At 35.2% G+C, this 121,896-nt stretch overlaps 8 protein-coding genes and 1 pseudogene across 8 annotated transcripts; 3 read left to right on the forward strand and 6 right to left on the reverse strand.

Annotated features, from left to right (window-relative positions):
- Window positions 1–40,997: 40,997 nt before the first annotated feature.
- On the reverse strand, window positions 40,998–45,624 carry LOC110727985 (annotated as a pseudogene).
- A 7,253-nt stretch (window positions 45,625–52,877) lies between these two features.
- Window positions 52,878–54,181, reverse strand: LOC110727671. The gene is made up of 2 exons (XM_021907251.1): window positions 54,013–54,181; window positions 52,878–53,869 (listed from the first exon to the last, which is right to left on the reverse strand). The coding sequence occupies exons 1-2, from the start codon at window positions 54,179–54,181 to the stop codon at window positions 52,878–52,880; spliced, it is 1,161 nt and encodes a 386-aa protein (XP_021762943.1).
- A 2,670-nt stretch (window positions 54,182–56,851) lies between these two features.
- LOC110727984 (glutathione S-transferase U8-like) lies at window positions 56,852–59,085 on the reverse strand. The gene is made up of 2 exons (XM_021907585.1): window positions 58,443–59,085; window positions 56,852–57,581 (listed from the first exon to the last, which is right to left on the reverse strand). Exons 1-2 carry the CDS (start codon window positions 58,755–58,757, stop codon window positions 57,222–57,224), a joined length of 675 nt encoding a protein of 224 aa, XP_021763277.1. The 5' UTR covers window positions 58,758–59,085; the 3' UTR covers window positions 56,852–57,221.
- A 6,295-nt stretch (window positions 59,086–65,380) lies between these two features.
- On the forward strand, window positions 65,381–65,809 carry LOC110727672. The gene has a single exon (XM_021907252.1). It carries the CDS (start codon window positions 65,381–65,383, stop codon window positions 65,807–65,809), a length of 429 nt encoding a protein of 142 aa, XP_021762944.1.
- Window positions 65,810–71,652: 5,843 nt separating this feature from the next.
- LOC110727986 (phosphatidylinositol:ceramide inositolphosphotransferase 1-like) lies at window positions 71,653–76,246 on the forward strand. The gene is made up of 12 exons (XM_021907586.1): window positions 71,653–72,180; window positions 72,287–72,376; window positions 73,014–73,100; window positions 73,183–73,251; window positions 73,856–73,936; window positions 74,469–74,540; window positions 74,695–74,755; window positions 74,839–74,941; window positions 75,401–75,496; window positions 75,590–75,636; window positions 75,724–75,851; window positions 75,943–76,246. The coding sequence occupies exons 1-12, from the start codon at window positions 72,148–72,150 to the stop codon at window positions 76,021–76,023; spliced, it is 948 nt and encodes a 315-aa protein (XP_021763278.1). The 5' UTR covers window positions 71,653–72,147; the 3' UTR covers window positions 76,024–76,246.
- Window positions 76,247–81,419: 5,173 nt separating this feature from the next.
- On the forward strand, window positions 81,420–89,968 carry LOC110727987 (ethanolamine-phosphate cytidylyltransferase-like). The gene is made up of 10 exons (XM_021907587.1): window positions 81,420–82,025; window positions 82,858–83,093; window positions 83,319–83,491; window positions 86,582–86,653; window positions 87,153–87,220; window positions 87,868–87,988; window positions 88,877–88,942; window positions 89,029–89,151; window positions 89,373–89,467; window positions 89,600–89,968. The coding sequence occupies exons 1-9, from the start codon at window positions 81,703–81,705 to the stop codon at window positions 89,442–89,444; spliced, it is 1,254 nt and encodes a 417-aa protein (XP_021763279.1). The 5' UTR covers window positions 81,420–81,702; the 3' UTR covers window positions 89,445–89,467; window positions 89,600–89,968.
- A 1,670-nt stretch (window positions 89,969–91,638) lies between these two features.
- LOC110727988 (multiple organellar RNA editing factor 2, chloroplastic-like) lies at window positions 91,639–95,368 on the reverse strand. The gene is made up of 4 exons (XM_021907588.1): window positions 94,860–95,368; window positions 93,755–93,852; window positions 93,600–93,665; window positions 91,639–92,134 (listed from the first exon to the last, which is right to left on the reverse strand). The coding sequence occupies exons 1-4, from the start codon at window positions 95,279–95,281 to the stop codon at window positions 91,992–91,994; spliced, it is 729 nt and encodes a 242-aa protein (XP_021763280.1). The 5' UTR covers window positions 95,282–95,368; the 3' UTR covers window positions 91,639–91,991.
- A 1,331-nt stretch (window positions 95,369–96,699) lies between these two features.
- On the reverse strand, window positions 96,700–100,109 carry LOC110727673 (homeobox-leucine zipper protein PROTODERMAL FACTOR 2-like). The gene is made up of 10 exons (XM_021907253.1): window positions 99,955–100,109; window positions 99,773–99,848; window positions 98,866–99,042; window positions 98,402–98,503; window positions 98,031–98,231; window positions 97,758–97,929; window positions 97,397–97,653; window positions 97,198–97,271; window positions 97,082–97,085; window positions 96,700–96,933 (listed from the first exon to the last, which is right to left on the reverse strand). Exons 1-10 carry the CDS (start codon window positions 100,107–100,109, stop codon window positions 96,700–96,702), a joined length of 1,452 nt encoding a protein of 483 aa, XP_021762945.1.
- A 1,093-nt stretch (window positions 100,110–101,202) lies between these two features.
- Window positions 101,203–107,162, reverse strand: LOC110727989 (kynurenine--oxoglutarate transaminase 1-like). The gene is made up of 8 exons (XM_021907589.1): window positions 106,915–107,162; window positions 103,657–103,787; window positions 103,394–103,479; window positions 103,159–103,253; window positions 102,706–102,802; window positions 102,430–102,544; window positions 101,738–101,892; window positions 101,203–101,566 (listed from the first exon to the last, which is right to left on the reverse strand). Exons 1-8 carry the CDS (start codon window positions 107,094–107,096, stop codon window positions 101,339–101,341), a joined length of 1,089 nt encoding a protein of 362 aa, XP_021763281.1. The 5' UTR covers window positions 107,097–107,162; the 3' UTR covers window positions 101,203–101,338.
- Between the last annotated feature and the right edge of the window lie 14,734 nt (window positions 107,163–121,896).

The raw sequence follows: 121,896 nt of genomic DNA on the forward strand, positions 1-121,896 counted from the left end.
TTGGTCAGAGCGAGGTGAACTAAATAACCTAAACCATCAAATACAAACAACTAAAGGACAAAATTTTAGGCGCGGTCTCCACATTGGGTACTTAATTCAAGCTAGGACGTCCAACGCCCGTATCAATAACTTTATACTAAAAGCGAATGTAGACATTTCTAGGTTCAAATTATCCCTCCATTTATTTATTTCCTTTTATTGCTACATCTTCATTAATTTATTTGTAACGTACAAATTTGATCTTCTATTTAAAAAGTTATTCTTCCTCACACAATTACATATGTAGAAATTTGATATGAGTAGTGTCGTTTATAAAATTTAATTTTGTTTTATCCTTATTTTCTGGTTAATTATAATTAAGTAATAAACATTAGTAATAATCGTGCTGTTTTAAGCTAGTTTACATATATATTTATGCTTATCTCAAGTTAGAACTAAGTGGTAGTGGCGCTACAAGTAAGTGGGCCGAACTTTAATCTGTACCAAAATGACACGTAACATAGTTTGTGATTCACTAATCTGCATGCTTGTGGAACCTCAGCCTCGGATTCGAATTAGAATAGAGTAAGGGACGAGTTCTTTAATAAGCACGTGGTTCCTAAGGGGGCATCTATAAATTAAGTATTCGACGACCACTTCACACACTCAATTACTGCGTGGCATAATGAGTTCCACATCTAGGGCGTCGCACTCGCTTCCAAGGCCAAACGCATAAACACTCTGCCACCACGGAATTCCGGCCAAGCTCTCCAGGTCTAAAAAAGGTTTAAATGCGGGCCGTCATTTTTTTAGGTTTCCGTTTTGGCAGGTTTAACCAACTTCGTTACTTTGTTTATGCAGTTATTTGGGTTTCATGACCAAGATTAACCTATGTCATCGGCTGAACATGTTACAGGATAGGAGTCGATCTTGTGTTTTTTTCACGTGGGACACTGACACTGAGAATCCTTCAGAAGAGGAGTTTAGTGAGGAATCAATTGCATGTTTAATGGAGAAGATTGTAGACAACAACCTTAAGCTGATTAAGTTTCAAGAAAATATGAAAGAGTTAAAATTGATGATCAGGGGATACTTAGATGCAAAAGAACTCAATCTCAGTCTTTTATCAGAACAAGTGAAGAGCATGAAGTCAACTTTGAAGCACATTCAGTTTATATTAGTGGTCGTGATATTATTATGCACCCTAATTAACAAAATGGCTTGTTAAAATGGTGTACGTATTATTAATCGATTATGTTGAGTATGGTTTGTAATGGCTTGTTAAAATGTGATCTATAAATAACATGGTCAAGATGCTTTAATTATGGACTTGCTTTATGTCTATGCGTAGTATTCGATTTGTTGTAACCAAGACAAAGTACTCAATTTATCCCAATGACTAATGTTAAGGTGGGGTTGTATGTGTACTCCCACAAAAAACTCTAAGTTTGATTTAATGAATTTCCGCAAATAAATAGAGAATTGCAATTTATATTTAGATAATAAAATATCCTATTTAAATTGCGCAAATTGTTACATTAGTACCAAGACACAGGTAGGAACAACAAACATGCTACAAATTGAAAGACGATAATTTGACATAAACAAGATTTGAGGACATCCTACGAAAATATAAATAAATTAAAACAGTAATAAGACAACATTTCACTTAGATCATGCCATTTCTATAACAATAACATCATAACAATCAGATTCACCACGAGCATCAACTTCATTCCTCACACCTCGAACAGCTTCCGACGAATTTGAGGATGACCCTACACGTATCACTAAAAATGAATTTGACTTAATAATCACAAATGACATAAAAATTAGAACAATAACATGCACATGCAGATTATTGCTTTATACGCCGAATAAGAGTACCTTCACAAACATGTCACCCTTAATGAAACTGGAGTGGATTTGCTGCTCTTCCGCGTACAACAATGCTTCATTCCACATAACAACAACTCCATAACAAACTCCTTCATCGGGCTGGCTGAAAAAAAAATTGTAGCCTCCAGGCAAGTCCGAAATGAACTGAGTGGTGGTGGCTAAGTTGTTCCTAGTTTCAAGTAAAACTACAATAGCAGGTTGGTGTTTGTCATAAATACGCCCAAAGTTTTCAATTAGAGAAGGCCTACCAATACCCCTTGCATTCCAACAAACAACATGTGACTCAGAGGGAATTGGGACACATGGGGGGCTCACAAGGTACTTGGCTCTATCCCCCTGAAAAAGGGGTGAGGTGGATTTTGTGATAGCCAGGGATGAACTGGACATCTGTATCAAATGAAACCACAACATGAAGAATATGAGGAAAAGTAGGAAGTTTTACCACCTGAAAAGCATCGGTGTAGGTTCCCATGCAGAGGGTTAAGAGGACATAGTCCATTTCCCAAACAGGATCGTCAATGTTAATGAATGGCTTGGGATCAAGCAAATGCAAGGCTAGGTGAATTGAAGCGGGTTGGAGTGAATCAGGGAAATTACCAAGGCACCAGCGTAAAAAGATATAAAACTCACACTTAAAAGGGTATATATCGTAAACATGAGGGAGATGGGCTGGCTTTGGTTCACCATCTGAGTCAATTTCTTTCATCACAAGACTAGTAATATGAGTAAGGGTTGGGCTAGCAGGGTTTAGGATGAGGAATGCTAACATCTCAAGAGAAAGTGATGTAAGACAGCCGGTTGATGGGTCTTTGAAAAAAAACTCGTATCGAGTGAAATCCATCTCCGGGCATAGTCCGGATGGGGGGGTGAAATACATGAGCGCCAGAGAACCCGATTGAGTTCGTGCTCTTCGCGGCATTTTTCTAAAAACTCAAAATCCCTTCAATAATAGGTGTTTTGGAGGGAAGAAGGAAGGGAAGTGATGAGGAATATGTGTACATTATCTTGGTATTTATAGCACAACTAAGGAGTCCCACCCTCAACAATGCTTCACATGTAACAAGAGGAGCCACAAGTACTGATAACCAAACTTACATTAAGAAAATAAATTGGCAACTTGGTCAACTCATGGAAAACAATCAATTAATTTGTGCACGTTTTAGGAACCATTAAGAACATCGTCATGTGAAGAGTTTATAAATAATAACACATGAAACATATAAGTGTCATGTTTGAAAACCTTAGTAAGTGATAGGGCCATCATAAGGGCATACTAATATTGTTTAGTTTTAATATAAAACCCTACTTAGTTTTAGGCCCATGACAAACGCAGACTAAGCTTGTTTGGTAATAATACAACATGGGAGCCGAAATTATGTACGTGATCCTTGTTTGAGATTACAAAAAACCAGGTTTAATAATCGTGACATGACATTCAGTAACAACGCAACTATAATGTCAAAGTAAATAACAAATAACATTAGCATTAATCCAATGGTCTCAAAATCCTAATATCTGATACGGCTTTGTAGACACCTATTTGTGTCTCCCCAAAACCAAACCCAGTGATGAGTACCTTTCACGTCGAATCATAATCGAATGAAACGAAAGTGTGGAAAGGTCTAGTGTTGCGGAAAGTTTTAATTTCTTTTCTCTTCTTTTTGTTTTTGAAAACTTATTTTAAGAAAACAGTCAATCCAATTTGGTTGGTCCATGATATGGGTCCAATAGTAGTGTAGTTGGATGGGGCTTGCAAAGACCTTTCCAACGCGATATATTATAAGCCCAATTCCGAAGAATATTGAGGAAGTTATGGCCAATTTACTAAACTGGGCCCGGTTTGAGCCTTATGTACGGCCCAATGATCTTAGTGAGGGCCTAATATGATTTATCATTCCTAATGCAATTAGGAATGGTTTTAGTCTTCTAGATTCTTCTAGAAGGTTCTTTTCATTCCTAATCCAATTAGCATTGATAAATTGACTTTTGTTGACTTTTCAGAGTTTTAATCAATATCAAATAGCATTTTTGAGGAAATTATATTATTTTATCCTCCAGTACGGTAAACTTATCGGATTTTCGAAAACGCGTTGGTATCAGGCTTGGCGCCTAACCCCGGGCCTTGGCGCCTGGAACCAAGCCTGGCGCCTGGCGCTAGCCATTGGCGCCTGGCGCTGGTGGTGGTGCCTGGCGCCAGCTAGCCAGGGTTGGCGCCAGCCTTGTTTTCTGAGCGTCAGACTCTGTTTTGTTAATTTATCTTTTTTTGGCTGATTTTCTCTATAAATATCGTATTAAAAACTCCGTTTTCATTCACCATTAATCATCTACATCCCTCTTTCATCAACAATCATTAATTCTTTAGCATTCTCTAAATCATTCATCTTTCTTACATTCGATTCTTTCTTTCTAAACCTTTGCTTTTTCATACAAAATTCCGCATTCACAAGATCTAGAAACACCTAGCCATATTCGAAGTTGCCTTCGCCCTATACGTGAAAGGTTTTAATTTCTGAGGGTTTGGTCCCAAATCTCTATTTCAATTATTTAATTCAATTGTTTGATTATTTATTTTCCTTGAAGTTACTAACGTGTGTATTTTGTTATTAGAAAGAGGTACGAGGCATCAAAGTAAGCACTTTAATTGATTTATTGATGTTATGATGTAGATATCATGTTTATATTGTTATTATGATATTCCTAGTATCATGTCTAGGGTAATTTTAATATTAAATATGATTCTTACGATGCTTCCTATATTCTTCCTAATATTTATGATTGTTAGTATCATGTTAGGGTTAAAGATTTGATTTTTATTGCTTAGTGACATGCTAGGGTTTGTTATTAATCTTGTTAGTATCATGCCTAGGATCTTGCTATTTTTATTATGCTTTAATATTAACATGAATATGATTATGATTATGAATATTATTATTTTGATGATGATTATTTTATTTACGATTATAATTTTATTATCATGATATTGATTATTATTATGTTGCTTTATTATTTATTATTTATTGCTTGATCACACCTTTTATGCATGTTTAAAGGGAATTATGTACTTGTAATCACGCTTAATAAGATATTTAATAATCTTGTTTAGGGTTAATTGTGATTATAATTTCAAGTGATCGCCAATAATAGTTTATTTGTGCATTAAATTCAACCAACATAGATAAATATGTTTAGGTTTAATCCTATTGATTGCATGTTAGTCAAAAAGCGCACATGAATACGATCAGAATAAAGTAGAGGCCTATTATTAGGGCAGGTTCAATCTCTTTTAGGTTGGATTTGTACCTTCATCCCTGAACCCTTATTTGGTTCATGACCTTATGGAGTTGACGATCTCTTGGATCGTTAAGGGGTGTAACCTTCATCCTATGAATGGTTTACAAGTTCCTAAAAACCTTGTTGGCGACTCTTTTGCTCTATCTTCTTCCCTTTTGGACGCCATCGTACTTTAGTGTATGATCACAGTGGGGTTCAAGCTAGTGGGATTAAAGCTTGAAATCTATTCCCTACAGTTTTTGGCGACTCCACTGGGGAGGTGATAAGTGTCATTTATGTCGCTATTTTTAGGAGTTTTCTAGTTAGTTTTTCATAGTTTTTCTATCTTTTTACTTGGTTTTAATAACGTTTTACTACATTTGTCATGTTTATGTGTGAAATGTCGTTATTGCTCAATTTTGGCTTTTCTTGCATATTTTGGTGGCTTATGACATTAGATTAAACTTTATTGGTTTACTCTTATGTTTAGGAACACTTGGATAAGTTCATTGCTCAAGATTGAAGAAATATAAAGCATAAAAGAACAAGTAATGAAGAAATGTGCACTTGATTTGCAAAGATCATACTTCAAACGCCTATATCTTTTGATCTACAAAACATTTTGGGGCGATTCCAATCGGAGATGAAAGCTTATCTTGATAGCTTTCCAACGACAGGTCATATGCTCAATTCCGATGTAAAACGTGGGAGATATGCTCATTTGAAGCTGAGCAGTTTGCCCAGTCCGCAGCCAGGAGCGCCCGCTTCTCAAGGCCGCACGCCCGCTCCTCACAGGGTGTGCAATTTTGAAGTTTGGCAGAAGGTTTGGCAGAAAGTTTGGAGCGCCCGCTCCTGAGGGGTGCACGCCCGCTCCTCTACGCGCTGCTCGACTTTTTGCGGAGCTTCCTAGGCAATTTAGTAAGGGCTATAAATAGATTTTTTGCTCATTTTAGAGGGGAGAATTCATATTTTCAGTAGTTTTAGGTTTTTAGAGAGAGAAACTCTCAAATTTTGGAGAGAGAAAGTGAGAGAAACAATGGTTTTCATGGATTTTGGATAATCAAAGGAGGAATTTGATGATTTGAAGATCTCCATTTTATATCAATGAGCATTTCTTACTCTCTTCTCTCTTTATGCTTTATTAATTGCTTTGTTAATCATGTTTGAGTAGATTTCCTTCTACTAGGTGTTGAGTGAAGCTTTGTTATGGTTAATTGAGTTATTTGAGATAAATTTGATGATAATTGTGTGATTAAATTGATTGAATTGATGATGGCATGTTGTTTGTTTTAGATTGGATTGATCTCCCAAGATAGCAAACTTAATTGCATGTTAGTTCTAGTTTGACAAGGGATTGTGAATTAGAATTTATATATTTGATTGCATTTTGGGTAAATTTCTTCTATGCACCTAGTCAATGAGGGATCTAGGCTAGGAATTTGAGAGATTGCTCTTGATGGTAATTAATTCCCATTTTAATTCTTTCTTTGCATGATTGATTATCAAATCGATTCCCATTAACTTGTTAATTGTTCAAAGTGGATCTTTGCCCCTAGTAGACTTTGTAATATCTTGATCTTTATATGTGTGTTAGTGTAGTTGTAGTGTCCACTATCCATAAACCGACTTCGGCGTAGCTTAAGCATTAGATCGAGAACAATCCAACATTACCGTTCCTTGTGGTTCGACTCCGAACTTACCACTAGACTTGTTTAGGGGTTAGTTTAGGATTATAATAAATTTTGTTTGGCCGTGAGGAGGTTAGTCAACGACCTAATTTCCCCGCGCTCAAAATGGCGCCGTTGCCGGGGAACGGTGTCAATGCTTGATTGTTTTTTATTGCTTGAGTCTAGGTCTTTGTGTATACTTTTTGTTTTTATTTTATTTTTTTAATTTTTGCTTGTTTTTGTAAAAAAAAATGGCAAGTAACTCGTTTCCTCAATATGACAATGAGCCTTTTTGTGAATATTTCAATAGACTTGAGGGATATTTGGATTTTGATTGTTGTAGTCTTTGGGAGGCTTGTGAGATTTGTTATTTTGGTTTGAATGAGCAAACTAGGGATGAAGTTGAATGCATGCATAATGGTGAATTTAGAGCATTATCAATTGATGATGCTTGGGATTTTTATGTTTGGTTTGCTTGGGATGTCTATAATAAGGGTAATCATGATTCTATTATTGATATGCAATGTGTTGATACTTCTAATATTAGCATGAATTCCCATGATTTGTTACATGATCCCTTAAGTGAACCTAAAACACATGATTTCAACTCTATTTCCTCTTTTGTTCATGATGATGAGGTACATGCTCAAGTTGATGCTAATGGTGTGTTTCAATATTCTTCATTATTTACCATGCCTTCTTGTGATGTGTTTCGTTCCCTTAATGATGAATCTCATGTGTTTGATTGTGCCCCCACTCCCCAATGTGATGTATATGCTCATGATCTTAATGTTGATTTTTCCAATCTTGGTTGTACTTCTTCTTCTCTTGTTGAGCCTCAACCTTCAACACCTTTTGAATCCCTTATTGCTACTTTTGAATCTCAAATTAGGTGCATTGAGCTTGATAATGAGCTTGGGCCTAGTAAGGAAATGATTCTTAATTCTATGAGAGGTCAATTAGAGATAATGAAAAAGAATGAGGAGCGTCTTGAGGAGGGAAGGAGAAGAAAAGAAGAGTTAGAAAGCCAATTGTCACCCTTGATGCTTGTTTGTGAAAAATCCCAATTTAATGTGTGTGTTGAGGATGATGATGATGATTTTGAGCAACCAAGAGAGTGTGAGGATCCCATTGGTGAGCATATGAGTGATGGTGAAGGAGTTGAGAATGAAGAGAGTGTTGATTTTGAAAATCCTAACCCTTTTTCCCATCTTGATGAGTCTCAAGTGCATGATTGTGATCCTTTTATCCATGAGTATTTGGATTCATTTAAGGTTATGTCTAATGTGTTTATTGAGTGTCAAATGAAAACCCATAGCCTTTTGAGTGAGTTCATTAAGAATGCTTTATGGGAGAGAGATGATTTTGAAATGAATTTGCATCCATTCATGCATGGCTTTGAGATTTTAGGCTTTAAGGAAGTTGAGGGAGTTGTTGTTCATGATTGTAGTGAAGGGGATTATGTAGTTCCTCTTGGAAGTTGGATGTTTGAGGGAGATCATGATCATGAGTGTTCTTCTTTTGAGGATTCTATGATTGATTTTCATGCTCAAATTGGTGATTTGAGGAATGGTGGTGAAGAAGAGACCATTTGTAAGACCATTGCTTCTATCCCCTTCTCTCATGTCCCTTTTTCAAGGAATTTCAACCATATCCCCTACACTCCTATATCCCTTCCTTCCTTTGTTAATGAGCCTATTGGGGACCCCCTTGCCTATGAAGATTTTTATGTCCCTCATTCGTCTTCAATTGAGGAAAAGGGTGATTTTGCCACCCAAAAAGATTTTTGTGAAGAGAGTTTGCCTTTCCATTCTTTTTCTGATTTTCTTGAATTTTCTTTTGATTCTTCTTCTTCTTGGAAACTCCCTCTTCACCTTCTTTTGCGTGCACTAATCTTGGTGCATGCCCTTCTTATATCATTTGCTTACTTGTTATCTTATGAGATGTGTAGTAGTGCATTTGACAAGCTCTTGCGATCGTTGCAATATTATTTACTAGAGCGGTCAAGCTTGGACCTTAAGCAAGCCTTTCTCGGGAAGTAACCCGTGTTTTATTGCTTTCATTTTCTTTTCTTTTTAGAATAGATTTTCTCTCATGAAAATTTTTGTGTGCCTTTTTCTAGGTACATAACTTGATATACTTTGGTGCATTGGTTTGGATCAAGAATCAAGGAAGTTTGGCACCACAATTGCTAGCATATGGAAAACAAGATTCAATTCTTGAGAAGAGTGGCTTTGAAAAGTTTAATTGGGTCATTTGCGGGTATATACACCCACCTAAAATCCGGTAATATCATTCCTTGCTCTTTCTCCATTGGTTGATACCTAAAGTGGCTTTGAAATAGGAGATATGTTGGGTTGTTGGATTGATCTCCTTGTTTTCCCCTCCCATGGATTATTTGATTTATGTTTGAGCATGTTGTCTCATTCAAGCTTGGGGGAGGGGATTCTATCATATTTGGTAGATTTTGATTCATATATATTCCATGCACATTTGTATATGCTTTTCCATTTTCTATGTCTTGAAAATCACAAAAAGATTTTTGTTTCTATCAAGGCAAATTTGCAATGTGTTTTCTTTTGTTCTTGCTTTGGACATAATACTTATGGACTTGTATTCTTGAATGTCTTTCTTCCTAAATTTTAGAGGTGTGCACAGTTTGAGAATGTGTTAGGTTGACTCTAGGATATGGTATGCTAAGGTAGTTGGCTAAGAACTTTGGGACCATGAAGCTCTAGCTCACTTGCTTGTGGTAAGATGGAGTTGCTCTCTATAGTGGATATGAAATTAAGAGTTAGTTATTGCTATCCCTAGTGAGGTATAATTGTTCAAGCCTTCATCATATTTTGTTGAGCGGCATTTTTGGATCCTTGGCTATTGCATTCTCATATCTAGAACTTGACTTTTAGCTCCCAAGATCACAACCGAGCCACTTTAGGGGATGACAAAGACATTTATCTTTTTATAGGATTAATTTTTAATTTTTGGATTTGGTTTGCATTTTCCCCTCTTGCTAGTCCCTTTGACCCATATACATTCTTTTCTCTAACCTTAATACAAGCCTTCCAGCCTTGGTTTCACTTTAACTCCTACCTTTAGTTTGTGAAGCAATTTTGTTTTGGAGCTTGTTTTATTGTTTATGGTGCAAGTTTAGAATTATAAGTTCATTTGCAAAGCAAGTATGTGTTGTATATAATTTTTTGCATAAAACCAAATACATTTTGAGAAAAAGCCGTCCAAAGTTAAAAGAGGCAAGGACATTTAAAAAAAAAAAAAAGTAAAGAAGAATGTAAAGCACAAAAAAAAAGGGGTTTTGTTATTGTTGTTCTCCCTGTTTTTGTTATTTTGTGTTAAATAAGCTTGGGGGAAAGTTATTTAATAAGCATACTTGGCACTTTTGTTTTGGAATCGTTTGGATCTTGTGGAAGAAGTTCCACCCGTGCTTCACATAGGTTTACCACCAATTTCAAGAGTTCTCCACACCTTTACTCTCCTAGCTTATATGTTAATACCTTGAAAGTCCTTTTGATCCTAGAGGGTTAAGTCATTCAATGATGGCGGGAAATAGGAATCAAGCCTATAGAGCGAGTTTGCATAGCCAAGATGTCGGGTAACCTTCTCAATGTTTTTAATTTCTTATTTATTTTCCGGTTTCTTCGTGGAATCATGAGAAGCTAACTTGAAAGTGGATTTGAAACTAGTAGAGAGAACATGGTTTGATTGGTTGAAACAAAAGGTGGAATGTGTTTCCTTTAGTTCTCTATGCTTAGCATATGTTATGTTTCAATCAACCTTGGACATCTTAGAACGTGCATACCTTTATTATTTTAGAAAGATTGACATTCATTAGTGTTTGTTCCATCATAAAAGTCCACTCTAGAACGCTTGTAACTTTTCTCTTACTTCGATTTATTTTATTTTATTTATTTATTGCCTTGCCTTGATTTTTGTCAAGAGTTATGGGTTAAACTCTTAGGACACCCTTACGAGAGCTTACTCGTCCTCTAGAGCAATCTAAGGGTTTAAAGTGCTTGATGCATACGCTAAATGTATTCGTGATTCCTACGAAAGTGAGTTAGTGTATATTCTTTCCCTTCTAGTTTTCTTTGTATAAAATGCATCACATTCCCTTGTGTTTCTTTTGTTTTGCTCGAGGGCGAGCAAAAGTTAAGCTTGGGGGAATTTGATAAGTGTCATTTATGTCGCTATTTTTAGGAGTTTTCTAGTTAGTTTTTCATAGTTTTTCTATCTTTTTACTTGGTTTTAATAACGTTTTACTACATTTGTCATGTTTATGTGTGAAATGTCGTTATTGCTCAATTTTGGCTTTTCTTGCATATTTTGGTGGCTTATGACATTAGATTAAACTTTATTGGTTTACTCTTATGTTTAGGAACACTTGGATAAGTTCATTGCTCAAGATTGAAGAAATATAAAGCATAAAAGAACAAGTAATGAAGAAATGTGCACTTGATTTGCAAAGATCATACTTCAAACGCCTATATCTTTTGATCTACAAAACATTTTGGGGCGATTCCAATCGGAGATGAAAGCTTATCTTGATAGCTTTCCAACGACAGGTCATATGCTCAATTCCGATGTAAAACGTGGGAGATATGCTCATTTGAAGCTGAGCAGTTTGCCCAGTCCGCAGCCAGGAGCGCCCGCTTCTCAAGGCCGCACGCCCGCTCCTCACAGGGTGTGCAATTTTGAAGTTTGGCAGAAGGTTTGGCAGAAAGTTTGGAGCGCCCGCTCCTGAGGGGTGCACGCCCGCTCCTCTACGCGCTGCTCGACTTTTTGCGGAGCTTCCTAGGCAATTTAGTAAGGGCTATAAATAGATTTTTTGCTCATTTTAGAGGGGAGAATTCATATTTTCAGTAGTTTTAGGTTTTTAGAGAGAGAAACTCTCAAATTTTGGAGAGAGAAAGTGAGAGAAACAATGGTTTTCATGGATTTTGGATAATCAAAGGAGGAATTTGATGATTTGAAGATCTCCATTTTATATCAATGAGCATTTCTTACTCTCTTCTCTCTTTATGCTTTATTAATTGCTTTGTTAATCATGTTTGAGTAGATTTCCTTCTACTAGGTGTTGAGTGAAGCTTTGTTATGGTTAATTGAGTTATTTGAGATAAATTTGATGATAATTGTGTGATTAAATTGATTGAATTGATGATGGCATGTTGTTTGTTTTAGATTGGATTGATCTCCCAAGATAGCAAACTTAATTGCATGTTAGTTCTAGTTTGACAAGGGATTGTGAATTAGAATTTATATATTTGATTGCATTTTGGGTAAATTTCTTCTATGCACCTAGTCAATGAGGGATCTAGGCTAGGAATTTGAGAGATTGCTCTTGATGGTAATTAATTCCCATTTTAATTCTTTCTTTGCATGATTGATTATCAAATCGATTCCCATTAACTTGTTAATTGTTCAAAGTGGATCTTTGCCCCTAGTAGACTTTGTAATATCTTGATCTTTATATGTGTGTTAGTGTAGTTGTAGTGTCCACTATCCATAAACCGACTTCGGCGTAGCTTAAGCATTAGATCGAGAACAATCCAACATTACCGTTCCTTGTGGTTCGACTCCGAACTTACCACTAGACTTGTTTAGGGGTTAGTTTAGGATTATAATAAATTTTGTTTGGCCGTGAGGAGGTTAGTCAACGACCTAATTTCCCCGCGCTCAGGAGGATTTCTATTTTAATTCCTGAATTTGTTTCGGCAATGATTTAGAATGAGTGGATGAGACTCGAAAAGTTCTAAGTATTTCATGTGCGTAATTTTGATTAACATTATTGTCAAATGCATAAAAAATATCTCATTGGAAAGACCATCCTTAATGAGTTAAAAACATAGGATTTTACACGTAGGAAATTTGAGAAATATCTTTCACAACTAGGACTGAAATAACACCGCGCGAAATTGGAAAATTTTATCGAGCACAGAAAGCTGCTGAGGCATGTGGGAAGTAGCGTCAGGGGCCAGAGCTTGGCGCCATACTTTTAGCCGTAACGCCAGACGCCAGTATTGGCGCCAGGCGCTACAGTTAAAAACTGGCGCCAGTCTCTGATTGTTGGCGCCAATTTCCCCCAATACCGAGCCAGAAATATGCGTTCTAATTTCGACCGGTTTTTCGTATTGTTTGCTCGATCCTACTTCCTGATTGAATTTTTTCTCACTTTTCTGAAACCCATATGTGTTCTACATATGGACATAACCCTCTGGGAATTCATGCTCCATCTACCCGATTGAACGCTCCGTGCAACAAAGGGTACAACCGAGATGTTGAATTCACCAAACCATGGAAGCGAGTTTTTTCTAAAAACTCGCGGTGTCCCATCCACTCGCGCCAACCCTTCACGGTTAGGCTTCCGCGCGGTGCATCCGGACAATTAACCATGGACCCTCTATTGACTAAACCATATCCCGAACTTTAGAGAACTAGAGCCATAGTTAGGTTGCGAACTCATTGCATCATATTGTGCCTACTTGACTAATTGTGCATTATTTGTTGTGCATATATATTCTATGTTTCTCTTAGCCGTTTGTTGACTTGTGTTGAGACTAAATAAATGAATGACTTAAAGAACTTTTCCTAATTAATTGATTAATTAATTAATTTGAGTCAATAAAGTCTAATTTTTTTTAATCGGAATTTACCTAGTACGACTTTAGGCATACCCCAGTTGACTAATAACACCGAAAACAGTCCCAGACCGAAGCTCAAATATTGGCGCCAAGGTCTGAGCTATAGCGCCACCCTATGGAGTGTAGCGCCTGACGACAACTATGTTGTTTGGCGCCAAGCTCCACAGTGTGACGCCAGTCCTGTCGCTTGGCCGACAGTTCGGATTATTGGTCGAGTCATCACCTAGGGTCTAATTAATCAGTTTTCTGTTTAATTCGGTTAATTTTGCTGTCAATAATGTTTTAATTGAATCAATGATCGAGTTTAGGCACTAAGTCCCATGGTCTTACACAAGAGTCCAAGCATGTCACTTACACTCAACGCACACACCAATACACATACTTTGACCATGATTAAGAGAGACTTGTGTGCGCGTTTTTTCCGTCATTTTTTTAGGGGGGTAAGTCGGATATTAATCCTCCAATAAAGATAATAATACTTAGTTCCCTAAAAATATGTACATTATTTTTGCCAAAAATATGCACCCTTTTCTCTTTCTTTTTCCCTAAAAATAAACCATAAAGTCAAGTTGATTCGAGTCAAGTAATTAAAACGCAAAATGGTTTAATTTACAGCGCTTGGTCAAGAAAGGAAGGACGATTAATCAAAGATAACCTCTTCGTACAAGTCCAACTTTTCGACAAACCTATAGCTCACAAGAGAAAAGCTAGGGTTATAATGGCAACTCAAGAAGAAGTCAATGATCTTAAGAACCAACTGGCTACTGTGACTGAGACACTGAAGCTTCTCGCACTTAGGATCGACGATCCCGTGAAACAACAACAAATGGACCTCATGCAAGAGAGTTTAAGCAAGTTGTCTAGCGACTACAAGTTTCAAGAGTTTACATCACAAGGGGTCTCGGTGGACAAGGATCTTCTTCCGCAGAAGTTCAACGCCAACAACATCCCAAAATTTAGAGTAATTGACAACCCTTACTTCCATTTAAGAGCATTTGAAACAATAATGAGTATCAAGGGTATCGATAAGAAGGTCTTCCCTTCTCTGTTCTCACTATCTCTTGAGACCGTTTGCCAACAATGGTTCTTTTCTCTCGAGAAAGAAAAGACCTCTACCTGGGAGTCTATAGCAAACGCTTTCATTGATAGGTACAAGTGCAACATTCAAGTCGAGACTGACCATAGAAAACTTGAAATCCTCAAGCAGAAAGAGAATGAAGGCTTCACCTCTTTCTTTAACAAGTGGAGAGAAACCTCAGCGAAGATGATTGAGGTGCCAAGTGAAAAAGAGTCTGTGAGACTGTTTATCAAAAATCTCCAAGAAAAATATTCCAAGCATCTTAAATATCAAAATAATCTCCATACTTTCAAGGCCGTTTATGACATTGGAATCAATATTGAAGATGACTTGGCTAAGTCAAAAGCTGCCAACAATAACTCCAACAGTGGCTGGAAAGGAAAGAAGAACGACAATCCTTCTTCTTCCAAAACTGCCCACTCAAATATTGTTAGCACCTTTAATTTAGGAGAAGTTCTTGCCATGAACAACCAAGGACAGAAGAAACCATTTAGGAGGAACTTCACTCCTATTGGCATGAGCTATGACACCGCATTTGATCGATTAAATGCAAAAGGTCTTATAACTCCTATTGGACCATTTGGGGACCCACCAGTTGAGAAGAGGTCGGTTAACTGGAACCCCAATGCACACTACAAGTATCACCAAGGTAGGGGCCATTCCAGTGAAAGTTGTTGGAAGCTTAAGGAAGCTATCCAAGACCTAATCGACAATAACAAACTGTCGTTGCCCCCTGCCAGTAAGAAGCCAAGCATCGACAATGCACCTCTAGCTCATACCCTAGCTATCTCCGATGAAGAAAACGAGATTGACCCCTCATCTCTCATTAAACATGTTGAAGAAATCAATGCCATGGAAAAAGAAGAGGAGATCTTTTTCGATGTCAAGGATAGTCTTCCAGAACCGGAAAATAAGGAAGATATACAGTTGCTCACACTTTCTATGAAGGAGGCATCGCAACTACTACGTGAAGCTCTCAAAGTTATGAACGAACTCCATAAGAAATATGATGGGATTCCACTTCCAAAAGGAGAACCTAAAAGAGAATTCACACCAGTAAGAACGACTTATGAGGCAAAGCACTTTCTCTTACAAGTCACTGAAAAATCCAAGAAGAGCAATAGAATCTACTCTCCAATTGGGATCCCATATGCGCAAATGTTCGAAATGCTCTCCGAGAGTGGCAAGGTCAAACCTCTCGAACCGAGACCATTTGAGTCATTAAAAAGGACAAATAGATATTACTGGTAGTATCATCAATCAGGGGGTCACACTATAGAAAATTGTTTCAAATTCAAGGATTTGGTACAGGAAATGATTGATGAAAAGAAACTAGTCCAAGTTCAACAAGCAGAGGATACAACTATTAATGGAGTTTGGGACAGTGATGAAGAAGATGTCTACCTAAAGGACATAGTAGGACCTTCACCTTCTGCGTCATACACCACAGATGACATTTGGGCTGAAGAAGATCCATCAATAAATGTCCTCACAAGATCTGGGAGAATGCAACCTCCCGTTTCAACACAACCTATGCCAACCGTACATCAAGTTCCCATACCTATCATCGAAGACAATGACATTGTTAAACAGTTTAAGAAGACAAAAGTTGAGATGAATGTGTGGAAACTTCTAGCAACATCTCGAGAGCATAGGTTGGCTGTAATGAATGCCTTGGATAAAATCGGGATAGATTCTGACACTACTCCTGAGGGACTAGCCAACTTCCTCACAAGTGACCTTCCTAGTCCGATTAATTTGATCACCTTTTCTGACAAAGATTTACCCCCAGAAGGTGACAAACATTACAAGGCATTAAACCTCACGGTAGTATGCAAAAGAATGAATGTTCCTATGACTCTTGTAGACAATGGATCGGCTATCAATGTCTGTCCACTTAGAACTGTGAGGATGCTCGGCATAAAGGAGGAAGACTTAACTCCGCCCACACAAGGAATAAGAGCCTATGATAATACTCGTCGTCAAGCTCTTGGTAAGATTACCCTAAATGTAACGGCAGGAGCAATAGAACATGTTACTACTTTCCAAGTAGTAGACATCAAAGCCTCATTCAACTTATTGTTGGGACACCCTTGGCTTCATGATCTAAAGGTCGTCCCTTCATCTCTCCACCAACAAGTGAAAGCTATAGTTGGAGGAATTCCAATCACTATAGATGCTTCGCCTATGAGAATCAAATCCATAGAGAATCCAATTATCAATGTGGAGCATGACGAAGATGACGAAGACCTATGGGGCTTTAACGAAGAAGTCTCCTTAATCTAGGAGGATGAAGGGACCCCTCTTTGCCATGACCCCCATTCAAACATGATTGTCAATGCCATGCTGAAGAAACAAGGACACTTTCCCGGGATGACTTTAGGAAAGAAGAAAGGAATGGCAAAACCACTGGAGTCACTTGGCCTCCCTAAGTTAGACACTTTCGGACTTGGTTTTGAACCGACTCGGAAAGATCTCAAGCGAGCCCAGGAAAAGTTGAAGGCACGTAGGGACGCTCGCATTCAAAAGAAAACAATTCCCATAGACCAGTACCCTCTTACGCTTAATGGCCAGTTTATAAAAGTAGGGGAGGACTATCCATGCCATGAATTTCCCGAGCCATTTGTTGTAAACGGCATAAGACAACCAGGATTCGAGATTTTCTTCGATTGCTATTTCACTGATGAAATCCCAATTCCCGTCTATAAGGAGAAAGCACCCCCATGCTTTGACTTTAACGTCATGGGATTACTGTTTGGGCGAGAAAAGAATGAGCCAACTTATGAAGAAGATATTCCTCGCTCATTCAAACGATCCTACAAAGTGAAAGCTTCGACCCCTTGAAGCTAATTACTCCAGCTGAAGGATCACTACAAGGGTGGCGCAAGACTATCAAAGTGACTACTCCAAGCGGAAGGAAGATATCAATCACGACAGGACAGGGACCGATGTTTGAGGAGTCGTCTGAGTCAGAGTCCGAGTCAGAGTCTTCCCCTTTAGAGTCTTTCTAAGTCTTTAGTAGTAGAACCTCCCCCTCTTATTTCTTCTCCTAGGGTAGTTAGTGATCCAATCCTTGAGGACATATCACTCGATGATCTCATAGTATAATAATATTTCTCATTCTCCTTACTTCTTGTGTTCTTCCCTAACCCAAGATGACGAGCATTGCTTAGCTAACGATGAAAAAGACAAAGAAATTATTAAAGCAATGGAAACACTCGAAAAGAAAACACCGGTAATTGAAGAAACTGAAACAGTTGACATCTCGAATGATTCAACTCATAAAAGAGAAGTTAAAATCGGATTAACATTGAATAAGCAAGAAAGAACCGATTTAATTAACTTACTTAAAGAATTTATCGATGTATTTGCTTGGTCATATGAAGATATGCCAGGCATTAATAGAGAAATAGCTCAACAAACTACAGCACTAATTCCAGGAATGAAACCTATAAAACAAAAGTTACGTCGAATGAAACCCGACGTAGCACTTAAAATAAAAGAAGAAGTTCAAAAACAAATAACTGCAGGTTTCATCAAGGTATCCAAATACCCCGAATGGGTCGCCAACGTCGTCCTGGATCCGAAGAAAGACGGAAGGGTAAGAATGTGTGTCGACTATCGAGATCTAAATAAGGCAAGTCCAAAGGACGACTTCCCTTTCCCACACATCGATATTCTGGTAGATAACACGGCAAACCACGCGCTTCTTTCGTTTCTGGATGGATACGCAGGGTACAACCAGAATCTCATGGCAGAAGAAGACATGGAGAAGACAACCTTTATAACACCGTAGGGCACTTTCTGCTACACGGTAATGCCATTCGGGTTGAAAAAACGCGGGTGCTACTTACCAACGTGCAGCAACTGCCTTACTCCATGACATGATGCACAAAGAAGTTGAAGTATATGTCGACGACATGATTGTAAAATCAAAAGACCGTCCAGACCATCAAGTAGCCTTAAGGAAATTTTTCGAAAGGCTAAGAAAGTATAACATGAAGTTGAATCCATCAAAATGTGCTTTCGGAGTCACCTCAGGCAAACTCTTGCGATACGTCATAAGCTCTAGAGGAATAGAGGTGGATCCAACCAAGATTAAAGCAATCATGTCAATGCCACCGCCCAAGACTGAGAAACAGATTCGAGGATTTATTGGCCGGTTGCAATACATAAGTAGGTTCATATCAAAACTGACGACGATATGTGAACCAATCTTCAAGAAGCTCAAGAAGAATGTACCAGTAATATGGGATGACGAGTGTCAAAAAGCCTTTGAAAAGATCAAATCCTATCTCGCAAATCCTCCCGTATTAGCACCAGCACTTCCCGGAATACCTCTTCTGTTATATTTGATGGTTACCAAAGAGACAATGGGAGCCATGCTAGCACAAGAAGTAGAAGGCAAAGAGAACGCAATCTATTACCTAAGTAAAAAGATGCTCGAATACGAAACACGCTATACACCGCTCGAGAAATTGTGCCTCGCCTTGGTGTGGGCCACAACTAAGTTAAGACATTACATGTTGGTGCATACCGTTTTCGTAGTCTCCCGATTAGATCCACTCAAGTATCTGTTTGAGATATCTACACTCAATGGACGCATATCAAGATGGATAGTCAATCTAGCTCAGTTTGATGTAAGGTTTATGCCACAAAAAGCTATTAAAGGATCCGTGGTGTCAGACTTTCTAGTAGACTTTCCAATAGAAGACTCGACGCCAATACAAGACAATGAATTTCCAGATGAAGACCTAATGGTCACTGAAGATGATACTTGGAACTTGTATTTCGACGGAGCCTCAAACCAAAACGGATGTGGCGTCGGAGTGCTACTAGTATCACCTAAAGAAGAGCACGTTCCAATCTCAATAAAGCTCGATTTCGACATTACCAACAACGCTGCTGAATATGAAGCATGCGTGGTAGGCCTTAAAACAGCTTTGGCATTGGGAGTAAAGAAGTTAAGGATATTCGGAGACTCTTCTTTGATCATCAATCAGATATCTAAAAGGTGGAAAGTAAGGAGCGAAAGCCTAGCCCCTTACCAAACCTATCTGGAAACTCTTACCGATCAGCTAGAGAAGGTAGAATACACATATCTACCTAGAGAGGAAAACCAATTTTCCGATGCCTTGGCAAGATTAGCTTCAATGGTTAGGATTCCCACGGAAATCGAGCAAATGCCTCTAACTATCGAAAAAAGGCACAAACCAGCATACATCGAAGAAAAAGAAGAAGAAGAAGAAGAAGAAGAAGAAGAAGAAGAAGAAGAAGAAGAAGAAGAAGAAGAAGAAGAAGAAGAAGAAGAAGAAGAAGAAGAAGAAGAAGAAGAAGAAGAAGAAGAAGAAGAAGAAGAAGAAGAAGAAGAAGAAGAAGAAGAAGAAGAAGAAGAAGAAGAAGAAGAAGAAGAAGAAGAAGAAGAAGAAGAAGAAGAAGAAGAAGAAGAAGAAGAAGAAGAAGAAGAAGAAGAAGAAGAAGAAGAAGAAGAAGAAGAAGAAGAAGAAGAATGTTGAGTCCCTTAGGTTTTGATTGATAGTTTTGAATGATGACAAACAGCTAAGGGAAACAGGTCTTTGAAAGTGTTCAATACAGTTGGGGGAACCAGCTAAAATAGAACACTGTTTCCCTAGATAAGTTATTACTTATATGAGATATTTGTTGAACTAACTTATCTTTATACAGGGAACGGTTAGATGATGAATGAGCTATGCACTGGTAGGAAACCAGTATAAACTGTTTTCTCAAACTGCTTTTATGAAAGGCAGTTACTTATTTAGTACTGTACATTAACTTTGTTGAATGTGCAGTATCTAAGTTGATTTCTAAGACTGGAAGCTTGAAAGAATTTTCGATCAACTTAAAGGAAGGTCCTTTGGTCAATAATTGAGTTCATTCATGGAAGCTTTCAAGACTTAACGAATGCATGAAGGAAGACTACACTCAAAGAGTTATTTAGGAACTTCATGTAAATGCTCCGTAGTATAACTTATATAATTGAGTATATAAAGTGCTTTTAGTATATTAAATATCGTTATGAAATTTGGTACAAGGTTTGGAACAAATTTCATAACATATTCAGTTCAGGGAACCAGGCCAGGGAACCAGGTTAACTGAACAGATTATTCAAGCTGCCGTTTTTACAAAGATTTTATAAAAAGATATTTTCCGAAAAATATTGATTTAAAATATATCCAAGCAGCTAAGAATAAAGATGATATTTTTGGTTAGCTAAAAACTAGGAAGTATTTTATCTTAAATTGAAAATACTTACCATAAATCGTATATATCTTATATGCATGATTTAAGGTAACTAGGGTTTAGCTAACTAACCTATAAAATACATCTTATTCTGAATAATCAGATACGGCTCTCACGCATTTTAATAGAGTTTTATTTTTGAGAGCTAAAAGCACTAATTCAATTATTAAGTGATACACAAGAGCATAATAGTATTTTAACGTTTTTCTCTATTTGACTTTTGAGAGTTAGATCATTAGAGAGTTCTTGATCTTGTATTAAGTCTTTGACAGAGGGGTTGAAGACTTGGTGAGTGTTTGTGAGTTCAAACACACTAGGAACTTACGAGGGTAAGTTTAGAGCACATTCGGAGTAGAGTGTGGGGTTTACTGGTTCCCGGAGTAGGGAAACAGTAGAGTGTTCTTTGTCTTTATTTTTCGGAGTAGATTAATAAAGGACTTAGGATAGGAGGACGTAGGCCAGAGTTGGCTGAACCTCGTTAAATCTGTGGTGTTCTTTATTGCTTTGTTTTATTCCGCTGCATAAGGGAACCAGCACAACTGGTTCCTTACACATAATCCGAAAAGAAGCAAAAATCGCTAACGATTACTTAACACTCAATTCACCCCCCCCCCTCTTGAGTGCCCATTGAACCTTCAATTGGTATCAGAGCCTAAGCTTCTCGAAAGAGTAACATCTAGAGGAGTTAAGAATGAGTACTCAAGAATTAAGTGCAATTGGTTATGACAACAAGACACCAAAGTTTAATGGAAATAATTATGCTTGGTGGAAGAACAGGATCCAGAATGTTATCTTGGGTATTGATTATGAATGCTGGCTCGTAGTTAAAAATGGTCCTAATATCATTCTCAAGACAGAAGCTGATGGGAAACAGGTTCCCAAGAAGGATAGCGAATTGGTCACTGCTGATTACAAGTTGCTGGAGAAAAATACTAAGGCAATGTCAATTCTACAACAAGCAATAGGTGAGACCGAAACAAATCGTATCTCTGGTTGCAGTAGTGCTAAGGAGATATGGGACACCCTTGAACTTGCGTTTGAGGGAACCAGTGAGGTAAAACGATCTAAAATTGATTTAATCATGTCTAAATACGAATTGTTTGCCATGAATAAAAATGAAAAAATCAATGATTGCTTTCGTAGGTTTATGACTATTGTTAATGATCTTAGATCACTTGGTAAAAAAATTTCTGATGAGGATCTTGTGAGAAAAATTTTGCGTAGTTTAACAGATACATGGACAGCTAAGGTAACAGCAGTATATAGCAAAGGATCTGTCAACCTTATCTTTGGAACAGCTTATTGGTTCCCTTATGACTCATGAGATGCTGATTGACTCTAAGTCTGACAAGGAACCAGCCAGAGGCATGGCACTGAAGGGAACAGTAGAAGAAGAAGAAGATGAGATCAGCATGATTGCAAAAAGATTTGAAAGATCTCTTCGTGATCAAAAGAGGAATTTCAAAGGTAAGAATTTCAAAAATAAAAAAAATCTAACTCTTCCTCACCTTCAGGTTGCTTCAAGTGTGGTGAGAAAGGACACATCATTCGTGATTGTCCAAAATGGAAGGACAAGCAATCTCAATCTGGAGATAAGAGGGCTTTCAAGAATGCCATGATAGCATCTATGTGGGGAGAATCTGACTCAGGATATGATGAAGAGGAAGATACACCTAGTTCTGATGTTTGCTTAACTGCTTTCACAAACATCAAGGAGAACAGCACTAGTCCAGGAACCAGAGGGGGAACCAGCACATCCGAAAAATGCCTTATGGCAAAGAAATATGTACTACATGAACGCAAGGTAAGTCTAGAACAAATTAGAGAAGATATGGTTGAATATGATAGAGATAACTTGCTTGCATGTATAAACTCCTTGTTAGATGAATGCTATAAATTGAGTGAAACGTACATAAATGGCAAAAAGGAATTAAAAGAAAAACGTGTTGAATGTGATATTGCTATTGCTAGTTGTGATCACTTAGAAGGAGTTTGCCATGAACTGAAAGATCAAGTGGCAGAACTAGAAGTTGAATTGGACAAGTGTAGGGTGGAACTAGAAAGGACAAGATCTTCCAAACCTGACTATTCAAATGATGGTGAAGAAGATCTGACCTCCTGGTTCCCTAGAGACTTATCAACTACCAGTGAAGCTCTCGATCTTTCAGCAGTTGTAAGTAAAGCAAATTCGTGTAGTAGAAATTCTTTGTTGGAGGCTTTTGAAACATTGGCTTCTAACCTTGAAAATTCACACAAAGAAATTGCTTCACTTAAAGCTGCTCAATTCACTGTTTCCCCTACTGGAACCAGCGTTGAAGTCAGTAATATGATTGATGAATATGAAAGTGCTATTTGTAATTTACATGCTGAAATCAATCAATTAAAAAAGGACAAGCAGCCAGTAGTTGTTGACGTGTCTATAGACCCTATGGTTTCAAATCTTAAGTTACAACTCGAAGCTTTAAAAAGTAATTTTGAATTTTTGAAAGAGAAAAACGAGTTGTTAGTTAAGACACTTGAAACCAAAGAAAAGGAACTTCATGATAGTCATAGACATGTGGACAAGCTACTGAATGCACAGAATACTTTGAATCATCTGACTTCATCAGGAGGAAATAAAGGAAAAGTTGGTCTTGGTTATACGAGACAGAGAACCAGGACTAACTGGTCCCCCAGAGAAACCACTTGGATCAAGGAATTCAAACGAGGTAAGTATGTTATGACCAAAGAGATGCATGTGTGTTATCATTGTGGTAATAATGGACATAAGATTCATGAATGTCCAGCTAAGAGGATTAGTGCAAATAAGAACAATAAAAATGTGAAATTTGTTTGGAAAAGAAAAGATCAACGAGAGACCAATGTTGTTGAAAAGGGACCCAAGTATGTTTGGGTTCCTAAAACTAACGTTTGATTTACTCTTGCAGGCTAGAGTGAAGGGAGACACCTATTGGTATTTGGACAGTGGTTGCTCAAGACACATGTCCGGGGTTAAAGATCAATTCCTTTCACTAGTGGCCTTTGATGGAGGAAGTGTCACCTTTGGGGATAACAGCAAGGGAACCATCACTGGTTTAGGTAAGGTTGGTAAGACACTTTCTAACGCAATAGATGATGTTTATTATGTTGAAGGCTTGCAACATAATCTCTTGAGTATTTCTCAATTATGTGACAAAGGTAATAGAGTTGAGTTTCAAGCCAACCTATGTCACATAGTTAATTCACAAACAGGAGAACTTGTATGTGAGGGAACCAGGAAGCATGATGTCTACATCACCTTTTTAGATAAAATCCCTCAAGACAAGTCCATCTGTTTGAGAGCTGTTTCTGACAATAATCAATGGATTTGGCATAAGAGGTTTGGACATGCTAGCCTAACACTTATAAACAAACTTAAAGCACATGACTTAGTGGTAGGTCTTCCTAACATTAAGTATGAAGCTGATAAAGTTTGTTCTGAATGTGTAAGGGGGAAACAGGTCAAAATCTCTTTTAAGCCTAAAACTGTTTTGAGTACCAGCAGACCCTTCGAACTTGTACACATTGACTTGTGTGGTCCCATGAGAGTACAAAGTCGAAGAGGTCATAGATATGTCTGTGTTATGGTTGATGATTATTCCAGGTACACTTGGGTAATGATGTTACACACAAAGGATGAAACGTTTGAAGAATGGGTAACATTGGTGAAACAAGTGGAGAACCAGCTCACCCACAAGCTGGTCTCGGTAAGATCAGACCATGGTACTGAATTTGATAATGCTAACTTTATTGATTATTGTAGGGAACATGGAGTTAATCACAACTTCTCAGCCCCTAGAACACCTCAACAAAATGGTGTTGTAGAAAGGAAGAATAGAACTCTTGAGGAGATGGCGAGGACGATGCTCATTGAGAGTGGTCTCCCAAAGAGTTTTTGGGGAGAAGCTGTTGACACTGCTTGCTATATATTGAATAGAGGTCTCATTAGACCAAAGTTAAATAAGACTCCCTATGAACTTCTTAAAGGTCGAAAGCCCAACATCACATACTTTCGTGTCTTTGGATGTAAATGTTATGTGCATAATAATGGGAAGGATCAACTTGATAAGTTTGATCCTAGAAGTGATGAGGGAATCTTTCTTGGATACTCTTCTCACAGCAAAGCATATAGAGTCTTCAATAAAAGGACTCTTTGTGTTGAGGAGAGTGTCCATGTCATTTTTGATGAACTTAACATGTCTTCTGAGATTGCGCAGGTACAACCTGATGAAGTGATTGGATTGATGGATTTCACGGGGAACCAGTATACTGGTCCCACAGATGAAGTGCAAGCAGATCTAGGCCTACCAAATACTCCACCAGATGATAATGATGAAGTGCCTAGAGAAGAAAATGGAGATAATGAGGATTCTGAAGGGGAACCAAGTCCTGATGGTTCCTCAAATAATAGACAGGTAATGAGTTCAGGGGGAACAGAAGAAGGTACCACCCCTGAACCTGAGGTAAGTAATGATAGAGGAAACAGCATGAATGTGAATCCTCCTGGCTCCTCAGAAGAAGAAGAGATTCATGAACATGTTGGTTCCCAACTTAATGAGGAAGCACAAAACAATCTTAATTTCAAAAGTTTTAGATATAAATCTTCTCATCCCACTGATCAAATAATTAGTGATATAAATAAGGGGATTCAAACGAGAAGAAGTGTTTTTCAAAACTTTTGTGCCTTCTATTCTTTCCTGTCTAATGTAGAGCCTACTGACTATAAAATGGCATTGACTGATCCTGATTGGGTACTAGCTATGCAAGATGAGCTAAATCAGTTTCAGAGGAACCAGGTTTGGCACCTGGTTCCCCGTCCAAAGGAAAGATCAGTCATTGGTACTAGATGGGTCTTTAGAAACAAGTTAGATGACCTTGGTACTATAGTCAGAAACAAAGCAAGGCTAGTGGTGCAAGGGTACAATCAACAAGAAGGAATTGACTATGATGAGACGTTTGCACCAGTAGCTAGGCTAGAGGCTATTAGGATTTTAATTGCTTATGCTGCTCACATGAATTTTAAGCTGTTTCAGATGGATGTGAAGACTGCCTTCCTTAATGGCTATTTGAAGGAAGAAGTATATGTGGAGCAGCCACCTGGTTTTGAAGATGCACTGTTTCCCCAGCATGTATACAAGTTGGATAAAGCATTATATGGCTTAAAACAAGCTCCAAGGGCTTGGTATGAAAGACTGTCCAATTTCTTGATGGCAAATGATTACAAGAGGGGAACAGTAGACAAGACCTTGTTCATAAAAACCAGGGGGAAACACTTGATTGTAGTACAAATTTATGTTGATGATATTTTATTTGGTGCTACTAATCAAACTTTGTGTGATGAATTTGCAAATCTTATGCAGAGTGAATTCGAAATGAGTATGATGGGAGAACTAGGGTTCTTCCTAGGGCTGCAGATTAAGCAAACAAATGATGGTATAATGATTCATCAACAAAAGTACTTAAAAGAGCTGCTGAAAAAGTTTGGCATGGAGAACAGCAAAGCTTATGATACACCTGTTCCCACATCCACAAAGTTGGATGCTGATCTTAAGGGAAAAAATGTTGAAGCTACGCTTTATAGAGGAATGATTGGTTCTCTACTTTACCTAACAGCTAGTAGACCTGACATTGTGTTTTCTGTTGGTTTGTGTGCTAGGTTTCAAAGCAATCCAAAGGAATCTCACTTGAAGGCTGTTAGAAGGATACTTAGGTATCTTGTGGGAACAGCAGATCTGTTTTTGTGGTACCCCAAAGGCAGTACCATTGATCTCATTGGATATACAGATGCAGATTATGCTGGTTTCCTAGTTGATAGAAAGAGCACATCAGGTATGGCACACTTCCTTGGCTCTTGTCTTATATCATGGGGTTCTAAAAAGCAAAATTCAGTGGCCCTATCCACAGCAGAGTCAGAATATATAGCTGCAGCTTCATGCTGTTCCCAGCTACTGTGGATAAGGAACCAGCTGAAAGATTTTGGTGTTATTTATAAAAGTGTTCCTATTTTTTGTGATAACACTAGTGCAATCAATATTTCAAAGAACCCCGTGCAACACTCCAAGACCAAACACATTGAGATAAGACACCATTTTCTAAGAGACAATGTGGAAAAAGGATTGGTGGAGATGTTGTTTTGTAAAAGTGAAGATCAAATAGCTGATATCTTCACAAAGCCTTTATGTAGAGAGTCCTTTTGTAGGTTAAGAGTCCTTTTAGGTCTAGTTAGATTTTAGGAGTTGGCTTCAATTATTTCCTTCAATGATTGGCTAGAATAGTTATGCTTTTGTACTGATTGTGTATATAACTATGTTGCTTACTTACAAATATTGTGTAAATAACCTAAGTGGATTATTGTTGTATAAGAACAGGAGAAGTTATTTTGAAACATGCTGAGAATAGAATGACTGGTTCAGTACAGGTACCAGCAAGAGGAAACAGCAGTTCAGCTCTGATATGTCATCCGAAAATATTTTATTTTTGGAAGATTACTATAAGATAATTTCTTTTTGCAAAGAATTATCTTATTTCAGTTATTCTTATCCTACAAAGAGGCAAATATATCTAATTGCCTAATTTATAGTTGGTTGATTTTTTTTTGGTAAAAAGATAATTACCATATTTTAAATTTACAATTTTTGAAATTATCTTTTCTGTTTATTTTGATTCTCAACCGGCTAGTTTTTGGAATTCATATGTTGTGCAATTAATATAAATACACACTAACACATTGATACAGTTTCACATCACATCATCATTGAATTCATCCTCTCTCTCGTTCAAAAGTGGTACCCTAATCACTGTTCACTCCGTTTTCATCTCTCTCAAATTCCTACTAAATTTTGAAGCTTGTTTGCTACAATGGTAAGGAAATCATCCAAGGCTTCAGCTAAGAAAGGAAAGGAGAAGACTCAAGCAAGTGAGTCCACTCAATTAAAGGAGACCACCATCACTGAAACTAACCCTGCTCCGACTTTATCGAGCAATTCACCTCCTACTACCACAAAGAACCCATCACCAACTCCGTCTCCATCTTCTAAATCTCCCGCACCTCCACCTCCCAAAAATGCACCTTTACCCAAAACCCCTGAGGCTGATGATTCCATCATCAAAGAACCTGCCTCATCTCAGGGGGACCAGCCCAAAAGCGCTGAATAATTCTTCAATACTATTGGAGAAAGGGAAGAAGAGGAAGTTAGAAGTGAAGAAGAGGATCTACTGATTATTGGGCAGAAAAAGGGGACTTCAAAACCCTTGGTTCACAGCAGAGTGACTAGGTCTTCCCTGAAAAACATTGGCAAAGTAGTAGTGGAGGAACAGTCGATGGACTCTGCTGGTTCCAAACGAAAGAGAACAGCACGGAAGTCTACAAGAGGTATGTCAGTAGAATCTCCATCTGTTGGTATGACTGATTTAGGTTCTAGGGTTGTGCTATCTGGTTGTAAAACAGAAGTTGGTTATTTTGATGAAAGTGCCTTAAGTGATGTGAAAGAGTTGTTAGAATATCAAGGTTGGATGGCTTTGTTTTATGTCTGTGATGCTAATATTGATGGTGTTAGAAAGTTTTATGTAAATTTGAAATAAATGTTGGATAGGTCGTTAGGTTCAGCTGTGAATGATGTTGAAGTAAATGTGTCTGTTGCAAGTTTGGCTGGGTTGTTGAATATACCCAGAGATGGTTTTGATGAGTATTCTGGAGATGGATGGCCCACACTTATTGGGGTCAGTCCAGATGAAGTGCATGACTTTGTGTTTGGAGGGAAAGTTCCAAAGAAAGCTGTAACTTTTAAAACTGGTAGCTTGAAGGAACCAGTGATGTTGGTTCTTCATTCTCTGTGTAACAAGATGATTATTCCTCGAGCACAAGGTAGGGGTTTTGTGCGCATCATGGAAATGGTGCTTATATATTTGCTGATGAATAAGATTAAGATAAATCTCCCTTCCCTAATGATAAACCATATGATGAATTGCTATAATTCCTCCCACCATTCTCTTCCTTATGGTTCTTACATAACTAAGCTTCTTAAAGAGAATAATGTTTCTCTTAGTGGATCAACTACTCCTGTAATAGTGTTTACCAAAGGTATTCTGAAACAAAAGGGGTTGATCATAAGTGCTGGGGTGTTGAAGTTTAGGGAGGAGGAACCAGTAGAGACTCCTAAGCCTGCCAAGAAGAAACAGAAGGCAGAGGAACCAGCAGGTCAGAAGGTTATTCTTAAGAGGCTGGAGAGTCAGGAAGAGAAGATGAGTGCTGTAGGGGATCAGCTTAGCAAGTTAGTGACCTTAGTGGAAAGTTTATCTACTTCGTTTATTATGAGGATGAGCAAGTTAGAGAAACAGGTTGCTGGTAGTTCTGGAATTGAGAAGGAACAAGTTGAGGAGGACCAGCAAACAGACCAGCAGGAAGATGACAATGAAGAGGAGGAGAATCAGGATGAAGCAGTTGAGGAGGCTGACACTGAAGAAGAGGAAGAAGATGATGAAAATGATGATGATGATTGAATCTGTTTTCTTTTTCATTTAGCCTACCTTTATTATATTATATTCTGAATAACTGATTCTGTTGGACTGTTTTTATTCCTCCCAATCCATGAATTTGTTTTGATATGGATTTGGGCTCTATCGTTTACTTTTGATGGTTTGTATTAAACTATGATCTTTATTGTTGGCATGGCTTTACTTTGACTAATCTGACCTTCTTTTGCAGCACTTTATTTGTATAATGGTTGATGCCATTGGATGGTTTAGCACGTTACTTTATGCATAAGAGGCTACTTTTGCATATCTTTTTAATGATGCCAAAAGGGGGAAAATAGTTGAAGTTGAAGCCTATAGTCTTTACTAGTTTAGATTGAGTCGTTTTTGAGTCTTTTTACTTTTACTTTGACTTTATTTTATTTTCTGTTTCTGTTTAGGGAACCAGTTGGCTTAACTGACTTATTCCATTGAGTCTTGAGTCCTTGTAGTTTTTGACTACTTTCTTTTGAGTATGTTCACAGGTGCAGAAACTTCAAATGTTTGTCATCATCAAAAAGGGGGAATTTGTTGAGTCCCTTAGGTTTTGATTGATAGTTTTGAATGATGACAAACAGCTAAGGGAAACAGGTCTTTGAAAGTGTTCAATACAGTTGGGGGAACCAGCTAAAATAGAACACTGTTTCCCTAGATAAGTTATTACTTATATGAGATATTTGTTGAACTAACTTATCTTTATACAGGGAACAGTTAGATGATGAATGAGCTATGCACTGGTAGGAAACCAGTATAAACTGTTTTCTCAAACTGCTTTTATGAAAGGCAGTTACTTATTTAGTACTGTACATTAACTTTGTTGAATGTGCAGTATCTAAGTTGATTTCTAAGACTGGAAGCTTGAAAGAATTTTCGATCAACTTAAAGGAAGGTCCTTTGGTCAATAATTGAGTTCATTCATGGAAGCTTTCAAGACTTAACGAATGCATGAAGGAAGACTACACTCAAAGAGTTATTTAGGAACTTCATGTAAATGCTCCGTAGTATAACTTATATAATTGAGTATATAAAGTGCTTTTAGTATATTAAATATCGTTATGAAATTTGGTACAAGGTTTGGAACAAATTTCATAACATATTCAGTTCAGGGAACCAGGCCAGGGAACCAGGTTAACTGAACAGATTATTCAAGCTGCCGTTTTTACAAAGATTTTATAAAAAGATATTTTCCGAAAAATATTGATTTAAAATATATCCAAGCAGCTAAGAATAAAGATGATATTTTTGGTTAGCTAAAAACTAGGAAGTATTTTATCTTAAATTGAAAATACTTACCATAAATCGTATATATCTTATATGCATGATTTAAGGTAACTAGGGTTTAGCTAACTAACCTATAAAATACATCTTATTCTGAATAATCAGATACGGCTCTCACGCATTTTAATAGAGTTTTAATTTTGAGAGCTAAAAGCACTAATTCAATTATTAAGTGATACACAAGAGCATAATAGTGTTTTAACGTTTTTCTCTATTTGACTTTTGAGAGTTAGATCATTAGAGAGTTCTTGATCTTGTATTCAGTCTTTGACAGAGGGGTTGAAGACTTAGTGAGTGTTTGTGAGTTCAAACACACTAGGAACTTACGAGGGTAAGTTTAGAGCACATTCGGAGTAGAGTGTGGGGTTTACTGGTTCCCGGAGTAGGGAAACAGTAGAGTGTTCTTTGTCTTTATTTTTCGGAGTAGATTAATAAAGGACTTAGGATAGGAGGACGTAGGCCAGAGTTGGTTGAACCTCGTTAAATCTGTGGTGTTCTTTATTGCTTTGTTTTATTCCGCTGCATAAGGGAACCAGCACAACTGGTTCCTTACACATAATCCGAAAAGAAGCAAAAATCGCTAACGATTACTTAACACTCAATTCACCCCCCCCCCCTCTTGAGTGCCCATTGAACCTTCAAAGAAGAATAAGAAGAAGAAGAAGAAGAAGAAGAAGAAGAAGAAGAAGAACCGTGGTACACGGACATACTCAATTATGTCACCAATGGAGAATACCCTCCTCATGCTGACAAAAGAGCAAAGCGAGCATTAGGACTTTTGGCTTCTCAATATGTACTCATAGACAACGAGCTACATAAAAGGGTACCTAAAGGTCGAGCTCTCTTATGTGTAGGAAAGATGGATGCACGAAGAGTAATGAGAATAGTTCACGAAGGAATCTGTGGCACTCATGTAAACGGCAAAATGTTCGTCCAGAAAATAATGCGAGAAGGGTATTATTGGACTACAATGAATAGGGATTGCCATCAATACGTGAAAAGATGCCCTAAGTGCCAAATTTATGCCAATTTACAACATGTCCCTCCATCTTTGCTCTACACCTACACATCGCCATGGCCATTCTCTACTTGGGGAATTGACATAATTGGCAAAATCACTCCCCCACGAACAGGAGGCCACGAATTTATCCTAGTAGTAATTGATTACTTTACAAAGTGGGTCGAAGCACAATCGTACGCTAAACTCACTGCAAAACATGTAGCACTCTTTATCGAAAGAAATATTATTTGTCGATATGGAGTCCCACATGAAATGATAAGTGACAATGGAACTCACTTTCAAGCCGAATGTGAAGATTTGCTACAAAAATACGGCATTCAACACCATCATTCTTCCCCTTATACACCTCAAGCAAACGGAGCAGTCGAGGCAGCTAATAAAAATCTAAAGACTATCATCGAGAAAATGACAGAAAATTATAAGGATTGGCCTGACAAGCTTCAATTCGCATTGTGGGGTTATCGCACGTCAATCCGTACATCAACAGGAAATACGCCATTTTCCTTGGTATATGGAATGGATGCCGTACAACCTGTCGAACTAGAAATACCATCTCTACGCCGCGTTAGAGAGTAAACTCGATGAAGTCGAATGGACTAGGGCAAGATACAAAGAATTGATTCTACTCGATGAAAAACGACTAGAAACTCTACATCACACTCAGTGTTACCAAACTCGTATGGCTAAGCATTTTAATAAGAAGGTCAAGACAAGAAATATCAAAGTAGGAGATTTGGTACTAAAAGCACTAAGGAAAAATGTTTTAGACCCAAGGGGTAAATTTAGACCTAATTGTTCTGGACCCTACATTGTCAAGACAATCCTATCAGGAGGTGCAGCAAAACTAACTGATATGGATGGCAATGAATTCTCAAACATGACAAATCTTGACCAACTTAAGAAATACTACCCATAATTACTTGAGTAGGATACTCAAGAGAGCTACGTTCGGCCTGATTCCTTAAGAAAGGATACATAGGCAACCCTTTACGGGTGCGGCCACTTTATTTTTCGACATCTCCAAGTTCCAGAATCAATTAAAAATTCAACAGAAAATCGGCGAATTATTGGCGTCGCAGAACAGAGCCTGGCGCCAGCCAGAAGTCATCAGCGCCAGCCGATGGAATTGGCGCCTGGCGCCAGACTTCAATGGCAGGCGCCAAATGCCAATAACTGGCGCCAATCTGGAAATAAAATCTGGGCGAATTTCGGTGTTTTTCGGAAAATTTTCGACCTCCGTACTCGAAGAATTTCTGGAAAATTAATTTTATTTTATTTTCGATTTTCATTGCTTTAATAAAATAAATTTAAAGTAAATAATTTAATTGAAAGCTGAAATTTCATTAATAAAATAAAATTACATTATTGATGGAATTTAAATAAAGTTGAAATAAATTAACTTTAAATAACAATCTAAGTCTAACAAATCTAAAGCTAAGCAATGCTCTTAATCTTTCTTTTCCTTTCTAGCTCTCTTCCAATTCTTGTCTGCTTCCTCCTCTTCATCCATAACTTTAGCTAGTAGACATCCTTTAGAGGACCTACATTCAATTTTAGAGTAGATGGTCTCCCCTTCAGCTAACACTCCATGCTTCTTTTCCACCCAAGCTCTTTTATCCGTGGTGTTAGCTTTCCTTTTCCCTTTGTCTTTGGTAGTAACTTTCTTCCTAGGCATTGCAGGTGTTTTGAACTCAATTCTTGCACCTAAGCGTTCCTTAGCAGGAGTCACCCTTTCACCTAGACGATTCTTCACATCGGTTCTACCCTAATCAATCGAAGATTTCTTCAGCAACCACTTCTTTACATCATTGGGCAAAGAAGGAGGAACCTTTTGGGTAATCATTTCCCATAAAGGTCTAGCGCTCCAGTAAGCATCAAATCTGTCTACTTCTTGAGAAATAGGGTACTCAAAGGAAGGACGAAGATCTCCGGAATGAATATTCTGAAGCAAGTCGTATTGTCTTTTTACCCTGCAAGGATAATAATAAGTTACACGAGACAAGCTTGGAAGACGGCAGAAAGGTTGCTTGTTAACACCAACCATCCTTTCTATTTTCCACCATGGAATGACCTACTTGATAGCAAAATCACGTGATTCAAAGACTTTTCTCCAACCATGGCGCCCAATTTTAGGGATGCGCTTCTTCCTTCTCACGAAGCAATTGGGAGTATATTTTTCAATGTCGTCCGGAGGGCTAATTAATCCTAGCCTCTCCATTAGCCACATCTGTAAAAAAAAATTGCAATGCAAATAAATTATTATTACAATACAAAAATATATATTTTGATTTCTGTAATTAAAAATAATATTTTTCTACCTGTAATAAAATTGGAGAGCCGCGAAGAGGCACTTTTGGGTCCCTTTTCAATTCATCTAGACTAATCATAGTCTCTCCAACTATTAATGGCATTGGATTTCTCCCTGATTCAATTTGTTCTAGTACAATGGTTATAATTGATTGACCCTCATTATTTTTACCACTACTAAGAAAAAATTGGTTAAGCATGCAAAATAGGAACGCCCTTCTTCTATATATATGAAAAGATTCAGAAAGAGGTTTATCAAAATAATAGCGTGCAAATTCTTTCAAATTAACTATGTTGCCATCCACTATTTTTGATAAATCCCTTTCCTTCAAATTGAAGAAGCGCTCAAAATCCTTATAATAATATGCATCTACTCTAGGGATTGCTATAAGGTCTATCGCAGGGAAACCTATGATAGCACCAAATTCCTCCGGCAAAGGGCTAATCTCATCATACCCTATTCTGAAACAATGAGTATCAACATTCAAAAATTCTAAAGCGGTATGTATGAAGTCTAGGTCAAGATCTACCCCTTTGACACCATAAATTCCCCCCAGGTGAAATAAATCTAATTCTTTTCTCTCCCTCGCATTAAGAGATCGACACCATTCATGAGTGAATTGGGTGAAGGTTTTGGTAGCTAAAGACATAATTATTGTTGTTATATAGAAGAGAATTATTTATTCTCTGGAATTATGAAAAGAATCGACTGGGTAGGGGGATTTTTATACACAAATTGCGAGGAATTTTAATCAGATTAAAATACAGAGTCAGCGTCAATTGGCGTCAAAACCCCGTGATTGGCGCCAACCGCCTGCGCTTGGCGCCACACGCTAAGTGTAGCGCCTGGCGCCACGCACCATAGTGTGGCGCCAGCTGGCGCCAAGTTGCCAGACCAGCCGCGCGTGCTCAACTTGCGTTTTTAATATTAAGCTCGAATCGGTTAATGACTTTATGGCTCTGTTTAATCCTTTTCTATCCTTTTTCATAATTAATTAAATATAGCTATTATTTTTAAATTATATTATTCTTTTTGGACTTTATTTTAATTTCCAAACACCCGACACTTTATTCGATTTTTTCCCTTTTTAGTTTTTCTTTTTTGGGGGAGAGAGTCGGATACCCTCCATCAATAATGAAAATGACGGAATTTTTGCGCAAAATTGTTGTCACACTTTTCTTGCACACACTAACATACACATAATAATAATAAACTCATAATAGCATAAATATACAAAATGTGTCTACAAATAAAGAGTCTAAGGCAAATTTCTATAAAAAAGTCAAAATAAAATATACACAGGAACAAACTACGGCGCCGGAGGACGTAGGCCCATCATATCATAAAATTGCGCCGTACGAGGAGTCACCTCCCCGCCAACTCCAGTTCCAGCCCCAGTCTCCGTAGGACGAGGAAGACTCAATATAGGACCACTCCAGCCAGGATCAACCTGAGGCTGAAGACGCGGAGGCTGCTGCGATGACGAGCCAACCTCGTACATCCCACCACCTCTGAAAGCCGAGGTAGCCCCTCCTACTGGTGCAGCGTGAGCAACCTCAGAAGAAGATCCCGAGCCCTCAGCTACGTCAGCTTGAGCAGCCTCAGAGCGACCGCCTCTACCCCCTAACGAAGTGCGACGACGTCTCGAACTGGACCTCGCCGGATCCCTCCGCCCCTCAGGTCTCGTGCGGGTATGAGAAGCAATAGGCTGGCCCTGCAAAAAGAATTAAATCAAAAACAAAATAAAACTGAAGCAGCAATGCAAAAATAATGAGTAAAGAAAGGCTACCTCTCGGGCGACGTCATCCCGACGGCAAGTGGCCGCGTTTCTTATCCGGACGAGCTGGCTCCGGAAGGCATCTATGCATCGTGCCATAGCCGAAACCACCTCGCGTAAAAACTGCCAGAAAAATAAGTCAGTAAATATGCATGATATATGAACACAAAAGTCTGAAAAAACTAGGCTTACTTGAGTCTAGTGGCGAGGAATTGACCGCTCTACGAAGTGCTCACCCTCGGGAGCCGGAGAAATCATTTCCTAGATCGGCCCGTACATCCCCTGGTAGTGGATGGACATACGGGGTGGCACGAACTCAGCAACATCGTCCTGATAAGACAAAAAGGTCAGTAAAACGTTACTTGGGGGCTACTTAGTGGAAAGTAAAGCTAAGAAAATCTTACCCTCACATCCTCAGCCGGTACGGGGGCTGGAGCTAACAAAGGTAGTAGCTCCTAAGCATAACACCGCCCGAGGATCACATGGGACCTCCAAGGGGTACCAGCTCCCTCAGACATGCTCGACAACCGCGCCTCGTCGAACATATGACGTGGTGGAACAGCAGGAACGACGAAGACATCAGAAGAGTGTTGTCTAGCGACCCTCTCTCCTAAGTACGCGATCGCTCCATTAGTCCCCAGGAAATAGCGACGCTCAATAGAATACTGTGCGGCTAACCCAAGGACTGTCCAACCGCCCCACGGCCGGTATACCACCTCAGGTCCCTATAAAAAGCATCAATCAGGCAAGAATATGTCTAAAACACCGCGAAAAAACAAGATAAACAATAAAAATCGTACCGAGATGATCCGGTTCCGGACATGTGTAGTAGACAAATCCACATGATGACAGCCCCAAGAGGCGCTCACTAGAAATCCTCGCGGCGATGGTCTCGCTGGCGCAACAGAAGGAAAGTACTCGTAGAACCAGATCTACAAAGAGCTAAAAGTGTGAGTAAATGCTAACTAATATGTAGAGCTAAACTTTATAGGGAGTAAATGTTTACCTCTACGACCTTCCAAAAGGCAGACAAAGCAACGTTCATCCCAAAGGACCGGTGTCGACACGAGTCCCTCAGCACACGAACGAAGTCAGCATAGGCCAAGCTGGCCCAGTCATAAGTCCCGATCCGGTGAAGATCACGAACAGCAGGAAGATAGTAAAGCAACGCTCCACTACCTCTATCAGGGGAGAATGTCCCTGACAACAACATCAGCACAAAGATGCGCACCCGCTGCTCTCGGGTGGTCGCATCGTCATCAAGAGCCGCTGCCAGCGTCGAGCGGCGAATTCCTCTAGCACTAAACTGAGTCGTCTCGACCTCAGCTCGGGCCCGAATAGCGATCGGCCCCAACAGCTCCTCGACCTTCGAAGAGAAGACGTCGATTCCACTATCAAACGGCAGTGGCACAGAAGTGAACTCCAGTCCTGTGATGAGACTGAAGTCCGTAGGGGTGACCATCATCTCGCCCCAGGGGAAATGGAAGGTGTTGGTGGTGTCCCAGAAGAACTCCACCAAAGCGCGCACTACATGATGACCCCCGCTAGAGGCGACCATAGCCTCAGAGGTCTCGAACAGAATAGCTAGCTCGCAAGACTCCCATAGGAGTCTCGTCTCAAGATCCCTAGCGATGTACATCCTGTACAAATCGCCTAAATCGTCATAGCCAGAGCCGTGATGTCGTGTCCTCCCGGGCGCGATGCCCTGTCTCACCCTCTCAGAAATGTGGTGGACAGGGGCGAAGAACAAGGTACGCTCATCCCACTCCGGAAGTCGACCAAGCGAAGTGGAAGGCGTGATGTCATCCTCTACGGGCTCATGCTCCCGTCTAGTGCTTCGGGACCGTGAACCCGAGCCTCATTGTCTATCCATGCTACATTGTGCAAAATTATCATGAATTAAGGTTCTATAGTATCTAAGGTTCGCCTAGCCGCATGATACTATGTTCGCAAAAACAGAGTACGTAGTACTAAAATAGAGCACAAATTCAAATTGAGCATGACAGCATTTTTCAAGCAATCAAACAATTTCTTGCAACACTATAGTGATTATTGTGACAAATTGAACAAGAATTGCTAGCAAAAACATCAAGAACAAGTCACATTGTTTTTCACGACCTTAGGAGGTCCAACAATGGAAAATTGCTCATTTCTTCACCAAATTGAGTCAAACAAGTCTCAAATTACTCCCAAGGCAATATATAAACATAATCAAGCAATTTCATGGCATAAAACTTGACAAACAAAGCAAATTGAGTATTATAAGTTTCGAATTTTCATGAAATTCGTGAATAAACATGCCAAGACTTCATAAAAACTGATGTGAGTTTGAACAAAACTTACATAGATCAGGAAAATAGATGAAAAGAGCTTTGATTTGCAACAAATTTGAGCGAATTCAGTTGAGAAACGAGCAAGTAACGAGCAATTGAAGCTTTCGGGTTTCTTCGAGCAGTTTCGCGACGAACAAAGCAGCGAAATGAAGAGGAAAGGGGTATTTAAAGAGATCCCCGTGCTGGCTCCAAGCCCTATGAATTGCCGTCACAAATTTTTCTTGGCGCTTGGCGCCAATATCAGCGCCCGGCGCTAAGGCCAGCTGTTTGGCGCTGATGGTTTTTCAGCGACGCCAAAGCACCCAGCCCCCTGATGAGGTTGTGCTAGCCTTCTGCAACATATCTTTGGGTTCCTTGGTGCGCCAGATAGCCCCTCTAAGCAATTTGACATGATTTAGTAATCGGCTTGATTACATAAAGTGATCGACCTGATAAGAGATCGTCTCACTTAGCTTAAAGCGCCTAAGCATTGGCTCATTAGCAAAAAAAGCACCGACATATAGGTTCATTAGCAAAAAAAAGGCACCGACATATAGGTTCAAGAGCAAAAGAGCACCGACATACAGGTTCAAAGCAACAGAAACGCCGACGTACAGGCATAGCGGGAGCAAAGTTCAGGCGAACTTTTAAAGATCGACAGGCGTGGATCTTCGGTAATTTCCTTTGGAAAATTATTGCATCAAATGAGGATGACTTCAAGAGAAGATGTCTTCGACAGCATTCCCTAGCTTGCGGAGAGTTGTCACAAACAATTGGAGGTAATTTCGGGCGAAGTTGTCTTCGATCATATTCCCTTAGGCATGGAAGATGATCATAATGCGGATGAGGATTATTTCAAGAGAAATAATCTTCGATAGTGTTCCCTAGGATGTGGAATATTATCAATGCGGATGAGGATTATTTCAAGAGAAATAATCTTCGATGGTATTCCCTAGGATGTGGAATATTATCATTGCGGAGGAGGATCGTTTCAGGCGAAGCAGTCTTCCAAATTTGGAAACAGTTACAGGCGTAGCGGTTTTCAAGAGGGATGGCATTCTCTAGCTTGCAGAAGGTCATCAAAACAGCAAGGATACAGTAAAGCGGCAACAATCGGTTACTTTTAGAGACGTGTGCTCGACGGTGCAAGATACGCGTTTCTTAACTCTTTTATCTGTTTAACTAATGCTAGTTTTGCAGGTATCGGCGTTACAAGAGTGATTCTGGATCGCAGAATGTTCTGAATCATTCTCCGTCCCTATCGATACTTTGACTTTTGTTTTCGAAACTTGCGTTTCTCCAAACTCAGTCAAAGTGGGGGCTTCTGTAGACACCCATTTGTGTCTCCCCAAAACCAAACCCAGTGATGAGTACCTTTCATGTCGAATCATAATCGAATGAAACGAAAGTGTGGAAAGGTCTAGTGTTGCGGAAAGTTTTAATTTCTTTTCTCTTCTCTATGTTTTTGAAAACTTATTTTAAGAAAACAGTCAATCCAGTTTGGTTGGTCCATGATATGGGTCCAATAGTAGTGTAGTTGGATGAGGCTTGCAAAGACCTTTCCAACGATATATTATAAGCCCAATTCCGATGAATATTGAGGAAGTTATGGCTAATTTACTAAACTGGGCCCGGTTTGAGCCTTATATACGGCCAATGATCTTAGAGAGGGCCTAATATGATTTATCATTCCTAATGCAATTAGGAATGGTTTTAGTCTTCTAGATTCTTCTAGAAGGTTCTTTTCATTCCTAATCCAATTAGCATTGGTAAATTGACTTTTGTTGACTTTTCAGAGTTTTAATCAAAATCAAATAGCATTTTTGAGGAAATTATATTATTTTATCCTCCAGTACGGTAAACTTATCGAATTTTCGAAAACGCGTTGGTATCAGGCTGGGCGCCTAACCCCAGGCCTTGGCGCCTGGAACCAGGCCTGGCGCCTGGCGCTGGTGGTGGTGCCTGGCGCCAACTAGCCAGGGTTGGCGCCAGCCCTGTTTTCTGAGCGTCAGACTCTGTTTTGTTAATTTATCTTTTTTTGGCTGATTTTCTCTATAAATATCGTATTAAAAACTCCGTTTTCATTCACCATTAATCATCTACATCCCTCATTCATCAACAATCATTAATTCTTTAGCATTATCTAAATCATTCATCTTTCTTACATTCGATTCTTTCTTTCTAAACCTTTGTTTTTTCATACAAAATTCCGCATTCACAAGATCTAGAAACACCTAGCCATATTCGAAGTTGCCTTCGCCCTATACGTGAAAGGTTTTAATTTCTGAGGGTTTGGTCCCAAATCTTTATTTCAATTATTTAATTCAATTGTTTGATTATTTATTTTCCTTGAAGTTACTAACGTGTGTATTTTGTTATTAGAAAGAGGTACGAGACATCAAAGTAAGTACTTTAATTGATTTATTGATGTTATGATGTAGATATCATGTTTATATTGTTATTATGATATTCCTAGTATCATGTCTAGGGTAATTTGCGGTAGTAAGTCACAACTTTTTTAATTTGCGGTACTAATTTCCAAAGTGGAATTAAATTGCGGTAGTAATTGGCAAATTTTCCTAAGTTTTAAATGAAACAAAGTAATGACTAAGGCCCTGTTCTATTCACCTTAACAAAATAAAATTAAGTAAAAATAATTTCAGTCCAGTAAAAAATAAGTGTAGTTCAGTAAAATTAATTTCACTTCAGTATAATTAATTCATTTCATTTTAAAAAAGTTCAGTTCACTCAAATTCAGTTTTCTAAACCAATAATTATAATAGAGAAACAATAAAATTAATTTCATTTCATTAAAATTAATTTAAGTTCAGTAAAAATAATCAAAGCTTCAACAATGCAATTTTTTACCCCAGATTGCGACATACCTTTTTTTATTCAGATAGGCTGTTTCAAAATTTTTACTTGCACCTGAAAATAGTCACACTATATGCAATTTCGGTAATGCACAAATCATGTAACACACTCATTATTTGGCTCACAACACAATCTGGTGCTTAATATACAGGCATTGAACAATTGTCTACATATCAGCCGTAAGTCGGTATGAATTTTAAACAAAATCTTTTAAAATCTAGACTAAAGGTTATCTATGCAAAGAAAATTTGGAGAATTGGATATATAACATACATACTATAGAACCTAATCAACCTGGCCCAACATATTTATGGCCCAACACCACATCCCCATAACCTCACTATGTCCGCTTATTGTATGGCCCGTAAAGGTGGTCCAATTTTAAGACCCATTACATTCTAAAACAAAACTTGACAGTGCACAGATACGCTATCAGGCTCTTCTGGCCCAGTAACTTAGCACGTCTCACAACAATAACAATGGCTATATCAAACAAACAGCAACATCATGTCATACAGTTTATCCATGCACCTGCTCCACCCAAATCACATACATCATGGCGCACCCTACCGCTTCCCACAGGCATAACCAACAGAACTCTGCCTTCTATCTCTACGCGTGGGCACCAACCACAACACATCCTGATCATAACAACACACAGTTATATCCTACACAAATGTATCCTACAATTGCCAGTGTTTCATCATTTCAGAAATACCTTGTACAACACATTGGATGGAGGGCCTTCAGTTTCCCTAGCCTGACGTGAATGACGTTCCCCGTAAGCCACATCTACAAGCTGCAACATCATCAATATTAGCAAAACAATTTTTTTTCCACAAGTTCGTTATAAGACCAGAACACCCAAATCATTATCAGAGGATAGTTTGAAACCTTTACCCCCAACTTCCCGTAGTCATCAGAACTACGTCTATCCTCCTTCGATGCCTCCGTAATCAGTTTCATGCTCCATACTTGTACTCTTGGATACACCCCCCACTAAACTGGTTCTCTATCAAGCCGATCCAAATAAAAAATCTGCAACAACAATACATCTCATTGTACAAGTAACTCTCTCGTATCCACTGCCTGCGCAATTTTAAATTTGTTAAGCATCTTACCACGACAAAAAAAGAACAGCCACCACAACCATTAGCAAACCCACTGGCATAAAACCTCCTACCAAAATTTGCTACGCTATCCATCAATTTGTCCAGGACTAACACACACCAATCATAGGAAGCACACTCCATGGCACAGCTCAGTGCCGGGAGCAAATCATATGCAAGTCTAGGTGATTGCGTAGGACACAACACCATTTGCAACGCAACTAACAGGAAAAGCGAATTGTTCCTCTCAAAAAATCCTTGAGGTTAGGCTCAAGAATCACCCAATTCGGAGTTATATCAAAGGAGTTATAGCCTCTGCAAGTTCTGCCTATTCTTTCCAACGCAAATCCAATTCTTCTCTTTTCCTTAGTTTCTTATATTTTCTTATTCTCTTCTCTTATTCAACTATTATTATTATTATTATTATTATTATTATTATGAGAGATTTATAAATAATTATTATGAGTAGTTATGATTATATAAAATCATATTTTTAATAATATTTATGTTGAAAGGTTCATGTACATATAGTTGGGAGGTTTTAATTTAATTATTTGTGAATCTTATATTGATTAAGTTTATATTTATTTGTAGGGTGTGTTCAATCAAGGTTCTTGAGGTTCTTTTTGTGTGGTTTTTCTAGCAAGGATCAAGGTACGTTTAGGTGGCTACATACTTTTGAAAGTAATTGGTTTGAATAACATGTTTTACATGATTTGATTGGTGATTAAATTGAATTGATTTTGAAATAAATTATGTTTGAAGGTATTTATTTGAATGATTGATTTTTAAATCATGTTTTGAATGGTTTGGATTACTTATCGTGTTTAAATAATATTGGGAACTATTGGATATTACAAGGATTTATTGAACCATTGAATTATTATTATTATTAATGCTTTATAAGCATGTTAGTAATCTCACTATGCGGATTTGGTTTATTGATAAGGCCTTGGACTTTGTATGGCCGGGTCTTTCCTCAAGAATAGCCTTGTAATATAAGGAGTCTAGGTTGGGGGGTGTGCACACTTGGGTGAGGAATTAGATTAAAAGGAATTGGTTCTTAATAAAGGAATTGAAGGAATTAGTTTTATTAAATATTATGTTGAATATTGAATGATTAGAATCGGTTTTGGAATAATGAGTTTTGAATTTATTGGATTAATTATTGGAATTGGTTTTAAAAGCATGTTTGCAAATAAATTGAGTTTACACTATCTTGCACTTATCGTACTTAGCATAATTTGCTAATCCGTATTTCTTATTTGTTTTGGTTCGCCCTGTTTACCGTAATGGTAAGCAGTTGACTATTTTCAGGTGGAGTCATGAATGAGCATATGGGAATCCCGGGATTTGCTTCACCTAGTTTAGGAATGTTGGTCTTGTCTTTATTTTTGAGCACTCATAACAATGTTACTATTTTAATAAGTATTAATAAAAGAAAGTTGAGTTTCCGCTGCAAGTTTTGTTGTTGATTTAAGTATTTTGAGTAGCCTTGCGTAATCACGCGGCGGTAATACGCCTAAGTCTATCTCTATGATATAATTATACGTATTATACTAGTATTTTCGTAGAGGGAGATTTGGGGTGTTACAGACCCTTTAACCATTACTCCCTCCATATGGAGCAATCCTGTTATCATACGATGTTGAGGCCATCAATGTGTTTGTGAATTACCATATTCATTCACTACATCCGTACAATTAACTAATAACCTCATTCATTCACATCCATACAATTATCTAATTCAACATCCCATGTTCTGCTTTAGCAAACTCAACAATTAACATGAAACGTAATTAAAACTGACAGTCTCAAAGAATAGCGAAACTATAGGACAGCAAACAGCTACAATGTTAAAGATTCGAATTACCTGGAAGACGAATTCCGCACTATCTACCCTCTTCGATTCGTGAAGCCGGAACACAAAGCCCTATTCACCAATATCCTTCACAGTCGATGCAAATCTAATTGCCCTAATTTCTAGTTGCCCCAATTTGTTTATTTTGAATACCCTAACGTCGTCTACTTCTTCGTTATTTCGTCAAACATGTTGACTTTATCTATGTAAACGACCACAGAGCACCTCATTTAACATACGTGTCTTTTTGTCCTACTCACGCCCTGTTCTATTACACTGCTATCCCCACATTATTAATGTAAATGACAGAAACACCCCTATATAAAAGCAATCTCGTTTATCAAATATATAAACTTGTATTTTGCGCAAAATAATTGCAAACCCTTACATATAGATGAAAAATAAAGATAAAATCCTCTTGAAAAAACAAGGTGTTTTATTTGGAGAAATTCAAAACTAAAAAAACAAGAATAACACGATCTTTGAGAGAACAAGAAGTTATTACACAATCAACTACTTCGAAGCCTTGATGGTTTCATGACGAAGCTTAAAAAAGGCAAATAAACGATCTTTTGAAGGTAAATTTTCCTTGATGATGTCGCACTTTACATATTCCTCCGCCCATTTGGTCAAATAGGGATAACTTTCTTTTGTAAGAATGTTCTTCCCAAAAACTTCTTGGATGGTTCCTAACCAAAAGCCAATGAAGTTTGCAACAATGTCTACAAATCCAATATTTTCCCCTCCAAAAAACTTCTTACCTTTAATCTCTCTCTCAAGGATCGCTTCTTTGAGTGTTTTTTCTTGTTCATCATCATTTGTTGCCCCACTCCCCCACAATGCATTTGAAAGTGATGGTAAACACTGTAAAAATAATTATCACTATCATGAGTAATTCTTTAGCCTATTATGACGTTATTTTTTACTTGACCTGTTTAATTTACTTTCTCCGTTTTTACAAGTATAATACTACTTCCATTAATGTATAATTGCAACAAAAGGGTAATGCTTGTACTGTAAAATATAAAAACATTCTTTTGTCGCAACAAAAAATTAACGTAGGTAGTACTTGGATTTCACGTTTATCAATGCACTTTTTTTTGTCATACACAGTGTAATGGTATAAATAATGTAAAAGTCAAAATATTGCACAACCCTGTATTAAAATAAAACTGAGAAAATACTACATTTGTCAACTCCAACCATTAATATCTTTAATTCTTAAAAAATAAAAAATAAAACATTTAAAAAAATTAGATATAACTACTTTTTCTTAAGTATAATAAATCACAAAAAGACCTTTAAAAAAAATGTGAATAATATAAAAGTCAAACTAGTGAGGGTCTACAAAATTGACACGAATTCAATGACATCGACTACATCTTTAGTAACGTAAGACACAAAGGAACAAGAAGTAAGGCAAAATCAAGAGAATAGTCAAGATCGAGAAGATCGAGTTTGATACCTTATCATCGATAAATTTAGCCCAAAATCGAGGCCAATTGGCTTACCATTGTGTATTAACACAGGAATCTTCTTATAAACTGGATTACTCTTTAATAGTTCAGGACTTTTGTTACCATAAGGATCTTCCTCTTGGTAATCATATGAGATACCCTTTAATTTAAGGGCTATTTCTACCCTTCTACTAAATGGACTACCCCAATTTCCCAACACTTTTACTCCTTCATCCATATACTCTATTCAAGTGATGATATGGAATTATTGATGCTTGGTTTATTTATTATGGTAGACTTGGTAGTATATATAGCCGCTAATTGTTGTTAACGTATATTATATGGCTTATTATTAAATAATGATATCTTATTTCAATCAATAAAATACTAGTCTACCATCAACAATATCTTTAATTGTTTTTTTTTTAATCAAAAATCACCTAAACACCAAAAATGATATAGGCCATGTTTGGTAATTGGCTTTTTAATGGCTTTTTGGTTAGCTTTTGGCTTTTGGCTTTTTTAGGTGGTCAAACAGCCAAAAAATGTGTTTGGTAATTGGTTTTTTAGTTAGCGAAAAAGCTGGCATTTAAGCCAAAATGAAAAAGCTGCTTTGGGTAGCTTTTTTGTTGGCTTTTGGCTTGTTGGCCCACAAATTATCTAATAAACAGCCAACAACCAACAATTAATTTACCAAACATTTTTATAAAACAACCAACTTAAATAGCCAATTTCAAAATCCATTATAAACAGCCAAACATTCCAGCCAGTCAAACAAGTCAAATAAACCAGCCAACCGCCAACAACTATTTGCCAAACAAGGTCATGATGAAAATATATATTGTTACTAACCTAAGTGATATGTACACTTATTTAGAAACACAAGAAATTTATTATGCTTATCAGCTTATGTCATTAAGTTGAAATTTGCAATTTCTAGAAGATAATGCAAGACCGCTCTCTTAATAGTCACCGCCAGCAATGACGTAAGGGGTGATCGAATTTTTTGAATGTTAATTAGCTCAAGTAATAAAAAAAATTGTTTATGTTATACTCCTAAATTATTCCTAATGTTTGTTTGATTGGTACGGAGTAATTTGGTACATACATACAGTACATCGTACAATGAAGAATTGAAGAGTACTATATTTGGAGGTAAGGAAAGTGGAAATATCTTATTAGACCGGAACCTTTTACGGGTACAAGTTAACCCAATTAGATTAGACACTTTGAAAATATGGAGAAAGGGTAAAGGAAATTTTTATCCTTTACAATTCTGTAATGCAAAATTGAACCCAATTCTTATTATTAAGTCAAGCTTTGCTTGGTGTTATGAGTGATTAATTTTATAGTTGTACCAACAAGTACAAACAAAGTAATTGATGGAGAACTCACCTTGTGAGTTTAAAGGTTACAAATTCAAACCCTATTAACTATAAAATTCTTGGAAGTATGGAGATTTCCTTACCTCCCCCTATATTCATAAGCGATGACATGCGAAGTTGAGCTGGCTAAAATATGTGAAAAGTATCTGTTTAGTAGGATCTTTTATCTTACCTTAAAACAAAACGAAATGTAGAGAGTAAAAGGGGGCTTTAATTACTGATCAAATTTTTTGACCAACTTCCCATGAATCTAAGACTTCCACCTCCCTTCTCTTTCTCTTTGTTAAAATCCTAAGGCACAGAGTGTTTAATTTGGGGCTTGTTCACATTTATTGAACTGAACTGAATTGATTGGAGCTGAACTGAATAGAGCTAAAATGAATATTTTATGAGAGAAGGAAATTAGGAGCTGAACTTATAGGAGTTGAACTGAACTGATTGAATTTGAACTGGATTGAAATTAAGCTGAAGTGAACAAGCCTTTGGTCTAAAATGTTTTTCATGTATAATTTTTTTCATTCTCAATTATTTTTCTTTAGTTTTGTTACTACTCTAGTAAGGTTAGTTTTGTACTCTTTTGAGCTTATGAGCAGAGTAGGTGTCAATAAATTAAAGCGGAATAGAGTAGGTATTAAAAAATTATTAATACTCAACAGAATAAAACATATTTTAGTAGAGCAAAACAGACCACAACAGCTCAAAAGAATATGATCGGGATCAAAACATTAATTTTTCAAAGGGATGTTGCTAGACGAACTTGATCATAGAGAGGGTGTGTGTGGTTCGTGGAGCTCGTTGAATGTGGTGAAAGTCCATACAATTTATTTTTTTTAATTAGTGTCCATATATTTTCTTAATAGTTTTGTAAGTCCTTGGCTCCTTGCTTCATTTGAAAAGAGAATATGACTTTTGTAATATAAGAAAGAGTGAAAGAAACCAAATTTAATTCTTACGGGAATAATTGCAAGATTCAATTAAAATAAGGGTCTGTTCTGATTTACTGAATCGAGTTAAAGTGAATTGAACTGAACTAATTAGAGTCAAATTGAATTTAACCAAATTGAACTAAATTAAACTGGATAGAGTTGAAATGAATTGTTTATGAGAGAAGGAAATTAGAAACTGAACTGAATTGAACTAATTGAAGCTGAACTGAACTGATTAAAGCTATAGATAACATGGTCTAACGCAAATATACAAATATTTCGTTGATCAATTTGCTAAATTCAATTTGAATACTTCCTAAACGTTCATATTCTCCCACTCTCTCTTATCCAAAATGGCCGTAGATGACTTCTATTTTTCTACTCATTCTTTTGTTAAACCTCTCCATCCCACAATTTGATTAGCATTAGATCTCTATATTAATTGATGTAAATGTTACACCTTCAAATAATATCATACAGTTACTAAAAGTAAATAAATAATGGATAAAGTTTACTCTTTAATTATATCATGTCCCAAACTCCCTAACGTCTATAAGTAATACTCTCTCGGTTTCTTAATGTTAGTCTCATATAATATTTTCGGCGTTTCAAAAAGATCTAACCATATTAAATACTACCTCCGTTTCTTTTTAATAAGTTTTTTTTAGTTGACACGTTCCTTTTAGGGTAAATTTTTTACCTTGCATTTATAAGCTACCACACTTGTTTTTTTTGCTCTCTCCTCTCCTTAATATATGTGCCTAAATTAAACGCGTCCCTAAATAAAAACGGAGGAAGTATATTTCATTTTTAACTTGATTTTTTTGAAATTAATTGGTTGTAGATTGATGACATGAATCCAAGTAAGGAAATCTTTACCTTAAAAAAATGCAATTATGACTTGTGATTTCCTAATAAAAAATCAAAAAAGTTAAATAAAGGTAAACTAATTATGAATTATGTTGTACTTTAATGCTAGTTTCTAAATATATTTCTTTTTTTATTTTATGTGATTGTAACTATATGGGATTGACATTATAAAACAGATGGAGTACTTAGGGCCTGTTCACATTTACTAAACTGAGCTGAACTGAACTGATTGTAGCTAAACTGAGCTGAAATGAATATTTTATGAGAGATGGAAATTAGGAGCTGAACTGAACTGACCCGACCTGAACTGATTGGAACCCGAATTGAACTGAACTGAACTGATTGGAGCTGAACTGAACTGAAATTAAGTAAATGTGAACAGACCCTTAATCATGATCATATATTAAAATTACTTATGCACATTGAAACATACTCATTCCTTAATGTTACTAATACTCCCTCCGTTTTAAAATACTTGCTCCATTTCTCCATGCGCGGAGTTTTAGGAGAAATTGGAGAAAATAATAAAACATGGATGTAGTGGGATTGGTGGAAGAACAAAATAATATATAAAACAAAAGTATAGGAGAGAGAATACATATTGGGTCTCTAACTATTGTAAAAGATTTCTAAATAAGAAAATGGAGCAAGTATTTAAAAACGGCCGCAAATGAAAAGTGAAGCATGTATTTAAAAACGGAGGGAGTATCTCTAACTAGTTCCCGTCCCAGGCTATGTCTCGAGATATTGCTTTTCGAAAACTTTAGGGCTTGTTTGGCATTGTTTTTTGTTTTCAGTTTTCTGTTTTTTTTTTTAAAACTAAAAACCAAAAACAGGAAACAAGAAAAAGGTGTTTTCACTTTTCAGTTGTCGGTTTTCAAAATTATCATAATTTTAATAAATTTGACTAATTTTTTATTCATTACATGATATATATCATATGATTTAAAACCAAAAAATAGAAAACCACAGTGATGCCAAACGAATCCTTAGTGTAATGAAGTGTTAGACTGTTAGGTACTGTTTGATATTTGAAACTAAAAACTTAAAAAGTTTGGGAATGAAATCAATATATAGCTTACCTTTGAATCAAAAAATATATATGTAGCTTACCAACAATAATGAGTTGGATTAAGATAAGATGTCTATAATACATTTATTATTGCTATATAACTGAGTGAGGTTTTTTTTTTTTTTTTTGATGTTGAAGAGGGTAAAACCCGAAACACACAAACAAAAGAGAAAAACTATTTAACAAAACGAGGTGAGGTAACCCCGACTAAGTCCTCCCAGAGTAAGGTCCTTATTTCGATTGGAGGACCATCGAGATAAGTTACTTTCTCTTCAAGGACCACCCCTAGATTAGCCAGACGATCGGCCACTTTATTTCCCTCCCTAAAACAGTGATTAACTACTACATTACAAAAATATTTTAAAAGATTACGACAATTGTTCAAGACGTGATAACACTCGCCTCCTTGATGTTTTGCTTCCTTGATTGCTTCAATGCATGCCTGGTTATCCATTTGCAGAACTAGCTTGTCAATGCCTCTGTCAACTGCCATATGAAGTCCAATTTCTAGCGCCAACAGTTCAGTCCTGTAGGAATTACATACCCCAAATCTGGTTGTAAATCCTTGTATAAATTGACCAGCAGCATCAAGAATTACCCCTCCTCCCCCAGCTTGTCCTGGAGATCCCTTAGCTGCTCCATCGGTGTTTAGTGCGAACCAATTGGGAGGTGGGGCAATCCATCTCACAAAGATTTCATGTCTTGGATTTTTTCCCAGAATATTGCCACCAATAGAATCAGCTGATAATGCCATTGAAGTTTCCTCAACTCTGTCTTTAATAAAGGCTCCTGTGTCGGTTGGAACAGCATCTCCTCTTCCAAAGGTGATGTTGTTTCTCCACCTCCAAATCCACCAGAGAGAAGTTGCAAAGCAAGTCTTCCACCTTTCCGAATGAGTGTCTTCTGAGTTGTCCATATTGCGAATGAACCATTCTTCGAATGAGCCAGTGAAGAAGGAAGGGGTGAGAGCATTGTTACCGACACTCCTCCAAACACTGCGTGCCTTGGGGAAATCTCTCAACATGTGCAGGATTGATTCTTCAGCATTTTCATCGCAAACTTGGCAACAAGGATCATCAGTTAGTTGTCTCTTGAATCGATTTATATTGCAAAGTAATTTATCGTGAAGACACAACCAAAGGAAGCTTCGAACCCGTTGTTGTACAGGAGCTTGCCATGCCAAGCCAAATTCCATTTAGGATGTTTAATTATGTTATCTTGGATTTTCATAATTTGCAATGCACTTTTGATAGAAAATTTACCCTTCGAAGAACCCTTCCAAAACCGCAAATCCCCTGCTTCTGGATCTTCGATGATTTTATGTGCTGCTATTAGTTGTAAGTTAGCATTCGGCAGAAGGTGTGCAAACAGTTCCCACTTCCAACCCAAGTCACTGTCCCACATCTCCTGTACAACTGCTCCATCTAATTCGATTGGGATAATCGCAGTAGCATCATCTCTTAAGGGTGCATCCGAGGCCCAGCAATGGTCCCAAAATAGGGTGGTTCGACCATTTCCTACTGCAACCTTTGAGCCTTGTTTCAACCATCCAGCATTCTCTGTGATACATTTCCATACATTTGACATGTTTGAAGATGGGGTGAACATGTCAATGTCACACCGTCCATGACAATATTTGAAGCGTAAGAATCTTGCCCATAGAGAATTAGGCTCGGTGAGGACTCTCCAACCAAGTTTGGTTAAGAAGGCCGAGTTTGATTGTCTTACAGACTTCATACCTATCCCACCTTTGTCTCTAGGTAATTGAAGGGTGTCCCATGAAAGGAGGTGAACACTTCTTTTTTCCTCGGTCCCTCCCCAAATGAACCTTCTCGTTCTTTTGTCAATGTCATCACAAACTGACCGAGGAATTTTTGCGGTTTGCAATAGAATAATTGGCCATGGTTGAAATTGTAAACTTTGCTAAGGTGATTCGGTCTTCCAAAGAAAGGTACTTGGTCTTCCATCCCGATAATCTTCGGTCAATTTTCTCACATAAGTGAGAAAAAGTTTCCCTTGAAGCACGGTTTGTGAGAGTGGGCATACCTAAGTAAAAACCCAGATCATTTGTGCTTTCCATCCCTAGTATCGAATTAATATTGCACTGCTCAGATTCGGTTACATTGCGAGAGTAATAAACTCTCGATTTTGGGAGGCTCACTCGTTGTCCAGAGGCCTTGCAAAATCTTTCAAGGCAATCTTTTACCACAGCTACTTGTTCTGGAGAAGCTTCAGCAAACAAAATCAAGTCATCGGCAAAGAATAAATTTGTCAAGGCAGGCCCTCCACGACTTGCAAAAATCGGACTCCACTTGTTGAGGAACACAGCTTCTTCAATTACTTGATTCAAGCGTTCCATACATAACACAAACAAATATGGAGAAAGGGGATCTCCTTGACGAATTCCTCTCGAAGGATAGAATACATCCGATTTTTCCCCATTCCATAGAACTCTCATTGAAGGTGAGGTTACACATTGCATTATAACCTCAACTAATAAGAGTGGAAAATTCATATCGAGCAAAATATCTCTAACGAAGGACCATTTCAAGCGATCATATGCCTTCTCAAAATCGATTTTGATAGTCATATACCCTTTTCCTCCTTGCTTGCGTTTCATTGTATGAAGAACTTCTTGAAATATGACAATGTTGTCAGTAATTTGTCTACCCAAAACAAAACTTTCTTGAGAATTTGCGATTATTTTGGGGAGCATGGGCTTAATTCGGTTCACTATGGCCTTAGTAATGATCTTATAGGCTACATTACAAAGTCCAATTGGACGAAATTCGGCAGGAATTTCTAGGTTCTCTGTTCTCGGAAGAAGAACAAGAAATGTTTCATTGATTGACTCCGGTAAACCCCTGCCTTCGAGTGCAGCCAAGGCCATGGCATAAACATTGGGTGCCACTAAATCCCAATTTTTCTGATAAAACAACGCTTGAAATCCATCGGGTTCCGGGCTTTAAGAGAGCCCATTGTATTAATAGCAAGGTCGATATCACTCTTAGTGAAAGGTCTGACCAATTTGCACCAATCTTCATGCGCAATAGGCGTGCTCACCCCTGAAGGTATTTGATATTCCACATCTTCGCTTTCATCTGTAAAGAGCGATGCAAAATAATTAAAAACAAGTGCCTTGACTTCAGCTTTGTCATGTACCCACTGATTGTCACTATTTTTAATAGCCACAACATTATTTCTCCACCTTCGAACGATCGTGCTTAGATGGAAGAAAGTAGTGTTGCGGTCTCCGTTTTTTAACCATTCGACTCTCGATTTCTGGTACTAAAGGAGCTCTTCTTGATTAAGTACCGTGTCTAGTTCTCTTCGGAGCTTCGATTCCAACTTGATCAGACCCGAGTTCCTCTCAAACGCAAGCTTCTTCTGAACACCATCAATTCTTGCTATTAAAGATCGCTTCTCACGAAAGATGTTATGGAAAATTTCTTTGTTCCAATTTTGCAACTCCAATGACAAAGAGTTGAGCAGCGGCATCAATGGGGCTGATTTGTCCCATTTTTTATGAATAAACTCCCCAAAATTCTCGTGAGTGAGCCAAGCATCTTGAAATCGAAAGGGTCGATTAATTGCTTCCAAGGGAGCAAAACCGTTTGGCGAGATAAACAACGGACAATGGTCAGATTGTAACGCAGGTAAGTGTCTGACTTGCGCTTTGTCAAGACGCATACGCCATTCACCCGAACACAGAGCACAATCAAGTCTAGCACTCCTTGTTTCTACTGAATTTCCTCTAGCCCATGTGTGAGCAGGGCCGGAAAATTCAATTTCAATCAGATTATTTTCATGTACCCAGGCATTGAATTTGTGACTTCTTCTAGAGGTGTCAGGGCAACTAGAATTTCTTTCCCATCCAAAGCGTGTTTCATTGAAATCACCCGCTAAGAACCAAGGTTTATTGTTTCTATTAGCAAAGTCCAAAGGTGCATCCCATAGCTCCGTTCTTTTTGAAGGATCGGGGCTAGTATATATTGCAGAAAAATACCAAGGTTCTTCACCAACCTTAGTGATTTGCATTGTGATATATTGGTTTGCTTGCTCAATCGGATCTACTGTGACTAGTTCCGGCTTCCAATACACCCATATTCCTCCACTAAAACCTTGAGCATCGACACGAGTATGTCCATTATACCCAAGAATAGTAGCAACTCTATCAGCATGGTCTCCTCCCATGTGCGTTTCAACAAGCGCAAGAACAATGGGTTTGTTAATTCGAACAATTTCTCGAAGAACAGAGAGAAATTCTTTATTTCCAGTACCTTGAGCATTCCATACCATACCATACCATACAAGTGATGGGATAGGAATTGGATATGATATGATGGGTATTATTCATTAAAATACTAGATGGAGGGAATTTGGCTGCATAAGCTCTTAATAGATTATTAAAAGCTTGTTTAACCTTCCATGGTAACCTCAAGGTCACCATCAGTTCCGGACACCGCCCATGAATGAATCTCCACCTCCATCTTGAGAATGTAGAGATACGGTTTTTCCGTTGGCAAACTCCCGCATAGTATATTCTCTGGGGGAATACGAAGTTGAATTGGGGTAGGCGGTGGGAGAGACATGAGTGACAAGGGGGGAAATTTGGGATAAGTTTGGTAGCTTAAGGGTGGCAGTTTGTGTTTCGATGGCAATAGCTTCTGTGTTTACTTCTTGGTTGGCTTCATAAACAGCTGGATTATTTTATTTGCCTAGATTAGCTTGCAAGATCTTGTTATGGGTGGGGCCAGAGGATAAATTATTAGATTTATCTTTTAAAATATTCGTAGGCAAAGATAAATCTTTTTTCCTAACTTCTTGCCAATTTTTCAAATTTCCCATAAATTGTCCACTAATTTTGGGATTTTGATTTGATTTCCCCATGGAAAAAGGAGTCTTAGGTAAATTAATATTATCAATATTGATAACATTCTCTACCCCAGCAGAATTATCTCCAAGATTCACTACCTTATTTTGGTTATGCAAATCCCCTGTTTCCATATTTTCATCCTCATTGTGCTCCTCCAAAATCGCATATCTTGACCCGTTCTTGCCTGCCTTTGACTCCTTGACTGCCACGGCTGGTCCCTGATTAACCCCCTTAGCCTGACCATCCTTGTTCGATGCTTCTTGCACCTTATCAGGTTTAGCTGGTTTTTTCCTAGGTGGAGGCTTTTTTACTAACATCCAAGACCCGTAGTCATGTTGCTCCACTGTAGGAATTACCGCAGCTTTCGAAGGAATTAATGTCTCTGGAACAAAGCTACTCTCTTCATCAGTATGAGCCATGGACTCACATTTATCCCCTTGATGACCAATTTTCCCACAGTTGAAGCAGATCATTCGTAAGCCTTCATATTGAATCTTCCAAACTTTCCCTTTTAGCCAGAATTTCGAGAGCAATGGTTTAGTAAGATCGAGTTCCACACTTAATCTAGTAAATTGTCCTCATTGGGCCATTGTTGTATTGTTGTCGATTCTTATGACCTTACCAATCTTCCCACCAACTTTCTGTAGGAATTCTTTGTCAAAATATTCTACAGAGAGATTTGGTATGCGAACCCAGGCTGTGAGGAACCTCATTGGAGCATCATCCGGGATAAAATTAGGCACCCATTTACGGATTGTAAGATAATTGTCATCAAGCATCGATGGACCCTGAGTGAGTACATGATTATAATCATCGATACTAGAGAAACGAGCGATGAAATAGTCATGACCAATGTCCGTGAACATTTTGATTAAAGACATATACCCGATTTTGCTATTGAACATTTTGATTATTAGGGTATGTTTCCAAGGTTGCCTGAGGCGCTTCTTTTCTTCTTTGGATAACAGAATTATAGGGCATTTTGGATCATCTTCAATTCCCTCTGGAGGTTCATCATCATCAGAGGTTTCATCCTCCTCTTCCAGTAATGGTTGCATTCCTTGAATACATCCATGGCTATTTGTGGCTACCATACCTCTAAACGATGTAGATTGGTGTTGTAGTGGAGGGAAATACCCCATTCCTTCACCATTCTGCATAGTCTTCTCATAATTGTTTACATTGTTAACAATTAATTGATTAATTTTGCGTTTTGGTTTCTTAGACGAACGAGCAAGCAAGTCTCATTCCTCAGTAGATAGCATTTGGCTGAGATTTATTTCCATGGGTGTTTTCTCTCTCAGAAGAATTGGCTTTGCAGAGAGCATTTTATCCTTTTTACGATGCCCGGATTATAATTTGCTTTTTCTTTTGTGGTTCAGTGAGTTGAATGTGTAATTGTGTATAACTGAGTGAGGTTTAATAACTTGTCTAAATCATTTACAAAAATAAATCCATAGGAATTTATTAAGTTTCGCTTTGAAATATTTACCATTGATGTTATATTGGCTAAAATGATGGTTAATTTCCTAACTTACATTTCAAAGATCACATATTCAATACCTTGTAATAACAATTTTTATTTTTTAATTGAGAGAGTTAGTTTTTTATATTAAGTTCCTATTCAGTTCACCTTTTAAAAAATATATAGTAAAAATAATTTAGATTTAGTAAAAATCAGTGACTTTGAAGAAAAAATTATATATAATAGATAATAAATAAAAATAATTTTAATTCAGCAAAAATAAAGTAACTAAGCCGGCCCTAAGATAACACAAAAATAAAATACGAGTATTTATTTGAGAGAAGAGTGTCATGAGATTTATACACTTGATTAGGGACAGTTTTTAATATATATATTAGAATAAATACATAGATTACGCGTGCAATGTTAATCTTGCTATCATATAAACTTTACGAGTGAATATGTCACTTCATGATTTTGAGGAGGTGGAAAGTTCTTTTTTATTATTTTTTTATTTTATTTTTAAACATTATAACCTAAATTAATACTCACTTTGTTTTTAATGTTAGTCTCACTTGGTTTTTACACAGTTTTAAATATAATATTATAATTTAAATAGTTTATGATAATTAATAAATACAAAATATCTAAAAAATTTCATATTTGAAAATTAAAAATCACTATAAACTAAGAGTCTGTTCTTTTCATCTTAATTTAAGTTCAGTTAAGTTCAGTTTAGCTCCAATAGTTTAGTTTAATTCAGTTCAACTCCAATCAATTTAGTTCAGTTTCTAATTTTCATCTCTCATAAACAATTCATTTCAACTCTATTCAGTCCAGTTCAATTCGGTTCCAATCAGTTCAATTCAGCTCAGTAAATAAGAATAAGCCCTAACAAGACTAAACATGACTATTTTGAAATATTTGCAAAACTGTTCAAATATTACATTTTATTTCCATTGGAGTCTTAAAAAATTCTAAATGGGACAAACAAAAGAAAATGGAGAGAGCATGAGAAATAAACATTGATTATAGTCCATCATAACTTAATTAAGACTGCTCCTAATTATAAAGAAAGAAAAATGTACATACACACGTCTTAAAACTCCCACAATACAAGAGAAAATCGATACAAATGATGAGAAACAACGATAAAATTTTCTCTAAGAAGAAAAAAAAAAGTGTTATATGAACTTTAAGAGAACAAGAAGTTTTTTTTTTTTTTTTTGACACAAACAGAACTTAGCCATTTATTAACTCATCAAAAGAGAAGTAGAAGTTATTACACAATCTACTTCTTTAAATTCTCGAGAGTTTCATGACGAAGCTTAATAAGGGCAAATAGACTATCTTTTGAAGGCGAATTTTCCTTGATGATGTTGCACTTTACATATTCCTCCATCCATTTGGTCAAATAGGGATAACTTTCTTTTGTAAGAATGTTCTTTCCAAAATTTTCTTGGATGGTTACTAACCCACAACCAATATAGTTTGCAACAATGTCTACAAATCCAATATTTTCCCCTCCAAAAAACTTCTTACCTTTAATCTCTTTCTCAAGGATTTCTAAATTTTCTTTTGCTTCTTTGAGTGTTTTTTCTTGTTCTTCGTCATTTGTCGCCCATAATGCATTCCAAAGTGATGGTAAGCACTGCAAAAATAATTTTCACTATCATGATGAGTAATTCTTTAGCCTATATGTGTGCTAAATCTTGTTATTTTGTACAAATAAAAGTTACTTCCTCCGTATTTTTCATTTGACGACTTGTTTCAATTACTTTATCTATTTTTATTAGTGTAACACTTGGATTTTTACATTTGCCAGTGCACTTCTTTGACCACTATCTAATACTTCTCCAGTTTCTATTTAGTTGACGTGTTTGATTTAAGCACATATATTAAGGAGAGGAGAGAGAGTGAGAGAAAATGAAAAAGCAAGTGGGGTAACTTGTAAATACAAGGTAAAAAATTTACCCCAAAAGGAAACGTGTCAACTAAAAAAAAACTTCTTAAAAAGGATTACGTGTCAACTAAAAAGAAACGGAGTTAGTATAAAAATTACACAAAAATTACAGATTATTGAGGTTGAAAGTACGTATATTATCGAGATGTATCTAGCAAGATTCCATATATGACTACATTTTTCCTAAATTAAAACTCATAAAAGATGGCCAAAGACACGTACGTGTATATATGTAAAAGTCAAAATATACCAACTCATAAATTTAATTGATAATATTTTTAGTACGAGTAAAGATTTATTTAAAAAAAAATGATATTTTGATAACATTTTTTCTAACAAGATTGCATAAATCACAAAAGACATTAAAGTAAATGTGTGAATAAGTAACACTCAAACTAAAGAGAAAATATAAAACTGACACAAATGCAATGATGTCGACATCTTTAGTAAAGTGAAATATTTAAGATGTAAGACACAAAGATCGAAGCAAGAAGTAAGGCAAAATCAAGAGAGTACGCCGTAGTAAAGATTGAGAAGAGATCGAGTTACCTTATCATCGATGAATTTAGCCCAAATCCGAGCCGTAGCCTTATGGTAAGGATCCTTAGGCAAGATAGGATAACCTTCCCAAACCTCATCAATATACTCCAAAATAACTAGGGACTCAGCAATTGGCTTACCATTGTGTATTAACACAGGAATCTTCTTATAAACTGGATTACTCTTTAATAGTTCAGGGCTTTTGTTACCATAAGGATCTTCCTCTTGGTAATCATATGAGATACCCTTTAATTTAAGGGCTATTTCTACCCTTTTACTATATGGACTACCTCTATTTCCTAACACTTTTACTCCTTCACCCATATTATAATGATCTGAAGTGATTAAGTTAATATGGAATTATGGATTTTTTTTTTTTTTGAAAGGATGGAATTGTGGATGCTTGGTTTGTTAGCAATGGTAGAACCACTTGGTAGTATTTATAGCTGCGAGCCTGCTAATTGTTTTTAATGTGTATTATATGGCTTATTATTAATTATTGATATTCTTCTTTCCGACATTAAATACTGAGAGAGTGTTATATACGTCCGGGTACACTGCCAGTGGCACCGCTATTAAGGGGCCTGAGTGGCACCGGCCCCGTCATTATTTTATTTTTTAAAATTTTATTAAGTAAAAGATGTAAATTTATAGGTTAAATACAATTCTAATGCAATTAATAACATCAAATTAGCTTTGCCATGGTTGTCAAAAAAAAATAAAAAAAAATAGCTTTGTCATAGTAGTAGTGTATTGAATTTGAGTTAAAAGTCTTGGGTTCAAGTCTTTATACAAGCATTTTATTTTAATTTTTTTATTTAGTGCCCCTCCACCTTAAATATTCTACATCCGCCACTATACACCGTACACTCATAAGTATTTTGTTCTCATTTTGATAATTGTTTTTCATTTAATCATCAAATGAAGAGTGAAACTAACGGGTTAGTTGGGTGTACGGTATACACACCCAGATGTATATAACAATTTCTATAATTAAATACTTTTTTTTTGAACGGTCTATAATTAAATACTTTGTCTATGATCATTAATTGTCTTTGATAATTAAATGATATATTATGAAAATATGCATTGTGACTAGTCTAACAGCATTTTATAGATTATAAAAACAATTATAATCAAGCATTGGTGATAATATATATATATATATGATCAAAAGTAGTACTCTGTATATATAATACAAAAGTTAAAGTGATGCACTTGCTTAGCAAATGTAGGCTAGCTACTATTTTAAGCCTATGTCTTTAAGTTGCAATAATTTGCAGTTTCTAGAAGGTTATGCAAGACTTAATTTTCGTACTAATTGACTGCTGGTGTGGTGGTGATTGAGACTACACTTGATAAGGAGAACCCGTATCTGATTCCTTGCAACAACAATCAGAAGGAGAGTGGAACCTAAATATCCAGAATTAACCCCTAAATCCGGATTAACCCAAATAGTGAATTGGGTGGAAAGAAGGAAAAAAAAACTCGTTAGAGTCATCGCACTGCAATGACGACATGACGTAAGGGATGATCAAATATTTTGAATGTTAATTAGCTTAAGCAATAAAAATATACTCATGTTTATTTTATACTCCTGATGTTTGTTTGGTACATATAGTACATCGCACTACTATGTTTCAAGCCTTCAAGGTAGGAAAAGTCAATTTAGGACGACGTTTTACATTATTATTCCAATTCATCAAATGGAAAGTGTCACATGTCAATCCAATTAAGGGCATGTTCACATTTATTGAACATGTCAATCCAATTAAGGGCATGTTCACATTTATTGAACTGAGCTGAACTAAACTAAACTGATTGGAGCTGAACTGAACTAAGCTGAAATGAATATTTTATGAGAGAGAGAAATTAGGAGCTGAACTGAACTGATTAGAGCTGAACTAAACTGAATTGAACTAAACTGAACTGATTAGAGCTGAACTAAACTGAATTGAACTAAACTGAACTGATTAGAGCTGAAGTGAATTGAAATTAAGTAAATATGAACAGGCCCTAAGTTTGCGAACTAGACCTTACATGAGTAATGGCTCTAGTAGGAATTAAATCCGTTATTCTTACCACTAGGCCATGTTGGTATTATGAGTGAAATTATGGTTTAGGATTTACTTCTCATACTTCCTCTGTTTTTATTTATTTGCAACACTTCTCTTTTCACGCTTGTCGATGCATTATTTCAATCGTTTATATCTTTAATTATCAATATGTAAAAATTATAAATGTTAGATATTAAAATAAATATAAACCGAGACGCATCTAATAAGATGTCACATGACTATATTTTTTCTTAACTATAAATCGTCAAAGTGGAGTACATAAATAGTGTAAAAGTCAAAATGTTGCAAGTATAAGAAAACGGAGGAAGTATATTACTCCGTATGATTTACTATTATTAATGGTATTCTTCTTTCTGTTTCATATTATACATTTATAGTTTTATACACGTGTCATTAATTATAATTTGCAATTTCTAAGAACTTAAAAAGTTTATGTAAGACTCAACAATCATTCTAAGAAGGTTATGCAAGAGTGGCTAAACTAAGGGCCTGTTCTCATTGACTGAACTCAGCTGAATTGAAATGAACTGAACTGAACTGAGCTGAACTGAACTGAAAATTTTATAAGAGAAGGAAATTAGGAGTTGAACTGAATTGAATTTCAACGTAAGAGAACATGCCCTGAGACTCATTGCAGTCAACACACTGCTATAACGCAAGGGGTGATCTACAATTATACTTGTGAATTAAGCAGTTACAAATATTTATACTTTACTCCTATTATCGTTTGTTTGGTACCAACAAGTACATTCAGTACATTGTACTACTATGTTTAAAGGTAGGTGAAGTCCATTGAGGGAGTACAATTTTGATACTACTCCCTCCGTTTTAATACTTGCTCCACTTTTTATTTGCGGCCGTTTTTAAATACTTATTTTATTTTCTTTTTTGGAAAGCTCTTACAATATTTAATTAATTTCTCTCACCTAGTGGACCCAACATGTATTCTCTCTTCTCCAATTCTCTCCACTACTTTTGCCTTTTACATTTTTTAATTCTTCCACCAACCCCACTACCTCCATATTTTATTACTTTCTCCAATTTTTCCTAAAACTCCGCGCATGGAGAAATGGAGCAAGTATTTAAAAACGGATAGAGTACTTATTTATAAAGTATAAACTTAAATTTTGAATTTAGGAAACTTTTAGATTTATCAAAAACAAATTATAAATGTTTGTGTTAAAGTTGTTGAGTTTAATTTATCAAATCAAATAATTATTGAATCTAGTTCATTTTATTGACATTGTTTGAAACTTTGAATTCAATTGTATTACGTATACTATTTGATTCAATTAGCTTTTTATTTGAATCTGATTTTCTTCCGATTGATTCAATTACCTTTGCTTGAATGCATTTCACTTTAATTTGATTCAATTAGCTTTGTTTATATCCATTAAACATTCATTCTATTCAATTAACATTGTTTGAAGGTGTTTCACCAAATATTTAGAAATTTGTATGTTAAGTTTGCTCTTTTTTGTATGAGTACTACTTTTTAAAAAAATAATCATCTTTCTATTCTTTCACAACATAATACACATTTTTTTAGGCAACACAACGTCACAACATACTATACACATTAGTCCATTACCTTATACTAATATACTTGTAGACAATTCTCTTTTAAATTTCTCATTATATAGTCTTGTTCTATAAGAAAATTTGGGCTCAGCAGGTTAGGCCCAAGCCTCCTTAAAAGCCTTGAATGTTAATTGATTGAAATCTTAATGCTTCTTCTAGAGTTTGCAATTTTATTATTTATTTATTTATTTTTATTTTATTTTTATTCTTGTGTTTTAAGGATCACAAAAGTTTAAAAAAAAACCCGTTGTACACTATTTATTGTATGGCACTATGAAAGAAGAAAGTTTTCCCTCCTTCATTCCAGCAAAAAAAATTTCACCCACAATTATAACATTACTTTTCTCTCTCCTCTCTTCCTTTCCGTTTTCCAAAGATTCAAGCTAAGTTCTCACTTTTAATTTGCTTTCTTCCTTCTTTATCCTAGTATGCTAGTGCATAATATCCTTTATATGCAAGCCCCAAATGGTTATTACCTCCAAAACTAAGTTTTTTAAATCTTTCAAGAACATTTTTCATCATCAAACGGCGTTTGTTTACTCAATTGCCCATAATGCTAATCACATCAATAGAAAATGCTTATCAATCATCTCAATTCAATTACTACGACCTCCCATCTTCACTAATCCAATTTCTGATGAAGTTGATCTAAATGCATGTACATTTTATTTATTTATTTATTTACTAGCATAGTGCCCGTGCGATGCACGATTTATAAATCAAATTATTAAACTCGTAGGAAAAATAAAAATAAAAACAAAGGTAATTCATTTACTATTAAAGGTCTTGGTTACTAATGGTCAGTTAAAAAAAAAGAACGTTATTTGAATAGTATTTTATGTTATTTGAATTTCTATTAATTTTTTATAATGTTATTTTATTAATTGAAAAATAATTGAATACTACTCCACATAGCTATATAAGAAGCGGACTAATTTATTTATATCTCTCGTTGAGAAAAAAACTAAAATTTTCTTATTATACCATCCGCATCAGTAGCTACAATCAATCTAATATATACTTCCTCCGTTTTCTTTTACTTGCAACACACCTTTTAGGCACGCAATTTTAGGAGATGATTAGTGAGGGTAAACGAGCTATTTTATCAATATAATTTTTACACGAAGATTAGAATAGGGTTAAGTATCATTTGTAAAAATTATAATGAATAATTTATCCGTTTACATTACATAAACCCGACCTCAAAACACGTGCCACAAGGCTGTGTTGCAAGTAAAAAGAAACGGAGGAAGTACATGTTTTATTTACCCGTCGCACTTGTTAAATCTATAGACACAATAATAACCTTATATTTGACCTACCAGAACATATATTTTTCCTAAGTTAAGCATTGTGCCAAAAATTATATATTATATAATAGTCATATATATAACCAACAACTGATTAAATATAGTATACAACACAAATACTTCGTATATAGGTATGGATACTGATAATTTTATATAAATAAAATATACGGAGTATATATTACTAAGATTTATCCCTACCTTAATTATAAAATGGTTAACAAAACTCTTATAATAGTGCATGGACATTTATATATCTAAAAATGTTCTTTTTACATATATTTTCCCCCATTTAATTTTAAAAGCCTTAAAATTGTCTCTTGAATTCGCTAAATTGATTTAAAAGGTTATGTTTATTTCAATATTTAAAGCCATTTACTATTTTCATTTCCTTTTGTTTTAATTTTTCTATTTAGAATTTATTAGACTATTAGGTTTCAAGATCGAAGTCAATATCTTTTTACCGTACAATCACTAAATCAAAGTCGCTCAACTAAAATTTTGGACATTGCATAGCTACACAACATCCAACACATTTAATGATTACATGCAAATAATTTTAATAAAACTACGCATTCGATATAAGTTAATAAACAATTTAACTATACATACATTTTGATAGGTTTATATCTTTCATATTAACAAAAATTTACAAATGTTATTATTATATTTTGAAAAAAAAAATTAGACTTTGGAGTTTTGTATAAGATAGATAAAAGATAAGTTAATTCCCGTCATATATGCATTGAGTTTTGGGTGTTTTATCCGGTTCACCCTTTGGGCTAATCCAAATTTGAGGATCTGTTCTAGGCTATTAGGTTCCACCCCCCTTCCGATTGTTGTTGTAGGGGAGCGAACACAGGTCCTCTCTACCAAGTGTAGTCTCAATCACCACTACACCAACAACCAAACACTTGATATGGAAGACACGTGTTATAAAATATTATATTATATACATATACTTTTTTATATTATAAAAATATTATATTATATATACATACTATTATAGTTAAAAGTATTATTATGTATAAAACAACATAAATTATTACACATGATTGTTGTATATCTAGTATAGTACATGAGCAATGCACGATTTTTAAATCAAAATGTTAGTTTTTCTAAAAAAAATTCATAAGTAATAGCATTGTTAGAGCATCTCCAATAGTTAGTTTTAGGGTCTTGCTTGCAATATTTAAAAATATTAAAACTGTAGCTTGACCATTGGAACAAAATTGACATACCTGCTTGGAAGAGCAGCACTGCTCACTTGAGCAACACTGCTTGGAAATTTTCAAGATTTATATATTATTTTAAAAAATTGGAGAGTGGTATGCACGGCTAATGGAAATGCTCTACGTGATCTACAATTGCTCAAAAGATAATGCAACAACTTTTTTTTTTTTTTTATCTTTTTCTAAAAAAAAAAAACATTTTAAAATCAATTTTTCATCTTTATCAGAAGGTGTAACTAACATGCTCTAGCTAATGTTGACTAATGTGCTTCCTAGCTTATAGGTTATAGGTATACTTTGTTTTATTCTTTTTGTTAAAAAATTTAGTAACATTCATTATATTCGTAAGATCACTTGTACAAGATTATAGGTATTTTAAAATTTAAAATTTTTTATTACGTTATATATGATAACAAATTAGACTTTGTCAATAAAAGATTTTGCCAAAATTTTAGCCAATGTACAATATTTGGTAACCATATTTAACTTTGAATTATTAGCTAATACATCTATAAATAAGTTTTTTAACCGTAAAAATACAACCAGTATATTGTTTCAAAAAAACATAATCTACAAATACTTTCATATCTACGATTAATTCCTCGTAAAAAATTTGGATGGATGATACGGATAATCCATTTAGTAAACATTTTGGTTTGGGAAATTCATCAAATAGTGGAAATTTCACCTCCGAAAATTCCTACCCTCAAACACACTACCACCCGGGCTACTATTATCCCAATACTACAATGCCTAATTTGCAAGACAACATGTCAAGCTACCATCCCCGGGACTCGAAGAGGCTTTTGTTTAAGGAAAAGCAAGAGACTGCAAGGAAAGATGTTGAGAGGGCATTTGGGGTACTCCAATCTCATTTTGCTATAGTTCGTGGGCCTGCACGTTGTTGGCATAAATGCAATATCTACGATATTATGGATGCGTGTATTATATTACATAATATGATTGTTGAAGACGAGCGTCACACTTATAACAAAAACTTTCCTAACGATGAATTTTCACCAAGTGTTGTTGATGATGTGCATCAAGGACATGAAGAGAATTTTGAGTCATATCTTGAAAGAGATGCAACAATCCGAGATAGACAAATGCATCACCAGCTAAAGGCTGATTTAGTTGAGCATATTTGGTCACGTTTTGGTAGCTATAACTTGAATTGATCTTAAGTTGCTAAGTTGTTTTTTTGTTTTTTTTTTTGTTTAAGGAATGTTGTTTTGTTAATTAGTTTTATTTAGTTGTATTGTCAAATGTTGATGATAAAATATGCAAATAAATTTAGGGAGAAAAGTTATCAATAATTTTTTTTTTTTTTTTAAATGGAAAAGGTTATCAATTCTCTTGATGAAAATATTAAATACTTCGTACAAGCTCAAATAATTAAATCGCAAGCAAGTCGTCTTATAATACGAGTACAAAACAACTTATATGAAATTATATAAATTATTGCATATAAATTTTAATATTGATAACAGGCACAACTTATAAAATTATATTATAAATTAGAATTTTTTTGGTAAAAGTAAGTAAAATAGCAATGAAATTTTCAGCTCATATAGTGTAGTAAATAAAGTATTACATGCAAGCTACAAAATTATATAGCCAACCATTGGAGTACTTTGTAGCTTGAAATAATGATGTGGCAAATCAAGCAACAACTTCTTGTAGCTTGCCATTGGAGTACTTTGTAGCTTAAATAGGTTGTAGCCTTAAAAATTAACATGACAAAGCAAGCTACAAGCCTTTGTAGCTTACCATTGGAGATGCTCTTAATACGAATATTACAATTTAAAACACGAGTAATAGTTATAATACATTTTATATCTATCATTTTTCCGTCAAATGTCTAATTCAATTTAACTTTTATTCTTCTTGTTTAGTTTGGTTATTGGTTCATTTTTTTAAAATGCAAGAAAAACAAAAGGTCATTGTAAAAGACATTGTATAGAAAATGAAAGGCCGATTAAAATTAAATTTTTGTTCAAGATTAAGTATTTTTTTCCAAGACAACATTTCGGCTCAGCATTCAGTATTTGTCAAGGTGTACAACAAACGATAAAAGTAATTTTTACACTATTTTGTATCTTTATCAAAAACTTTTGTATTCAACCGACTACTTGAATTGAATTTAGGATAACTTGTAGACTATTTTGGGTAACTTTTATCAATAAAGCATAAATAACTTTCATCCATTACAGGGTAGCTGTTATAATAGGTGCACAATATTTTATTGTACATCTGATTTTTTTTTTAAATGTTTGTATTGATTTCATAATTGACGTCAAACTAAATTCTATCGATTTTATTTAATTCATAAAAAAAACAATATTAGGGCCTGTTCATATTTACTTATTTTCAGTTCAGTTCAATTCAGTTCAGTTCAGTTCAGCTCCAATCAGTTTAGTTCAGTTCAGTTCAGTTCAGCTCTAATCAGTTCAGTTCAGTTCAGTTTTATACATTTTAATTTTTCAGTTCAGTTCAGTTCAGCTCCAATCAGTTCAGCTCAATTCAGAAAATATGAACAGGCCCTTAGCCTTTCAAAATACGAAATATTAATTTCCTTAATTATGCCATTTTAATCATATTGCTTCAAATTAGTTATTATTCTTTAACTTGACTATAAATTTAATTTTCATAAAAATAAAACAATATTAGCCTTTCAAAATACGAAATATTTGTTTCCTTAATTATGCCACTTTAATCATATTGCTTCAAATTAGTTATTATTCTTTAACTTGACTATAAATAAAGATTGGAAAGACTTTATGGATTATTTGTAGTATTGGAAAGTATATATTTATTAGAAAAAAATTAAATCAATATTTATGTTAGGAAATCATGAAAATCTTATACATGTATAGAAACTTGCTTTTATTGTTTGAATTTTAACAAAAATAACTATGCTTGAACATGTAAACAGTAATTATATAAATATATTTTATACTTAAGATAAGCCAATGAGAGAGTGACATTTGTCATCCTCACATTGAGGCGCTTGTCTTTTTAGTATAATATATATATATATATATATATATATATATATATATATATAGATAGATAGATAGATAGATAGATAGATAGATAGATTTTTTATTGATTTTGTTGTTATGTGATGTTGATCTTTATTATTTCGATTTGTTTAAGTGATTGTACTATTTTTTTTCATGACTATTGTTAATTTTGTGTTTATTTTTGTTGATTTTGATACTCTGTTTTGCATATGTAGGGCCTGTTCATATTTACTTATTTTCAGTTCAGTTCAGTTCAGCTCCAATCAGTTCAGTTCAGTTCAGCTCAGTTCTTAATTTTTTTGTTTTAGATGTTTTAGCATATTACAACAACAACAACAACAATAATAATAATAATAATAATAATAATAATAATAACAATAATAATAACAACAACAATAATAATAATAATAATAATTAAATAATAATAATTATTATTATTATTTTAAATTATATTCGTCATTCAAAATGATCACATGTTTTTTTATAGTTGAACTCATTGACAAAATGAGAGTACTACACAACAGTTACTAGCTTTCATAATCGGTTAGCTCTTCGTCTTCTTCTTCTTCATTAAGTTGCTCCATTACCTCGACATTCCTCTGAATTGACTCCCATATCTGATCAGTTATTTGGTTTCGTACAATATCCATAGCTGCTTTTCTGTTACCATCGTACACAGTATGATCTTCCGTTGGTCCCATGACTTCAACTTGGTGTGTGAATGGAATCCCTATTTCATGTAAACGAACAAAATTGTGTAGAGTACAACAAGCAACGATTGACTACAGTAAAATATTGAAGAATATTTTTTATTTATATATATATATATATTTAAAATATAATACACAAAATTTTAATAATTTAAAATATAATAATTTAAAATACAGAGTTATTTTTAAAACACTTTTTATATTTTTCACAATCCACTATATATATTATCATTAATTTTCATAAACATTTTCATATATTTTTATGCATTTTAATTTTTCAGTTCAGTTCAGTTCAGCTCCAATCAGTTCAGTTGAGATCAGCTCAGTTCAGTAAATATGAACAGGCCCAGCTATATTTTTTTTCTTTTTTGTGAAAAAGGGTCACTATTGTGAAAAGGGTCATTTTTGTGAAAAATGGTTACTTTTGTGAAAAAGGGGTCACTTTTGTAAGAAAAAATGGTCACTTTTCATAAAATAATGTTCGATGTACAATAAAATTATTGTAAACCGGGGGCATGCAAAAGTTTTTGTTTAATGATAACCTCTCAATCAAACAAAAACTTACCCTTATTATTTTTAAAACCAGACCAGCCACCATCAAAGTAATCTTGACCATCAATTTATTCTTATGCCTCTCGCTTGACATGCTTGTGATCTCCCCCTTATGATCAACGTTGTTAATCTTGTTATGAATCCTTGGCCTTTTCATGTGCTAGCCAGGCCCGTCGCTGACCCAGGGCAGCCGTGGCACCCGCCTAGGGCCCACGGATAGAGAGGGCCTCATCTTCAAAGAGGGCCTCATTACAATTATGTTTATTTAGAGATAAATTTATCAATACTAGTATCTCTTGTCCTTTGTAGCTTGGTGGTTGGTACAAGTTTGTAAGTACTTAATATACACATAAGTCAGTGGTTCGACTACTCCTAGCTCCAATTTGAATTTTTTTCCCCTTTTTTGTAAAAATAAAATTACTACTTGCATAGTATATATATAAACTACTATAGCCTAAACTAGATTAAACCCCGTACAATGCACGGCTGTTAAATAATTCTAATGACAATAAATTTTACCAAAAATAATGGATATAAATATTATAAATAGACTTAGTAGTAAAAAGTATGAATTATTGTGAAAGAAATTAATTGAACATATAATAGTTGTAATGGGCAATTTGATATTTAAGGACATTTATTTTAGATTTTATACAAACTAAAAGTCATAATTTAATTACAATAAGTTTTTTTTAGTAAGTGGTTTTGGAGGGAAAACATTTTACAATATTTTGCCAAGTGTTCTCTATGTTTCGCCTTTAGTATAATACTAGGTTAAACCCCGTGCAAATGCACGGTTGTTGAATAATTATGATAATAATATAATTATATAAAAATTAATGAATCGATTCATCAGGTATTAAAGTGCATGAAATATATTAAAACAATTAAAACATGTGAGAGAAAATATTTATAGTTATAAGGTGCAAGTTGATATTTTAGGAAGTTTATTTTAGATTTTATATACATTAAATGCAATCTTTATTTTTATATAATAACGATTTTTTTAAGAAAGGAATTTTGGCGGGAATTTTTTTAATAATATGTTGCCAAGTGTTCCTTCAGATTCGCTTTTAGTAGTATGTAATTGATAATTGATGATTATTGTTATATTATAATAAAATATCTATTGCTATGTTCCTAAAAAAATAAAATAAAATATTATTTATGGATTTAGATTTTAGATTATGAAGAATGATCCATTTCATTCGTAAGAGAAAATCGACCATAAAGCTTCTTTTATACCTTCTTTCTTTTACAAACCATATACTTGTAAACTTATAGTAGTATATAAAAGTATTTATTTTTCCATTGAGTATAATTTATTATAAGTGTTTTTTTAACTATAGTCAAAACTAGATTTTTTGTTCAAAACTTTTTCTTAAGGATGATAATTTGTTCATATTAAAGTATATATACATATATAAAAAAAAATAAAAAATTTCCTCTTCAATATTAATAAAATAAAATAAAATAAAATAAATACTTCGTACTACATGCAATAGGGCCCCGATTTATTCTTTCGCCCATGGGCCCCTGAAATCTCAGAAACGGCCCTGGTGCTAGCAACCTTATGGGAATTGAGTCAATTGACTTTAGTCTTTGAAAGGTGAAGTCTAGGCAAAAAGAATATTATTATCATTGCATGCTAAAAGCTTTTTTTTTTTGTTAGATCTTGTGTCTTAATCAATTATTTTCAAGAATGGGTATTTATTTCAAGTATTTTGATTTAGAGAACCATTCCCAACCATTGTTATGTTCACCTATTCATACTAGGAATTTTAAGTTCATATAAGAGTTTTATATACTATAAATCTAAGAAACATAAGTTTGATGATTTTTTTTCTTTTTATTTATTTATTATTTTTATGAGTCTTGAATCTCTAATTAGAATTTATTTGGGTTCTCAAAGTTGAAGTTAAAACTAAAATAAGATATATATTAAAAAAAAATCAGATAAGTTTCAATAAAGTGAAAAATCAAGTGAATAAAATGTATCCTTAACCTCCTATATTGATTTATTGGAAACTTCCTCAACTCTATATAAATGAAACCCTTATACTTATAAATCGAATGGTGAATTGGTGACAATATCCTTCTAGAATTTAGTTTCAATTTTTAGCTAATGTGTTCATGTGGTTCCAATATCTGTATAAAATTGTTGCACCATCTTACAAGTTGAAATTAGCCTATGAGAAGACTTTAAAGAGAATTTATTCCCTACTAAAATAGATATTTTAATCAACAGAAAGCATTTAAAAAGTTTCCGAAAGATACAATTTAGTGACAGAGCGTTGAACCTTAAACATTTCAAATTCCTTCTACATTCATTCATACACCAAGACCAAGTGACTATCATAATCAATATTAAAGTTACTCCATAACACTTTCTCCACCGGTAATATTCAGCCATAAATCAACTTACCTAAAGCCAACCCAATTTTCAAAGTCGACCTAGCCAATCAAGACCTTTTAACAAAACCCCGTCCCATCATACACTCCACTAAGGCGACGACTAACAAGCATAATAGCATCGCAATGTTGACCAAATGGTATGTATCCATGTTCAAAGATGTTTCAAAAACCGCTAATAACACCAAGCATAAGCCTACTCATTCATAGTCGTAGCAAAAAAAATTTGAAAAAAAATGTGAAAAATGGGCCCATAAAATAAAATTCAAATTCTAAATTTCAATAGTTGACCACGACCATAATCCTTGATACAGTTAATAAATAATCTCTCTTTTTTTTTCTTTTTCTTCTTCTTCTAGAGAGAGAAAGAGAAAGAAGAGAGAGAAAGAAGAGTAGGCGTTAATAAAAAGCCTACCTTTTTTGCCAATTCAACTGTCTTCTCCGTGTTCAACTCGCGTTTTCTACCCAGCCTCACACCACGACCTCCACCATTCTCCCCAATCAATCTTTTCTACCCAAAATTAATTTAATTAATTTCTGCGATTTTTAAGGGAGATTCATCTTCTTTGATTCAACATTTTTTTTGGTTTGTTTATAGTTTAATTATTGACGGAGAAATTAGGGTTTTCTGTGTTTGATCTTCGATTTGAAGTCGATCTAATTGTAAATTTGATTACTAATTAATTTGAGGAAGAATACAATTAGGGGAATTTTGAGGTGAATATTGTATATGAGATTGATTTGTGACGGAAATGATGTTGACCTTATTAGATGTGTTGTAAAGTAATATGGCCTTGGTTGTTCATTGCTTAAATCATGTCGCTTTACATCGGTCGCGAAGCTTCAAAGGTGTCTTTCTCTCTCCTCTCTTTTTTTTTTTTTAAATTTTTTTTTTTTTTGAATTTTTTCAAAAAATTTTGGAATAATTTTGGTTGAATTTTTGTGTATGATGAAGCTATGGAAGAGATTTTGTGCGGAAGTATCAACCGAAGTCAATCTTCTTTTGGAGCATTGGAAGTACATTTTAGGAGGACTTGTTTTTCAGGTTTGTTAATTTTTTTATTTTTTTTCTAATATAATTTTTGAATTTTTTTTGTTTGATTTTATGTTTTTTGGTACAGATGAATTGGTGAAGATTCAGTTTATGTGTTAATAGTTTTGTTTTAGTTGAATTTTCGAATAACTCGAATCGATGTTAGGTTTGATGATGACTAGATTGAACTGGAGAACTATCAAGTTGTGGTATTAAGTTTTTTTTGTAGGAAATTAATGTGATAGTTTTTTAGCTTGTTTGATGATTGAAGGTAATTGGTAGGGAAATATCGAGTTTTTAATCGAATTCGTAGTAATGCATATGAGAAATTTACAATGTAGGATGCTCTGAGTTTATAGAGAAAATGTGTAAGATATGATTTTATTCTTGGAGTAAAATGGCAATCATATAACAATATTAGCTCATTTAAAGTAAATGATGCAGAGTGGTCAATTTATAATGGTCTTTAATATTGATCTTGTTTTCACAATGAGATGTTGATCGATTGCCTTTTCCTCCGTGATTTGCAACATGGTTTACCTTGAAATTTAGGGTATTATGATGGCTGGTTGGAAGTGGGAGATTTTTAGATTTACTGGTTCATTTTTCCTACAGTACTATCTAATATGTGAAATAACTCTTTTTACAGTATATTCACGGTTTGGCTGCACGAGGTGTTCATTATATACATAGGCCTGGCCCAACGCTTCAGGATGCGGGTTTCTTTCTTCTTCCTGTATGTTCATTATCCAAATTCTGTTGATTGGATTCTCTGTTTAATATCTTTGATGTTCTTATCAATGAGTTCATATCTGTAGGAACTTGGAGCAGACAAGGCTTACATTAGTGAGACTGTATTTTCCTCCATTTTTATAGCCTTTGTTTTGGTAAGGCTCCCTTAACTCATACATCCTGGTTTCATTTTTTTTATTATATAGTGTAATATAATAGTTTTAGCTCACCAAATAGTTTGTAGAAATTCTGTTAGATTTCTATCTACAGATGTGGTTTTCGTTATGGTCATATTTCGCTGAATATATTCAGTGATTGGAAAGACATTAATTTAATAGACCAAGCCTGTTGGCATGCTTATCTACTAAAACCAGTTAGTTACTGATGGGATTGAAATCAGCAGTGTTGGCATTTTGCTGACCAACTTATATTTGCATTTTCTCAGTCTTGATAAATAATGCACCATTTAACCAATCAATTTTGTTGAATTTGTCATATCTAAGGAGACCTCTTTGCGTATACATAGTGGAAGTAGGTTTACTTTGTCAAGGAATCGTGTTTTATTGTTTTAATTACAACCCTTGAATTGTCTCTCTCTTGTATTTGTTATCTGTCCATTAAAAGCAATTAATTATTTTAAATCTTTTAGATCCAGAAAGACAGTGACTGCTCGACTAGTGTTATATTTCTTATAACCCTTATTATCCATTCTTAATTTATGATTGTATGTTTTCTCATGATGTAATAATTATTTTGCAGTGGACTTTTCATCCGTTCATTCTCAAAAGCAAAAGGTTCTACACAGTTCTAGTGTGGTGCAGGGTCCTTGCATTCCTAGTTGTAAGTGAACATCCGCTCTTTCTTGAATAGGCTCTGTGCATTGTCAATTTGTCATGCTTAGAAGGTTTTGATAGAAATTAAATCAAATATATTAGAACTAGTGCCTTAGTTACGGGATACAATCTGCTGGAATGTAAAAGTTAACTTCAGGTGCTTGACAATTCATCGCAATATACTTAGAATAATGTTATAGGTTTTGCATCGTCTAAGTTCAGCTTACTGAAACTCTGTATATCAGCTTTGACTTTTTGTGATAAATTTGTGTTTTGAGCTTGTGTTTTATTTATTTCTGGACTACTTTTTTCTAGCTCACATTATGAGAAAAGTAGGATCCTATCAGCCTCAGCTGTAACTTTTGTGCTGTTTCATTGCACATATGCTTTTGCATATGAATTTTATACTGAATCTATTTTACTATGTATTTATTGTACATATTATTAAAAAAAATTGTTCCAGTTTACCATATGCTGTATTGTTCATGCTACCATGACAACAAAAATAATAATATTGTTGCTGTTAATATTTTGTTCAGGCGTCACAGTTTCTTAGGATCATCACATTCTATTCTACACAGCTTCCTGGTCCAAACTACCACTGCCGTGAAGTAAATCTCTACTCTGTTTGTTTTCACATTTTCATGAGTTTACATACTCTGTATTTTATGTCTTATGTTATAATGTTAGATGGAAATTTTCATTAAAACTGTATTATGTCTGTGCAATTATCTATTCTGATATGAGTGATGGTTATGCACACAGGGTTCAAAACTAGCTACTCTTCCACCTCCACACAGTGCATATGAGGTCCTTTTGATTAACTGTGAGTTTCTATTATTAAAATTTGATCTTATCTGGTTGATATGTGTTGCAATTCTATGCTCATTATAATTTGCCTGTTTGCAGTTCCTCGAGGGGTTCTCTATGGCTGTGGTGATCTCATTTTTTCATCGCATATGATCTTTACTCTCGTGTTCATTAGGACTTATCAGAAATATGGCTCTAAGAGGTAAATTCTACAAAACAAATACACTTTTTCACACTTAAAACACTTAAACCTATGCTCTTTTTACTTTTAGCAAATCTCCAGCACTTCTATGTAAAGGGAAACTTTGAGTATTATGGTCTTGTTCTTCACTCTTAAACAAGCAAGTTTGGAAAAAAATTTAGTTCAGATATAATTATATACTGTATATAAGGATTACCTAGTTCTTCTACAATAAAAAAAATAGTTTACGTATGTTTAAGTGAGGAGATTATTAATTTCAGATGAAACTTTTCTACGATCAGTAAATGGGAATTTAGGTGAAGAAAACGAAGTTTATGTTCTCAAACTCTTTTTAGATGGTACTCTGTAGTTGTTTTAAATGTAATAACATCTCTCTATTGCTTCTTGACTAGTCTCTTTCTTATCATAATGATGTTTATCTGGCTGTGCTTGATAATTTATTGTTGGGGATCAATCCAGGTTAATTAAGCAGTTGGGTTGGCTACTTGCTGTGGTCCAGAGTTTATTGATCATTGCATCTCGCAAACATTATACCGTGGATGTTGTTGTGGCGTGGTATGGGTTGCCCTCATTATAATCTCAGAATCCTGATTTCATATTACTGTTTTGCAGATAATTTAATTAAAAATGTAAATGTTTTACCCTCAGGTATACGGTCAATCTGGTTATTTTCTTTGTTGACAAGAAACTTCCTGGTAAGTGGTGCTTTATAACTCTCTCCAAACATTTATTGGTATAGCTCTTCATATCATTTGTTAAATTCTTTGTTCATGGCGACGCAGAAATTCCTGACCGGTCCAGTGTTGGCGCATCTCTCTTGCTTCCAGTAAGCAACAAAGAAAAGGATAGCTGGAACAAGGAGGAAAATCACAAGCTATTGAATGGAAACTCCGTAGATCCCATGGATAGGGTACGCAGTTTGTTTCAATTCTCAGCTTTTTTCAATTTTTGTTTATGCTGTATTTTTTGCTGATCAGTTTGCTTGTTTTGAAATTCCACAGCGACAACGAAACGGAATGAATGGGAAGAACCTCGAGGACGGACTTGCAACTCACAATGAAAGTGCAATTAATGGTGCATAGATGAAGAGTTTCGGCGACAACTAATTATGATTGAATCCTGTGTTTAGGAGCTTGGATGGATGGTGTTGTTAATTCTGATTTTAAAATAGAATGAAATTTTGGTTACTGAGATTAATCATTTGCCTCGTCCATGTAGATTCTGTTATGTATAAAAAATATTCTAAATTTGAAATTAATTCAGTCTTTTAGATCAGTTTAAAGTAAAATATAGAATCCTTCTGATGAGTAGTCAGTACATATATAATGGTGCCTCCAGTTGTTTCTTCCGTTATGCATGTGAGAAATCAGTGGATCCTTTTATCTTTAGTGCTGGCAAAAGTACCTAATGCAGAATATTAATAAATCGACAAAAGTATGTTGCTAGCAAAACACTAACAAGAGTTGGCTTAAGTGGCAAGCAACTTGATGTCGCTTAAGGGTTCGAGTCTCACCGTATGCAGAAACTCTTGTTGGGAGACTCATCCACCATAATTCAAATGTGCTACCCGAGTCGGATTCGGATGTAGTCGGAGCTAAGCTCCGGTGAACCGGATGGACAAGCAAAACAATTGGGGTTTTAGAAGAGGTAAATTGGACTTAAAAAAAAAGTTGTGTTAGTTGGTATGACCTAATGAGACATGTTATATCTAATTAGGCAACTTAGACGATTATGTTCATGCAAATTAAATTGAAGCACAAGTTTTTTCCGTGTCTTTTTAAATTTCTCTAAATCATTCTCATGTCGTTTTTTAACCATAGATATAGAGCCTTAACTACGAAGTACTCCGCACTAGTCAGTTACAAATAACGGAATCGCTGGCATGATGCGTGAGTAACAATGCAGCCCCAAACACGCAAAGTTTATGTGGCTAGGAAGCAGCAGCATGTCTGTATATTCTCTCTTGCTTAATGTTTGTTTGCTGTTAGTGTGTTTCGTTTATTAACTAACGTAGCAACAACAATTCAAGTATATGCACATGCACTGATGCACTCTCGGGCGCTGGCGTCTGGCGTGAGTGAGTTGTTGGTTGTATCAACTTTGGTTGAAGTTACAGAACATAAATGCTGGCTTTGTTTGGAGTTGCCTTTTTTCCTTTTACTTGATGTTGTTGGCGTTTTCTACATCACATGTCCCCCCACAAAAACTCTCTGTCTATACTCTTGTCAATTGTTGCCAATTGTAGGAATTACTTTGGTTTCATGTACTTTTGCATACAATAGATGTGCTGTTTTGAGTTTGGATGGAGCCATAGAGAGGTTGTTGTGGTCTATTTATATTACTACCTTCGTTTCATAATCATCTCATCCGTAGGTGTTCAACGTACTATAGAGTTGTAGAAACGTATAAGGTGGGGATTATAATATAAAGTATAGTTAGTGGGATATCTCTAATTGTTGAGGGAGAATAAAAAAAAAAATTGTAAGTAGGGTTGATCGGAAGAGCAAAAATAAAATAGTAATGAGTCCTTATTAAATAAGAAATTGTTGCAGTTATTATGAAATAGATATAAAAGAAAAGTGTTGCAATTATTCCAAAATAAAGGGAGTACAAGATACATACTTCGTATGTCATTATTTGTTTGTTCCATTTAATTTTTCCCAATCTTAAAGATATATCTTAAAATGTAATTATCTTCAAATCCCACGTACTTAAAACACGAATCTAATAAGATCTCACATAAATATGATACCATACTCATATTTTTTATTTTGTGTAAATTAAATATAATCTGTGGTAAAATTTGAGAAGTCCAAATAAATAAGTCAACAATTTTGTTTAGTTAGTATGACATTTTGGTAAAAAGAGGGTTTGACCTATTAATATTGCGTCATTTTTCTATTAAAAGGAAATATACAAAAGTTAGTTAAATCTTCTTTCGAGAATGTACCCTAACTTAACTTGAGAAAATAAATAAGAAAAGTTATTTTCTAGTCCAGGTTAATATTTAGATATGGAGTAATTTTTAATTTGATGGCCTAATAATAAAGTTCTCGATTTTTACATAACCAACTACTCGACCGGGCTATTGAGACACATGATGGAAAAAGAAAACCTAAAATTGAGCCAACAACTTCTCTAAATGACATTCGAGTTTCTCATGCATAATATGAGTTTGACGAGGGAGCCCAGATTTATAACAGAGATAAACCTAGGTTGTTTATCTCACGCAATATTTGTATTACAAATGCATTGGCTTTCGCGTTGGCCCATTGAAATAACACAATATTTTGTTCTTTAATTGTCATATGACAGTGACATGTGGACCTAGATGACGGACGTTTGCAAAATTCATCATCTTCCTCCTCCTATCTTCTTCTTCCTTCCCGTGCATTTGCTTCTTCCCACCCTCGATAAAATAGAGAATCAGTAAAAATTATTTCAATTTATCAAAAATAGCTTCAATACAATAAAATAATTTCAGATCGATAAAATTAATTTCATTTTAGCAAAAATAAGGTGAAATGAACAAGTATTTATTTATTTATTTAAGTTTTTTATTTATTTGGACCAGTCCAAAGGAGGAAGCCCACTAAGCCACTAGAACACATAACTAAGAAGCCCAATTAACGTCCCTTATCAACAGATAATCAAATGGAGCTAGCGCTAACAGACAACAGACGAAGTTACTACAGTAGCAATTTAGCAACAAGCAAAAGGGACATCATCAACATATAACAACAATCGAACTGCTTCTAGGTTTTTCTTAGTCTTAGCTTATAGATTTGCCTCTAATAGTCAAGATTAGTTTATACTCCCTTTTGTCCCTTTATGTTAAAGCTCTTACATAAAATGAGCTCATGGTGCTAATAACAAAAGACGACATAAAGAGTAATACGTACTGTATATCTTTCATGTTTTGAAACCGGTTAACTTTTTCTGATTGTGTAACAACAATGATAGAGGTAATTCTATTTTAATCTATCATTATGTCTAATTATTGTGCAGCTTGAATATCTGTTTTTATAATTATGTTTTTGTATGTGTGTTTGAGGGTGAATGTACAATATCTCTATCTAGTTCATTTCATTTTTCTAATACTTCTTTTAAAATTATTTAAAAGCAATTCTTATAAATATTATTCAAAGTTAGAGTATTTGTTGTTAAAGGTAGTAACTTTAGGGGCGTACCTTTGAGCTACTTTAAATGACCCCAAGTCCTAGCGAGGTCAATTGCGCGATTGTTAACAAGTTTTTGCCCAACACTCTCACAACAATTAATATAGTGGTATAAAAGACAGGAAAAAATTGCATAACCTCATACATAAATTTTGAAAGTTATATATATGACAATATTAGATGAGAAATTAAACTCAACTCGTTATGTTATAACAGATGTGTACAATGGAACGATTTTGGAATTTACCCTCAAACACAATATAAAATAAATAGCAAAACACGATAATAAAAGAGACAGTGTTTATGAAGAATTTGGATTTCTTCCCTTCAAACAAAAATATTGTTTTATTAATTAAGTTCCCAGTCTTCCAACAAAATAAGTTAATAACCTTCTTGGTGGTTATCCTCCTCAATAAATCATCATTATTTTCACCCTCTTAATGATTATCCTACTCAAAAAACCATCATGGATGATTTTCCTCCTCAATAAACCATCATTAAGGGCCTGTTCTGATTGACTGAACTCAGCTGAACTGAACTAAACTGAACTTATTAATTAGTAATTTCTAATTAGAAATTAGTGATCTTTGATTATTTATTGATTATTTATTACTATACATATGTGTATATGCAAATGTACATATTATTATTAATATTATTATTATTATTATTATTATTATTAATTTGATTATTATTATTATTATTATTATTATTATTTATTGATTATTATTATTAGTATTCTTTATTATTATTATTATTATTATTATTATTATTTATTGATTATTATTATTATTATTTATTATTTATTACTTATTGATTATTATTATTATTGTTAATATTATTATTATTATTATTATTGTTGTTGTTGTTGTTGTTGTTGTTGTTGTTGTTGTTGTTGTTGTTGTTGTTGTTGTTGTTGTTGTTGTTGTTGTTGTTGTTGTTGTAATAAGAGCTTAAAATAATAAAATTTGGCTTTATATCATTAGCAATATCATTAGACATAAATTAAGAGCTGAACTGAACTGAACTGAACTGAATTTCAACGGAAGAGAACAGGCCCTAACCCTCTTGATAATTTTCCTCTTCAATAAATCATCACAATTTTCTAATAAGTGTAAAACATTTTATTCACGCTAACCTAGAAACCCACATCAATTTTGATATTTTACTTGCTCCCCAAGCCTATATAATTCTAGATTGATTATATACCTAAAAGTCTTGATACATAATATCTTTTCCCAAAACCAATGTCGTTGGTATTTGTCTATTTGATAAGTTTAGTTTATTAATTTATTTCTTAGCACAGTATACTAAAACCGTTTACGGCCCCAATCTAGTTCATTTAAATTGTCTACAACATGTGCTAGAAATCCAAGCCATTTACAACCCGAGTAAATATGAATAACTGACTTGTTTCAACTCGTAATTCCGTAAGGACTTAACCTGTTATGTTTGAACCGTTTAAGACTTGTGACCCATTTATCCCGAGCCATTTACTATCGAAAAGTGTTTGAACTTGAGAAAAACTTGTGTAAACATGTATTTTATCATTCTATAGTATTCCATATATTAACAAAAACAAGTTTTATTTTATTAAAATTTTAATTGAGATGTTACACTGATGAGTTGAACATATTATTGGTTAAGTAAAGTTTGTTTAGTAAATGAGCCTTAAACTATTGTTCAAGTTTGTTCAATTAATGAGCGAGATTTTACAGGGCTTCCTTGCGAGTTGTTTGCAAACGTATTGACTTATTAGCATCACTACCACTAGTTCATTACCAGATTAACCAAAGTCATTAAAACATCGATTGATTATAAATCAACAGATATTCCTAAGCCACTTCAACTCAGTTAAATATGTTTCTAATTTGAGCCATTTGAATAAGATGTATGACCTATCTCGGTTACATCCTTACTCGATTATAACTTGAACCAATAGGAATGTAAACATACCCAATGTGTTTCAATTGAAATGGCCGTGACCTCCTAAATTATGACCCAATTTGATTTGAAACCACACTAAAGTAACAAGACCTAATAATTTTCAAAGTTGATTCAATGCATTCAAAATAAACCTATTTCCACCTGATTTGTCTTTTATCTAACCCCAATCAACCCGACCCAAAATTGATCACGCGTTAACACCCTATTCAACCCGATCCAAAATTGATCACAGCGTTAACAACCTATTTTAACATACAATGACACAAAGTACCTTTAACTTTAGGGGAAAGTACCTTTTATCTTTAAGGGAAAGTACCCTCTTAACACACAAAGAAGTCACACAGTACCTTTTCAACTAAGAATCCAAATCACACACAAGACACATTCATTGCCTAATATAGTACTTTAACCTTTAACTTGAGAACTTGTTGATAAACTAAAGCATCACTTTTTCTGTGACAGAATCAATTCCTCCAGATTTCTCTACAACATACTCAGAAGAAAATCAGAAAGATATCATCTTTAACGTCAACAAACAAAACCCCCATTTTCCCAGAAATCTAAGGCAATAGTCAGAATTACCCATTTTATGCCCAGCTTAATTTGAAGAAAAAAAGAATCATCAAATTCATAACAATGGCGTCGGATTCAATTGTTGAGAATAATGGAGAACAGAAATTGAGGTTAATTGCGAAATGTGTGGTGGGAGGTGTGGCATTAGGGTTATCAATTTGGGGGATTCATGCTACTGGGTTATCGGAAACCCTAGAATTATGGGTTCGGAAGAAGAAGAAGCCAATTCGTGTTTATATGGATGGGTGTTTTGATATGATGCATTATGGCCATTGTAATGCTCTTCGTCAAGCTCGAAATCTTGGGGACCAATTAGTTGTTGGTGTTGTTAGTGATGCTGAAATCACTGCTAATAAGGGTCCTCCTGTTACTCCTCTTCATGAAAGGTGTCTCTTTTTTCTCTGATTTTATTTGAAATTCTTGTATTTTTGGGGTGTTTCAGCTGGATTTTTTGAATTATGTTGAAGTTTGTGAAATGGGTTATTTTATTTGTGATGTTTCATGCCTGTCAATGTTGTGTGTACTCAAGTGAGCTGATTGAGACTTGAATTTCATGTATTTGTATAAAAAACCCGAATTAGGTTGTTGCGCAAGCTAGCCAGGAAGTATTCTGGTTTGTTCTGCTGAGGCAAAGGCGGTCGTAGATGATTGATTGTTGTAGTTTTGATGTGTTGTTACATTGTCAATTTTGGAATCTAAATGATTATTAGCAAAGTTAACTATGTATGTGTTAGCATGTTTGAGTAGTCACAATTTCCAAATGACAACTGAAGTAGATCACCATTTTGTTTATATTTGATAGTGAGATTTTTAGGGGTTTTGAATATGATGTTCTTAGGTTGACTATGGGGTATTACAATTGCTAGAGATGTTATATGTTCTCTTGGAAAAAAAACTTCTATATAAGGTTGTGAGGTTTCTTTCACGGAATGTCATTAAATTGTTATCGTTAGTATGAAGAGAGCATGTGAAGTATATATATGGAAGATATTTCCTTTGACTTAGTGTCTTAGGTAATAAGAAGAGCATTGACTTAAGATTGATATTTTAATTATTTAACGACTTAAAGCTTGCAAATATTGCTGGTAATCTGGATGAAGTTATTGTTACATGTTTAACTCTAATTCTGAAAAGTTAAGGGATATTGTCAATTGTTGCATAGCTATACTGTTAGAGATTGTGATCACAATAGCTCTTTAATATCAAACTTTTTGACAGGATGATCATGGTCCAAGCTGTAAAATGGGTGGATGAGGTCATTCCTGATGCTCCTTATGCAATTACTGAAGATTTTATGAAGAAGCTTTTTGATGAATATGATATTGACTACATTATTCATGGGGATGACCCATGTCTTCTTCCCGATGGATCTGATGCTTACGCTCTGGCCAAAAGAGCTGGCCGTTTTAAGCAGATCAAACGCACTGAAGGAGTGTCCAGTACAGACATTGTTGGTAGTAACTCTATTCTAATATTTGATTTATTCGCCCTTCATTATGCTTAATCTAATGTAAAATGGTATTTTTCTAGCTATTTGGCTTTTGGTTCAGTGACAATATTCACCTGCTGCACCTTTGCTATATAAGTTATTTGTTAAGTAGCTTTAGACTCATGCATATGGTTTTCATTTGGTACTGTAACTTATGTGTTTTCCTGATACATTTAGTGGCCCTGTGCAGGACGTATGCTTCTTTGTGTTAGAGAAAGGTCTTCTAATGAAAAATCCAATCACTCTTCCCTCCAGAGACAGTTCAGTCATGGCCATAGCCAAAAGTTTGATGACCGTAGTGGAACTTGTATCTCGCACTTTTTTCCAACATCTCGCAGAATTGTTCAGTTTTCAAATGGAAAGGTACCTAACTTCCCCTGTAAACAACTAGAGTATTGACTTTCGGAATGGGGTTTTTCCTTTTTTTTTTCAATCTTTCATATACAGCTTGTTACATTTGTTCATTTGAATCCTCAAATTTCATGTTAATTTGAATCCTCAAATTATTATATTAGGATATTTTTGTAAGAGTTGGAAACATGATTAGATTGCATAAGTCATATTGCTATCTTTGGAAATGATTAATCATCATCATGGACAACTATACATTGACTATTAGTCGATACGAAGTATTAGATATGTTAAGACCACTCGAAAAATGAATCAATTCAGGATATCTTTAGTCATTGTGGTCTAGAAACAGTTTCATTATATTTTATTTTTTAAGTGTGTGTTGAAGGTATCATACTGGATATAAATTCTAAACAAATGAGGCTACACATTCCAATCTCACAAAGTCTGTCTTAGAATAATTACAGACATATAACAAATCAGTGTAAGAAACGGAAAACCCATTACTCCTTGAGTACTTTTGTTTGAAACAAGAACATTGTTATTTTGTTCTTCTGCATATCCTGGTGTGTGAAATGGGTGTGGAAAGAATTTTTAAATTGTGGTTTGTCATGGGTTCTCACCCCTAGTTTTTTGGGTTTTAGTCGGTGAATTATTTTTTCTTATATACGCTTAACAACCTTAACTTATATAACAACATATAACTTCTGACAGAAAAAGATAGGTGGGAGCTAACATAATGATAGTCACTTTGCAGTTATGCTGTAATCCTATTTTCATAGTGAAATTGATAGGTTTATGCTTAGTAAGTAAAAAATTTAAACAGCTCATCTCCTACTTTGGATATATTTTATTGTTCTTGTTGCTCTCTTCTGCTGGAAAAAAAGGATACTAACTTTGAATAAAGCAAAAGCACTAAACTTCAGTTCTTCACTACTTACCCTTCCTATGCAATAAGACTTTTGGAGAGTTAAGTCCACCTGGCATCCCCTAGGGTTTAATAGTCAGTAGTCAGATCTTAGTTCTATTAGATTTAGACACTAGGAGATGGCTAAGGTCTATGTCAGTCTGATCATTCCATATTGTGCACCATGGCCATTAGAAATGTGAAAGAATTTTGATTCCATTAGGCAAACATATATGGAAATTTATGGGGTTAGGGAGAAGGGGTTGAGATCACTGGGGTGAGGTAGGGAGTGAGCTAGCTACTAGCTAGGTAATATTGAGCAAAAGAAGCAGAGCAGATTCTTTAATTTTTTAAAAAAAAAAATCTCCCCTATGGCCCTACAAAATTCAAGTATTGGAGGTAACAAATTGATGAATTGCTTTGTTGCCCTGTTGATGAAGACTTTCAGATTATAAGTGAGAGAGCACAGGGGGAGGATAAAAAGAATAGAACTAACGAGGAGAGGAAGTAGTATTGAGCAAGAGAACATAGCATATTTTTGAAGATTTTGGTACTTCTTTGATCTCTCTTAGGGCCCAATGAAATTGGAGTATTGGTACTAACAAATTGATGAATTGCTTTGCTGCCCTGGTAATGATGACTTTCAGATTATAAGTGAGAGAGAACAGAGAGAGATAGAAAGGATATAACAAATGAAAGGAGGTGAATTAAAAATGCTAAATTTATCCAAAAATTTGTATAGAGATATTGCTAATGCTATTATGGGAAAATCAGATAATTCATCTTAAAGTGAGATTAACAATCAAATTATTTGCACTAGTGCTATCACCATTGTGTTGTATCCAACTTGCAGGCTACCGCAATCACAATCTTTTATATAGTATATCAAATTAAATCTACACAGTATCAATAATTAGAGAGTGAGCATTTCCACAGGAAATAGAAATACATAGGACCAGTCATTTGAGGGAATTAAAATTCAGTATGTGGTGATTAAATCATCCACCCATTCTCACAACAGCTTTCAGTATTTTTTATTTGTTTTAATTTTTGATGGCAAGCAACTAAGTATCAATACTCCACTACTCTAGTAGAGAAATCTATGGGGCTAAGATGAGCCAGAGTGCGAGCCACTTCATTAACTTCCCTAAATACTTGTTGGAAATGAAGCTTTAATGTATTTGCAAGGTATTTCACAGAATGAGGATGGTACGATGGGTGTCTCATTTAGTCACACATTCAAGGATAAGATTGGAAATGAAGCTACTCAAGCAAAGTGGTCACAGCTGTATAGAGAAAGTGAATATACACCTACAATGCTTTGGGAATAGAGGTGACCTGGTAAATCCTTCAGTGCATTGCCTGAATATCTAAGCCTCTAAGGGGATTCGAGGTTTAATGCGAAGTGAGAAACATGTGGCGATAAGCGTGGGTGATTGTGTGAGGATAGCCTTTTTGTTATTGATTGTTAATGCTACATGCCTATGACATAGTATAATCATAGAAGAACTTGCATGTGATCTAGCTGTGCAGGGGTTGGTTTAGTTGGTTTAAAGAGCCTCTTAAATGTAGATGAGTATGCTTGGGCCGTTTTTTCTCTCCATTTATTTAAAGCTCAGGTTTCCACATAAGTTAACTAGCTCAGAAAGCCCAAGTAAGTTCTGTACTTCTGCTCAGGGCATATAACTGAATATTTTAATTTCGGAACAGCTCAATCTAGGGCTAATAAGTTCCGATATGTATATCTTAGGGCTTCTAAGTTCAGGTAAGTTCAATTCAGGGATTTTATATTACAGTGTGCTCAATGTAGTACTTGAGCTCAGTTAGATTCCAGGGTTTGTAAATAAAAAGTGTTGGGCCATGAACCATGAAAAAAAGACAACAAGAGGGAGGGAAAAGTGAAGAAGCATCTTATGCCAATAATTTGGTATAAACAGTTACGTCATTGTATCTTGCACAGGCATCCTTGAATTTGTATGCAGCTATGCTAAGACTTTTGAAATCCTAAATCTAGAAAGAGATTAAAAAGACTGAAGCATTTTTGCACTTCTTGCAAACTAGGTATATACCATACTTAATTAGAGTGCATAAATTTCACTGACAGTCTGAATTAAATTGTATGATCTGCTTGATATCATGCATGAATTGTGCAGTCTTTATGATAAGTGATGTATTGTTTCTCCTTCTGTTTGCAGGGCCCTAAACCAGATTCGCGTATTGTTTATATTGATGGTGCTTTTGATCTTTTCCATGCAGGGCATGTGGAGGTATGATGGTGTTCTCTTTTTTTAACGCTTTATGGCATAATTTTTCTTGTTTTCCGGCTTTCCACCTTCTTATGCCCACATGCTGTCGCTTCTCCTCCCTCCCTTTTTGTAAGAGAGATTAAATATTACTTTCTATGTGGCCTTGCCGGCCTTTATCTATTGTATGTTAAGGTTAAGGCGCATAGAATTTTCAAGCTTCTATGTTCAACTGAATCTTCTTATTGTATCTTATGACATATAACTTATGAGACTCATATGTGCTATTGGATTTGGCTGTTTCACCTTATGAAGCCTTTGCAACTCTAGTTCAATTTAGCTAGTTTAGTTCCACATCTGATTCAGATAAGTCATAAATGAACTGATCTGATCCAAAATACGACATGTAAAGTTGAATAGAGCCGGATCACATTGTTATTCTTGTTTGCATTGTTTAGTTTATTGTTGTATACCTATGAAATTTATATGCTAACTTCAATTGCGATGTTCTTTTGACTCATAGATATTACGGCTTGCTCGGGAATTAGGAGATTTCCTTCTTGTTGGAATCCATACTGACCAGACTGTCAGGTTATAATCTATGCCCTTCTCATGTAATAATTCCAGGACCGGGTTCGCTTTCATTAGTAGTATCTGTTGTTATATAGCATAGATTGTAATTGCCTTTATAAACAATAATAATCTCTTTGCCTTAAATATGTAGTCCTTTTTCCTTCTTTGTATGTCATATGACCTTATTCACACCCACAAGTACATTTATAAAATCATCCCGGTATCCTTCAACACCACTTTAGACTTGAATGAAATAAATAAATACTTGGAGAGAATTTATGTGTCTTGAGCTATGTAGTGATAAGTTCCCTAAAACTTCAATTTCCCTCAAAGAAACTAATTTTGGATGATGGAGTTAGTAGATTTTAATTTATATTTGTTTAGGAAAAATGTTAGCCTTTTGTCTTGTTTTCTGTGGTTTTCTTTATTTATTTATCTACCTCCAACTCTACCCCCCAATATAATTCTCCTGCCAATGTCTCCGTCCACTACACCTCCTCTTTCACCTACTGAGGTTAGGGTGTGTGATGAAGGTGGTGTGGGTATGCCTACCTAAACTTTATGAGTTTGATATAAGTGTTTTTTTTTTAATCTATTTTCCCTTTTCCTCCTCTCTCTCACTCTCTCTCTCAAGAAACTTTGTTTAAATGTGTTAATTTGTACAGTGCTAAACGAGGTAGTCATCAACCAATAATGAATCTTCATGAAAGAAGCCTAAGTGTCTTGGCATGTCGCTATGTAGACGAGGTCATCATCGGTGCTCCTTGGGAAGTGTCTAAAGATACGGTTAGTTTTCTTTTCCATTTGGTAGCTTGTGGTTTCTCTTTTCACTTGTTGATAGTGCCCCCTTTCATTATACAAACTTTGTGAATTGACAGAGGAGCAATAGTCAAAAAAGTTTTGCTCTAGCCAGTATTGAAAATATTGTGCTCGATCTTTCTGTTTGTTCAGCTGTGTTGACATTTATGCCAATATAAATTTCTCTTGGCTTCCCTCTCTCCCGGGTGGCTCTATTATGAATGACTCCATCCTCTCACATTCTGTTTACCCATTTGAATCCTTGGAAAGAGGCAAACATGGAAATCTTTTGCTGAAATTGTTGTTATTATTTATCAGACTTACTGAGCTGTGTATCTTTTTAGATGATATATATGTTTAAATATCATTATGATTGTATCATGAATTGAAGGTGTTACATCTAATATAGAAAAGTACAGAGAAATTGATTTTTGTAGGCGACCAATAGAATGAGGGATAATAAGTCTAAATTAGCCTAAATGGTCATACTACCACTTGAAAACATAACAATGGAGTCAATGGACATAGGAGTTTATTCTATTGACACTCCCTTGGATATTTGATTATTGAGCATCTTGTTAAAATGCAAAGTAATGCTCCCTTTTTCTTTCTTCAAGGATTTTGTGCCTGTTCTGTTTATCTTTTGTTTATTTTAATTAATAACAAATGGTTCATTTGCTAAATTGCTTTTTTTTTTTTTTTCCTTTCATATTTTTATTAATTTGCTCCATTTCTCTTTTTACCTAAAATTCCTATTTTGCAAATTTTTTTAATATAGAGAAATAATTGTTTTTGTTTTGACATTAATCAAAACATACTCTATCTTACTACATCATTAGCATTTTTGTATATTTTACTTGTTTGTTGCTGGTGCAGATTACAACTTTCAATATCTCATTGGTGGTACATGGAACTGTAGCTGAGAGTGATGACTTCCAGCAGGTAAATTATCCTTCATTTTTTTTTGTCGCTTCAGTGTATTATTTGATCTCTGCTTGATATTAAAAAGCACGAATTGTATTTTACAGGAAGAAGACAACCCTTATGCTGTCCCTATAAGTATGGGCATCTTCAAAGTTATAGAAAGTCCATTGGACATAACGACTACAACAATTATTAAAAGAATTGTTGCTAATCATGAAGCTTATCAGGTGTGCATTTCTCATTCCCGTCAGCTGTTTCTTCTTTTTGTATTCATCTGAAAGTTAATCTAGGTTTTTCTCTACTTAGACACCTTTATACATCCACCAAATAATGCATTTGTGCACCTATTTTATTTTTAATAAAAAGAAAGGGGGTTCTCTTTTGTTGGATTATCTGATTTATCTTGTTGAGTTGCTATCTGATCTATTCTTCCTGATGTTTTTTGCAGAAACGGAATGAGAAGAAAGCAGCGAGTGAGCGAAAGTATTATGAAGAGAAGACTTTTGTGTCTGGTGACTAAATCTATTTAGAAATTACGGATAGGTAAGAATTTTTGCTTTGGTTCATCTTTTAGTCGAGTATGAGTTGGAATGGCTAGTAGGCATAGTGTTTTTTTACATGCATATCGAGTATATCACATTGCTGACTAAAATTTTCTGGCCATAACTTCTGTAGGCTGCAACGTTGGTGTTTGTTCAGCATCATTTTTGGGTATTGATATATCTTGCGAATGGAAATAAGATGATGGAAACTGCAGTAAAAGGAGAAAGGGCAATACAGAAAGCTCTTGGATTGCATTTTCGAGGTTCTGCGGTTGCATAAAAAAAACAGTATAGGGATAGAAAATGGATTACTGCTTCTTGATGATAGGCAAGATTATTAGATCGTCATATACGCGTGTAATCTTTTCAGTTTTGTGATTACCTTATTTTTTTAATTAATTAATTTTTAATGGACAGATTTTGGGTAATATGGTCCAACCCTCCAGCTGAAAAAAAGTAGGGTTATGATTATATAAATCTCAATTTTAATTCACTTCGTAAATTTTATGTTGGGAAAGGACTGATTGGGGAGCTTTGTGTTTGCGTAGCAATTACAACTACGAGAGTACGAGAGGAGCCAAGGACAGAAACGAGTTAGAGACTCTGGAATTGTGGGTGTTTAAAATGAGGAGTGGAACAATATGTATAGAGGGAGAAAATACAAGAGTTGTGTAAAATTGATCCTCATGGTTTCTGGAATAATTAGTCAAAAGAGCCACATCCAATTGATATGCTAGATCAATGTTTTACGTTTATCTGGGGATTTATAGTCTTTTCAAATTGTAAGTCAGAGATATATGCGTAATTTTAAGTGACGTTAATCTTCATCTTCTTCTTTCTCCTTCCTCACACCCACCTTCATCTCCTTTTCCCACTCATCTTCAAGCTACTCCAATTTCGACATCACCAACACCAACGTAGGTTTTGCTATCGAATTAAACGAAAACCCTAAAAACAAATTGAGAAATAAAGGGTAGGTGATGAGCTTTCCCTCTCTGTTCACCATTGAAGTTGAGCCTCCTCTTATTATCCATTGAAGCTGAGAATCATCAATGGCATCCCATACTTGATTTGCTACAATTATTTTGCGAAATTTAAAAGAAATTACCTCATTCTTTTGTGCAAATGATGAACTGAAATTTACATTGATTAATTTGTTGCATTGTTGGTGTAATTAATTCATAGAAGGGGGGGGGGGGGGAATGATTGAAGAAGAGAGAGAAAATGAAAACTAAAGCCCACTTTCACTGTTACATGCAGCCAAACAGTAAGAAACATGTCGCTCTTGATCAACTTGAAAATAATTAAACAACAGCGGACAAAAGTAATAATATTAAAATAATGAACAATAGCGTTCATATTTACGAGTTTGCCACTATATCATTGAAATTTGTTAATATAGCAGATCTATTTGGATTTACCGAAATAAATAAGATTACTTTCTGAACTAAAAAGATCAATTCTCGAAAATCATCAATAAAAATTGAAAATAGCTAGTTTTAATAAATACAATAGTCATTTATAGCCAAAGCTGTAGATTGTAAAATTTAGGTTTGGGAATGAATTTAATTTCAATGCTTATTATTAGGTGGGAGTTCTTGTTGTGGAAAGATGTATACTTGTGTGGTTTTGGAAAGATGTAATTTAGTCTTTAGATATCTTCAAGCTATTTGGGTTCATTTTAGTGTGTGTTTGGTTTTGGGAGTCGATTTTAGCGAGTTGATGTTTATTTTCGGAGGATCATCTTGGTATAATCTTCAATCTAGGTTAGTAATAGATGAACATTTCATTGCTACCAAGTCACTTGGAGGAGTGACTCAAGTTTGTTTGCCAAATCTTTAACCTCGATCCTTATTACCTGTAGTTTTAGCCTTTTAGTGTCCTTTTGAAATCTTTACTATTTGTACCCAAGACAGAATTTTCTGTCCTCACGGTCAATCCTCAACTTCAATTGACGATGGGATTCAAAGTTCAATAGTTGAATCTGTTGATTTTAGAAATCTTTAAATTGTTATTGTTGTAAGAATGGAGCTACTAAAGTTCGAGATTTAATGAACTTATTCGGTAGTTTGCAATACTACATATTTTATTTCCCCCCATCACAATTCTTAAAGCAGATCAAAACCCTTAGGGCGGTAGGGCCTGTTCTCATTGACTGAAATAAACTGAAAATAAGCCGAAGAGAGCAGACCCTTAGTCATAGATAAGTCTCCTTAATTTTACCAATTACGGAGTAGTAGTCTTGCAAAACAAATTTTTATACACGAGTCCTTACTGAATATACTTAAATCAACTAAACAGTATATAAAAGTTCTCATTTCCACAACTAGAAGTCCCACAAGGAGAGACAAAAAGAACGCTTTTTTTAACCTATTGTGACACTGAAGTTACATATAGACTATTGCGAGCCTAGTGCGACACTACAAATACTGATAGACAGCAAGCATGACCATGCCGAACACATTACTTGCAAACAACCAGGTTATTAGCCAGCGCAGGTCCTCTTCAGTCCATATTCATGCAGTCTACCTCATATTTTCCCTCCTCCTTTGATACCTAGTCCTATCATTATATCTTGGTCTGTCTTGATTTCTTTGTGGCACTGGTTCCACTCTCCTTTGCCTTTCTGGAGATCTCTGGACAATTTCACCATTAACGAACAGCTCCGCTGCAAGAAATTAAAAATACTGCATTTCAGTATAATGATTTCAAAACTATTGCTAGGAGAAGCTACAAGGCAGTCACAAATTGTGCTCTTCTCCAGTGAATAATACTCTCTGCGTCCCTAAATTACATTCCTACTTCTCTCTATTATGTGAGGAATAAATGCTAGAAGTAGGAATGTAATTTAGGGACGGAGGGAGTACGTATTAATGTTTATGTCTATGTTTATTCTCTTTCTTATGAAAACTAGCTATATTTTTCACTCAATAAGGCTCAATTTTTATTACTTCATTTTTGCCAAGTTAAAATGGATTTCGTTGAACTGAAAATAATTTGAAAAAAACACACAGCAGATTACAATTTAGATTTCACATAGTATTCCTTATTCAGTACGAGTGAAAGGAGTATGAATAGGGATGACACCACTTTATTGGTTTATCATAGGTACTCGGGTAATTTGTTAAAGTTTGTTTACTCAGAAGTTGTCAAAGGATGGGACCTTGCACCAATTTGTCTTTCAAGTTAAAGCATCAAGGATGTGAACAAAGAAACAAGCATAATTCTCTGCATTACTTGACACGGCTAACTCATTACTTCAATTAAAAACACATCTTCATTTTCAGTTAAAAATTGCAGTTGGCTACTGAGTAGAAGGCTACCATATGGCTAATGGATCACCAAAATGCAGCAAATGGTTCAAATAATAGATAACAGGAAACGACTAATACACTGAATAAATTCAACAAAATACACAGTACATTGTTTAAAACATAGTCGAGTGGGGTCTTTGTTTGATAATTTGATCCGTCTCAAGTCTCTCAACATCTATTTTCAAATATCAAAATTATATAATTTTTGAACCAGAAATATTATTATTTGAAGTTAGGCATTGCAAGTGTGCCTAAACGAAATGTATCAACTAACATTAAAAGGAGGAAGCATGCAATAAGCATAATCACTGTGAATCCCAAGCTTAGACAATTACAGTTAGGCAAGGCTTTTCTCTTCACCATATCAACAAATTGATTTTCAAATCAGTCTTGCAGGTTATAATACTTTAAGAGTCAAGGTTCCTCAACTCATGACTATCTAGTAAGCTAGTATGCTGTAAGACAATAAAATATACATGGGAGTATATTGCATAAAAAGGAAAGAGGACATGGTATCAACCAAATTAATAACTTATTAGATAATGCATCGCTCCAACAAATGAATTCAAAACAATGTCCTTTGAATGAAATTCACAGTGACAGCTTTCACAGATGTTGCAAGAAGTGGAGTGGATATGATAGGCATGAAATTATGGACAAAATTGGCATTTAACCATGAATGGCAGCAACATTTTTCTTGAACCAGGCAATTACAATATTTAATCTCATCTCTATCCATTTTTTTATATTATCACACACTTAAATTATTTAGTCCACATAGAGCTGGAGGGTGAGAAGATAAATACACCAACTATTTACCTCCATAATCTTTGTATTCAGCATCTACATAAGAATCAGGAAGAACAAAGAGGACATCAGGCAAACCTACAACAAAGAAAGGCATCAAAATTTAAGATGACGATATGAAAAATATATTTAACAATCAAATGAGAAACTATTCCATAGTCACATACCTTCCATTTTGTTAGCAGTTTCTTCATCAACTTCACAACCGAAACCAAAGTACCTCTCACATGAGACATTGTATATTTTCTTCTTGGCTTCCTCTTCACTGAATCATCATCAGATAATAAAATAATGTTACTTGAACAAAAGATAACCATCATATTCATGAACACAGCTACACAGGACATGCTAACCTTTCTCCTTCTAATGCCTTGATAACCTTCTTAATGACCAATAAACATGCTCTACTATTCTATATTTCTATTCTATTCCATTCAAGTACATACACGAATTGATGTGAAAAAAATAAATAAAACACAATAGGCAACAAAAGGCAAATGAGTTTGCACAAAATAAAATGCTAGCTGAAACAATTATCAGGCCTTGATCACATTCATAATTTACACGGCAAGAACCTGAGATGAAACTGAAGAAAACCATTACCACTTAATGTTGTTGGCACCGATTTTTGGAGTTGTTTGGAGGTCGAAGGTGTTAACTTGAACACAGAATATTTGCCTTAACCCTCTACAACAATCCATGAATAGGTGTTTTAGAAAACAAAAAAATGTTTTGCAGTTACAAGGGCCAGGGTATTGTATTTCGAATTGGCGTCATTAATCTATCCAGTTTAAATCATGTAAAAGCACCCTAAAATTATTGAAACAATAGAAAAAGAAAACTTGATTTGTTTTATCTCTTACAATTTACATAGTAATGAACACGAAATGTTAATTTAACTATTGAACATCAATCTTCCAACTTTCAACAATCAATATTTTTAATCATTTTTCTACCCAAAAATTCAGCATCAAAATAAAAATAAAATTTGCAGCCTCACATATCAAAATCATGAACCAAACAAACAACACCCATTTCACCAGACTGAATAATAATTTATAAACATAAAATCAATAAAGCTAATAAATTGATGACATTATTATAGCAACAATTCACACTAAACATTGAGAACCCTAAATACAACAGGAGGAAAATAAATAATCAACAAATTCAACACAAATCACGCATTAAGGTATCGATTAAAACAGTAATACGAAATAATTAAGATAAAAGAAACAAAACCCAAAACAAGAAAAGAGTGATAATATTTACCTTCCAAGAACTTTAGCTAGGGTTTGAACATAACAATCAATCATCTGCTGTTTATTAGCACCTTCACCACCAGGCTTATCCATAACAATCAACCAATGTTCATAATCACACCCAGGAAACAGCGGCGCAATCTCCGTCGGAGGGCGGTCGCTAAAATTGGATCCACCGGAGTTGTTGAGGGGCGAGTAGGGTCCAGAGCGGTTGACCCGGCATCGGATGGAGTTGAACCGAGTTGCAGAGATGACTCGGACTGAGTTGGAGATGAAGATGGAAGGACGAGCTGGGCGAGGGAAGGCGGAGATGGGCGGAGGGTGGGTGATGGAGGTGGAGGAGAGAGAACTGAGGAGGCGTTTGAAGGAGGTGAGTGTGGTGGTTGTGGTGGGGCGGAGGGAGGTGAGAGAGCGGGTTATGGTGGACGCCATTGTTGTGGAGGAGAGAGAAAATGGAGGTCTGAGAATTGAGAATGAGTGTGAGGGTTTTAGGTTGGGAGTTTTCAAGGATAGAACATAGAGGATATTTTTACCCGTTTTGAGGAGATCTAGACCTGGTCTATGGGCCGGGTTTGGTTGGATTGTTTTGGGTCGGGTTATCGGGGTTTATTTTTGGTGTTTAGAGAGCCACAAGGGCAGATCATGGTAGAGTTGTCAAAAGCTGACCGGACCTGAACCCAAATTTAAACCGACCCGTATGAATCTGAAAAAATGGTGACATGAACCTGATTTGAAACCAACCCTAGACTTGAAACCTGATCACCGTGATGAGAATCGATCCAAAATCTTTTGGAAATGGGAGGGGAACTCTAATCAATTGAGTTATCCTTCACTCTCATTGATGTTGATAATAAGAGGTGTCAGTTGAGGTTAGCAAGTTGGGTTTCATTGTGTCTAGTTTTAATCATGGATCTCATGGTACATTATTGTGTTCGTGTAGAATTTTAAATCGGGTACTTTTCAGTTAGGTAGGTTTTTTTTTTTTTCTTTTTTTTTCTTAGAGTTATAGTAGATGCATATTTCATTAGGGGTTAAATTGTTGAAATATAAACTCCATTTGTATATATTTAAGTGTATTACTTTGATCAACACACATGTTAATGCGCAATTTGAACAAAGTATCTTTAGTTTTGTACTAGTTTAACTTATTTAATAACATTTGGTTTTTATATACAAGTATTAATAATAGTTCAAGTCAAAGTTAGTATGTGAATAATGTAAATATCAAACTAATAAATTTATTCAGATACAAAGATATTACTGTGTATGAGATTTTAGGGTGGAATGATGTGAATCATTTGATTTTAGGCTAAAATGCAAAAATTGCTATCCATGATTTAATACATTGCAATTAGAGCAAACTACTAATAAGGATGTTAAATGTTAAAATCAATTTTTATAATTACAACATTGTAAATGAAAATATATAAAGGTAAGACTAACAAAGTGTTGACTCATTTTATAAGTTTCTTATCTCAAATAATCGTAGAGGTAGGGGGTTTAAATCCTACCAACTACCAAGTGAGGTGCGTGTAGGAAATTCCTTCCCCTCCCTTCTACTCTCAAGTGTCTGGCCCGCAGTTATTGAACCAAAAAACCGTAAGGGTTGAGGTCTAGTCAAGGTCCTTATTACAAAAAAAAAAAAAAAAAAAAAGTTAATATGTACCACACGAGCCTTAATAAACTATTGTCAACTCCAATGATTACCATTGATGATATTTCCACTTGTTTGTATCAAAGAGTGAGCAATATAAGGTTAGAGATTTCAAACTTAATCTCAAAAAGTAAAGTGTAACCATTTTAGTGAAACGGAGGGAGTAAAATGGATAAGTAGTTTAACACGACGAAATTCAATGATTTTTAATTAACAACAAGGATCCTTCTACACTAGCAGGGGCCTCAAATAATGCAGCCCTGATAGAAGAAAGTGCACCATTTACAAGATTATACAACTTACGTATAGATCTTTTAGGGACATTTTGTGCCCTTGATGATTTATCTAAAAGCTGAAACGAAACAGTCACTATGCTTCCTGCATCCTCCTCTGCTTGACTAGGATCCTTGTTAGAAAGTATATCGCGAATCTAGAAGGCAAAAGAGGTATTTCATCGATGTCTCCATGGCTCGATAATGTAGCGAGGGAGTCATAAGTCATGGGTGAGAAGAGCACGTATGAGGCTACCGCGCTTTCATGTTTTTCTTGTAGAAAAAAAGTGTCAATTCTCCCTTTACCATCCTACAATTTTCCAAGAGCAGAGAACAGTTATACTGTTGTATATTCTTAGGAATATATGTAACAATTCCTTACAAAAAATGTACTGAATTAACTTGTAATGTAGTCAACATACCACCATTTTGGTAATGGAAACAATGTCTTCTGGACCTTGACCACTGTGGACATGGAATACTTCCTCGCATCCCACTACAGCATAACAGTATGTAATTATAGGCAAAGCAACTATGCAATGCTATATATCATGCATAAATACAAGGAGGAATTTAACACATTCTTGAATAATAACCAATAATAAGTTCATAACTACGTACCTTGGTTCGGTTTTTGTCATTGCCCAAGAAGCTAAATACTTTCTTAGCAGAGAAGGGAAACCAGGAGGATGTAGTCACAGTCAATAAGGCAGGGCTTTGATCATCACTATTTAACGTCTTGATTAAAATGTCGTCTCCTCCTTTAATCGATATAGGCTTGTAACCATTCCCTTCGGTAGCACTAGTAGCACCGTAGAATCCTCTTCTCATCCTCTCTGCTAGCCTCAGCAACCTCTCCACTCGAAATGGACTTACCTCTGCTTTAACATAAGCATCATGTACAAGCTATAATATAATTAAATTAGGCGGCTTTGGTAACAAGAGGAGGGTGCAGGGGAGCTTAGAATTTGATTATCATTACCTTTAATTAGAGTATTAAGACTATATTGTATTAACATGTCAAGGTGCTGACATTGTCGCGATAATGTATCAACCCATTGCTTTGCACTAAAAACAATTCCTGAGCTGACTAGTGACTTGAATAATGGATGAACTGACGCAATTTCGGCTTCTGTATGCTCAATCCAAGTCACCTATACAAACACCGAAAAACAATATAAGATTTAGTTTATATTTATGGACTAAAACAAGATTATATGTTATGTTATGTACATTGCAATATATAAAATCTTGCCTGAGTATTTCCATCAGGTAAGCCTTGAATTAAGCAGCCTGAAGGTCTTCTTTTGCAGTTCATAAGTGGATTGTCTATCAAACTTTCTAATGAAATGTCGACGATTGCCCACGTGTTGGAGGACAACTCTTTGCAGTATCTTGCAAAGCAACTCTGCCTTGTTACAAGAAGAGGAGAGGGAGCATGGTACTCAGCTGACATCTACACAAATCATAACCAAAATTAATGCTTTAAAGCGATTTCTGTAGTATGTAAGATTTATACAACAGGTTACCGCGTTAGCTATGCAATCCTCTCATAACCCCTAATGAATGAGAGACACATAAACAGCTAAAAACTCGATAACACAAGAAAAGTGAGAATTGAATTACCAATTGCAGGGCTCCATCAAAGGTTTCTGGTGTTCCGGGTGATATACTTCCTAGGACAGTAGCCCTTGAGAGCATTTCAGAAAACACAAATGACCAAAGTCTCTAAGAAAACAAACCATATGTTAACTAATTAAGATAAATTTCATTAGATTAAAATAATTACTCTAAGCTAAGAAGTAATCAACATACCACATCCATTAAGATTTCGACTATACTTATTGCAGGCATGTGTACATAATTAACTTCTCGCGAGCCATGATGAACATTGTTCAAGGACTTGTTCTGTTCTTCCACGACAATATCTTCTTCCTTGGATGGCTTATTATTGTTGTTGTTAGTAACGATAATTTCATCAAAGTTAGGGAGGTCTAAAGGAGCATCTACCGCGATGATTTAATAATCTCATCCAATGTGGTGTCTAAGTTAGAGTTAAATTTCCTATTATACTCAACCATGTTAAGGACCTCCATTCCTTTATCCAAATCATGTTGCCATAAGGGATCTCCTTCCACGAACATTTTTGTTACTTCATCCATTGCTTTCTCAGCCAACTCCTCGATTTTATGCTTGGTAGTGTCCGCGGACAAAGAAAGAGACATTAGAAGATCAGTTGCTTTCATTCCTTGGCTAAATTCATCAACCTAAAGTCATGAAACAATAATAGTATAATAGATAAAGCTATTAGCTAATGATAGAGTATAAAAATTGAAGTCCATGACATAAAGGTCGCAAGATCAAATCTCATCCTTCTCGTCCCACTTTCAAGTAGAATATTCTGGGTATGTGGGGCCCACATGTCGCATCCACACCCCAAGCCTAAAGGGCTCTCATGTGAGGGGCGTGATAGAGTATATAATTCAATCCTGGCCATGGATTTCAACCATCAGCTTAGGGTTCGTTTGACATTTATGTGGTTTTTTGTTTTTTGGTTTTTTGTTTGTTAAAAGTATATGATATATTTCTCATAATGAATCAAAAATTATATGAACTTATTAAAATTATAATAATTTTGAAAAAACACATTTTCTTGTTCCTGTTTTTGATTTTTGATTTAAAAAAAAAAACAGGAAATTGAAAACAAAGAATGATGCCAAACAAGCCCTTAATTTTTTGGTTGAGTTGTCATTTAACATGATATCAAGAGCCAACATGACTGAAAAGTCACAAGTTCAAATCTCACCCACCAATTCCTTTCAAATCTCATTAACAAACATTTATTATTATATCAATTTGGAATTATCTGTAACGTTATTATTAGTTCAATTTACACTATCAGCATGGTTATTACAAATAATAATCGAAGTCTCAATCAATATGAAGCAAAATTAATATAAACCCATGCTTGTGTCACCAACATACAATAGAATTTACCTGTGAACTTAATTCGACATTATAATCATGCTGAAACTCAACGTTATTTCCGGGCAGAGGAGACATCTCCATTGAACTGAAACAAGGAAGAAAATGATCAACATTAAGAAATATTGATTGAACTGTGAAAAAAATCAAAAGATACTAGAAGATCAAAACAAAGGTACAAGTACAACACGTACTCTTTTATCGCGACAAATTCATTAGAGATCTTCATAAGGCGCAAGAGTGAGTGAACTTGAGCAATCTGTTGTTGATCCTCCATTTGTGTGGGATTATTTTGATTATCTTGATCCTCATTACTAAAGTAGTTGCCTTCATATATTGTCATTGCCATTTCTTTTTAAAATGTATGTATTCATTTCGTTCTTTTTTGTTCTATTCACTTTTAATACATATGAATGTCAAGAAATGAATACATATATAATCTAAATAAAAAGCCAAAAGCCTATAACGTTAAGCAGTAATAAGTTGTAAGAATGATCAATTGATCAAACCAACATAGCAAGATGTATGGATGAAAAAAAAAAAACCCTACAATTTTGAGGTAAAAAAAATAGAGAGAAATTAATTAATATTTCCTAAGAAAAAAATCATTATTTCTCCATATTTTTTTGCATGGCTAATTGAACTGCTGACATAAATTGTGCCTTTTCTCTGGGAACAATAAAAGTTTTAGGGTGGTGGTTTAGAACTTTGACAATTTCTTTTTCTTTTTTTTTTGGCGATGGTATGGTTGCAGGCTGTAGCCTTGTAGGAGTACAAATTAGAAGTAATCATAATCCACAACATTTACTCTGTTTTTCCTCAAATACCGAAAATAGATTAAATAAAATATAGAATTCACAATAATAATGATGTGCATTATAGTTCCAAATGAGCAAATAGTTCATAATTATGAATTACGAGTATAAATTTAATTGTATTTCAAAATTACACATGTTAGTTCATATATTATGAAATATATGAGCATATGATACTTTAATTATTATGCCAATGCAAACAAAAATTTCAGAAAAAATTTCAAATTGTAGTAGCAATTATGTTGAAAATGTTTGAACTATATATTCATGATTATATTAATATTTATTCATTTGGAGCAACAATGTACATTGTGATGCCCTTATAATACTTATATAGTTTTGTATCATCTTCTTTACACATGATTTAAAGAGAGGCGAGGGAATTTCATTATATGCCATCACTATTCTTTAAGAAATGTGGCAACATTTTCTACACATTCTAAATTAGTGACTGAAGTACCTGCATCAATGTTGGTTTCGGTTAACTAGTAGGCCGGGTGTTGATCTAGCTTGACCAGAAGACTCAAATTCAAGCCTCAGTCATTGCGACAGCGTTGGTAGGCAGTACAGCTTGCCTCTTTGTTCGGGGCATAACTTGTATCGAATCCGAATCAGGTGAAGGTTTATAACAATATCATTCAAATAGATTTAATGGGAGACAAAAGCATTATTGCAAGAAATAGTACAATTTCAATGACATGCCTCTATGTAGCAACTAAGAGCAACAAAAATTGATTCATATGAATAACAGATTACACAACTGTCAAGAATCTGGATCATTTTCAGAGTGAAATAGCTTGAGATGACCAGCCAAATTTAGAAGCTCACTTATCCTACGGCGAGCAACGATCAGTGTCTGACTGCTTTTGCAGAAAGCAAATCTGATGTACCTTCTTTGATAACCATCAGGTGGACGCTTTGTATGGAAAAATCCACATCCTGGTACAGCCACTACACCTGCTTGTTTGATCAGTTCTTCAACAAAGTCTATCTGTAAGAAAAAGAAACTTGTGATTTAGTGAAATGACAAAGCCTAAACTGCACACGCATTATGTTAAAGGACCAACTCAACCAAAAGCTTAAGCTGATGCTTGAGACCCAGAAATATGTTTAAGAGCTTGCAATCTACGCTGGATAGATAATTTACTGATATAAATCTTACTGCTCTAAGTGACTCATAATATTGTGGGGGGCTCTGCAAAGCCACCACGGCAGCTTCTTGGAAAGGTGCTGGAGCAGAATCCGTAAGTCTTATATGGACGTTTCTTACAGCATCAGCAATACATGCAGGGGCAATGGCCCATCCAATTCTCCAACCTATAAGAGTAGAGGCAGATTCCGATAAATATTATGAGGGCAAAACAAAATACCAGGGGGTGTTATGGCAATTAGCTTTTTTTGCCTGCCTTTGGCTTGTTGGTCCCCTTTTTCACTAATAAAGAATAATAACCACAACTTTTGCCTAACACTTTTGTAAGCAGTCGGCTTAAACCACCACTTAAAAAACCAATCCAAACAGCTAATATTCCAGGTCAAACAAGCTAAGAAAACAAGTCAACCGCCTATTGCCAAATAACCCTCACGATTAAAAAATTGGGCATATGGCCATTTCTGACAGGATGAACTCAATTTACAAATTTCACAAGAATAAATTTCAAAATTCCCAGGTTTAATTACATGCATATAATTGACCCCAGAACTCCACAATTCATAAATCTCATCACATGGATCCATCCCAGTATGCGAGTGTCAATTATGAAGACACAATACAGTATTAGTCCCTGTATATGACTAGATGAGGGTGTCAAATACGAAAATGGTTGCATAACATGATGGGAAGGCAGTTGAGCTCACCTGTCACACAATAAGTTTTAGACATAGAGGAAGTGATGATTGTCCGCTCTTGCATTCCTGGAAGCGAAGCAAGGGATATGTGCCTTTCATTATCATAGGTTATATATTCATACACCTGAAAAAAAAAAAAATAACCACATATTAAGATGTGGATTTTCACTGTCACCTAGTAGATTAGCCATGTCATAACTCTTATGGGAGCTAAACACTATAAGAATGCGAAGACAAATTTTGATGCCAGTAGAAGTAAGAACTAAGAAAATTTTCTGCCCATACTTCATCTGTAACAGCTAGGCAGTCCCATTTTTGGCAAGCTTCAGCAATTATGTCCAACTCGTCTACTCCAAACACTTTCCCTGTAGGATTATGAGGGCTGTCGTTCTGTATCAGTATTTTATATCAAATTTAGCAGTTTCGGTATACAGCAACTAACCAAACGATAGCAGATTAGCAGGCTATAACACTCTTTCTTTTTTGATAGACCAATTAAAGCCTATTGTAAAGTTATTCAATAATGCTCCATTAAGGGTCTATTCTCATTGACCGAACTCAGTTGAACTGAGCTGAACTGAACTGAATTGAAATGAATATTTTATAAGAGAAGGAAATTAGGAGCTGAACTGAACTGAATTTCAACGTATGAGAACAGACCCTAACTCCTTAATAGCAAAGCAATTAGGCTGAAATACCAATTGATTACTAGAGGGTAAAGAACCGCAAATTCCAAACCTGTTCAATACTATAGCTTTTGTCTTGGAAGTAAAAGCTTTCATTAGTTTCTCTGGGTCTAGAGTCCAATAAGGAGGGTCCAAGGGCACAAATACCTGGAGAAAAAAAAAAATCAGAGAGTTAAAGATAAAATATCAAATGATAAATGTTCTTGCCATCTTCTAATAATCATTCATTCGGGAGTCATGATCTAATTTAAGCCTTAAGCAAACCATATGAAAAATAAGGGGCTTACAGGGACTCCTCCAGCCACGCTAATTGAAGATTCATATGTCTCATATGACGGGTCAAGTACAATAACTTCATCACCTCGATCAATTACTACACAGGACATTTGGAGTATATTCCATTAAATATTTGTTAGAATTATTATCCTTAAGTTTACCGAGACACAATGTAATGCAATTTCTGCCAGGTAATGAACATGTCTTTCTTGTAGCCATTGCATTACCTTGCGTTGCATTCTCTACCAAAGTACCAAGCATAAGTTGAACTTACAGGCAAACATTGCTGCAGCAAACGCCTCAGTTTGACCACAACAAATCACTATATCTGTCATAGGATCAATGTCCAGGCCATGCTTGTCCTTCACATTCTTTGCTACATAATCACATATTTCCTGCACATGTCTATAAATTGATAGTCAGATTCAGACTCCATATGTCAAAACAAATCTCAAGCATCCCATTCCTAAAATTACAAATTCCATACTAGATCCAAAAAAAACACCTTTAACCCAAAAAATTATAAGCTATATTGGGGCGAAGTTAGGATTTTCAAGTCCTGGGGGCCGGACTTGTTAAACAACAAATTGATGGAAAAAATTAAAATGTACTAGTATTTTATTGTTACAAAAAAAAAAAAAAAAAAAAAAGGTGAATCGTACTCTACGATTTTTCATAGTAGCAAAATCATCAATCAAAGATTCAACACTAAAATCTACTACAATCTCTTTTTCATAGTACCAAATCTTTTTTTGCCCCTCAAAACTTGGAAAAAGAGTCACTACCTAACCAATATGACAAGCTTCATTTGTTGTATTAATTGTGTCTTCGTTACTATAAATAATAAATTTCAGGGGAGCCAAAAGTTAACAATCAAGGGCCACAAATTTGGACCGGGGAGGCCGGGCCTCCACCAGCGCCCTCCCACCCCCCCCCCCCTCCCCGTCCCTTTGCCCTTGGCTATATATAAACCTCCACGCTGAATTCAGACATTTTTTATCAGTTCAGGACACACACAAAAAAAAAAAAACTGTGAATGTAGCAAAATTAGAACGGAATACCAATTAAGCATAGTCAATAATCCCTTTCTATGCTAACAGGCATTGAACCTAATGTTGGTCCCACATCAAACATAATCGAATCCATACAAGCATACAACATACTCACTAACTCCTAATGACAACAAAATGCAAACCATCAGCACTGTCCATTATAATCCAAGGTGTATTTTTATACCCTCTCACATTCTCTTGTTGCATGATCATAATCTATCACGTATGTCCTTGTAGCTAACCAAATGAATAATAAATAAATAAATAAATAAATAAAATATATATATATCTTGGTTGCATGCTGTATGGCCACCTGTATCATACATTTTAACTGTATGATAGAAATTGCCTTGGGACGTAATTGGGACCAAAATAAAATAGTGTTGCAACTAAAAAGATTTAGAGGAAATACAACAATAGTTTAATAATGGTTATTAAAAATTATTGTGTATGGCACGAGAATTAATCTAGTTATACACTAAAGGTAATTTACTAATTTTACACCATTTCGCACTCTCATGATCCTCATGGAGTGATCATAATGTAGTGATGTACCCCACATGTGATATGTCTTAGGAAAAAAAAAAATCAATTTTTTTTACCCCTTTGCTTGTTTGGAGCCTAGCAAAGCAAACACATTAAGAAAAAATAATGCACCCTCCGTTTTTCTTGTGCCCATAGGCCATAGCAATGGGCGCAAAGTTAAAAATGAGAAGAAAAAAAAATTATCCATGGGTCTTGTGTTCACCTTTCACTTGGGGGTAGATATGGCAAACAAGTCGTTCGAGTCGGGTCATTTCGGATCAAAAAACATTCGCATCAATTCGTGTCGTGTCATTACAGATCGTCAAAAATTTGGGTCGAGTCAGGTCAATTCAAGTTTCGGGTCAACGCTTTGAGTTGAGTTTGGTTTAGATCAAGATCGGGCCGGGTCATTTTGGATTGGTTCATTTCGGGTCGGGTCAGTTTGGGTAGGATTAATTTCCAGGTCCAATTGTCGGGTAAGTAGTTTGAGTTGGGTCATTACATCATTTCATATTACAAGTGTACAACTAAACTAATATAACAAACAAGGTTAAAAGCCCGTGCAATGTTTAACAATAATATTAATTCTACATCAAGTAATATAAAAGATATTAAAAAATATTTGATTTGGATATATATGAAATATGATTGTCAAAAAAGAAAGAAAATATCACAAGGTTAGATAGTTTACTTAAAAATTTTGCTTCCAAAAAAAAAAAAAAAAAAAAAAAAAGAGAAAGAGGCGGAAAATTTTTCACAATGTAATGACAAGTATCATGGAAGGATTTGCTTTTAGTATAAATTAATAGATAGATACATAGATTCATAAACTATACTAGTACTCCCTCTATTTTCTTTTATTTGCATCAGTTTGACAGACACATTTGTCGAGACACAACTTTGACCATTAATATTTTTAATTATTAATTAGTAAAAATTATAACAAAATTATATTATGAAATTAGACATTATAACGAATCTAATGATATATTACATAATTACATTTATTTTATATAGGTGGAAAAATCAAGTCAACCATGGCATGTGAATAGTGCAAAAATCAAAGTGATCATTTAAAAAAAAACGGAGGGAGTACTAAAATATTACGTTATTGTCGAGTAGTAAATGTCAAAAAAAAAAAAGAACAACGGATCTACTTATATCTAGTTTTTAGTGATCGAGTGTGCCGAGCACCCGAAGATTATTACATAGTATGCTCTGTTTACTTGGGACAATGCTTCTTGCCTACAGACTTTTTTTTTTTTTTTTTTTTTTTTTTTTTTTTCTGTTTTACCGGTAAACTACAGGGAGGGGGCCCCATCCTATCACATGAATGGGGCCGTGAGGAGTCGAACCCCCATCACATGGGGGGAGATGGAGGGACCAACCATCCCTCCATCCCCTCACTCCTCAATCTTGCCTGCAGACTTGTACGCTAACTGGGTTACCCTATGCAAGGATTAATCCTAAAGTATTACCAATTCCTAAAATGTGTTTTTTGACTGTGAAAAGTAATTGGGTCGAGTTATTTACGATCGAGTCACTTCAGTCAATTAATTCGGATTAAATTGAGTCGGGTTGTCTCGAGTTTCATGTCAAGTTCAGGTCGGGTCAATTTGGGCAACAGATTGCATTCGGGTCAACTTCACTTAGGTCGGGTAAGAGTCAGTTCGGGTTAGTTCTAGTTCGGAATTTTCGGATTAGAATCGTCAAGTCTGCTTGGGGGTATATAAACTTTTTTAGTCGTATCATATTATCATGCAAACAGTGCCAAGTGGTACAATTAATTACATAAATAGGAGGAAGCTAAAATAAATTATAAATCAATGAATCATGGGTCAAACTATCTAAGCAATTGACACTTTGGGGAATGTGGGTACAAATAAATAGTCAAAAATAGAAGGAAAAATAATAAAAATAGAGAGGCGGGTGAAAATAAAGTAAAAGTGTAAAACCTGCTTTGATTAAAGTCAGAATTAATGGCAGAAACAGCAGCATTTTTGATGTGGGAAGGAGCAGGAAAATCAGGGAAACCTTCAGCAAGATTAATGGCGTTGCAACGCTGAGCAAGATAAGAAAGTTGTTGAATTGGTGAAGGTGTTAATGATTTTGCAAAAGATGATAATTTTTCCTCCATTTTTCTGGGTTCAAAAACATCAGATAAAAAACTTATCTTATCATTTTAGTCAATAGGTAATGCATGAAAATGGACCGCTTTTGTTTATGAGTAGTACTCCCTCCGTCAATAAGTAATGCATGAAAATGGACCGCTTTTGTTTATGAGTAGTACTCTCCCCATCCCTAAGTTATATTCCTACTTCTAGTATTTATTTATCACATAATAGAGAGAAGTACGAATATAATTTAGGGATGGAGGGAGTACATACTACGGCCCCATTCTTTAGAGCTGCTTAATAATAATAATTAACATTGAATTATTAAAATAATAATAATAATAATAATTAATATTTAATAATAATAATAAATAAATAATATTTAATAATTATTAAAAAATTAATATAATAATAATAGTAGTAATAATAACAATTATTATAAAATTATAATTATAATAATAATATTAATAATTAATTTTTTTATAATAAAAATTAATATTTAAAGATAAAAACTAATATTGAAAGATAATAATAATAATAATAATGATGATGATAATAATAATAATAATAATTAATATATAATAATAATAATAAATAATTAATATATAATAATAATAATAATATTAATAATAATGTAGTATAATAATAATAACAATAAAATAATATTAATAATAATGCGGTAATAACAATAACAATAACTAATAACAAATAACAATAACAATAACAATAGGTGGGATTGTGGGTATTAAACATCGGCACAACGTTGTTCGTGACACCCTAGTTGATATTTGTTTTCGGTTTGGGATTTCTGCTCGAAAGGAGGTTAACGTTGGATTGACTGGAGGGAACGACGGGGCTTTACGACCAACAAATGTGCTGCTTTATTCCTGGAATAGAGGCCTTGATGTATGTATTGACTTGACGTGGTCTTCACCTTTAACACAATCAGGGTTGTCTGACTTCGTTCCTTGTCGTGTCGGCGACGGCTCAGCGGAAGTGGGACAAGTATGGGGCACGTTGCAGGGCTATTGGATATGGTTTTCTTCCTTTCTCCTTTTCTTTGTTGGGGAAATTAGAGAAATATGTTATTGCGTTGCTGAAGCGGGTACAGACGTTCGCTAAAACTCTGGATATTGGTGCTCGTGCAGCTGCTCACATTTTCAGCATGATCGGGTTTGCTATAACTAGAGGGGTGGGGGCCCAGATTGTATCTCGACTTCCCACCAATTTCTTGTAAATTGATTGACTTTGTACGTTTTTTGATATAATAATAATAATAATAATAATAATAATAATAATAATATTAATATTAATAGTAGTAGTAGTAGTAGTAATAGTAATAGTAGTAGTAGTAATAGTAGTAGTAGTAATAGTAATAGTAGTAGTAATAATAATAATAATAATAATAATAATAATAATAATAAATAATAATAATAATAATAATAATAATAATAATAAAATAATAATAATAATATAATCCCTTTGACCTTGTTTTGTGATTTATACGTAACTCAATCAGAACATTATAAATATATTCTAAGGGAGAGTCGTGAATGACTCTGCGGTTGGCCAACCAATCTGCCGCTCTATTTCCTTCTCTAAATACATGTGCTACCTTGGTTGACCAAGATGGGTCATTGAGCAACTTCTGGCAGTAGGTAATATCATGTATATTCTCGCCTCTTGGAACTTCCTTCTTGTAAAGAGCTTGAACACATGCAATATTATCAAGCTGGACTTTTAGTTTATCAATTTGCAAATTTCAAGCTAATTCCAAGCCTCTGGTCAATGCCATAACCTCTGCTCGAAACGCTGTGCTATGCCCAAAGTTCGAGTGAAAAGCAGCAATGAAGGTACCATTATAGTCACGAATTATGGCGCCACCTCCTGCAAGTACTGGGCATCCCTTTACTGCTCCATCGCAATTCAAAGTATACCACAGCCATAATCTGGAGCTTGCCAAGCCACAAATATCTGCTTTTTCCTTATAGCTGTAATCCCCCATATTTTTTAAATATTTTATAAATAAATTTTATTTTATTTATTTTTTATTTTCCGGAATTTAATTTCAAAAGTTTCAAATTATTAATTTGGGTCGAAAATTATTTGAACAAATTATTTTATGCACCTTTATTCTACGATTTATGTCCAATCAAACAAGCCTAACCCATTTGTTTGCTTAATTGACCCATTATTTTTATGAGGTCCAATCTTCCTTTTTACCCTACAATAATTCTCTCCTATAAATACCCCATGAATCTCCAAAAATTTCCCACACAAAAAGGTTAGTCTTATTTTCATCCTCTTTTGTTTCATTATTTTGCTTAATGTTAATTTAATTGTTTTGGGTTTTGATTTTAGTTAAAGATTATATTTTTAGTATCAAATTATATTTTGATGGTATAAAGATTATAACTTTCAGATTATATTTATGTTATAAATTTTATATTTTATGAGTTATAAACCTAGGGTTTCAATTTATTGAAAATCATGATTTTAGGTTTTTTATGAACAATTGATTTAGGGCTTTTATAGTAATGATGTTTTGAAATTTTGGTGATTATAACTACTGATTAGTTTAACTTAATTCCAGATTATTTTAAACACGTAGATTCGTGTTTTAATTTTTAGATTTTTGTTCGTTAATATTAATCCCGTTTTAATCCCGATCAGATTCTGAACTCATCCGATTTTGATGAAAAAGTAGTGTTTTCCATGTGGAAACAACGTTTTAAGAAAGACTCTTGTGGCCAAATTCAACCTCTAAATATGATTTTCGGGCAATTTTTTATTTTAACGAATTATTTTTATACTTAAAATATAATCCTTTAGTTTGATTAATAAAATTAATTATGTTTAAAGTTTTTTTTGAAGCAAATTATGTTTAAAGTTAATTAGGCATAAATATATGTTTTTATTGAAGTTTTAAGTGCTAGAAATAGTTTCTAAGTACTACTTTTGATGTTTTATAAAGAGGGTTTAATCACCCATTAAAAAGGGAGATTATTAGGGGTTTTTAAATAATTTTCAGATTTTTATTAAATTTTAAACTTGCTGTAATTTCATGTATAAGAGTGTATTTTAAGGTTTTTATGAAGAAAATTTAAAAAACTATATATAAGCCTTTAATTTTAACTAAAGGGAAGGTTTTAAATTGTTGTTTAATTTGATTTTGAAGGTTTTTAAGTAAGTTAGTATTGCTGTAAATTTGATTGACGATTGGGTATTGATTGAGATGTTATTATTTGGTTTAGGAGAGGAGTTTATTGAAGGTGATTTCTAGTTAGTAAAGTGGCATACCAATTCGTTTGCTCAAGGTACGTACAAGTTACGAAACCTTGCTTTTAGGTGCATGTTTAAGGACGGATCGAAAACTTAGTATCATGTATAGGGATGACTAGGTTAAATTGTTTGGTTATACATTGAATTTCGTATGACATGCACTATTTTATATTGCAAGTATTATTTGTGCTCTAATTATGCAAGGTGCGTTTAGAGGCAAAGGTATGTGATTGGTGTAAAGATTAATTTATTACTCATTCATGATTATGCAAACAGGATGAGTAAAGGAAGAATTCAAGTCTTATAAGACGAGGTTAAGGTTTTGGGGTGCCTTATGCACTCAAGGTGTTTATACACCGAGATAGTAAAGGAATAAATAATAAATGTTTCTTGTCACTAATAAATCAAGAATTGAAATGGGAAAGTTGTTTTACTTGATTGAATTGATATTGGATTGATTGTATTGATTGCATATGAGTCATCACCAAGTCTAAACCTGTAAATCACGTAAAGTGCAAGATGGATGAGCAATAAAATTCTGGATTGGTGCACTTCTGGAGTAATGACAATCAGGGGTTGGGGTACACGGGGTATTAGCCGTGTACTTTTATCGAGGTCGTCTGATCTACGAGTCTCCTATTTCAAATATTTTTCAAAACTAGGAGTTAGGTGAGATCTCATAATAACTACGGTCACGGAGTCGCACCCGTGGTCGTTGGATGTTTATTGATGTTTCCGAAAGGAAGCATGGAGTTTTTCTTTTATTGATGTTCCAAATGGAGCATGGGTTGGACAACTTTGTCTATTGCGTAATCCAATGAAATAAATAAATGAGTTAGTTAATATCAACTAGTGAAGTCTTAATAAATTTGATAGTTGAGTCATGTGTTGAGTCTATAATTTAATGATGCATGATGATTGGTTATTAGTAGCATGTTAGGGATTTCTTAATTTATTTCGCAGCTTGTATGTACTCAGCTTTGATGATTGCGTGCTTTATGTGTCTCTCTTTGGTCATGGCCTTCGCCTTTCAATGACCCTGTGACGATCCAATTTTCATTTGTAATATTGGGGAGCAGATTAACCACAGGTTCTTACATACGCAGCATTCGCATCAGGGTTGTGGGATTTTGAGTAGAGAGTTGGTTATTATTCGCAGTTTATTTCTTTTCATAAGTTTGAATTTATTTAAACTCTGGTTTTATTTATTTACTAATTTTGTGGGGTTTTGAATAAGGGCCTTAATGGTTCCAAGTTGTATGATTTAATTTGGTTTGGGTTATTGGTTTTGAAACTTATTTATAACTGAATTAGTTTTTCCGCTGCTGTTTTCTGATAAAGCCTTAACGTTTGAACACGTGGCGGTAGCACGCCAGTAATTCTCTTGAATATTGTTCAGAGTCCTCACAGATTTAAAGAGAGAATTATTGGGGTGTTACAATAGCATTCACCTGTTCCTCACCTAGCACTCCTCTAAGAGCTCTTCTAGCTTCATCATAGCGCACCTGTAAGAAGGCTACAAAATCAATAGGGAATTTATCTTGACGGTTGAAGGTGTAGCAGTTCCTCCACCTCCAAATCCACCATACAGCCACTCCAAAATAGGTGACCCAACTCTCTTCATTGTCATGGTCTGGATTTTCCATCTTCTGCACAATCCATTCTTTGATGTTGCCTTGGTAGAATTCCAAACATCCATTGCTGCAGGTCAATCCCTAAGTATATGCAAATCACTTTCTTCATGGTGACCACAAATATAGCATTTGGGGTCATCTGTGAGCTTTCTTTTGAATCTATTCAAGTTCCCAAGAATTCTATCATGGCAGGCCAACCATAAAAATGCTCGAATGCACTGCTGAACCGGAGCTTTCCACACCACTTCCCAGAATTTGTCATCTATTACATCAGTGTCATGTCGCATTATGGCTATAGCTGATCGAATGGTAAATTTGCCTTTATTTCCATCTTTCCAATAGACCAAATTCCCAAACTCGAATCAATCCTGACTTCATGGTTCTGCATTACAAACTCATTAAGGGGCTAGTCAGAGCACCATTTGTGCTTCCAGAAAAGGGTATTGACACCATTGCCTATGGCTGATTTCGTGCCTTTCTCTATGAATGCAACATTTTAAGTTATACCACTCCAAACGTTTACATACCAGCCTTAGGTTTGAACACATGTTGCATTTCCCTTTACAATACTTGGCACGAAGTACTCTAGCCCATAAAGCATTCGGTTCGGAAAGTACACGCCATCCTAATTTGGTGAGGAAAGCGTCATTTGCTTGCTTGGCAGAGTAAATTCCAATCCCTCCTTGCTCTTTTGGTCTTTGTAAAGCCTCCCAGGAAAAGAGATGTACCTTTTTGTGCTCATCACTCCCACCCCAAATGAACTGCCGAATTTTTTATCAATATTTTCGCAAGTGGATTTTGGGATTTTGTCTGTTTGCATTGAATACATAGCCATAGTAGATAAGGTAGAGGTTTCCAATGTAATTCTACCAGCCATTGATAGGTACTTTGACTTCCATCCCGTAATCCTTCGATCGATTTTTTCACAAAGATGTTGAAAAGTCTCTTTGGTTACCCTACTTGTAAGGGTTGGCATACCTAGGTACATCCCAAGATCTTGGGTTGTTACCATTTCACACTAATGTTCTCTTGAGCACTCGGTTCAACATTTTTTGAGAAGTAAACGCAGGATTTAGCTAGGCTCACCTTTTTGTCCCGAGGCCTCGCAAAATCGGTTAAGGCAATCATGGATTACCTCAGCTTGGTCTACACTTTCTTCCGCAAATAAAATGATGTCATCGGCAAAGAAAAGGTTGGAGAGTAAGGGACCATATCTTCTTTCCCTAATCGGTTTCCACCTCTTTTGTATAATTGCTTCCTCAATTGCTTGATAAAACCATTCCATACACATCACAAAAAGATAGGGTGAAAGGGGATCACCTTGTCTAACTCCTCTAGATAGTTTGAAACTTTGGGATGGTTCACCATTCCAAAGAACTTGAGGCGAAGCCGATGTAAGGCACTCCATAATTAGTTCAATTATGAAAATAGGCAAATTCATTTGAACCATCGTGTCTCTAATGAAAGACCATCTTATCCTATCATAGACTTTCTCGAAATCAATCTTAATTGCCATGTAGCCTTTTTCACCTTGTTTTCTCCTCATGGTATGAATGACTTCCTGAACAATAATAATGTTATCTGTTATTTGTCTTCCCGGTACAAAGCTAGCTTGTGTATTAGAATTCAAGTGGGGAAGGACAATCTTCATCGATTAACAATGACCTTTGTAACCACCTTGTAAGCCACATTGCATAATCCAATAGGAAGGAATTGAGAAGCAAGTTCCGGGTTTTCCGTCTTTGGGATCAAAGTTATAAAGGTATCGTTCAAATGGTTTGGCAGACCCTTTCCTTCGAGAATCGGCATAATTGACTTATACACCGTGTCAGCCACTACATCCCAGTTGTTTTGGTAGAATAGAGCTTGAAATCCATCCGGACCCGGCGCTTTGAGAGCTCCCATTTCCTTAACTACCCTTTCAACTTCGAGTCTTGAGTATAGGATTGTGAGGAGCGACCAATCTTGGGATGACAGTTCTGGGAAAATATCCTGAGGTAGATTAATGACCTCAGGCTCACCTTATTCTTCGAATAACTTCGAAAAATAATTGACCACATGCTGTCAAAATTCCAATTTATCTTGAATCCAGGTGAATATTCCTGTACTACCCCTTGTTGGTCCCGAGGGACGGAGGAGGCTAGGTTAGCCGAAAGATGGTTATCGGTTTGTTATCATCTCCCTTCAAAGTTTCTAATTTATTCTTCCACCTACGAAAAATAGATAGTGCTTAAGTGGAAAATACTTGTGTTTCGATCACCATTTTTTAACCAATCGATCCTGGACTTTTGATACCAAAGAAATTCCTCTCTTTCTACAATTTCATCGAGCTCACGTCTCAATTTTGCTTCAAGTTTGATGAGGCCTCGGTCAGCTTTGATGGCTAATTTTTTTTGTACTCCAGCAATCCAACTATAGACACCCATTTGTGTCTCCCCAAAACCAAACCCAGTGATGAGTACCTTTCACGTCGAATCATAATCGAATGAAGCGAAAGTGTGGAAAGTTTAGTGTTGCGGATAGTTTTAATTTCTTTTCTCTTCTCTCTGTTTTTGAAAACTTATTTTAAGAAAACAGTCAATCCAGTTTGGTTGGTCCATGATATGAGTCCAATAGTAGTGTAGTTGGATGGGGCTTGACAAGAGCTTTCCAAACGATATATTATAAGCCCAATTCCGATGAATGTTGAGGAAGTTATGGCCAATTTACTGAATTGGGCCCGGTTTGAGCCTTATATGCGGCCCAATGATCTAGGGGAGGGCCTAATATGATTTATCATTCCTAATGCAATTAGGAATGGTTTTAGTCTTCTAGATTCTTCTAGAAGGTTCTTTTCATTCCTAATTCAATTAGCATTGATAAATTGACTTTTGTTGACTTTTCAGAGTTTTAATTAAAATCAAAAAGCATTTTCGAGGAAAATATACGATTTTATCCTACAGTACGGCAAATTTATCTGATTTTCGAAAACGCGTCAAAAACAGGCCTGACGCCTGGAACCAAGTCTGGCGCCAGCTCTGTTTTTCGTGCGCCAGACTCTGTTTTGTTAATTTATCTTTTTGGCTGATTTACTCTATAAATAACGACGTAAAAATTCCGTTTTCATTGACCAATTCTCACGAATTCTCACCTACAATCAGTTTTCATTCGCAATCATTAATTCTCTAATTATCTCTTAATCATTCACCAATTCTCACCAATTCTCACCAATTCTCATCAACAATCAGTTTCAATTAATATTCACCTACAACTAGTTTTCATTCATTAATTCTCTCATTCTCTTCTCATTCATCAATCATCCTTCTCTTTCCTTTTTCTAAACTAATCTTTCACATACAAAATTCCGCATTCATTAGATCTAGAAACACCTAGCCATATTCGAAGTTGCCTTCGCCCTGACGTGAAAGGTTTTAATTTCTGAGGGTTTGGTCCCAAATCTCTATTTCAATTATTTAATTTAATTGTTTGATTATTATTTTCCTTGAAGTTACTAACGTGTGTATTTTGTTATTAGAAAGAGGTACGAGGCATCAAAGTAAGTGCTTTAATGGTTTTAATTGATATTACGATGTAGAAATCATGTTTATATTGTTATTATGATATTCCTAGTATCATGTTTAGGGAAAAAGTTATAATATCAAATATACTTATTATGATTCCTGCGATGTCTTCTATTCTCTTCCTAATATTTATGATTGTTAGTATCATGTTAGGGTTGAAGATTTGATTTTTATTGCTTAGTGACATGTTAGGGTTTGTTATTAATCTTGTTAGTATCATGCCTAGGATCTTGCTATTTTTATTATGCTTTAATATTAGCATGAACATGATTATGATTATAATTGTTATAATTTATGATGATTGTGAATATTATTGTTATTATTATTTTGATGATGATTATTTTATTTATAATTATTATTCATGATGTTGATTATTTATTATGTTGCTTATGATTATGATTATGATTATTTTATTTATAATTATTATTCACGATGATGATTATTTTATTTATAATCTTGTTAGTATCATGATTATGATTATGTTGATTATAATTGTTAGGGCTAAAGATTTGATTTTTATTGCTTAGTGACATGCTAGGGTTTGTTATTAATCTTGTTAGTATCATGCCTAGGATCTTGATACTATTATGCTTTAATATTAACATGAACATGATTATGATTATAATTGTTATAATTTATGATGATTATGATTATTATTATAATTATTATTCATGATTATGATTATTATGTTGCTTGATGCTTATTTATTGTTATTGCTTGATCACACCTTTTATGCATGTTTAAAGGGAATTTGTACTTGTAATCATGCTTAATAAGATAATTAATAATCTTGTTTAGGGTTAATATGATTATAATTTCAAGTGATCGCCAATAATAGATTTATTTGTGCATTATATTCAACCAACATAGATAAACAGGTTTAGGGTTAATCCTATTGATTGCATGTTAATTAAAAAGCGCACATGAATACGATCAGAATAAAGTAGAGGCCTATTATTAGCGCAGGTTCAATCTCTTTTAGGTTGGATTTGTACCTTCATCCCCGAACCCTTATTTGGTTCTAGATCTTATGGAGTTAACGATCTCTTGGATCGTTAAGGGGTGTAACCTTCACCCTGTGAACGGTTTACAAGTTCCTAAAACTTGTTGGCGACTCTTTTGCTCTATCTTCTTCCCTTTTGGACGCCACCGTACTTTAGCGTATGATCACAGTGGGGTTCAAGCTAGGGGTTAACACTTGAAATTTATTCCGCCTACACCGACCCAGAAATCGTTTTTTTTGTTTGAAAATATTTCCAACTACATCCCGATTCCATGTTTGCAATTCACTCGAAAGTCTCAATAAAGAGGACATGAGGTCTCCCTGATTATCCCACTTCTTTGCCACGAAATTTTAAAATTTTTTGTGTGTTAGCCAAGTGGCTTGAAATCGAAAGGGACGGTGGATCGCTTGCAAAGGAGTAACCCATTAGGAGAAATAAAGATGGGGCAGTGATTAGAATGTACAGCAGTGAGATGCTTCATCGACGCCTTATCAAAACTAACTGCCCATTTATCATTACACAAGGCACGGTCCAATCTAGCACTTTGGCTAGTTTTGAGAGATTTGCCTCTTGACCAAGTATGGGTAGCCCCTGCAAACTCCACTTTTAAAAGGTGCATGTCCTCAACCCATTCATTGAATAAGATAGATCTCCTATTCGTTTCATGGCAGGACTTATTTCTTTCCAATGGAAACCTTGTATCATTGAAGTCACCCGCAAGAAGCCAAGGTTCATTGTGATTTTCAGCAAAAAATTTCATCTCACTCCAAAGTTCTTTCCTTTTTGCAGGGTTGGGACTTGCATAGACAGCAGAGAAATACCATGGTACTCCACCCACATGAGAGATTTCCATTGTGATGTGTTGATTATGTTTTAGAATCGAATTTACGATGACTATGGCAGTTCTTCAATAAACCCAAATTCCTCCACTGAAATCGGTTGCATCTACCCTTGTATGACCATCATAGCCAATTATTGAGGCAATCTTAGTTTCTTGCTCCCCACCCATGTGCGTTTCTACAAGAGTAAGAACATTAGGTTGGTTTATTTTTACAAGATCTTTTAAGGTAGTAATGAAACTCTTACTACCCGCTCCTTGCACATTCCACACCATACATGATATAGGTGATGAATTCAGACTCAAATTTGGGATACAATCTTCCATAGCAACTGGTATTGAAGGTAGAGAGGCCACATAGGCTAGCGTTATTAAATTCAGCAAACGCTGAAACTCAACTGGAATTTTTGCGGTTATTACTAACCCGGGTGGGTTTGAGATTGGTGGTAACATTGATTCCATTAGCATCTCCATCACATGCACTATGGGGCACATAGTTGTTTGGTACGGTTGATCCATTGGCATACCCACACATAATATCTTCTTTGGAGGAGTTGTTACAGCAATTGGGGATGGAGTTCGAGACATGTGTGATGGCTAGGGATTGCTCAATGTGGCTTAGTGATTGCTTTTCAGTTTCTTCAATAGGCATAGGAATAGCTTCTGTGTTCTTCTTATTAGCCTCGGAGGTACCCTCTAGATTCTCTATTCCTTGCAGTGCTGGACTTGTATTTTTGGTAACAAATTGTGCTTTCCTTTAGAGGTATGGCAATCTTTTTCTGTGTTGCAATTTTTTTCTTTTCTTGAAAAACTTTTTTTGGAATATTTTTTTCTTTGGAAAATTGCTGACTTGGTGGATTATTATTCAAATTGAAAATAATCGGAATATCTTCCATACGTCTATCATGCTGAGAATCATCACCCAAATGGATAGAATTTGCAAAACTTCCAAGTTTATCCTTTGAGGTATCAACTAAATCTTCCAGCTCATTGTTGCCTTCCTTTTCTATTTCCATATCCTCCTCATTTTGTGATTGCAAAATATCAAATCTTGAACCTCTTCCTTGAGTTTCTCCATTAGATACGGGTACCTTATTCTTTCCATAATTAGTTGCGATCTTCACTGCTCCTAGGGTTGCTTTATCTCCCACCTTGGCACCACCAGCTTTGTCCTTCACCACCTCTGCTGTTGTTTTTTCCGGCTTTGTGTTCCTTTTCCTTGCAGGCTTCTTTACAAACATCCAAGACCCAAAGTTCTCCAATTCTTCAGGTTTATGATTATGACCATGAAGAGGGTTGTCATGAACAACCATTAAAGCATTTTCACCATCCATTTTCAATAGAGGGCAATCAACTTCCACATGGCCCAACTTGCCACACTTAAAGCATACCATACGAATGCCTTCATATTGTATCCTCCAAATTCTCCCTTTAAGCCAGAATTTTGATAATAGTGGCTTAGATAGATCAATTTCCACACTGAGACGTGTGAACTGTCCCCTCTCCGCTTGAGCTGCGGTCTTGTCTACTCGAAGGACCTTTCCTATATTTGTACCAATCTTGTTTAGAAAATTGATATTAAAATACTCCACATGCAAGTTAAGGATACGAACCCAGGCAGTGAGAACCTTAATTGGAGCTTCATCTGGCACGAAATTTGGTATCCATTTTCTAATAGTAAGGTAGTCATCATCAAGTAGCCAAGGTCCTTGAGATAATACATAATTATAATCAGCACTATTTGAGAATCGAGCAATGTAGAAATCACAGCCAATATCAGTGAGGGCAAGTTCACCCCTGATATTCCACTTTTTTCAATTGCCTCATTAATCCCATGTAACACTGAACATCTTGATGATTAAAGAATCCTTCCATGGTTTTCTCAGCATTTTTTTCTCCTCCTTTGATAGTTGTATAACAGGACATCTATCATCATTAAGAACCTCCTCAGGAATCTCTTCATCATCGGAAATGTCATCCTCATCCTCTACCTCAATTGGGATGATCGATTGCAGATTAGTTTCCTTTCTAGAAAAAACCCTTTAGCATGTCTCTAAAAGATCGACCATTCCCCTATTGATAAGGGTTCTGATGAGACACAGGGTTCTCATATTCGTGAGCATCTTCATTTGCTTCTCCCATATTCAAATCCTCCCTTTTAGAATTTGGGCCATTTTCATGATTGAAAGCGAATTGAGTGTTTTTCCTTTTCGGTTTTTTTGTTTGAGCGCATCAATTGATCATGTTCCTCAGTAGAATGATTTTCACCATTCTCAGTTGCCTTTACGTTCGCTCGTTTTTCCGTAGAGAGCATTTTTAATCGTTTTTTTCACTATTTTTTTAATATTATTTTTGTTAAAGTTTTACCGATAGAAAGTTTTATAAAGGAGTAAGAGAAGATGGAGAAATTGATTATGTATATTGCTCCGGTAACATGGCTTATATAGCCAAGAGTTTTACATATAATGCCACACAAGTTCACAAGTCTTTGGACTTGTGTGAACATTGTGAAATCAAATCAAATAATTATAGGCATTCATATTTATCTTCTAACACTCCCCCTTGAATGCCCATACTTATTATACAGAAAGGTATTTATTGCCTCATTAAAAACCTTGCTAGGTAAAACCCTTATGGGGTAAATACCATAGCTAGGGAAAAAGAGTACAACGATATAGTATTATATGCTTTGGTATACTTCCTCGTTAAAAACCTTGTCAGGAAAAACCCGGTGGGATAAAAACCTGATCGAAGGGAAAAAGAGTGCAGTACATATAATACTCCCCCTGATCTCAGCATAGTTCACGAAGATGTCGCATTCCGATTTTGTGAACTAACTGTTCAAATTTCTTCGAAGGAAGTGATTTGGTGAAAAGGTCGACAAGATTTTCACAAGACTGAATTTGCTGGATATTTATTTCCTCGTCCTTTTGCAGATCATGTGTGAAGAACAGTTTTGGGGCAATATGTTTCGTTTTATCTCCCTTAATATATCCTTCAGTTACTTGAGCGATACATGCTGTATTGTCTTCAAAGATGATGGTTGGGTCTTATGTTATTGCGTTCATTCCACACTCCTTTTGGATATTACTGATCATCGACCTCAGCCACACACATTCTCGTCCTGCTTCATAGAGGGTTATCAACTCTGCATGATTTGATGATGTCGCGGTCAATGTCTGCTTTGTTGATTTCCATGATATTGCAGTGCCGCCATAAGTGAATACATATCCATTTTGTGACTTGGCATTTTGAGGATTTGATAAGTATCCAGCGTTTGCATACCCAATGAGAGCAGCATCTTGTTTTGGTTGGTAATATAAACCAAGGTCTTGTGTCCCTCGTAGGTACCGGAGTAAGTGTCGAACTCCCTTCCAATGCCTATATGTTGGTGCATTGCTGTGCCTGGCTAACAAATTCACAGAGAAAGCTATGTCGGGTCTAGTATTGTTAGCTAAGTACATTAAGGCTCCAATTGCACTTAAGTATGGTACTTCTGGACCCAGAATCTCTTCATTTTCTTCTCGGGGTCTGAATGGATCATTTTTCATATTCAAAGAACGAACAACCATTAGGAAGTTGGTTGGGGTTGCTTTGTCCATGAAGAAACGTTTCAAAACTCTTTCTGTATAGTTTGATTGATGGACAAAAATGCCATGACTCAAGTGCTCAATTTTTAGTCCAAGGCAAAATTTAGTTTTCCCAAGGTCTTTCATCTCAAATTCTTTCATCAAGTATTTTGCAGTTTTCTCGAGTTCATTTGGGGTTCCGATGATATTTAAATCATCAACATAAACTGCAATGATAGCGAATCCTGATTGTAATCGCTTTATGAAAACACAGGGACTAACTTGGTTGTTTTTGAATCCTTCTCTCATAAGGTATTCACTCAGACGGTTGTACCACATCCTTCCAGATTGTTTCAATCCATAAAGTGACCTTTTTAGTTTTATGGAAAGCAGTTGTCTAGGCTTGTGGTTTTCTGGTAGTTTTAGTCCTTCGGGGACTTTCATGTAAATGTCCGTATCGAGTGACCCATACAAATACGCGGTCACTACATCCATTAATCGCATTTGCAGTCCTTTTGTGACTGTCAAACTTACCAGAAATCTTAATGTAGTTGCATCAACCACTGGAGAATATGTTTCTTCATAATCAATCCCTGGAATTTGAGAAAAATCCTTGGGCTACAAGTCTTGCCTTGTATCTAACTATTTTCATTTTTCTCATTACGTTTTCTTACAAATACCCATTTGTATCCAACGGGTTTTACACCTGCTGGTGTAAGGGTTATTTTCCCAAAAACTTCTCGTTTTTCAAGTGACTTTAACTCAGCCAGCATTGCCTCCTTCCACTTTGGCCAATCACTCCTACGTCGACATTCTTCTACAGTTCTTGGTTCAACATCATTTTCATCAGACACAATGTCGATTGCGATGGAATTTGCAAATGTTTCATTAACGATAACATCTTTCCTATTCCACTGAGTCTTTGTAGAGACGTAA

Source organism: Chenopodium quinoa, unplaced genomic scaffold, assembly GCF_001683475.1.
Source record: "Chenopodium quinoa cultivar QQ74 unplaced genomic scaffold, ASM168347v1, whole genome shotgun sequence".
Classification (NCBI taxonomy): Eukaryota; Viridiplantae; Streptophyta; class Magnoliopsida; order Caryophyllales; family Amaranthaceae; genus Chenopodium; species Chenopodium quinoa.

Bases quoted from the DNA above. Each gene is read 5' to 3' on its own strand.
- LOC110727671 (XM_021907251.1), bottom strand. From the start codon at position 54,181: ATGTCTCTCCCACCGCCTACCCCAATTCAACTTCGTATTCCCCCAGAG. The intron at 53,870-54,012 runs GTTAAACAAGCT...GGAATGCTCAAG, and splicing joins CCTTGAGGTTACCATGGAAG to GTACTGGAAATAAAGAATTT.
- LOC110727984 (XM_021907585.1), bottom strand. From the start codon at position 58,757: ATGGGTGAAGGAGTAAAAGTGTTAGGAAATAGAGGTAGTCCATATAGT. The intron at 57,582-58,442 runs GTAACTCGATCT...TTATTTTTGCAG, and splicing joins CTAAATTCATCGATGATAAG to TGCTTACCATCACTTTGGAA.
- LOC110727672 (XM_021907252.1), top strand. From the start codon at position 65,381: ATGCCTAATTTGCAAGACAACATGTCAAGCTACCATCCCCGGGACTCG.
- LOC110727986 (XM_021907586.1), top strand. From the start codon at position 72,148: ATGTCGCTTTACATCGGTCGCGAAGCTTCAAAG. The intron at 73,101-73,182 runs GTATGTTCATTA...TCATATCTGTAG, and splicing joins CGGGTTTCTTTCTTCTTCCT to GAACTTGGAGCAGACAAGGC. The intron at 74,942-75,400 runs GTAAATTCTACA...GGATCAATCCAG, and splicing joins CAGAAATATGGCTCTAAGAG to GTTAATTAAGCAGTTGGGTT.
- LOC110727987 (XM_021907587.1), top strand. From the start codon at position 81,703: ATGGCGTCGGATTCAATTGTTGAGAATAATGGAGAACAGAAATTGAGG. The intron at 83,094-83,318 runs GTAGTAACTCTA...GGCCCTGTGCAG, and splicing joins GTCCAGTACAGACATTGTTG to GACGTATGCTTCTTTGTGTT. The intron at 83,492-86,581 runs GTACCTAACTTC...TTCTGTTTGCAG, and splicing joins TTCAGTTTTCAAATGGAAAG to GGCCCTAAACCAGATTCGCG.
- LOC110727988 (XM_021907588.1), bottom strand. From the start codon at position 95,281: ATGGCGTCCACCATAACCCGCTCTCTCACCTCCCTCCGCCCCACCACA. The intron at 93,853-94,859 runs GTAAATATTATC...ATGATGATTCAG, and splicing joins CTAGCTAAAGTTCTTGGAAG to TGAAGAGGAAGCCAAGAAGA. The intron at 93,666-93,754 runs GTATGTGACTAT...TCTTTGTTGTAG, and splicing joins AACTGCTAACAAAATGGAAG to GTTTGCCTGATGTCCTCTTT.
- LOC110727673 (XM_021907253.1), bottom strand. From the start codon at position 100,109: ATGGCAATGACAATATATGAAGGCAACTACTTTAGTAATGAGGATCAA. The intron at 97,930-98,030 runs GCAAGATTTTAT...GTGTTTGTATAG, and splicing joins TACCTGATGGAAATACTCAG to GTGACTTGGATTGAGCATAC. The intron at 97,654-97,757 runs GTAATGATAATC...ATGTTAAAGCAG, and splicing joins TCTTAATACTCTAATTAAAG to AGGTAAGTCCATTTCGAGTG.
- LOC110727989 (XM_021907589.1), bottom strand. From the start codon at position 107,096: ATGGAGGAAAAATTATCATCTTTTGCAAAATCATTAACACCTTCACCA. The intron at 103,254-103,393 runs GTAAGCCCCTTA...TTTTTTCTCCAG, and splicing joins GCGTGGCTGGAGGAGTCCCT to GTATTTGTGCCCTTGGACCC. The intron at 101,893-102,429 runs GTGAGCTCAACT...CTACTCTTATAG, and splicing joins TAAAACTTATTGTGTGACAG to GTTGGAGAATTGGATGGGCC.